Genomic DNA, 112,578 nt, shown 5'->3' with positions numbered 1-112,578 from the left:
GGACAGCCTATAGAATGTCTAAAGTTTTCGTAAAGGAAGTTTATAGCAAGACGACATGAAGCTCCTTCTAACGAAAAAATTCGCATCATTCACAGAACCTTGGCCAGCGCACCGATTAGAAGGCAGGTTATAGGCCCTGCTTTTTGGCGCATGTCTTGGCGATCGTTACTAAGAATACGGGACAAGTGCTTCTAGTTCACTTGGTGTCGCCAAGTGGCGCATAGCTCTGAACATTCAAAAACAGCACGTTGACATCATCCGTCACGAATTTCTGGTAATGTACTGACCCTGCGCCAGGGACACCGGAGAAGAGTTTTGGGGATGCTTATACCCAACAATTCTGGACGAAAGCCTTTTTCGACGGGAAACAGGTAATCAACGTAATTTTTTCATTTATTGCAAGTTTTCGCTATAACAACCAATATGTCCGCAGGGAACAAACGCGGGTAAATGACATTTTAGTCGAAATGAAGAAAAATAGGCTTGGGCAGGGCATGTAATGCGAAGGCAAGATAACCGCTGGTCCTTAGGGGTAACGGAGTGGATTCCAAGAGAAGGCAAGCGTAGCAGGGGGTTGCAGAAAGTTGGGTGAGTGAATGAGATGAAGTTTGCGGGCATACGGTGGGCGCAGCTCGCAAAGGACCGGGTTAATTGGAGAGACATCGGAGAGGCCTTTACCCTGCAGTGGATAGTCAGGCTGATGATGATGATGATGTAGAGGCAACAAAGCATGTTAAGAAAACATGTTCAGTGGTTTGCTGAAATAATGCTGAATCGCCGCGTTGTGTTAATCGGACAACTGGTGGCAGTGCATACCGGTCAGTGGTGGCAGAGGGCACAGTGAGGCTGATGATGATGATGATGGATGATGATGATGATATCCGCAGTTCTCCCGACGGCAGGCTTCCATTTTTTTGCTGTTGGAGTTTTTGCTATCATCAAGAACGTTGCCCATTGGTTTTCTATGGGAGTCTTAACTGCTCGATGCGAGCAATGGAAAAATTTTAAAAGAAAGATTTTAGTGCGTATCGGAAGAATGGACCATTATATTCAATATTTACATAAAAGTTCATTAAAATATGCTAATATTCATAATATCTGTCGACGAGTGCTGAACATGACGACTGCAAAGAGTAGAAGGGCATTGCTTCGCACGAGGTTCTGACCTGGAACAGCTTCTCCCAGGCACGGACGACTTCCGGAGTCATGAGCTCCTCGTAATTAGCGCGGAGCACTTCGATGATCACGCGACCTAGGTCGACGAAGTGCTCAGGTCGCACGTTGCTGATCATCTTCGCGTGGAACCTTGCGTTTTTTTCTACGACCCCGAGCAACACCTTGGGAGTGTCCAGTGCGTTCACCATGCTTGTGATATGGCCGCCCACGATGGACGCGTGCGCCCTGCATGGGAACGAGAGGCAAAAAGGGGTAAATGCGTGTCAGCGAATGAAATTAAAGTAAACTATAAACGTAATGTGTAGAAATGCGAAGGTTAACAAGGCTGATTAAAGGGCTAGTTCATCAAACATGCTCGAATGACGGAACTACTACCAAAGAAGATATCAAAGAAGGGGATAAGGCAAGACAGATGCTACACTGCCAGCTGAATATGTAACAGGAAACGCCGCATGCATCAGCAATAAACGTGCATACGCATTGATGATACGAAGACAAAGCATATGTAAATGTGAAAACTTGAACGTTTAGTGAACTGGAGAGCTTCCATTTTTGCATGTGCTTAGCACGTGCAAGTTGCGTCAAAAGTTCCCACGCCACAGAGTCTGCTTTTAAGCCGTGTAGTGTGGCATTTACGACAGCCCGAACCTGAATATTTCTGTTGGGGGTAGGAGAAGTAACATTCTCACTTGTGAGAGCGTTGGTAGTTTCATATGTACTGTGTTAAGTGCCGGAACATAGTGCCAAAATGTAGACCGTGTGCCCTGGGAACGTTGAACGCGTATCTTTGAATTCGCATATATATAGAGGCAGATGCTTCCCGACCAGCAGCCGAACCAAACATGCAGCGGGGCGATGTGGCGACTGAGTAACCTTACGAGCTATCAGTCTAAGTACATCGACACTTCACACTGAAGCACTTGTTAGGAAAAAATTCCGGAAAAACAATTACTTTTCAACCGAAAGCTATTTATGAAAGCAATTTTTTTCATATCCTAAGATTGCAGCGTTTAAATGAAATCCGCGGATCCCCCGTCGGCACGCTTGTAGTTTTCTGCTATTTATTGTCGACAACGCACCCTATTGGTTTTCTATGGCAGTCTTCACAGGGTATACGAGCGCAGGACGAACTTAAAAAGCAATATTTGGCTAAGCCACGGGAGATTAGACCATTCACGTCAAAGTGTTCATAATAGTATCTTTCAATATTCCGCAGTTTCCTCGCACTTAGAAGTGATGTCTAAGAAAGCGGGACTTGTGCGATTTAAATCCTAACAGCTGGGTCTCGTTCCCCGTAGGAGCAGGGAAATACCTGAACTTTGGGGCCCCTTTCAGGCTGCCGAGCGGCCTGTCCCGGAAATGGGTGAAGAGCTGCTGGTAGTCGGGGTGCCTGAAGAAGAGCGAAGTGAACAGGATCTCGCCGTAGTCTTCGTGTTGCGTGGTGAAAGTGTGCCAAATGTCGCGGATGTGGCGTCTGTCCTTGCCGGTGAGCCCCGTCGTCTGGTCGGCCACGTCCTTGCTCGCGGCGCCACCCATGACTTGGTCTGAGGATTCTGAAAACGCGACGTCAGCTGGTACAGACCGCGCGGAGACGGCGTCGTTAGCATCAAGTGACGTGATAATCTCGTGACCGTCGTCGTTTACATCGTTCCATAACGGATGACAGCGTGATTGACGATGGTCACGAAACGATGACGACACTTCGTACTAACGCTGCGATCTCCGCACAACAAGCCTTTAACAATGAACCATGGGCCACAATATGACCCACGAGCCATGTGGCTCCTTATCATATAAACTCATTGTGGCTATACAACTCGTTTCAGATTACGTAAGCGCCCCTTTATCAAAGGCATACAGGCCGCAGGGTTTAGTTCCCGTTACTGAGAGATCCGGAGTCGAGGTTAGGCAAAACTCGTCACGATGCTCGGTCCAGAAGAGAATTCAGCGGTCATCATATGTTTGGAAATGGATGATTGGCTGGAGTTCCATGTGGTGTCCCCCACATTTCATAGGGAAAAAGAAGCATATAATGGGCACAAATTATAGTCAGATAGAACTCAATATGAAACAGCTTTTCCCTGTCAACGGCCACTTTCCAGACAATGGCGTCGGCCGATTCTCATGATTCCGCTAGCGTGACAATGCAGGGAGTGGCAGATGAAAGGGGATGGTCGAGGATAGTACCTTCCCTGCATTGTCACGCTAGCGGGTTCATGAGAATCGGCCGACGCCATTGGATGGAAGGAGGTCATTTGCCGGGGGAAAGCCGCTTCGTTCTTGAGTTGTCCCCGACTTTAGGAAGCTACCAAAATTCACCTACCTTCGCAGCGGGAAATTCTTCTTTGTCTTCTTTCAAGTCTATGAGGCATTATGAAGCGGATACGGTTGATACGTTTCGGAACACATCAGTGCTGCGCAGGAACACGGTGCGCATAAGCCACAAACCAAGAACTTCTTTCCATAAAAGGGTAACTGTCTGGTTAAAGACAAAGGAACTGTGTTACTTTACCAAAGAGAACGTTCAGCTCGCGCCAATTACACGTTTTCGCTATGATGATGATGAAAATATTTTAATTGGAACTAAAGTCGGTGGTCGGTCCCCTTCATTCCGGGAGTCCATTGGATCTTTCAGCCGCTCTATAGCCCTTTCGGTCAGCTCCTGGACAGCATTTCCTCCCACACTCAATTCCCCCCCCCCCTCTCTCCCCGGTCGGTTCTTTTATCCTTTCTATTTCTGTGTTGTCTTGGTGAGGCCATACTATGTGGTATAGGCCCCCCTCTATGCCCCAGTGGCCCACAGTCTTCTGGGTAGACTGCGTGCAGTCATTTTGGGCTTGAGTACGTGTTTATTTGCATTCTTCTCAGTGTGCCTTGTCTAGTTCTTCATCCGGTGCCGCATATTCAGTTCTGCTCAGCATATATTGTAGGATTTCTGAGTATACGATCAGCAGGTTTGAGTAGCTGTGCTTGTCTGTGTAGTTGGATGCCCGGGGTAGGATTGTTCAGGATGCGGCGTGTGAGCCCTCGTCCCCCTCTACGGACAGATGCGCTGGATTCCGTACTAGCTTCGCTTGCCTTTCGGCTTCCTTGGTGTCCTTCAGGATCCTAATGGTTACCTGCCCTATACTTCCCCTGATGTAGTTCATGCACGCTTCTTGCGAATCCGTCATTATATTCGTGTTTTTTTATGTGGTTATATGCAAGGGCAATTGCTGCCTCCTCTGCTTGGGTTGGGTCCCTGCACCTGATTGATGAGTTATTTCTGAGATCTGACATCTCAGTCTGTGGTTGCTATTGTCGTGATGCCTTCAACCGGCCCTGCCGCGTCTGTGTATAGTGTGTTTCTGTTGTTCTTCCATTGTTTTTCCTGTAGCTTGAGCTCTGGCCTCTCTTCTCCCTGCGTGGTGTACTCCCTGCGTGGTGTATCGGATGCAGGTTCCTTGGTATGGACTTTACTTGTAAGACGTTCAGCTTATCGTGGGCTTCGTGTCGGTCGTGCGTTGCGCTTATGTATGGTAGTTTGAGTCAAACGCTGCTATGTCTATCCTGCTGTTGGCTAGGTGGCATTTCTGCGCTCTTAGGGGGCTTCGATTATTGCAGTCAGCGTGTTGTGGGTTTCCACCTTCAATAGCCTTTCTGTTGACGCGCTGATCAAAATGCCCGAAAACCCTCTTATATGCCTTCCTTACCAGCTAGGGCGTTTTCTACTTGTCTGCATTTTTCATTCAAAGGTATGGCGCGACGTAATTGCGCTGATTATGAATGCCTGCATGCACTCTGCGGTGTGTCGTTCTCTTTCATGCCTCTTCTGTCGTCTCTGCTAGGTCTTATTACCTCTTGATTACTGTTATTTGCGATAGCCAGCCCAATGATTCTGACCTTCCTGAATTATAGTTCCGTTAAGCCACACCTCTAAGGGTTTTCCATTTCTCCCTTTCCGGAATGTTAGCAGTAATGCCTACTTCTAGCATTTGTCTGTAGTCACTGCCGTCCACTTCTCCGCCTAACATCGACGCTGCGCCCGAATCAGTCTAGTAGAGATGTGCTACGATAGTCCCGTTGTTGCGAAGCAGCAGTATGTCGTGCAGCACAAACGAAGCCTAATACTAACGAGGACGCTGCGACCACATACTACGAAAAACAACCGCAAAAATGTAAGCCTCATTGAATCACTAATGCTGAAAAGCGAGACTCGAGCTATTTAAAGTCTACAAGCTTAGTTTTATGTTTATTTTTACGGGGTTTAACGACCCAATGAGTCTCAGGCTATGAGGGACGCCGTAGTGGAGAGCTCTGGATAATTGTTTAACGTGCACTGACATTGCACAGGTCTCGGGCCTCTTGCATTTCGCTTGCATTGAAATGCGACCGCCGCGGCCGGGATCGAACCCACGTACGTGTTTCGGGTCAGCAGTCGAGCACCACAAGCACTAAGCCACCGCGGCGGCTCTACAAGCATTGTCTTAATGCCATATATAACAGGAAGCATCATTACGTCACGCGCGGTTGTGTCCGTTGAAGAACAAAAGCTTCATCCGTCACTAAGGACACGTTATCCTAGAAGATTTCGTAGCGTTACCTCCCCACCCCTCTCCCTGCTTTCCAGACTAAATTTTCCCTCTTTAGTGAAAATTGTTACCCTGCCCCAACAGACCCCATTGGGCACTGAGACTGCCGTGGACATCCTCACTGGACGTCCTGTGGAAGTTTATGACGTAAGAAAGATCTCAAGGCCGAGGTACGTCGAAAATTTTCGTTGTATTGATGTCACATTGTATAGCTAATTCAACCAAATGCATGTTTGGTTTACAAATAGCCGCAGCCATCGCGAATGCAGCCGATATGGGTACACAAGACATTGAATAATGGCAGCTATAGACGTTGTTTAGAGGCATTTTTCTGAGTTCATTTGAATGCGCCTTAGCCTTTATGTCCTGAGACTTAATATGTTGCATAAAAATTCACATGACTGTCACCACCTGTACGATACATGAGGCAAGTCGCTGTAGGTGACAAAACACACAGAACATAGATGTTAATATTTGTGGATGCGAAAAATACGTGGATAACAAATTCTCAAGCAGCAGTGAGACATTAATCGATACCATTGTAGTCTTTCGAATTCCCTGCGGCTTTAGGTTGCGAAAAGCTAATGCTAAGGTTTTAATAGCGTAATGACGTGGTTTTTTCATACTATATAATACATATCGCGCCGCTGCAACTTGTCCAAGTCCAGCCTGTACCGCAACAGTTTTTAAGCCGGGTGGACACCTCCAGCGTCCACAGCCTTGACGTACTGCCTCGTAATCTGATTGCCTTCTAGTCAGCAGAGCTTATTCGCGCGGAATGTCAACCAGACTTCTTTCTCAAACTGCAAGACAACTGATACGTTGGTACGGGACCTCGGATGGTCGCATATTCTTGCGAATATATTTCGCAAACACCCTATTACTGGTCTTTCTTCGAGCTTGATTTCTGTGCTTGCATTCCCTCGCCAGCAGCTGACTCTGACGACGAAATCAAGGAAGGCTGACCGGAAACAAGAGCAAAGGATCTAGTTCTCATCAAAAATGGGTTCGTAGCAGTTTGTAAAGGCAGTGACACGCCTTCCCGAAACAGCAACGCTTTCCGTCTGCAAATATTAGCCTTCGTTAGTCTCATTGACAACGCCAGTGCCAAGGACAATTATTCTTTGGGGCCGCTGGTATCCGACGGCCCTTCCAGGATCTTCGACCCACCGGAGTCTGCTTTTGGCGCTGGCGACCCCAAATTTTCCGCCTTGTCCGATGATAACGACTGGGTCGACGCTGACGCCGAAGGGACGGGTGACACGGCGGGTGACGAGGCGTCAGGGGTCGATTCCGAGAGTTTCACGCCAGAGAAGTCCGACTGGCGCTTCTGCACTGAGCGGCGTCTTTGGCGGCCTTGCGCATCTCCATCCACAGCCACATCGGACGACTGAGTTGGAGAGGCGCACGAGGGCTTCCGAGAACTACCGCCTTGCTGAGGCTCGGAACGCCGCCTTTGACGGCTGGGACGGCGTTTGCCGCTTCGGTCCGACCTTGAAGATGTCTCGTCGTCTGAAGCGTTGCAAGGGCTTCCTGGCAGATTCGATGAAACAGCCTCTTCGGTGTCGGAAGGTTCGCCTCGGCGGCTGGGATTGATTTTCGCGCCTTCTTGTGACTGTGAGGCTGCTTCACTGTCAAAAGAAGCGGGAGACGCGTACGAAGCCTTGCGAGAACCTCCGGAGCATTCAGTCGACACAGGTTTCTCAGACTGGGAAGATCCACTCTGGCGGCTGGATCGACGCTTGGCCTTGTCTTGAGACGACAGCGACGACCCTCCTTCGCTAGCGTCCCCAGGGGACGAAGCTGGTAACACGACCGAAGCCTTGCGAGAGGTCTTGGAGGCCTGGGTAGACAGGGCCTTTTCCGAATCGGAAGATGCGCTTATGCGGCTAGAGCGACGATTGCTGTCTTTCCCCTGCAGTGGTGCTGACTCTTTGGACACGCCCTGCAAGGCAGCAGCCGGACAGGAAGTCGAAGCCCTTATCAGCTCGTCGGCTCCTGGTGACGTGACTTGTTTCTCGTCAACAATGGATACACGCGAACTGGGACGACGCAGCTTCTGCTGCATTGACGGTGATGAGGGGTCGGCGTCGGCTCCCGCAGACAAAGCAGGTGGCGAAGCCTCAGCGGGAGACAGACACGACGATGCCTTGCGCGCAACGCTCGACGTCGGTGGCAGTGCGGGCTTGTCGGAGTCTGCGGGCTCACGCTCGGCTCCCGACGGTAGCGCGGTATCTGGCTGCGAGAGGGGCGGAGGTTGAAATGCATTTTGACTTGAACTTGAGAGCAGTGCTCCGCCCTGGTCTGTCGACATCTTCCGAGATGCCACGCCGAGGTCGGCATTGCTGGACTGAGCTGCCTTCGTCTCGAATACGGCCATCGTACATGCGTTCACCATCTGCAAGAACCGGCAGACGGCAGGGTAATGAGACTCAGTCAGTGCAGTTTGGGTTAATCGGTGTCAGATAACCTTGCGAAATCGTGTAAAGGTTTCCTAGGAATACTGCACCAGCACAGAACAAAACTGTCCCAGTTACCCTCATCTTCGTATTGTATATTATCTCCAGCAACGCCAGGAGTCCGATGCGGAGTCAAATTTTCAGTGACATGTATTAGCATAGCTCTTCGGCGTTATGTCTTTCCTCGTAATGGCTCACACATACTTTCTCAGTCGAAAAGTTCTTATTCTGCTGGTCTTATGAGTTGAACTCGATTATATACAAGGCCGTGGCCACGATTGGTAAAGTACGCGCCGTTCAAAGGCAGTGACTTCTAAGCGCACCCGTTGGATTTCAGAGGCACTACTTGTGGTCAAGGGCAGCTACATCGCCACGAGAATCGTATTTCGAACCTAGTGTGCGCACTCGCATTTCGCTTTTTCATGATCTCCTCGCAGCATGCCACCCGAGTGTCATTCTGTCCGTGCGCCGCGAATGTCCCGTATTCGAGCAGCACTTGTGGAAGAAGCTTTTATTACAGTGAGAACTGTACAGGGGACTTCCTCCGAGGTAAACCATCGCAGTCATATGTTGTAACCGAAATTTCCAGCGTTCATCCGCTAACCAAACAGAATGTCATCCAAACGGAGGACCTGGGATGCAAGTAACACATTCTCTAGAGTGCGTGCCATTTGCGGCCACTAAGTCGAGATCAACTTTGGAGTGAGCGCATTTATGGGGACGAGGGTGGATTCGATGCGGGACTGTTATGATTATTTTCTTCGCACCAGGGGAGGGACACAAATCTGGGAGTCTCTAACCTAGCTGCTTAACAAACCTTGACGATCATGCCTCTGGGCCACAGAATGACTCAGCACGGCCCAAGGGAACCTATACCTCGAACAGCTTCTCCCAGGCGTGAACGGCGGCTGGGGTCATGACGTTCTCGTTGCTTGCCGTCAGGACCTCGATGACGACGCGACCGAGGGCCGCAAAGTGCTCCGGTTTGACGCCCTGCTTGTTGGTGTGGAACAGCGCGTTCTTGCGCAGCACCTGTTCCAGCAACTCCGGTTCGTCCAGGGTCTCCACTATGCTGGTGAACTGACCACCCACAGCACAGGCGTGCGTCCTGCACGCGGTTGAAGTGGTGCGTCTGTCTTCGTTCTTCGCATTGATTTAAAAAAGAAAATGCTTTTGGGAAGAGAGCCAAAGAGCTACGTTCATACTGCCGTGGCGTTATTATAACACGCCGGAACGAGCACCTCGCTCGGTCTTTCTACACAGTACATATGCGCCGTATAGAGACAATGACCTGCACACAGCGCACCGACCACCCCCATAAAATGCTAGCCTTTTGATGCTAAAGAAAAGACACGAACGGCTTCCTCATAAACCTGAGTAAAAACGGAAAAACAAGGCGACATTCCATTTATAAGAAGCATGGCGCGATCTAAACACTACGCGTTCACATTACGCCGCTTACGCTCAGTACGCTCTAAACTGAGAGGAGTAAAAAAGAAATAAGCTGTCCTCTAGCGACAGCCGTATTCCATACAGCCGTATTCCTGTTTAGAGTGCACTCAGGCACTTGTGGTCGGCGTTTGCGGTCATTACACGCGATGGCTGGGACGCTCGACGCTCTTGCAACTAACTGCGCAGCCCCGCCCCTCCCCACAAAGACCTCACTCGTCAGGAAGTCACTAGATGGCGAAACATGCAAGCCCGCACACTACTGAACCCAGCTCGACACAATAATTTTTGGCCCGCGCAATAACCAATACAAATGCATGCTGGCCTGCGGAGAGATTTCCGACATCCTCCACATGGTTTGGAACTGCTTCAAGCAACGTAAAGTGTACAGGTTAACTCAGCCATGAGCAGTGGGAGGCGAAGCTGGGTCACGCAGAGCTCCCCCTTCGGCGCCAGCTGATCGGTCAGACCCGGAGGGCCGTATTCGCCTATGGTTTCCCGGACCTGGGTGAACTACCCGCGTAATTTATATTAATAAAGTTTATTCTCTCTCTCGACGCCCTTCGAAAAATTTGCGCGTGCGTAACGGGGTATGTCCCGTGACCCACCAGGCAGGGCAGGGACGTCTCCACCGTGATTTGTGAAAGGGGACGTCGTGAAAAGTTCCCAAGACCATAATTAAGATGATTCTCGATCAGCGGACACGGGTATCATGAGAAGCGAACATGAGGAAGAACTGTCCAAAGAGAACAGCGCTCTGTCCTTCAGTATAGACGAAGGTAAGCTTAGTATATGCTTGAAACCAGCCGGCGAAGCAAGCTCTGCGCTTTGGGCTTGCGGGCACTGGCCATACTCCGATCTCTAGGTTTGGTCCAAGACCCTTATTCCCAAACATCTCACCCTAGAAGAGCCGAGCACCAGGCCAGGGGAAATCTTGTGCCCATTAAAAAACCGGTGGGTACCAGGCGGCACTGGGGATCGAACCCAGCACATCCCGAATGCTTCGCCGCGATGCGTCCTCCCTAGGACGCCTAGATCGTAGCGACACTAGCGCCACGGATGCCGTGACTGCAGCGGGCGCACGGGAGATTAGACTGTAACAAGGTAACCACGTGGGCTAGTTGGTGTGTATCATACATAACTTCACCAGCGAAAGAACGGGAACACCAGGAGGAGAAGGACACAGGACAACGCTGGAGATTAGATCTCTATCTCCGGCTCGGGAGCGCGTCGCGTGCAGACGTTGCGGCGCGGTCTCGTGGGAACATTTTGCCGCGTGTTCTTCCAGCCCGATCTCACAGCTTCTCCCCTGCCCTAGCGTGGGCGAACATACGGTCGTAAACTTGCTAGTGAGTCGGGCGACCTAGCTGAGTGAAGGGTGGAAATTTAGGACCAGCATAATTATGCCTTTTTGCCGGGCACTTCATTTTTCTTCTTGGCCACGCAGCGATATTACAAGGTCGTAGTCGACAGAATGGCGTATGCAGTAAAGGAGATCACGCTTGCGTGACAGATGAAAGCACTTGCCTGAACCGGATGATATCCTTGAGTTTCTCGACGGGTACGTCCCGAAAATGCCTGAAGAGCTGCTGGTACTCCGGGTGCTTGATGAACAGAGCCGAAAACAGCACGACGCCGTAGTTGCGGTGCTCAGAGCAGAACGCGTCCCAAGAGTCGCGGATCAGCTTCTTTTCCTTTTCGGTGATGCTGCCCTGTTCTTCGCCTTTCCGGTTCGCTTGGCCCATGGTCCTCTTCTTCTTCCTCCAAAAACATGTGCACGCTCAAGACGAGGAATGCCGCGGCATCCAAGAAAAAGTCTCCGAAAAATGCTCCGAACAGGCTCCAAGAAAAGGAACCGCCTCGCATGCGGGAGGTGCGGGGTTCGATCCCCAGTGCCTCCGGGTACCCACCCGTGATACAATGGGTACAAGTTTTCCCCTGGTCTGGTGCTCGGCTTATTTAGGTTGAATTACTTGGGAAATGGGTCTTTGATCCCACCTTGAGGAATGAAAATACCTTGTGCCATGGCGCTCTTTGGCCATAGATGCCCTTGCGCCATAAAAATCCACAATCATAATCATCCAAGAAAAGGCAATCTTGGGTATGACATGGCATGAAAATGTCACACCCTGAAAAAGTGGCAGGATTTTAAAGCAGTTAAACCTAGTAGACGTGCAAAAGCACGTTTAGCCTGGTCGGATCATGGTTTTGCTTTGTTAGGTCGTCGGCACGTCTGGCGACGATATGAGAATCCAGGTTAATCTCTGACCGAGGTTGAGCTGCCTTTCCTAAGGCCCTGCGTACCGTTCATTCATCCCCCCCCCACCCCCGTAATTGGTGAAGAAACCATTCATAGAACCCATGAAAGCCCGGTCCACATGAGCAAAGAATCTCATGGAAATGACAGAAAGACAGCCTAGACTGACCGCAGCCAGCACCATCTGACTACCTTGTTTTCTGCAACATGCCTGCCATTATTTTACCGCTAATGCGATGTACTGTCAGGTCTCACGCGATTCTTGCCCTAGTTAATTATCTACACTGCAAAGTGTCCTCATGCTCTTGACACGCGTGCAGGCTGGATGGTTTGCAAGTGGCATCACTGCCACTACAATATGGTGGACAATGAGCATCTGCCAGAGTGCACCCGGAGGAAGTGACAATAAGTAAATCAGATATGCGCAGCCTTTTACTAGATAACTAGTGCTCCTGGTCAACCAACACGACGACCGCTACAATGTTATAAAATGAAGACAAGGCGCAGCGCAGCATGAAAATGTCATACCCATGCTGTCAAGCTGTTAATGCTGACTCAGAATTACGCGACAGCCAATTGACTGCCGAGGTGGCCTAGTGGTGGCTTTAGCGTCCACCTCACATGCAGGAGATGCGAGGTTCAATCCCCAGTGCCACCAGGTAGCCACAAGTGATATAATGGGTACAAGCTTTCCCCTGGCTTGGTGCTTAGCTTATTGGAGGTGAAATGTTTGGGAAATGGGTTTTTGACCCCACCATGAGTAGACTATAAACACCTTAAATATGCAATGGCACTCTTTGGCCAAAGCTGCCCATGCGCCATAAAAATTAATCAGAAAATTCATTATGAGCTACAGCCAATTGGTGCCCATTTTCATAGTACTCTTGCTTCAAAACACATCGGCCGAAATCAAGGTGCTACAGTTCCGGTAACCCAATTATGCAGCGAAGTTCAGCCCACATACACAATCGCCACACATTGTCCTTGTGCAACAAGGAAATAAGCCCATTGTTAATGTTTCCTCTAATTGTTACCTGAACAAAAAGCTAAAAAGCTAATCATATAGGGAAGCTATAAGTGCAAGAATTTTTGTCATCTAACCAGTCTGATACAGTCAGAAATTAAAATGTTCATTTTGCTTACTACTCGTTAACAGGTCACTGGCTGCAGTTTGAAACTAACTGAATTAATTTAGGAAAAATTTTTCTGTTAAACTTTTTATTTGACAAAACATTTCTCGTGTACATTAGCCTGCTGACGCCTCAGCATTGCAGGGCTTTGTCGTGCGCCTTGAGCACTTTGAGTTCCTACAGTGTTGCTACAGGAGACAACTGGTTCTGCAGCCCCCGGTTTATTGTTTTCTATTTGTATCGGGCCTACAGTTAAGGCATAATCCCTTCTCCCATGTGCGGATGCCTGTTATTCGATGCCATGTGGATCGCCTCAGCTAGCAGAACCATGCTGCCTAGCATCGGTGTGTGCAGGAAGGTGCCTGTCAGGATGACTTCTGCATGAACCCCTTTCCACAGTGGGGACACATGTTCCTGGCCTCACTAGTTGGCGTCCAGCAAGTGTCATTTGTGGTGACTCGCCAGGTCGTGTGCACTGGTGAAGCTCCGGCCACATTTGAAGCACTCGTGCGGATACTCCCTCCTGTCAATCAGTACGTATTGACAAGCAGAAGAACCCTCGTCCATGTGAGTCCTCTGGCTCGTGCTCGGCGACACTCGACCTGGCCGCGGCAACAACAAAAAAAAAGAATGCAACTCGCAGGACGGTTAATTACCACTGTGTAATGCGAGATTCAGTGACGGCCATTTTGCGCAGTGACGGATATCATAGAGTTTATTCATTATCATTTGTATTCTGCTCAGAACAATGCGCATGACGTCACTATATAGCCTCGCTGTGTTTAGACCAATCAGTTGGGTGTCACTGTAAGTGGTGCGGCGTTACAAGGGTCATAACATGGTCCATCAATAAATCATGGTTTTACGTTGCAGGTACTAGCCACGACACTGTTAAGCATGCTTAAAAAAGAAGCAGGGCTCTATGCATGCGTATGAGCTAGAAATTGCAATTATAGTATTATACAACTTAAAAGAAACAGCAGTTTCTAACACTGGGACATGGTCTGCGTCCCGTATTACTCAGCTGGCCAATCGCAACATTAAAGGAAACCAGCTTTTTAATGTCCGACTAAAACATACAAGCCAGATATCAAAATTGCAGAGCTTATAATTTTTTATAAGCTTATAAGCTTCTTGCTTAGGTAACAAGGAAAGTTTCAACAATGGACTACTTTTTTCGTCGTGGAGAAATTCTGTGCGGAGGCCCTGAATATGGGCAGGGCTGTATCGACATACCAGCAAAACTGATACAGGGCGAGTACTCAAACTTTTGACTTACTTGTCATCACTGGAGTATGGGCACTAGGCACAGCAGTACTTTCCCTGGGATTACTGGGGGTGCTTGTGGTAGCAGTGATTTTCTAAGAGGCCTTGCTTGGGAAACCACCGGCCGCATGTGTCACAGGAGAAGCCCAAGAGCAAGGCAAGTATACTGTTTTCAGCCTGCACTGTAGAAGCTAACGTCAAAGTTAACCTCCAAGTGTTCAAGACAATATTTTATTGATTAGCCAGAACGTGCAAAATGTATAGCACGCATTGGATATAGTTTTCACTAAAGAATACAATCTGTCTCCAAGATTTCCCCACAAAGCACTGGAAAAATAGAGAGCAATCATATGTAACTTGCCAGCAAAATGATTTTTTTTTAATGCCATGAGCCCTTTAATTACCTGCTCAGAGAATGTTTCAGTTCTATTCTCTAATTACTTCCCCTGAAATCATGCATTGCTCTTCAACTGCTGTTAATGGCAAACAGACCAAAAGTCTTCATGGAATGGCTATTCTGCATAAATAAGACCAAACACACAGAGATATGTGGAAGTGGAGACATTATAGGCACCCACTGTTTCCATGCAAGAAACGAGGAAGGGCATAAGGATTCCACGCTCAATTTAGCAATAAACACTCCACAGAAAATCTGCCATCATGCTACAAATAAAACAGAGTAATGATGCTCAACACTAAAAGCAGTACTTTGTCATAAGTTTGTACACACGAAAACCAAAGATAATGCAGACAGAACAAAATTAGACAAAACAAAAACAGACAAGACAAAGACCACTAAAAAGGCAACACCGCAACCAGCTATCTAGAAAACAGCTACTTGTCAGATGTATACTGCAGTCAAATAAGTGAAAATGAGCACTTGGGTCAAGGCAACGTTCACAGCCACAGATAACTTTCTGGTAAAACTGTTACCAATTGTGTAGTTCCCACTTCTTACAGACTAAAAGGCATTGCATGTGAGAGAAGACATCAGGATTTGCAATAGTTGCCAGCGAGAGTGGGCAGATATATATAAGAACTGAATAATTGCACCACTAAAGCAATACAAAATACAAAGCACACCTCAGACACATGATCACATAGAAAAGCTTCTTGCATTAAATCTATGTGGTCTAATGCATGCCATGCTAAAAGTTATATAAGCCGTTTTCTTACTGCAAGTGGTCTTGTCCGAGGGTTTCCTCAGAAAAACTGGTGCTCTGGTAAAACTGAAAACAAGCACGTTATTAATTTCTCACCGAATAATTACAGCACTCACCATAATAACTGACAGACATTTTTATTGACAACAGCAACCAGTAGTGTTTCAGCATAACATAAATTTGCTAATGTTTTTAAAAGACAAAAAGAGCGAAATACAGTCAGACTATAAACACATAATTGGAGACAAAATACCATTTCAAGGAGTATTCAAGATTCCATCACAGAAGGAAAAAGTTTGAGCTGCTTTCCAGACATAGCTGTTCAGCTGTAACGCAAAATAAGTTCTGATCCCTACATTCTTTCCTCGAGTGAGTAAATTTATTCTGTGAAAACCTGGCCACGGTCATATGCTTTTGAGACAAAAACTGCTCAGTAACGGCAATGTTTCGCAGTTCCATCAAAGTGTTTAGTTTGTACACACTACCTGACAGCTGATCCGCTCTACAATTACAAGGGTCTCCGCAGTCTTTTTCACAATATGACATGGTGGTGCTGGAGCCTGTTGACGTGTCGCGTCGCATATCAGGAGGCTTCACTGCACAAACTGCAAGCAACACATGACAAGCACAGCATGTCACAGCCAACGCTTGGATGTCAGTGTGGAAGATGAGGAGGCCGGCTCTGTCGAAAGGAAGAGCCAAGCGCCAAGGAAGAGGAAGGGTTTTTATTTGAATTTTCTGCACTTTTCGCGGTACGCTTGGCTCTAGCATTTTTCCGAGACTACCATCGATATCTGATGTACACACTGCACTGGTATATTTAAAATGTCCAAAGGTGGGCAGGGGCTCTTTAGAAATTACTCGTAAAGTGGGCTTGCTGTTGAGGATTTGTACGCGGCATTGTGGCTCAATAGCGTTCATTCTACATGATACATTTTACAACCAAGTTCAAAACCTTTGCAGCGACCCTTTAATGAGGTTTTACTGTGCTGGGTGAGATGCTATAACATGCTTGAGTACATCATCCTCACTGCATTCATCAAATTTGTGCAAAGTCTTTTGTACAGTAGATTATGGTTCTATTAAGTGAGCAGTTACTGAATAGAAGCCGCCCATTTCAGCATTATGGCTACAAAGGAAATCTATACAGCTAACCTTTGTAGCCGGATAGCTACACTTTGGTGGATGCTAATGACTAATTGCTCCCTTATTAGAAATTTACTCCACCTTGGGGGATTCCCCTAAAACACACTGGACTAAATTATGCTTCACAGCTTTAACTACACGCAGGTAGGAATGTGAAACGTGGTTGCTTGAACACAATTTGGCAGCTCACAGACATGTGCTATTCTCTTGGAACCGGTGCACACACAAGGAAAAGGAAATAATTCTTGACCTGAGCAAGCATGCCTTTACAAATCCTTGCACACACATATTTAGTACTAATGCCCACCCTCTGATGTTCTATTTGGGGAATTTTCGTTTCTTTTTTTTTTTTTCAGGGAACTTCACAAGTGACATTTGGCAAAACAGAACTTTTATGAAGTAACTTTATGAAGTAACCTCAAGTAACTTTATGAACTGAAATTGTCTGAGTGTTTTTACAATAATGGAGTTTACAAGCTGCTACAGGAAAAAAGATCTGAAACAGGAAATTTTTAGTCTAATTAAGGGAATTTTTGGTTACGGCATGAAATGTCACCGTGTGCACTCAGTCACCCTGAAGTGAATAAAGTAACCATTTCTGCACGCAACTGCTGTTCACTGAATGTGTGTTATTGGCGCTGAGTGAAGGACCACTTCCCAGAAGCATCAGTATGCTCTTGCGTATCCATCACAGATCGGAGCCCTGCGGCTTCTCCTCCGACATTTGGGAACTGTGCCGCGTGCGGACATGGCTCCTCAGATCATTCGAGTTGCTCACACCTTTGCCGCACTTCGAGCAGTGCAGCGGATACCGGCGGTTGTGCACCACACTCTCATGGCGCCTGAGATGGCCACTTTCTCTAAACTTCTTCCCACACTGTGGGCAGGCGTAAGGCCTTGCGTCGGTGTGCGTCAGCAGGTGCCTCTTTAGGACGGCAATGAAGAGGCACTTCTTTCCACAGTGGGGACACGGGAACAAGCCTTCGGCATTGCCCGAGTGCAGTCTGCGGTGACGTGTGAAGTAACACGAATCGGCGAACTGACGGCCGCAGTCGGCACACTTGTATGGCTTCTCCCCCTTGTGGGCCAGCAGGTGCTTGGCGAGACCGGCCGCCTGTTTGAAGACCTTTGCACAGATTTCGCACACGAAGGACTGCCCGCAGGTGTGTGTCTTTTCATGCCTGGTGATGTGGTCCCTGAGAGGGCAGGAAGAAGTGGGAACACTTTCGGTCTGGTTAACGGCATCCTACTGTTGTACAAAAAACTAGCTGCATCACAATGCCTATTATGATATGGGATGTGGGGCTTAACGCTTTAAAGACGGACATAGCATATAAAAGATGCTTTAGTTGGGGGCCAGACTGATTTCGACCACATGGAATTCTTTAAAAGGATAGTGAGATAAACTCCATCCTATCATTTTTCTCAATAAAAATTGATTCTCTGGCTCCTCCTCACTATGCTGACATTTGTCCAGCAGCAAAAAGACTCATTTATCAGCGAGAAAATTTGATTTAAAAATCCTCCTGTCAGTCGATTCAAACTCATGACGTCCTTACTGAAAAGGACGTGGTGCCACCGTTTTGAAGTGAAATGTAGAGTAGCCTCTGAGATCTGTGCAGAAAAAAATTGGTGTCGATGCACACATTTTACTTCTGAAATCAGCCAGCATACCTCGGCACCAAAAGAGGTGGCTCATTTACACTCATGCCCATTCGCACTCACATCCACTCACTGACACTCACACTCATGTCCACTCGCACACTCAACCCCTCATTCACACTCATGATACTCATAACCATGCATTCACACTCACATCCACTCATACTCACAAGTCACGACTCACTCACACTCATGTCCACTCACAACCACTTAGTCATGCTCACACTCATCTCCACTCACACTCACATCCATTACGTACACTCACACCCACATCCACTCACACTCACAGACGTGAGTGCGAGCAAGGTGATATGAGTGCACTCACGAGTCAGTGTGCCAACTTATGTCAGCCAGTGCCACGACACTTGTATTTTGCCGTGTGGTCTTTTCTAGCTTATGCAAACTCAATTTTCAGTTAGAGCGATACCTTTTCAATTAAAACGTGGCACCTTATCGATACAGGCCAACCTCTATTTCTCGGTGTCCGTTTAACGAGCTCTGACAATGCATAGAACATGGACATTTTTGCATTTCAATTCTGCTGAAATGCCACCGCTGCAGCTGGGATTCGAATCTGCATCCCTGGACCTAGCAGCCAAACGTCACAGTCCTTAAGCCACCCTAGCAGCTGCATCACAAAACCTGCCATACAGCGAAGTGTGTGACATGTACAATGCAAGTGCCCCCAAAATAAAAAGCCACCGTGAATAACAAGTGCAAATCACTTTAAATTCTCATGGCAAGCACTGAGCAAAAGGTGTTCTCGCCTCTTGGAGCAAAGCACCGACTTTATGGGACTAATCATTCGCGACCTGCTGCACGCAGTTATCCTTATCACTTCACCCAAAAGAGAGGTGAAAGATGCAGTGTGTTTGGAACATCCCTCCATCCTGTTGAATCCGAGCAGTTCCGCTAGTATACCATAATCATCACAGCCCTAATTTGAGCATCGAAATCTAGAAAAAGCCACGTTTCTCTGTGTTTACTTATGGTTATAAAACAAAGCAAGCGCTCAAACTTGGCCTTACTTTTTATTGCTGGAGTAGGGGCAGTAGGTGCAGCAGAACCTCCCCTGCGGTCCCTGGGGGTGCTCGCGCTGCCGGTGCGTCTCCAGGAGCGCTTGCGCGGAGAACTGCAAGCCGCATGCCTTGCAGGATACACCACCGTCAGCCTCTGAGGGCAAACAGGGCAGAGAACCAAGGTCTTCTGGTAAAACAATAATGACCAGAGCTTTCAGCACAACCTGTAGTCATGTTATCAACCATCTTGAGTGCATGACCACGGACAAAGCCTGTCACTTTCTATTCTACTAACTCGTTCCTCATTTCACATCTTGCAACCCTGCTTGCAAGTATTCAACAGCCACGGCCGTTACAATGCGGAGCGCTTTACTCAGCGAAAATTTGGAAGTACCTTATACATAAGCTAGGCAATGCTGCCGTTACGCTTGTATTACGTAGAAACCCGAGAAGCTTTCATAATTTTTTTTTTCTACAGAAAGGATTAAAAAAGCATTAGAAGCAGGCTCTCTATTATTTTCGCCGCACTTGTACGTCTACGGGATGCCTGTACACGTAAGAATAACTGACTGCAGGCTAGAACATACCTGCAATGTGTTCAAAGCGTAATTTTGCTGAAATAAAGAAAAAAGCTAAGATTTACCTCAACTGCTTGAGAAGAATATGAGATGAAAATTATGTATTGAGAAAGTAAACTTTTGAGACTCGAGGACGATATTTTATCGATTATCTCGCACCTCCGCAATGCACACAAGTTTTGTACACTTTTCATTGAATAATGCACAACATGTCTAATATTTTTCTTAGCACTGATTTGAATTAAAAAGATATTATACGCTTTCAATGTGAAAATTTGTCTGCAGCCAGTGTTTTTCAGTTGTGTTCAATTTGTGGTTTCATGAACAACTCCTACTTTATCGTCTATTCCTCTGCATGAATCAGCAATCGTTTTACTGCCATTAATGCTATAAAAAGCCAAAAACACTTCTAATTCTTCACGGAATAGTTATTCTTCACGCATACAAGCATGCAAGGATACAGACCTAATGGAGAGAGAGAGATGAAGAAAAGAATAGAGTCAACATGTGCATCGTACTGGACATGTACAAATGAGGTAGGCACAGAAGAGACGCCAACGAAATTCGCAACAGAAATTTTTCAGTGTGATAGAAATGAAACCATGTAATGCTGGCCATCAAAGTCAATAGCAAAATGGTATTTCACAAATTCTTTTGCACAGCATTTTAGTCTTGCACATAAAAAACTAAGCTGATGTGGCCAAGGCGGTATTAATTCAAATGCATCAAAAAACAGTACCTCACAGAAGGTTTTAAAAAGCACTTCTTCACAGGACATGTGCGACAGTAAAATAAAAAACACAACAAAGTAGTTGAGGCAGCATTTAAATCATTTCTTTTTATGGGTCAAAAACACTCTTTAAAACTGTAGCCAATTGTAATATTTCTCACTTCCAAACAAACGCTGAACCAATATATAAAGCAAGTTTCTTTTGCGCTATAACAGGGTTGCATAGAACAAGCTCATCACAATAAATGTAGCTTATGCTTTAGTATGTGCTATGCTACAAATTTCAGAAAGCCCCGTTTCTCTACTGCAAGTACTCTGCTGCAAGTTTTGCTCCATAACATGGGAAATAATTTGCCACCAAGGCAAGACTGACTTTTTTTCCCCTGGGTCTTAACTACTACAATTAGCACAACGGTAGAAAGAGACACTTCTATCAGTTACAATAACCAAAAACATATCAGCAACTTCCTAATACATTGAAGCACATGATCCTTGTTGCACTCACAAAATACACACAGAGTCCCTTGTACACTAGAATTCTCGCGACACAGAACTAAAGATCCCATGATAATGACCTGCACTTCTAAGCTACAGCTCCACAGAATTACAAACCTGAAACATTGCTTCCTAAAGCTAGGCATGTCACTAGCACAATCTCCTTTCTCAGGAAGAAACCCTACAATGCGGCATCATCAGAACAGCTGCACGTATGAGTAAAAAAATATTCCTTGATATAACCAAGCATGCCCTTATAGTTGCTTGCATATCTTTAAGCCAATGAAGCAATCGTGATTACTTGTGCATGCTGTTTCTTGACAGCTGAAAACAAAGCAAAGACACAAAAATCTAGCTGGGTGCACTGTCCTCCAGTGAAAGCATTGGTATCAAGTATCATCGTTCAAACTTCATGCAGCCATAACACGACATGCGGTCACAATCACACGGTACTCCCTAAAAGTCGACCAACTGCTGCACAAATTCTGCACGCACAAAAAGAGTCATAACAAGTTCCAGCTTCCACACCACCACAAGTCTTGCAAAAACTTGGTTTGGGAGAGCTTTCTCGGCAGTCATGGTCCTCAAAATTTAGTTCTTTCCACCTGCAAATATTGAAGCATTTAGCACACAGAGTGGCTTGAAGTTTTTACTCAGAACAGGAGCTCACACGGACTGAATTTACTAAGTGTGAACTCTGCACAGTCACAGTTCACAGCAAAAACTACTGACGAAGGTGACCTCCACAGACAGCCACAGTCTCAATGAAGTGCTGCTGAAGGCGTCGTGAAGTGAAATTCCAAAGCACTGCTGCAGTCAGGCAAGCTGTGCACAAGAAGCACACAAAAAATTTTTTTTTTTACACGTCTGATAAAAAGACACGATGAAAGGTTAGGTTACGCCCATGTTAAAACTAGCTTGAAGTCCACATAGATGAAATCAGCGTCACTGAAGGTCAATGTAAGGTGAATTTCTTGTAACATGCTACTAAAAATGTTCCCAGTGCATCTACTGCAATGGACACCTTAAAGCCGAAAATGACTAGTTTCTCGGCTAGTCGGTGATCGTGACAAATGCACAGCACCCCTAAGGACACACAGAGAGGATGGCAGGACAATTCAGCACTCATTAAACTTTCACGTACAACCAGAAATGTGCTATTGCACGGTCAACACATCCACAGCATACAGCGCCATCGTATCCAATGTGTGCACCATTCTGCTTTTATCCTATGTAACATAAAGTATATTTTACTCATTCATTTTTAGATCAGATAGAAAATGGTCACTCCGCATACGCTGACCTTGTGTGTACAAGCACTCAACAAAATTTAGTCCGAAGCAGGGCACTGTACCGTACCTCTTTATTGCCTGTCATTAATCCTGGCTCTACTCTTTCACAATGCCCCCTTACAGATTCCTTGCTTATTAAATGTGAAATCTGGACAGCGTCTATCGGAATGGTCAAGGATCACAAAGCCAACTTCATGTCTTACCAGAATGACCCTTTTAGTTTGTACTCGGGAAATGCCACTTAATCCAGGTAATCTAATTTTTTTTCGTTATTTTCTTCAAAGCATTCATGACCATGTACAAACCACGACATAATGCAGTGGTTGACTGGGGCTGTGAAATCCCTACCCAACACCATCTGCAGTTCATATGAGCTCGGTGCTTGTGCAGGACGAAAGGTATGCTTTAGTTCTCATTGTCGTTTATATTTTTCTTTGCAAACATTCTATTTTTTCTTGCTCAGTGGGTGTGCCACCCTCATCAACATGCCCTCACAGGCTCTACAAAACAGGCGGGAAACACACACTGTTGAGCTGGTTCATTGATTCCATCGTTTGCCGCACTGGAAGACAATGAATAAGCACAGAAAGGATGAAACAAAATGGCACCATTTTATTCCCAATTTTTCTTTTTTTGTCAGAAAGTACCTTCCTCTCCATAATCTATATAGTACTGTGCACGAAACATCAGTCTGAGTGACACAGTGACAACCAAGTGAACACAGAATGCAGGAGAGTTACCTGCGATGTGCACTTGTAAGAGACGCATTAATTCATGTTAGTGACGCATATAAAGGAACATATGTAAACGAACAAAGACCCTCCTCATGCAGGAAACGTACAGCCAGCATGTACAAAGAACACGACGCAACTGAGAGTGCAAAAAATACAGCCCACATGCACACCAAAACATCACAAGGTTAAATACAAAAAAAAAATCATAAGTACAGAATGGCAACATGTTAAAAGTTTAAAAGAGCGGGTTGCCAGTCTAGTTGGTACTTTTGCATGGCGATAGAACAGCGCAAGGGACGATACACAGGAAGAAGCAAAGAAAGACACACATGAGCGTTAACTATCAAGTGAATTTTTATTTCAAAGTACAGAGAATATATAGTGATGGAAAGGGGGTGGTACATTGATAAGAGGGCTGCTGGGTCACCGGAATCCAGAGGATAGTCATGTCAGTGGATAAAACACGTATTAGTGAATGAGGTAGCAATGAAAGGCGATAAAAAGGAAGGGGGGGGGGGGGGGGGGGTAGAGGACCATCGCGCGATATAACAGAGGAACATTAATGAAAGGCGAAGTTGCCCAAAATGAGGCTAAAAATAATAAACAATAAAAACATTTAAAATTTTCAACAATAAAAAATGGAAAGCTGCAAGTAGTAAAGAGCCTCCAAGCATAGAAAATTAAAATCTAATGGAAGGTAAAGTTAAAGAGGCCCAAAGGGGCTAAAAAATTTATAACCGAAAAAGCTGCGAGATTAGGGGGCCTACAAGGAATAAAACCAGTCTAACAATTAAAAGACAAAATAGCCAGGAACTAACACAGTGAGAGGGCAGTGAAACATTCGAGCCAAGTGACCAGTCACAGCGCATGCCCAGCTGTGCTTAGGAACTTCAATTCTTTCTCGGATAAACAGACAGACAGTGTACTAATACAGTGGTCCCTCGCACGAAAGACATTGAAAGCTTCCTAAGAACAGCTGGGCATGTGTTGTGACTGGTCACTTGGCTCGAATGTGTCACTGCCCTCTCATTGTGTTTATTGTTTAAATCCTAGCTATATATTTGGTCTTTCAATTGTCAGACTGATTTTATTCTTTATTCGTTGTAGGCCTTATACACTTTGCAGCTTTTTCGGTTTTTAAGTTTTTAGCCCCTTTGGGCCTCTTTAACTTCATCTTCCATTAGCTTTTAATGTTCTACGCTTGGAGGCCCTTTACTCCTCGCAGCTTTCCATTTATTATTACTTTTATTGTTAAATTTTAATGTTTTTATTGCTTATTGTTTCTATCCTCTTTTTGGGCCGAGAAAACTACACGGACACCTGCCCTTATGAAGTCCTGTGCATTCTTTATGGGCCAAAGCTTCACAGAGCAGACTCGTCGGCTGGTAAAAGCTGGCTACCCCAAGCACCTGCTGATCTCAGCAGCTGGCTCCCTCTTGAAGCTCAAAGGAACTGAAGGGAGTGCTGGCCCAGACCATCAGCACAAGGTTGCTGTGGTGCCTTACCTGCACAACCTTTCTCACAGACTCATAAAGATCGGGCAAAAGGCAGGTGTCCGTGTAGTGTTCTCGGTGCCCGACAAGCTATCCAGGCTTTGTCGCAGAGTGAATGCCCCAGCTTTGCGAGGGCCAACCTGACCAGTTAAACACGAAGCACCTTTCGTTCCTAGCGAGGTTAGTGTGGTATATAAAATTGCTTTGATCTGTGGCAAGGTTTACGTGGGCCGAACCGGGCGTTGCGTCAATAAGCGTCCTATGGAGCATTCCAATAATGTTTACAACACTGTAAAGAGAAACCTAGGAGTCCACTGCCTAAAATGCCCCTGCCATTCCTGTGAGCCCTTTCTCCATGAATGCAGTCATCGCGAAGAATGCACATCGACTCACACATGAAATCATTGAAGCCGCCCACATTCTGAAGCTAGGAGAAGATTGTGTGAGCACACTATCGATAGCTCTAGCAAACAGGGAATTAGATTATTTGAGCCAGGTTCCATTGGAGTAATTCGGTAGTCTTAGCCTAACTTCGATGTTTTAATGGATGGGTTCTGAATTCAGCCTTTAGCTCTTATTGCCTCTTTTGGCATCGGTTTTTCGTCCTGCTTTTAATTAATTTGAGCCAAATGCTTTTAATGAATTGAGCCAAAAAGCCTTTTTGGCTCTTTTAATGAATTTTATTTCCATTCTGCTTTTAACGGCATTTTTGGACCTTTTAATGCATTTTATCTTCTCTGCTTTTAACGGTCTTTTGACTTTTTATTCCTTTGTTTTCATGTTACCGCATATCATTTGTTACTCTGTTACTGCCTTTCGGCGCCATCCTTTACGAGCCCTTACATTTTATTCATTCCCAGGTACTGCATTGTTATCTCGTGTCTTTTCACCTCAGTTATCTTTCTGTCGCGTGCAAACCAAACAGCTGCTCCCCATGTATTCCCACCCACTTTTCCTATATATACATTGCGTCGCTCTGCAATAAAAGAATTAGTTGAAGTCAGCGCTGTGACGTTCCTCAGTCATCCTGTGGATCTTCCTCAGTGCTTGTCTTACGGTGCACTGTTTTTTTTCAAATATGAACTACCAACTAGCCCGTTTGACCACCCTTGTAAAACCAAAGTGGCCGCACACCACCTACCACAAAATGCATAAATGCCTACTTACTGCCAAATTTGTAGGCGTAAACGCTTGTGCCATCCGTGCTAGCTGCGACATCCACACCGCACCATTGCACCGCATTTTTGAACAATTCAACCACCGCGCTAATTCAACGAAGCAGCGACCATCGCTTTCGCAATATTATCATGGTGCGCGACACGGCACGTAAATAATGGCAGCTTAACCATTGTGCATAACAAAGATGGTATGCTATGACTGTCATAGTGAAACAGGAGGATAAAGTATGGCTGAGGGACGAAATATTGCTTTTTTTTTTTTACTCCACAGGAGACAACGAACCACAACGCATGCTACAACTACAGTGACTCCACTGTATCACAATGATCACAACTAGCTCACTGTAGCTCCTGTGAGCTACGGATCGCTTTAGCTTGGCTTCAAGTGACTTGGCAATAATGTTTTGGCTTGGCTTCAAGTGGCTTAGCAGAATTGAACGTTGTTCAAAGGTTTAAAAACATTGGCTCAAACATTCAGACCGCGAATCGTTGTTTTGAAGCCATAAAGGTTAATGCAAACTTCGGAGGTTTTCATTTGCTGGATGTCAAAAGAAGCAGCAGTGTAAGAGGCAGAAACCTCCGTACCCAAACTTTGTATTTGATCATGGTTCCATTAGTGCCATTTGTGCTAAATGAAATTGAAATTGGTTTTTTGAGAAAAGGAAATAACGCAGTGGTTCTCTCACATCTTGGTGGACCCCCGAAGTCTGTTTTTACCACCGTCCAAATTTTTTTAATGGAATCAAATCGGCTACCTTATTTATTGGAAATACCTGCAGCGCCCGAAGGCATTATTGCAGGGGGGATGAGGATACATAACAGAAGAATAGGTCAGAAAAAAAAGAGGAAGAAAAAAAAGCAATACAACAAGGCATGACACAGCAAGTACAAAATGAATGAAATATGAAACAACAAAAAAACATGACTAAAAAAAGCCAACTGACCAAATGATGCTGGACCAACAAGAATGAAGACCGCGTGATTAAAAAGCCAAAAGAAAGCCAACTGCGCACTCATACATCGGACAGCAACGCGCGGAACATAGACTCGGAACGGCACTCAACAATTTCATGGGGCAGGCGATTCCAGTCATGAATGCTAGATGATAATAATAATAATTGGTTTTTGGTGGAAAGGAAATGGCGCAGTATCTGTCTCATATATCGTTGGACACCTGAACCGCGCCGTAAGGGAAGGGATAAAGGAGGGAGTGAAAGAAGAGAGGAACAAATAGGTCCGTAGTGGAGGGCTCCGGAATAATTTCGAACACCTGGGGATCTTTAACGTGCACTGACATCGCACAGCACACGGGCGCCTTAGCGTTTTTGCTCCATAAAAACGCAGCCGCCGCGGTCGGGTTCGAGCCCGAGAACTCCGGATCAGTAGTCGAGCGCCCTAACCACTGAGCCACCGCGGCGGGTCGGTCAATGAAAGCCAGGAGAGAAGTTCATCTCCTTCGTTGCCCCTAGCCGTCCGCCGGAATTTCTTTACACATGCGTTTTGATAAGTGTTAGTTTTGCATTTAATTTCTCTAATCTTCCACCCATGGTCAAGTCTGTTTGACCTGAAATGCGGTGGAAGCAAATAATTTTCTTTATCTATTTTTATTTTTCGGTGAAAGATTCTGTACAGCATTTCTAACCGGGAGTTGGTACGGCGTTTCCGTAACAGCTCCCATCCCAGCGTTAGTTTAATGTTAGTAACACTGCTGTTAAAATCATAATTACTTGAGACAAACCGAGCGGCAAAGTTCTGAATACGCTCAAGCATGTCTGTTAAATTTAAAGTAGGGGGGTGCCAAACAACACAAGCATACTCCAATATTGGCCGAATATAGGTGAAATATAGAAGCTCTTTAACTTTTAGTGGTGCCATTTTAAAATTTCTTTTTAGAAAATTTAGCATGCCATAAGCTTTAGCGGAAACGTGCTCGACGTGCTCATTCCAGGTGAGATTAGACGAAAAGTAAACGCCGAGGTATTTATATATAGTGAGTAACTCTAGAAAGTCGAGTAGAATCTAGTTTGTATTCAGCCAAGAAAGGGTGATGCTTGCGCGTGAAAGAAATAAACTGACATTTTATTGGGTTCAGAAACATCTGCCACTTCAAACACCATTGCTGTATGCGGTCCAAGTTGCACTGCAAATGACAAGAATCTGAAGAACTGTTAATAACATGGTAGATAACACAATCGTCAGCATATAAACGTATTTTACAGGTCATATATTTAGAAATGTCATTAATATAAACTAGAAACAGCAGAGGTCCTAAAACAGACCCCTGCGGTACCCCCGAAGGTACAGGTACATAATCAGACTGGGACCCATTAATCAATACACGTTGTTTGCGTCCCTGCAGGTAACATTGAAGCCAGTTTAGAAGGGAAGTTGGAATCTTGATCAAAGATAATTTATACAGTAGCAAATCATGAGGTACCAAATCAAACACTTTCTTGAAATCTAAAAAAATGCAATCCGTTTGTAGACCCTTGTCAAATGATGAAAAAATATCATGGCTAAATTCTAAGAGCTGCTTTGTACACGAGTAACCTGATCTGAAACCATGCTGAGCTTGAGTGAAAAATTCATTTTGTTCCAAATGCTTCATCAACGCGCTATATATTATGTGTTCAAGCGTTTTGCAACTAATACTTGTAAGCGAAATCGGCCTGTAATTAGCAACTATGTTTTTAGGACCACCCTTATGAATGGGCACCACGTTAGCGTTTTTCCATTGCTGGGGTATTATTCCTGTATCTAACGATTTCGAGTATAGAATAACTAAGTAATGAGCAATGATTTCAGCACAGACCTTCAAGACATTACCGGGAACATCTTCGGGCCCGCTTGCCGAAGACACCTATATGTTATTCAGCAGGTTTAACACACCGTTGTATGTAATTGTTAGCTCAGGCATTGTCTCTTGCACATGGGCATCCATGACTGACATTTCATGATGCGAGTTCGCTGCGAAAACAGACTTAAAATAATCATTGAAACAGCATGCCTTATCAAAATCATCAGTTATAGGTTCAGCGCTGTTATTCAGTGCAGGAATACCGACTGATTCACGGCCATTAACTTTAAGAAATTTCCACAGTTCTTTTGGATTACTCCGAATTTTAGCACCTAACTCCTTCATGTATCTTTTTTGCGCCGCTTTATTTTTAACTTTTATGTCTGTTCCAAGAGCACGTACCTTTTCAAGAACTTTTGCGTCCCGGTATTTTTTGTACGTGTTTAGGAGACGACGCTTTTTCTTAATCAATAGTTTAGTTTCCCGAGTTACCCACGGCTTGTCCTTGCGCCGCTTAGCTGATATGTTTTTGAAAGGAACATATTTGTCAATGAGCACATCAAGCTTCTGCTTAAATATGTCCCACAGCGCAGTAGCATCGAAACGCTGGCTCATGGATATGAAGTCTTGTAAATAGTTGGCAAGCTCGCTAGATAGTGATGAGTAATCGCCTCTATCGTAGAAGAAAATTTTCCTGGGGTGCCTGTGTGGCACTGAAGGCTGGGTCATTGGCACGTGTGCAACGACACAGTCGTGGTCACTGATACCTGGGATAATATAACTATCGCGCACAAGTGAATCTCGGTTAGAAAAAAGCAAATCTAGAACAGACGAGGAACCATGGCATGACCTGGTTGGCTCCTTAACAAACTGATACAGGTCGTTTGCAATAATGAGGTCGCGGAAATCAACGTACAGCTTTGACAGGTTGGTAAGGACTGGTTTATTGTCAGCCCATGTAACTTCAGGCATATTGAAATCACCTCCAATGATGTAATCGTTGTGCATCTTACTTATGAATTCAGAAAGGGATACAAATACATCTGGATTAGCCTGCATAGGAGAACGATAGAAACAGCCAAGCGTAAGCAGCTGCCCGTTCTCTAAATGTAGATTCCGCCAAACAGATTCTTCGCAGCCATTAGGTTCCGGCAGAGCAGAACAGCGAAGACTCGAGTGAATGAGCAGGAAAACGCCACCTCCACGTGAGTGTCGATCGCAACGGTAAGCTTCAAAATCTGCTGGAAAGACTTCGGAGCTGTGAATCGAATCGTCCAGCCAGGATTCAGTACCCATGACTACATGCGGTTGGACTGAGGAAATAAGCGTGGCAAAATCATCAGTTTTATTCTTTATGCTACGGCAGTTCACCACAAGTATAGTAAGATCAGATATGGACTGAATCCTGGCAAGACCGCAGTGAATGAGGCGCTGGAACCCATTGCGCAGCTGCCTGGCCTTTTGTCAAGGTTTATGCTCAATAACCTGGTCTTGAAGTGGGTTATAAACGAACCACTTTTTGTTGATAAGCATTCTGTCATAACGAAGTTTGAAAGTAACTTTCTTGGCACGAGCATAGCTTACAAGCTTAGCTCGAGCCACCCGCACCGCCCGGGTGAAATCTTCGCGGATCGCGAAGTCTGTGTCTTTCAATTTATTTCCGCAAGACAAAATGCGTTCCTTGTCTTTAAAGTTGCAGAACCGAATGACTATCGGGCGGTTTTTACCGTCTTGGAACTGGCCAATACGATGCGCGCGTTCAATACTTTCTGAATGAACGGGCTCACCCAACTGGTTTAGACAGAAGGCACGAGCCTTTTCTTCAGATTCACTCCATGTCTCTGTAGCCGAGTCAGCCAAACCCAGAAGAACCAGGTTATTTCTTCTTGATCTGTTGTTTGCATCATCAAGCGATGTCTTAAGCTCGGCCAAATTCCGCGCTAGATCATCAACGGCTTGTGGTTGAGCAGATACGCAAGCAGCCTCATTACGTTTTATGACTTCCATATCATTTTCGAGAGCTGAAACTCTACCCAGAAGACCATCCAGAGATGTATCCATGGCATTTTGGTTCTCTCTTATTGCCTGCAGTTCTTGAAGGAAATTAGTTTGGCCCAGTTCTAAGCGCTTAACAACTGCAAAGATCCCAGCGATAGTGGCAGTATCGGTGGTTACACCCAGTGTACTCGATGTACTGTTTGCGGAATCAGGGCCAGGATTGCTTTCAATGTCCCCGGAGAGCATCAGTAAAAACTGACTCAAACCAAACAATACACAATCTATAAAGGCATGGCACACTCGCACGAGACGAAACAGGTAACTTTTTTTTTCAACATTATTTAATTCTTACACTTATCATTTAACCACTCGGCTATAAACCCCAGTCGCCTCAGTGTCGATCTCCTGCGTGCGTTATGCATTTCCTGTTTCATTTCACAGTTCCTTTTTGTTTACTTCTTCCTTCCTCAGCATTCATTTTATTTCCTTCCTGGAAATATTTATCTGAAAAACTTCCTGTACCCCCAGTTCTTGGTCAATCCCCCTATGTGGGCATGTGCCATTGTATGAGGGTAATTACAACGACCCCCGAACCGTGCCGTAAGGGTAGGAAGGAAGGTGGGAGTGAAAGAAGAGAGAAAGGTGCCATAGTGGAGGGCTCCGGTATAATTTCGACCACCTGGGTATCTTTAACGTGCACTGACGTATCGCAGAGCACACGGGCGCGGCGCCTTTTTAAGGCGTAAGCCTTTCTTGGCTCATGAGTGGCGTGGACCATAGAGTTTCTTACTATTACCTAGGTAGAGAGAGAGAGAGAGAATACTTTTATTTAGGTGATTAATTCGCAGGAGTCGGTGGTCGGGGCCCATAGTCCAGGGCTCCCCTGGCAGCAGCTGACTTGCGGACTAGCTGGATTATCCAGGCTTGCTGGTCCAGGTTGTCGCTGGTCAGGGCCTCCTCCCACTGCTCGTGAGTTGGGTGTGGCACTATATTAATTTTTTCTCTGCTTTGTCCTGGCATTCCTAAGATGTATGGGAGAGCGTGGGGCTTGCTCCGCACCAAGGGCAGTGACTTGGGTATTGTGTGGGTCTGACCTTGTGTAAAATGTGAAGACTTGGATATGTCTTTGCTTGAATTCTCCTCCGGTCAATGGCATCTGAGGAGGACAGTTGTTTGTGTGGCAGTGAGAAGTATCGTCTTTCTAGCCTAAGGTGTTTTAGTTTGTCACCATACGGTCATAGGAGAGGGGTGGGGTAGGGATGGGGATTCATCCGGTTTGTGAGAGCTCGGGCTAGATCATTCGCTACCTCGTTTCCAGCTACCAGGTGTCCATGTTATTCTGTGTGAGTTTGAGAGTGTACTTAATAGTGTGCTCGCCCTTCGGTGACGTTTTCTGGCAAGCTAGTCCCTGCAGGCTTGTTGGGAGTCCGTCACGACATGCGATGACTTGCCGTGTCGGTCTTGAGCTCTGATAGCGATGGTTATATGGCCAGTGATTCCGCTTCCGCAGTGTCCTTGGCACAGATTGAAGCCCTAACGATTGGCCTCTTCTCGTTGTCGACCACAGCAATCGTGAACCTGCCTGGCTCTGCATAGGCCCCGATGTCCACATATACTGCTCCTGGGTCTTTTGATAGTTTTTATTCGCCAGTGCTTTTACTCTGGCTCTCCTCCTACCCTTCTGCTGCACGTGGTGCATGTGTCTGGGTATCTTACGTAGATCTTCTCTCTTGCAGGTGTCGGAATTTTGGACTTGCTCTCACTATTTTGTAGTGCCTGCCATACCCAGCCTCGTCCGTACCCGCTTGTGTTGTGGTTAGGTGGTTTTTTTTTCCCTCCAGAACTGCCTCCCTGAGCTCCGTGAAGGTGTTGTGTACTCTGAGTTCCAAAAGACGCACCGTTGATGTCGTTGGTGTGATGTTTAGGGCAGTTTTATAGGCTCCCCTTATGATGCTATCAATGGCCCTTCTATCAACGATTCTAATCTCTTGATACGGGAGCCCGTAGGTAATCCTGCTTATGACTAGGGCTTGGACTAGGCGGAGGGTATCTTCTTCCCTTATCCCTTTCTGATGCCAGGTTACCCTTCTAATCATTCTTGATATTTGGTTGACCATAGCCTTGAGAGTTTTGATTGTATAATCTGCTCTCAGATTGGAATTTGTAACAACAGCCCCAGATCTATGATCTTCTCTTTTTCCAAAATTTTTTGGTTTCCTGGCTAAAGTTCAATCTCTCCCGGGGACCTAGAGGGAAAGCTGGCACCCCATAGCGACCATGGGCGCCCTAAGCATCATGGGACGGAGAGCTACTGACTGGAGAACCTCAACTTTGGCACAAAAATAATGCAAAAATAAATGTTTTTCAATAATCAAGAATGCGCTAACATTCAATATTTTGTCTACAGATTGCAACAAGCGAGCAGAAAGCATGTGAAGGCAAAGTTTGCCCAAAATAAGAGATGGCTAGCTCTCCTATTGGCCAAGTATTGCACACCACAAAAACTAATATTGCGTGCTTAACAGGTGCACTTTTATAAAGAAATATGTTTTAAAAAGAACGTTGCTTGAACACCTTAAGAGATTTTTTTAATGACATTTCGGAAAACAGAAACCTTTTATTGGCGTCGTGTCCTGTAGCGCTTTCGCTACTATGGTTTTTGCGCACTACGTTCGTGCCAACGTCATCTGCGTGCGGGGCATCCCATGAACAGAGTGGAACATCTAGTAACGTCCCTCTGTGCTCCCAAAGAAATCCGACTGTTCCGCACCAAGTACCTCACCGGCCCATGATGCTTTGAGCATCCATGGTGGCTGAGGTGCAGCGTCGCCAGCTTTTCCTCTAGTTAATAGTAAGAAACTGTATGTTGTGCAATGAAGTTGTCCGGAGTCCACACGAACTGTCAATCAACAGTTGATACGCAGTGTATATGTAATGAAATAAAAAGGCAAGAAATAAAAATAAGCAAATAAAGTAAAAATACAGAACAAATAAACTTAAAACAAAAATAAAACAAACAAATCTCAAATGATAAAAATAAAACAAAAATGAAAATAGAGGGAGACAGAGAGGAAAGGGAAAGGCTTTCGCATTTCCGCTCTTAAGCAGACGAGTGCAATCCTGTAATTTTTGCATTTTGGCTTCATGGAAACGTGGCCACCGCATCGGGTTGGAACCTGGGGGCCATGGGTTGCCTCGCTACTTCGGCTTTCAATAACAGTGTTTCCCTCCCCCCCCCCCCCCTTCCATCCCTTCACCCATAGCATGGGTGTCCAACGAGAGTGAGGCCGTTACTACCTTTCCATTCCCCATAACCAATTAGCCCAAAAAAGGCACATTTATTGTTTATTGGTTAGAGTATTACAGCAGGGGGACTACAAGCATTAAATACTGACATAAGCAAATAGATTCCCAGCATAGAAAAAGCATCACGTGAAGTGATATATACTGTGCTGGATGGCAAACTGGTCCAGTCTTGGACAGTTCTAACAAAAAAAAAAGAATAACGAAAGACATCACTCCTATAAGAAAACTCCCAGACCTTCAAGCTGTAATCTAGTCACTTCAATGTATAGTTGGGTGCCTGGATATACCTTTTGCATGTTATACCTATTCTAGAATGATAACAGAGGAAAAATTTTAACCCGACATTTCTTCTGCGGTTCTTTAGCTCGTCATTTAAGTTTGTTTGCTTTCTGGCATGCTATGTTTCCGGCTGTTCCTGACACAAATACAATTGCCCTATTCTGAATTTTCCCTTGCGTATAAGCTCAGATGTAGCTGTGTTTATAGCTTACATGATAAATGACTGAAATTCCAGCACAAGAAGCCCAAAACTGATGCTGCTTTATTCCCAATGAAGTTAACACTGCTTATTCCATCGCAAGTGAGATGTAAAAAGAACTCGTAGGTAGATATTTAAATACCTTGCTTTGTGTTTGGCATCAAAGTTCGAATTTTTTTCATTCCTGCCTATCTTCTACTCACCTGATAGTAATCCGGGTAAAAACAAACACTTCTATACTAGTCATCGTGAAACCAGCAAGGCAGGAAAAAATATTTGCATGTGTGCAGCTTCATCTTTTGTCATCCGCCTATTTACAAGCTGTTCTATCCAAAATGAACAGTTATCAACTCAATCACTTTGCACACTTCTGCAGAAAAAAGAATGTGGGTGGAATGCCCCAAAATCAGTTTTCCCATCTACTAATTCATTTTCTGTAATGTGTCCATCATTTGCAAAGCCGATTTCGTGTTAAAATTCATGACAAACATCTAAACATCAAAGCCAAGGAGTAAAAAAAGTGCTTGGAATATGTAAGCGATTCTCATTAGCTTGTTCCATTTCAATGTTTTTGTACGTCATCTAATAACTATGCTTACCATTGACACACCACAAAAATTTTAATACTATTGCCTGCAAAAAAGTTAATGATTTCATTCATTTAACAACGTTTACAGCTAAGTTAAAACTGGCTTGAAGCTGAAACGCTCAAAATCAGAGCTATGGAATGTGAAACCGAGACAAGTTTTCTGGAGTTTGATACTGAGTGTGTTCTATTCCGCAATTTTCTGCGATAACCACTTGCAGATTTCTTGTTTACGAAATATCAAACTAAGGCATGTCTTCGCAGAACAACCCTTTCACTTTGCACTGAAGATGCATAGCATATATTCCAAGTTATAGTGTGCCAAATTCATTGCATGCACCAGAGACTTCAGTCTTCTTTCCTTTGGGGTAGCTTTCACCCTAATCGGTTCAAACAGGTTTGGTTTAGGCCTGGCAAGCATCCAAGAACACACGTACATTTCCCAGTGCAAAGAACTTCTCAGAGCTCATATAACGCAAAGCCACATGATGGTGACCTACGTGGAGGCAAGGAGACAGTAACATGAGTAACATAAAAGCATAAATGGCATGCTTTACGTGCTCCACACATGATGCAAGCAAATGAAGTCATCTTGAAAATGAAACCTTTTATTTTTGTTTGCGAAATATTCCATGAATCTCTCCATCGAAGAGACATGCTCACTCAGCACTGCATATGTACACCGACACACTGACATCTTTCAACGCTGTTTCTACCATTTTTGGCGACGATGTTGCGTTCTAGCACCTGTTCTTTATTTTAATTTAACATTGGCCCCGCAATTTTTTTTTACTGGTTTATTTTTGGCTTGCAATGCATATGTAAACCAAGGACGAGCAGGCAAAAAAGGCGTTATGCAACACCTGACTAGGGCCTGCCCTCCTATACACAACAAACAACAAATTGAGACACAAATTGACAAAATTGACACACTTCCCCTTATTATATGCAGGCTGCTACTCTTGAGGCTTCGTCACTAATCTACGTCTGGTGGCTTCTCTTGTGGCATCTCGGAGCCATGCCGCACGCGGACATGGCTTCTCAGATTTGCCAAGTGGCTCATGCCTTTCCCGCACAGCGGGCAGTGCACTGGGTACCGGCGGTTGTGCACCACTCTCTCGTGGCGCCTGGCATGGTTGCTTGCCTTAAACGTCTTTCCGCACTGTGAGCAGGCATGGGGTCGTACTTCTGTGTGCGTCAGCAGGTGCCTCCCGAGCTCCTTGGGCGTAAAGAACCCCTTTCCACACTGGGGACACACGTGTGGGAGCTCACCGTCGCCAAAGTGCCGTTTGCGGTGACATGTTAAGTAAGATAAACTGGAAAAGCACACGCCACAGTCGGCGCACTCATGCATCTTGGATCCCACGTGAACCGCCAGGTGACAGGTAAGGGCACTCGACTGAACGAAGCTCTTCTTGCAGACCTTGCACACGAAGGGCCGCTCGCCGGTGTGCGTCCTCTCGTGCTTGGCGATATGCTCCCTGGGTAAGCAGAGATGACAGAGAGAGGGAGAGAGCAGGATCACCTTCTGCACAGCTAGCCACCCACATAGTACTACAAAAATTAACGGGCACTTACTCCAAGGATACAAGTGGTCAGCGTTACCAGTTTCATGAAATGATTAAGGCAATGATGACGCTGCCCGTAACAGTACAATGATTAAAAAGTGCCTTTGGTCTGAGAGAAATGTGTACCCACAGACTGGCAGATCTTGTTGTGCAGCGTATTTGCGGGCAGCATCTCGAGCGTGTCATCCCTCGTCCGTGCCACACGTTGGTCGACTCTGGTTCCCGCTTGCATGCAGAATCCCAAGAATGGCGCAACGCCCAGTCTTTGTCCCTGCTCGCAACGCAACTGATCAGCCACGTCGCCGCTACAGCGGAGGTACGTGCGTACAGCGGCTAGTCGCACATGGCATAACCGGATCATGCCATCAGAGGTGCTCGAGCGCCACCTCTCAGGAACATCTGTGCATGCCTGCAACTGCCCTCCCCGCACACCACCACATGCCCCCTTTCAACCATGCCTTCCCTTTCTACTCCATCTCTGCTTTTTCCCCCGTCCTCACATCCTAGAGGCAGAAGGAAGAACGGAAGGGAATGTCGCCTTCGTGCAACAATGGGAGCGACGCTAATAAAACATCCCAAAACTGGCCATGCAGTGAAGTGTGGAATACATGGCAAGTGGCCGAAATAAACGGATGCAGCGGGTAAGCACCGAGGATCACTTAAGTTCTGAAGGCCCATAGTGACCACTAAGTAAAAGGCATTCTCTCCTTTTCAAGGACCTCATCAACACGCACCTCAGAGGCCCAATCATACGTGAGGTTGCCATGCAGATATCCCTTAGATTTCACCCAAAAGATGAAGTTGCTTGAAATAATCCTATATCGTATTGTCACTTGGCGGTTCCGCCCCAATTCCAGCAGCAAAATCCTGAAAAGCCTGCATTTCTCTGGGTGCATTGACGATTATCGTTAATGAAACATGGCGAGCACTGAAACTTGGGCTTACTTTTTATTGCTGGAATACGGGCAGTAGGTACAGCAGTGCTTTCCCGGCGGCCCCTGTGGGTGCTCGCGCTGTCGGTGCACATCCAAGAGGGCTTGTGTGGAGAACTGCTCGTCACATGCCTCGCAAGAGACGGGTGTGGCAGGCATACCATCGTAAAACCCTGAAGGAAAACAAGACAGGAAAACCAAGATCTTCTGCGGAACAACCACATACCAGAGCTTTCAGCACAGCCCACAGTCTTATTAGCAGCCTTGAACATATGACTGCAGACGATACCTGCCTATTGTACTGCCGGTGCCTGCTACACTGTGTTGTTCCCTTATTTAGGCTTTGTACCTCTTCAGCATATCAGTGCTTGGTTTATGGTTTATGAGGGTTTAACGTCCCAAAGCGACTCAGGCTATGAGAGACGCCGTAGTGAAGGGCTCTGGAAGTTTCGACCACCGGGGGTTCTTTAACGTGCGCTGACATCGCACAGTACACGGGCCTCTAGAATTTTGGCTCCATCGAAATTCAACCGCCGTGGCCGGGATCGAACCAGCGTCATTCGGGCCAGCAGCCGAGCGCCATAACCACTCGGCCACCGCGGCGCATATCAGTGCTAATTCAAACTTATTGCAGGTCGGAATGCTCTCACTAATGACAACCATAACCGTACTTCCCTCAAGGCACGATTTTACTGAAGGTCAAGGCAGACCAAATTATCTTTTATCTGACCCGTTTAATGTCTAACTCAAAGTAGACGGGGACGAGGATTACATGGTCAAACTATACCAATGCAAATGCAGAGAAAATACACAACATAGAAAATGTCACAGATAAAAAGATTAAACACTGTAATCTTGCTCATGATCAACCACAGCAGAGAAACAGTCAATTTTTTTTTGCAATGCATTTCTGGTTTGGCACATGAAAAACTAAGACCATGTGGCCGTGACAAAATTAGGTAAGATGCTCAAAAACCGGTACCTGCTTTTCTCAGGTATTGCTTCTAGAGCAAAAACAGTCTCCTCTTCTCCAATGAGAGCATGGGCATGCAAATATCTGGGTCCAAACATGCAGAGTCCACACATGATGCAGTCATAACTACAGGATACTCCCCAAATTTAAATGTCTCTTGCACACACTTTTTTTGTTATGAAAAAAAGTCGCAATAAGCTGCAGTGCTGCAACACAACTAGCCTTGAAAAACATCACCTAAAACTGTGTTTGCTATAGCTACAGTCCTATGGAGTAGGCCATTTACACCTTTAAAACTATTGAAGCATTTACCACACAGAACGACCTGAAGGTTCTGCTCAGTGTTGGAGCTCATGCATGCCCAATTAATTACAAACAAACACTGCGCAGTCCCTGTTCATGACACAAAGTGCTGTAGCTGTTGACCTGCACAGGCAGCCATGGTCTCAGTGCAGTGCTGCTGAAGTCGTCGTCACAAGTACAGCGAAGATGTGGTTCTCTGAAAAGTCGAGAAAGCGGATGCAGTAATGCAAGCTATAAAAATAGCACATGCTGTATCATCTTGCAATACATTTTGCCCCATTCCAGTAGAGTAACGTGTGCAATCATGCGGTGGCTCAGTGGTTATGGCGCTCAGCTGCTGGCCCGAAAGATGTGGGTTCGATCCCTGCTGCGGCGATCAAATTTCGACGAAGGCGAAATTCTAGAGGCCCGCGTACTGTGCAATGTCAGTGCACGTTAAAAAAGAACCCTAGACGGTCGAAATTTCTGGAGCTCTTCACTACAGTGTCCCTCATAGCCAGAGTTGCTTTGGGATGTCGAACCCCCATAACCCATATCTCCCAAGAACAGCCGAATAATGGAATTCTCTACCTGCATCATTCGCAAGTAATGTTCATTTCATTCAACTTGAAAAGGTCCTTACCACTCTGATTACTTAATCACCATTCTTGTATTTAGTACATTGATTACTGTGCTGTTCCTGGTCACCGCCTTAGTTTTTTGTTAACAGTGTTAATAAGCATTGTTTTGATTCTAATATTATTATAGCTGCACTGTTTCTTTGACCTCAGCATGTTTAACATTCTTGCATGAAATGCGCTTTATTACTTTGTTATTGTTGTGAACTGCTATTCCCCCCAGAAATGTACTCCGTACCTTGAGAGTATCATAAAAAATAAAATTTAACAAATCCTACCTATCTCCTACCCAGAACTAAAGAAATTATGGTTGAGTTGTGCAGTTAGGCCAAATGGGAATTAGGCACACTAGCACTGTGGTTTTCACTTCGGTTCCGGTTTTCGGATCCACTGTTCACGGATGGAATTAAGTTGTTCAGATAGTGATGATTTGTTAATGCCCATATATGCAGAACTGGCCATTCTCTACCTTACATTCATAGATCCCTGAGAGTCCTCATACCGCTCCTGGCACAGCGGTGCAACAGTTAAGCAATGTGCCACTGCCCTGTGATGGCAGGTGCTGCCATCAATGAGGCTTGTGAGACCCAAGTTTCTCTTGCCGAGCAACCTGTTGGAACTAATAATAAATTTAACTGCAACCTTCCACGGTGGGCAGTTTGCTTAAAATACAGTGGGCAGGTGGCAGCCTACCCGGCTGCCATGGGTGGGTAGGTTGCCAGGGTGTGTGTGTGTGGGGGGGAGGGCAGCCTGCCACGAAGGTCAAATCGGCATCAGGCATTGAGTTTTTGCGACAATGCAGGTAGCAGTGCTAACGCACTAAAATTTTGCTGACCACAGAGCCAAAGCAGAAGGTTCAAGTACATCAGCACAAGTGCCTAGCCAAGCATATCTAAGGACGTGCTTAGTGACCATGAAAAATGAGGCAGAGGAACAAATCACACTTTTTAACATTCATTACCTACTCAGCTTCCACTTGATATAACACAGGCGTAAGCATAACAGAAAGCACTGGTCTCGCAGATCGTCACACACAAAAAGCGGCGCAGTAAGCCGGCGCACCGTCACTCCCTGGGAAAAGCAAATAAAAGAAAAGCGGCTATAACGACGGAGTCTCCTTAAGGATAGAGTGCAGCTGCCATCATCTATGAGCTGTCTCAGAACACGCTGTACCTTTTTTGCAATGCATTTCATGCACACATCTACTCCCAATGATGAGGTAAACTGAATTTCACTCGTACTACACTCTGAAAACTTCCGACTGAAAGCGTACAAGTGGTACACTAGCATTAATAATACCAATGGCATACAAATGCTAGTGGCACATATATTTTAATCCTGGGATAAATTTCTTTCGACCCAAATGATAACTGCCAACAGTTTTTGAAACTCTGCATTCAACCAAACATAAAGAGAGGATTATGCTGCCTCGTGCAATATATATGCAACACCATTGATAGCATGAACCACACTGCTGTGGCATCATGCACTCTTTGCACAAGCAAAATAATAAAATTTGGTGCAGGCAACTTGCTTTTTTTTATGGGGTTTGACGTCTCAAAGCAACTCGGGCTATGAGGGATGCCGTAGTGGAAGGCTCTGGATAATTTCAGCCACCTGGGGTTCTTTAATGGGCACTGACATCACGCAGTACACGGGTCTCTATCATTTCGCCTCCATCAAAACGTGACTGCAGTGGCCGGGATTAAACCCGCAAGTTTTGGGTCAGCAGCCAAGCATTATAACCACTGAGCCACCGTGGCGGCCAAAGGCCACATAAGAAAAATTGCAGCGATAGTTAGTGGTCAAAGGTGTTAGGAAGCATATCTGTTCATTTTGACCAATATATTGGTTCGAAGCCAGCTTGAAGCACTGAGGAGTTTGTTTTTTTTGTGGATAAAAATTAAAGTAAAAATTTTGATTTGTAAGCCTTTAGTTTTATCATCAACTTCTTTACAATGTAGGGATGATGTTGAACTGAAACTGCCAAAAATGAGAGCGCAAAGCACTTCATGCTTTATAAAACTTATGCTATCAGCACGAACATTGACAAGGCTGCAAGGCCTAATTTTTGGCATTATTTCCTTCAAAGCACTTATGTTAAGCACAAAACAACATGAAACTGTCTACGAAATAATTCAGCAGATGAGTGCACTAAGCAATCAAAATGCAAAGCCACCCATATAATTTCTAGCTTTTTTTTCTATTTCAAGCATGAAATGCAAGGTTTATTTCTCATTCATATATATTTTTATGTATTGCCAAGCCTTTGTGAACATTCCATTTTTGTTTCCTTAATAGTTGTGCTGCTCTCAATTAAGTGCTCTTATATGCTCTAAGAGGAACTTGGGAAGGCTGGCAACACGCAATGCAGAGCTAACTGGTTGCTTTCACTTCATGGCGTGCAGCGCTGGGAGAAAATGAGCCTGTACAAGAAGGAGAAATAAGAGCTGTAACAGTTTTAATTCGAAATTAACCTTCACAAACGCCAATACACTCCTCATATACTGCGCACAGAACAGCAGTCAAGGGTGACACAGTGACGGCAAACCAAAAACCAACAGTTGAAGTCATGAAAGCAGTGTAAATAAACCAACTGGCCCATGTCAAGATCCTTCTGACGCAGGATACGCATAGCTGAGTGTACAAGGAAAGAACATTAACATGGCTAAAAATGCGTGGTGCTGAAATCACTAATTACGGCCCGGTCACACTGTTGTTGCGACGGTAATCGCAGCCGCCGTTTCACATGCCAACGATTTCAGTCGGAGCCGTTGGCACCCTAGCGTCAGTGCAGCCTTTCAGTGGCCGAAAATTCTTCGGCTGCAATAAATGTCAAACATCATGGCAGGCGTTGATTTCGTAATCATGGGTAATAATATTGAGCCGTGACGTATTATTATGTTCAATAAAACGTTTTCGAGATTTTCCTGTCATGTCGCTGAACTTCTATTGGCTGACACTGTGGCCATCGCTGCGACTGCACCGACGCTGTGACAGTGCAACCAGCTTGTTGAAAGTCTGTCGCAGTGGCCCAGTGACGAGAATGACGCGCATTTCTGTCGCACACTGGCAGAAATCGCACTGCACTGCGGCAACAATCACATCATGTGAAACGGCCATAAGAAGTAACTGATAAAGCACAAGCCAAAAATAAAATAACAAAGTGAAAAAAGGGAGATGAGCCGAAATCTTGATGCCAGCATCAAAGAATTGACGATGGGATCCAAGCTGCATTCAAATGCATGAATATTAAGCTGGCTAAAAACCATTTTAAATCTAAAATCTCTACTTTCCAAAAAGAGGTACTGGTGGCACAGTATTAAAAGTACCTTTAAGCTTGATGAGTTACCACCTCTGCCATTTTACAAGACAATCTGTTTATGCTCCAGCATTTTTTGCTTCACCAAAGTTTAAAAGAGAAACCACAGTCAGGGCAATTAATTCCCAAATATCTGTTCAGTCACACTGAAATAGCCTTCTGACAATACATCGGCCGGTTTAGCTGATGTGTAGACCCTGCCCCAAAATAGAGGTACAAGGTCGTTCACTCTAGGGGTGAACACCTGGAGCTGGCGCTTCGTGTAGTCTGCTACAGCGCTCGAGCACAGCACTCGCTGCCTTGTCGAGAGAAATACAGGCCCACCTGCGATACAGACCGCTCATGATATGCTTACTGTGCACGGGTGTCGACGGCTGCGCTAAACCTGAAGAACAAAGCTGAAACAGCTACAAGCTGTAATAACAGAAACAAGCTACACCCGAACCTAAATCGAGCATCGCGTGTGCGAGGTGTTGTCGACCACATGGAAACGTTACACCGATCAAGTCTTTGCACAAATTTGTGGCCCATCGCTTTCAAGCGTACTGGCGTGAAGCAAGCCTGAGCAAGTCACGCTATTCTAAAAAGCAAATCTTTCCCTTCACAGTAACTGCTGTAAGACATCGCAAGCCATGCGGTGGCACAGTACCTTGAACGTAGTACACAAATGCACCGCGCAGTTACCGTCTGATGCTCTTTGACATCTACCTAGAGAGCATAAATACTTCCTGCCGAACTCATCGGCACAAGGTGCTGTGCTGTACACGTACCACTACAGTTTTGATTAATCCAACGCCGTTGCAAATTCAACTATCGCGCTCATTCAACAAAGAAGTCAGCAACGCTCTCTCTTCGTAGAACAGATAAAGCATGACATAAGGTCACGTCAATGATTCATCCATTGCACATGACAAAAATGGAATGCTCGCAGTGAAACAGCCATAAAAAAAAAAAAAGCAGGCACGAAATGACGCATAACTCATACACTTTGACAAGTCAACAACCAAACCTGTGTCCGTAAGCTATGGATCGCTTCGGCTTGGCTTCATACCACACCCTTGGACACAGTGGTCCGTTGGTTTCGAACACCACTTCTGTTCAGGATGTTTGCGAAAGCTTAAAAAAACCAGCGGACACAGGACAACACGCCTTGTGCTAGCAAAAGCGCTGCAAAAAAAAAAGGCGTACATTCTGTTAATTTTTTTTTTTTTGTGGACCCCAACAACATAGCCCCATGCATGCTTTGACAATGCTGCGCGCCCAGTCTGTTCAAAAATGAATGAAAATTTGTTGTTGGGAAAAGGAAATGGCGCAGTACCTGTCTCGCATCTCGGCGGACCTTAACCGCGCCGCTTACGTGCTCCCGTTTTGTAAATTTGGAGGCAGACGCCCGCAAATACTAGATGAGACTGCTGTTTATCGCAGCTTCGCGGTCCAGGCGCACCTTTCCTCCATACCATCTCCTCCTCGATTGCAAGCATGCCTGCAGCGCTAAACGCGGACGAGCAAAAAAAAAAAAGACGCAATGGCGGGGAAACGTCAGGATGTCAGTGCACGTAAAAGATCCCAAGGTGATCGAATTTTTTTCCGGAGCCCTCCACTGCGTAAGGCGCCTCTTTTTTGCTCCCGCTTTGCGTTCTTCTCTGTCGGCATAGTTTAGGTATCCACCGACCGAGAAGTTAGGTCAGTTACTGAGCTTGTTCCTTTCCTTTAAAAAAGATAATTAAAATGCCGGTGCACTGTTTGCTGTCGTCGGGATACTTTAAAAACCACAGGTGGTAAAACTTTATCCGCAGCTATCCTTTTTTCACTCCCAGCTACCTCTCTTCCCTCATGGTGCAGTTGTGTCCTGCGTAGTACGGAGACATTTCCTTTCCTTCAAAACAATTTTCATATCTGCTGGCTAATAATGTGCAGTCCTATATATGTAATAGTGTGTATAACTATGCCATGTTTAAATTCCTGCATGTGATGTGCAACCACAATCATATTCAACTCAGACTTTTACTATTCCTTCAGTAAAAATTTCCAATTCAAGCTCTTGTTTGATACGTCTTCACATCACTGCACACACAGTTAGACCATCTTCTGGCTTCATCCTGTGTGTCTTGAGCCCCTTGAGTTCCTCTTGCGTGCTTACTGAAGATAGCTGGACTCTGGTTCCTTTTCTTTCATGTTGGCCCTTCTGCATAAATGTATCTGACTCGATACTCTGTTGGTCGCCTTTCCTCTCGGAACCATACGCGCGAGCATGTGCTTACTAAGACGGGCTGTAGAGCTCATGCCTTTGCCACACTGCGGGCAGTGCAGTAAATGCTGGCCACCGTGCTGCACCTCACTCATGACACTTGACATTGCCTTCTTCCTTGAAACTCACCTTGCACTGCGAGCAAGCCTTACATTTGGGTGCATCAGAAGGTGCCTGTTGAGCTCATTTGAGTCGACGAACCCCTTTCCACAGTGAACACATGTGCGAGGCTTCACTGTCGTCCAAATGCCGTTTGCAGTGATGCGTTAAATAAAATGAACTGGTGAAGCTCTTGCCGCACACGATACACTCGTACGGCTTCTCTCCCGTGTGGGCTGCCATGTGCCAGGCAAGATGTGCATGATGCGTAAAGTCCTTCTTTTGCAACTTGCACATGAAGGGCCGCTTGCCATTGTTTGTCCTCTCATGTTTGACAACAAATTCTGAGTGGGCAGGAATGGGAAGATAGAGGATGCCACTTAATAGGTGCCAGAGGCAATGAAAGTGCACAAGCCAAAATCTAAAATCACGAAAACACAGCTCCACTCGCCACATGCGGCAATGATGTCCAGTATGTATAGTGATCAAGTACGTGCGTGTGGAACATACGGACATGGTGGCTAAGAATCAAAGAGAACTTTAGTTATGTAGGCATGCAGTGATCAATAATAATAATAATAATAACTGGTTTTTGGGAAAAGGAAATGGCGCAGTATCTGTCTCATATCCTTGGACACCTGAACCGCGCCCCCGCCGTAAGGGAAGGGATAAAGGAGGGAGTGAAAGAAGAAAGGAAGAGGTGGCGTAGTGGAGGGCTCCCAAATAATTTGGACCACCTGGGGATCTTTGACCTGCACTGACATCTCACAGCACAGGGGCGCCTTAGAGTTAGAAAGCACTCTCCCCCTGTGCAGTTCCATGCTAGCACATCCTTCACAGGTCTAGTTGAATAAACAAACTCTAGCAGCAACCAAGGGTTGAAAAAAAGAAAGCTCCAAAATGCTGGGACTCTGCTTCTTTCAACCCTCAATTGGTGCTAGTCTTTCTTTCTATACTGCATAACCGAACCCAATATTCAGGCGAAATCACTCATGAAGTGCTGCACCCCTCCTTTTTGTACCACAATATTTTTTTTTTCCAAGCTCAGTTTCAGCAGAGAAATTCTGAAAAAGCTGTGTTGCATGGAGTGTATATACCTATATGGACTAGCAAGACTAAACATGCACTCAAACCTTGGCTCACATATGGTTGCTGGAGTATCACAGGCCCCTCGGCCTCATGGGGTGCTCAGGCTGTTAATGTGTCTCCAAGAGGGCTTGTGTGAAGAAATGCCGGTCACATGCCTCGCAGAGGAAGGACAAATTTGAGATAGACGAGAAGTATAATTTTACGGTGCTGCCTATAGGTCTCCCAGAGACGTCACTTGCATCACAAGTTTTTGAATCAAATCAAACAGGGCTTCCCATAACACATTCATAGAATCTGGAGGAGTACGTTATTCAAACTTAAAGACACTCTCAGTGTGCTGTACGCATGCACACTAGTTACCATCCAGGATTAGTTTTGCACAAAGGTCCTAATCATCACAATCATGGCTGGGCTCGTTATTATGAAGACCTGTCAATGCATCAAGCTCAGTGCATAATAATGGAATAACATGTGCACTCCAGCAGTGAAAGAGGGGTCGATTTATTTGAAGCAGTACCAGCCAGCATCACGTAACAGATGCGAACATGCTCACTGTTGCAGCAAAATTAGCTCCCGCTCCTCTCTCGACCAATACGAAGACCAGCAACCAGGCCCAACAGTTAAAGCTGCAGCACCTCGAGTGGAATCAGGAGCTGATGGTATGGACTTACCATACTACTGAGCACAACCATTTTCCTCCTAGTTCCTTGAGCACACATTCGACATCGCCCCAACTAATAGCTCACTCTCATCGCGGCACAGCCCAGGCTGCTTTCCTAGGTGCTGTCACCCACTTCAATGTGAACAGATGACCTCCTTTACAGCAAGCTTTGGAAAGAGGCCACAAGACAGCAATAAAGGGAAAGTACACCGCAAACAGCAACCAATGCTCCGGTATCTTGGAGCTGTGAGCCGAGAGTTCAAGCATACACAAATACATATGTTTGTGCAGTCTCAAGAAACAGATGTGAAGCTCTCTCTAGCACAAACCGCTCTGTCGTCATGGTGACTGTTGTCTGTAATACATATGCAATTTCATGCTTCCAGTACAAGCATATAAATTTACTCCCTTTCCTTAAACAATGCACGAACATTATTGTCACAAACTGAATTTGAGGCTGAAAAGTTTAGTTAGTAGTGGCTTTATACTGCTTACTTCAAAACGGTGTCATGCTGTGGAGGTACTTCCCATAACCTTCAAATTGCACAGCACAGCAAATTTTCTCTTCAGTGTTCTGCCTTAAAGGTCAAAATCGTCTTGAGCATTGCTCCAAAATACATTGACACAGGTGCATCTACAACAGCAATCCAAAGGAGTTTTTAACTTGCACAGGCAGGCTATGAAACCCTGGTAAGCTGGCAATGCATCTCTGATCAATAAGGAGGAGGTTTTTGTCTTTTTTGTTTTATTTAATCACTTAATTCACATCAACACATGTTTGCAGATGCACTAGCAAGCTTCTACAGAGACAATTTTTCTGAGTGAATAGCTTCCAATTAACCTCTTTATTAAGAGACATGCCATGTTTATCTGCGTGTACGTTGGCCCAATGATACTTCCCGATACTTGTGCACTTTGTCGTGCATCTTGAGCATTTCGGCTTTCGAATGCACTTTTGCTGAAAGAAACTGGCTTCCACTTCATTTTTCTTTCTTTCGTATCGACCCTGCAAATGACACCCCAACCTTCACTCCCCTCCAACTCAAGTGTGGGTGCCCTCTCCCACTCCTCTGTCACTCACTGATGTCCTGAAGGCAGTCTTCCTTCGGGAAATCGTGTAGCACGGGCACATGCTTACTCATAAGGGCGACTTTGGTTCCACCTTAACCACAGCTGCGGTTAGCGCAGAGGGTGCTGGAGGTTGAGCACTTCGCTCTGGCGTCACCTGAGGTGGCTGTTTCCCCGAAATCTCTTCCCTCACTGCAACCAAGGTTTGGGGCTTCACACCGGTGCGACGCTTCACACTGTTGCGGCGCTTCACATTAGAGCGGTGCCCCTTATTAGGACACTTGATCATGTGTGCCTCAAGGTCACTCCGATGAGTGAAACCCCTCATGCAGGAGGGACACTTGAACTGGCACAAGTGCACAGCTCGGCGATGATAAAAGAGCGTAGCAGAGCTGGGAAAGCACTGTGCGCAGTCGGCGCACTGCTGCTGGCCCTTTGCCCCGTGAACCTTTTGCAGGTGGTGCTTGAGACCGAACAGCCGCTGGTAGGACTTCTTGCAGAACTGGCACACAAAGGGCCGCTCCCCGGTATGCATCCTCTCGTGCATGACGACGTGGGACCTGAATGGGTGTGGACAAACGAGGGAGGAAAACGGGCACACTTTTGGCGTTGCAGCACTGATGGCAACGCAGAGGGTAAATAAGTTGATGAGGCATTCACATATTGCACCACGAGCTGGAGCATCAGCTGTACATGTAAGGGGATGTGCAAGAATGTGATCAGAATGTGTTTGGATGTTTCATCACATAGCCCATTGACGTGCCCCACTCATCACATAATTGGTCAGATGATGCCAATGTGCCATATAAACTATTGTCACATGACCAGCTAACTTCACACAGCAAAGTTACGTGATCAATGGGCAATATGATCTCACTAGATGTGATGAGGTCATTCAATTTCAGGCAATGGCCACGTAATCTCAGGGGGGGGGGGGGGGGGGGGGGGGGGGGGGGCAGCATTCGGGCCATAACGGCTGACACTGTAAGGCAAAGCTGCCAGCTACATCGGACTGCCTACAGTGGATGCGAAGGATGGGCATAAACCGAGTACCGAATGCATGAAACAAAAGGTTGCAGTGGTGAATTATAGTGGACGAATGAAATTCTAAGGACCTCCTGTGACCACTAACCACTGAGCAAGATGCAGCATCTACAAGGGCAGCATCGCATCGACATGTACAGTATGTGTCGCATTTACGGGCAAAACGATAAGTGGTTAAACCAGCTCGTAACATGAAGAGAGCAGGTTTTACCGCAAAGCAGGAGCACAGATTCAGGGTCCCCCTTTTGAGCTCCTACTTTTCTCGAGTTAACAGCCGGTTTTTAACCATTTCTCATGTTCTCTCCAAGTATAATACAAAGTGGACATCACAGGCTCGGCCATTCACCAAAATGCCACCCTAACTGTGGCCGCTTTAGAGTGCAGTCTTCATACTGTAGTGTGCTATAGCGTATAGTTCATACTATAGTTTGCCGTCTCTGAAGTTATCAGTGTCACTCCTTCCCAACAGCATTCAAATTAAGTGGAGCTTTCGATGCCACTTCTGTCCTTCAAGTAAAGGGCTGAAAGCGTCAAGTTTTTATGGAGCACCATTTTATCTCGTAGTAACCGTCCTTTTTCCCTTTTGTGCTGCTAAACTCTTATCCCGTCCTCCCCTTACACAGAATAATCAGTGTAGTAGGCATTACCAAAAAATAAAAAGTAACTAAATACGTTACTCGTTACGCAAAAAAAAAGGAATGCATTACCGTCCTTTGTTAGGTACAAAAAAAGGTCAAGCATAACGAGTAACGAAAAAAAAGTACCACACCGAAAAAAAGTACCACGTTACTTTGCCGTTACTCCATGGCCATAAATTTTAATTGGTGCGTATTCGCTGCAAAAACTCACGATAACAATTTTATGAACCTCATATTTCACATAAAACTTCCAGCCCAAACAATGATTTTAGCCGAAATCCTGATTTAACGAGCACACTTTGCACAATTGTGCAGGAGCTCAGCAATGTTATGGCGGCCTAAAGTCGCCTGTAGAGTTATGTGTGCAACGTGAGAGCCTCTAAACAGTCCACTGCTCTACCAACTGAGCTATCGACGGAACGCCTGTAGAGTTATATGTGATCGCTTCTAACTCTGTGGCACATGGTGAAGCCATTTCCGGAATGTGACATTAAACACAAATTGACAGTTCATTATCAATTCTAAGTTCACAAAGGAAGCATAGCTGAACTCTCAACAAATTTAGAGCAATTCTGAAAAATGCGAGGTTCCAAAATTCTCGGCGTGCTTGCACTCTTTAGAGAGTTGTGCGTGCGAGTGGTTTGGGAAGGGGTGGTAGGTGAAGGCAAGTGTGTGAATGCGTGTTCGTGCACGTGTTTCGTGGTTTATGGGCGTTCTGTCTTTTTATTTTAGTTGGGCGCATCGTCAAGGGCAGGTGTCTTCTGGCATGCATGTGAGCCGCAAAGAGGGTCGAGAGCGCCTGCATACTTTTTTTATTTGAAACGTCACTTTAGGTGCTCTGCGCTTTTTTTTTCTAAATAACGGGGTGGAGGGGGGGACAATTGGAATAAAAAGTAACTAGTAACGTGACACCTCACGTTACTGAAAATGTTAACGTAAGTATGTTACCCGTTACAGTTCCGAAATGATAACGAAAACGTTACCAAGTTACCGAAAAAAGTAACGCGTTACCGGTAACGCCGTTACTTGTAATGGCCGATTCACACGACGGTCCATTCGCCCGCAGCCCGCGCATCACGTGTTCATGCGCCACTAAAAACTGGCCTGCGATCCGATGACGTCACGCGGATGCGACGGACCAAAAGAGCAGACGACGCGCTGGGTTTACCACTGTTGCCAGATTATTTTAAAGCTTTCGGCAGCGCTGCTCAAACTGGTTTTTCCCCCCGACCCATGACTGCGATTGAATGGTGCAGGTGTGGCCCTTTGACCAATTCCTCAATGGCCTGGGTCGTCTTGCTAGCCGAGTCGATCAATTTGTCATGGTAGCGAACGCAGTGCAGCCTGTGAAAACAGCGCGCCAGCTCAACGCCACTCAGCAAAATGCGGCAGCCGAAATACTGGCAAGAGCGGTGGTTGCCAGAGCTAGCGCGCGCATCTTTGCGGGCCGCCGCTAATTCCCGCGAGGTGAGAGGCACTTGAACTTCCTTGGTTGTCCAGTCCGCGGGCCGACAGCACGCCTCTCGATTTGGTGACACATGAACACGTGATGCACGGGCCGCGGGCGAACGGACCGTCGTGTGAATAGGCCATAACGCGTTACCACCAACACTGAGAATTATCAAAATTCCCAAAAGACACATGACGTTCTAGGCATTCCTTTGTATCACCTATCCGAAAACATACCGAACAGCCATGCTCTTGCTTACCTGTCATCGCTGGAGTACGGGCAGTACGTGCAGCAGAACTTGCCTGGAGGTTTCTGGGGATGCCTGAGCTGTCGGTGCTTGTCCAAGTGCTCTTGCGTAAGGAACAGCTCACCACAAGGCTCACATGTGAAGACCGAGCTCAGGACGAGCATGCTGCCTCCAGCTTCTGAGGGCAAACAGAGCGGGGGCCAAAGGGCTTATGAGGGACGAACGATTAGCAGAACTTTCAGCCACACACTGCACTCTTAATTCATCAATAATCAAAAGCACAAGATTACATGCAAAGCGCATCAGTTTTCAACACTGCCATTGTCATCACATTGCACACTGTGTTGTTGCGCATATAAGAACTCCCACCACGTTCCCATTCCGATCAGAACTGCAGACAGGCCAGACGCTCTTGCAAACAGCTACTGTATCAATAGACTAAAGGCATGATTCTGGTTAAAGTCACAAACAGTGCAATATTGCTGGTTAAAGTCACAAACAGTGCAATATTGCTCGTCCTTTAACATTAGCCAAATAGAACCACAGAGCCATAAATAACTTGAACCCCTTCGCATCTTGATACTCATCAAAAAAGAGCTCGCTTTTGACTCTGGTAAAGTGACACTTGAAGTATTCCCAAGTGCCAATTAGACCACAAAGAACATCATAATTGACCCTAACCCCCTACCTAACCCTAACTGCTTAAGGAGTACCTGAGATCAGAAGTAAGCATTGCAGAGAAAACTTCCGGGACTTAAGGACATCAGTTGGCTAATGAACAGGCATGTCCACAATGCACACTACACATTTTGTGTGGTTTTTAAAAAATAGTAAACTGTCTCCAGACACCTTCTCCCTGCTTTTAACGAGGAAAATATTGGCTTCAAGTGCGAGAACATGTTGCCACAGAAAGCGTTTGAGTTGCGATATGTGCACTTTAGTGCTTACAGACAACTGTGAATTTTTCCTCTATGTATATTACCTTCAATGATGCCCAATTGTCTCACTGCCATTAAAACTGAACACAGACCAAGAATAATTTAATTACAGAATGCTTGTTCTTCACAAATAATACCATACGAGCAGAGATAACGTGATATTCATCACTACACACGGCGACAGCTTTTCCTCGCAGAGAAGGGAAGGCTACAGGGGCAGACAATTCATAACCGTGTCATTTTATCAAATAGTTCGGCCGCATGGTGCACTGCTTTCTCCGTGGTACTTACTCTCTGTTGCCGGTGCAGCTGGTGCAATCTGTGGAAGCTTCTTGCAAGTAGATGTGCCTAGAAAATTCATTGTAATCAACAAAGCTGTTTTTGTTTTGACTTTCAAGCTGGCAGTTGTGTTAGAAATAAGTATGCCTTGAATAGCGAACACTGACAATATACTATGCTTTAAGAGAAAACAAATAACTGCAAGCGGGGGATACATTCTGCTTCACAGGAAGAGAAGGCATGTTTCGGCTCTGTAGCCTCCACTCCACTGCCAGAAAAAGTTGTCATGGAGTACAGCAACAGCAAAGCAGTACTTTTCCTGAAATTTCCTCACTTCACTTCTAGCTTTGCACATTACAAAGTAAGGTTACATAAACAAGGACAAAATTAGAGTACTCAAAAGGGTACTTCTTCTGACAGTCGAAAAACAGTTAATTTCTAATCTCTTCCAAACAAAAGGAACTGCATACCAGAAAGGAAATAGCAACCACTGTTCACAATAAACATATGATGCTTGATTGCACATGAATACATACTATAGCAGTTACAGGACTGTATCGTGACATACGTAAGCTTACATTTTTTACGATGTTACAAGTGGTGAGAGGGAAAAAAAAACGCTTACAGGCCACAATCATGCAAGACAAAATATCAGTTCTGCAAAATTCAATATGCAATCACTATAGGAAAAAGTCATAGCTATATTTTATACTAAGCTGTAGGGCACCAACACGAAATATATCGTGACGCCTGCAACATTCTGTCCGATCAAGGAGTTACGAGCGCACAGGGCATTAGAGATAGTTCCACTTCACACCGGAGAAATGGCCGAAGAGACACAGGCAACATTATTTTCACTCCTACGCCTTCACTTTTTTGTCTAAAAAAAAGCACATTATACAATTCGTTCATCACCCAATGACGTCTCATAATATGCTTGACTACATCATCATGCACAAAGAAGTCCCTTATACAAACATAAGCATACTGCTCACACAAATAGCTGGCGAATAAATGGTAATTAATTATGCTTCACAGCCTAGCTCCACAGTAATGTAAACGGCGAACATGATCTCCTAAACAAAGTTTGACAGTTCACAAACACTCACTCTACTCTCACACACAAATAAAACCAACAATCCCAACACTGTGACATGAGATCGCATTTTAGGCAGTAGCAGAAAGGTAACGGTGACAATATGTCTAAGATAAACGTTATACTCCCTGCACACAATTTTTTTTTTTTACAATTGAGCCCACTCAGTTGTCCGAGACCGATGAACAAAGCATTCACATTTGCTTGAAACCTTTTTGACAGTATGTAGCTAGAACTGTGGACCACAAAAGCTAAAACTGAAATGCTTAACCAAATCTAGCACAGATATAAAACAACCAGCCAAAAGCACTGCTCTTCTTTAATGAGAGCATAGGCACTGCGTATCAGGGTCCAAACATGTATGCAGCTCCAATGCGCTTAGCAGTCGCAATTACAAGATGCTCCCCAGAAGTAAAACAACCAACTGCTGCATAAGCATTTGCACAGAGAAAGAGCTGCAACAAGTTACAACTGATGCAACACTGAAAGTCTAGCAAAAACTTGGCCTGGGACAGCTTCAGTTGTAGTTACGGTCCTCAGAACCTGGCTCTTGCCACCTGCAAATATGAAAGTGTATGCAAGTGGAGTAACTTATGAACACTGTTTCAATCACAATGTGAACTATGCACAAGTTGTAGATGGTTTAAGAAAACCTGCGGCCACACTAGTCATATAAACATTGCTGCAAAACATGTTAGCAAAAATAAATGTGACCGACACATAGACTACAAGTCACAATTACAAGATGCTCCCCAGAAGTAAAACAACCAACTGCTGCATAAGCATTTGCACAGAGAAACAGCTGAAACAAGTTACAACTGATGAAACACTGAAAGTCTAGCAAAAACTTGGCCTGGGACAGCTTCTGTTGTAGTTACGGTCCTCAGAACCTGGCTCTTGCCACCTTCAAATATGAAAGTGTATGCAAGTGAAGTAACTTATGAACAATGTATCAATCAGATTGTGAACTATGCACAAATTATAGATGGTTTAAGAAAACATGCGGCCACACTAGTTGGTATAACGATTGCTGCAAAACATGTCAGTGCAAATAAATGTGACCGACACATAGACAACAAAGGCTGGCCGGGCTGCCTTCAGTTTCATCGCACACAAGTGGCCAAATCCTGCGCTTCGCAGAAGACTGGCCACGACAGGCATTGTTGCTGATGCGCAATTCTGTTCTGTCAGCGTTGCAGTACCCAAACATCCGTTTTCATCTCTGGGCTTGCCTCACAACTTTTTTCAATGGTGATTTTCACCCAAACTCATCACAAGTCTTACCTAAGAAGTAAGGAACATTCAAGGGAAATGGCAAATGAATTATGTACTGTTAATTATTGGTGAAAAGAAAAAAGAATGAGAAAAACTTTATTTTTGAACAAGGAGATTCCAACTGCTGTCTTGTGCGTTCAAAAATGCAACGCTACTCCATTGCACCACTGATCCAACAGGAATGAGTGCATTTAATTCACAAAATTCTCATAAGCTCTCAAAGAATTTCTCATGTTTGCCACTAGGCGGTGCTGCCTAACTCCAATCCAATTTATCCAAGGCACTAGGGTGAAGGGAAAGTAGATTTTAAGCGGGTAGAAGTAATCAAGCGAAGGTTATCTGATTGGTGGCTAAAATCAAGACGAGTAAAATTTCACAAGTCATGGCTAGGTGGCTTGAACCGCCGCCCAATTTAAAGGGTTCAGCCTTATCCATCCATCCATCCATCCTGTAGCATTGTACTATGGACAGAACGAAATCATGCATAGCAGGCAACTTGCACAAGCAGTCATGGGTTCCGAGAACTGCTGCTGAAATCATCACTTGCACAAGGCTGATGCGGTCTAGGCTGATGTTAGTCTACCTAACTGCAGTACAACTACACTTAGCTAGACAAGGAACACACAGTACAAGCTATACCGTCTAAAAAACATTACCTAGTGCAACAAAGTTTTTAAGGGGACACTGTTACTTTTTCATTTAATTCTCGGTGATGAAATATGAAACATGAAGCCATTCCCAGTTTTAGGTGCCTTTTCATAAATAGATGGAAATGCACATTTTGTTCTATACACGACCGGCCATATTAGTTGTATATTGAAGTTTATTTTCATGTGGTTTACTACAACTGAGTGAGGATTACATACTTTGTAATCAAATGAATATGCTCCCCCCACCCCGAGCATAAACTCTCGTGCTTTACAAGAATGCTACAAAAGAAATGGTGGTTGCTTTGTCAGTTTTGCAAAGAATGTAGCGTGAAGGTACAATCTGAATGTCACTGCACACAGTGGCAGAAAAACCGTTAACACTGACAATGCCCAGAAATTGGGAAGCAAGCAAGCATGTACTATCGTGAGCAGTATGAGCGGGAACTCAGGAGCGCGTGCCCGGCGATAGCCTCGAACCTTACATGTAGCGATAGTGGCGGCCGCTATCGGAAACAAAGTGGAAAGGGGGTTACGTTATTCCTTTTTTTCAGAAACTGGCAACTTAGCACAACCCTTTCCACAATGTTGCGAAAAAAGCGGCCGCCGTGCATCGCCAACGAGGAGGGTTCGAGGCTATCTGCCACGCGCTTCTGTGTTCCTGCTCATATTGCCCATGATTGTACACATCTTATGCATGGCAGTTAGCTCTGCTGAAGATAATACTGCGGTCAGTTTCTAAATGTTCAACAGTGCATAGCGTGCAACACTTTCAGCATTATTGATCACTGCAGAGCAAAGATTCAGCATCACAGGACATAGTTTCTGCAATTAAGGATTTCTTTGTTTACTGGTATGGTTGAAAGTGACAGCCTATTCTCCTCAAATTCCAGACATAATTTTGTCACCTTATCATAGGCTTGAGAGGCTGTGAAGGGCTTACACACGATGCTTTAACTTTTGAGCAAGACAACTTGAGAGTTTCTGTGGCCGAGCCTGTAGAGGCTGTTCACTGCAGCATCACACTAAAATTTCGCTAACTAAAAACAAGTCATGAAATCCACACTACCAGATCAAAGCGTTTTTGTGTTCTACAAGCTACAAGAAGTACTCAAGGGCAAACTTGCCTGTGGGGCATGCGACAGAATGGGTTTTCAAGCAAAGCATATAGAGCTTTAGTTTCAATTTTCCAAAGTTCCACGTTTCCAACGTTTAAGGTTACAGAAAAAAAATTGTCTGCGCTATATATTAACCTATGTACTCAGTATCTTGGTGAGGCTTACTTTACTATAGTAGCCTCAACATGCAGCACTCATGACATTTTGGGTCTGCTTCTAATTCCAATGACGATTTGCTTTTCATGGCACGGAGTATCTTTGGCCAACTCAAGGTGGGGTCGGAGACCCATTTTCAAAGCAATTCATCCCCAAGAAGCCGACCAAGAGGCCAGAGGAAAGCTTATACCCACTGGGAACCGGTGGGCACCCAGCAGCACTGGGGATCGAACCCCGCACCTGCCGCTCAAACGACTAGGCGGTCACCACTGCAATTCTACTTGCACACTGGGACACCTGACAGGAATGCGTTGTCTCTAAACCTATGCTGCTTCTCCATCTATATCCAGCAAAGAGTGTAAGCCTCTTATGCCATGCATGCGAAATATGCTGACAATATTGCTTTACAAACCTAAATTCAAGCATTCCCGTCAATCTCCTTTGCGAAATTTCTTTTTTCCACAGCCGGACTACATAGAACTCAAGCCTGTCTAAGCGAATAAGTTACTTTTAAAGATATCGAACATGCAAATATCACCAAATAGAGAGCTTCGATAAAAGAAATAGCGCAAACACCAAGTGCCTGTGGCAGCTCTTTATAAGACTTTACGGTGAGAAGTTGGTTGCTAACGAGCAAAAACAGCAAGGACAGCCAATGTTATTTGATTGTTATATGAAAAAAAGCTGCAAAGAGGTGTCCACCAAAATGAGTGCCCAGACACCTACTGCATCATGGAGGGGACGTAGAGCGGCGCTAAAGTTTAGCCACTTGAAATCTATGAGGTGCGTATCCCATGCATTCTATGAGTGACTTGGACTTCCTTTCTGATCACAGATACGATAGTTGTTAACGGCACCTTTTGATGCACAAGCTAAAAAAACTGGCAAGGTTAGTTTCCTAGCATAGAAGAATGAAATTGATATGAGGCAGTGCACAATGCTAATTTCAGGTGGGACAATGCTGTAAATTTGAAGACAGCTTTGAGGGCATATTATTAGAAGGCAGCGTAGTAGTCAGTTAGTAGACATGGGTGGATTTGGATCTTAATTTACTTTGCTTGCAAAAAGACCGCTTTACAACACTTCTAACTGGCACCCTGTTCTTCAAGTCTCAGCATTTTGAGCTGAAAATAAGTTCAATGCAGCTTCATTTTCAAACCTATCGAGCAGCACTTTGGATAGTCTCTGAACTACCTTGAGCAAATAATTAGAACAAAAATGCCAGAATGCAAAGGACTGAACATCAGGCCGTACAAAAAGTGACATTTTTCACTAGGCGTCGCCAAGGGAATCGTTGCCATGCCCTTGGCAGGTTCGCGGCAGTGACCATCTTCCTGCGCCGACGCGAATCGCCTAACATCATCGAAACGACACGACAGCTACACTATTCGTATCGAGGGCCAAAGAGCCCTCATAAAACAGGTCCATCTGACAGCTCAAGCCAGTAGCGCCGTGGAATGAGGACCCCACCCACAAGCCTCAAGAATCGTTCCTCTGATTTTATTAAACTTTACCTACCTCTGTTTAAATACTTTCCAAGGACATGACTCGTATACGCAGAAAAATTTTACTGCTTTTGCAACCCATCGCAATCGAACGCGTGTTGTCTAACCTTTCCGAACCGACGTGTTCTAGAGTGCTCGTGTACTGTTGAAAAAACTGCCCTCCTAAATGCCTTCGGCAATGCCTTGCTGAAATGCCTCCACACTGCCTTCGCATTCCTACCTTCTAATGCCTACGCATTCGCGCCAGACTTCATAAAAAATGACGAAGCAGCCACCACCGTAGAGCACAAAAAGGTGCTCCGTAGCAAAAGAAGAAATGAAACACTTGCACAAGCACTGTAACGAAACACCAGAAAAAGACCGCGAATTAGGAGTCAAAACCTAATTTCCTTATCCACAAGAAAAGTGACAAGGTGCCACCAAGTCGACAGCTACAACAGAATAGCAGAATTGAATTTGACAGCTTACATACGCTATGGATTGCTTTGGCTTGGCTTTGAATACCTTTGAATAATATCTTTGAATGTTGGCGTAGCGCTCTTCTGGCGGCCACAAATCTTTGCATTTGTGAGGCCTTTATGCTCTCGCATATGCAGGGTTTGATTCCCCCACCCCAACGCCGAAAGCTGTACTGGCACCTGTTTTTTTTTTGGATAAAGACAATTAAGAATGCATGGCGCAAACACTACACCCATCTGTGCTCTGCGACCGCACCGACGCTGCGACAGTATGGCCCTGCTACGAGAACGACACGCATTTCTGTCGCACAGCGGCATAAATCGCACTGCGCTGCGGCAACAATCGCATCATGTGAAACGGCCCTGCGATAACTGAGGCCAGCAGCACGCCTTGCTCTTGCAGGTTACCTGCTGCAGTGCCTGTCGCGTCTGTTTCCATTGGTTTGTGTGTCGTATTTATTTCCGCTAAAATGCTTTACGGCCTGACTGCTCTTGACCAACCAGCCCAGCGACAACTTGTGTTGAACTTGCTATCGCAGTTCGTACCTGTAGCGACTAGTGCCCGCACTAAAGATCGGAAGCGGCCGTCGAGCCGTACCCGCCACGGTGACCGCGCTTCGATGAACGCGAAATGCAGACGATCCGTATGTGCTGTGCAGTGTCAGTGCGCATCTTGATGTGCATGAAAGCAGCTCTTTCTTTCTCTCTCTTTTATTCCCCTTCCTCACGGGGCTGTGTTTGAGGTGTCCACCGAAAGTGAGACAGTTGCTGCGCCTTTCCTTTTCTCAAAACTGATTTATTATCGAAACGGATGACCGCGGCGGCCGCGTTTCGATGGAGGCGAAACGCAAAATGCGCCCTGCGCTGTGCGATGTCAGTGTCAGTGCACAAGATCCCCAGGTGGTCGAAATTATTCCGGATCCCTCCACTACAGCACTTCTTTCAATCTCTCTTATCCCTTCTCTTACGGCGGCGCGGTTTAGGTGTCCACAGAGACCTGAGACAGATACTGCACCATTTCCTTTCCCCAAAAACCAATTTTCATTTATTAATATTGCAAGCCTGCTTATGCTACAGCACCTGGAGCTTGCTAGAACTTTTTCTCACTTGAAGGATGTTTATGTTAGGATACAAATTAAAAAAAAAACAGGCCAGTAATTGACACCGGGTCTGTGGCGTCCTGTATCACTCCGTTTGCCACTTGCGACAGTCATGATATCAGCTTTTTAATGTCTGACTGTATTACACAAGCCAAGTATCAAAATTCTAGAGCTTATAATTTTTTTCTTGTAGTAGCTTTTTATTTAGTTAGAAGCTTCCACAACTGTCAACACACTACTTTTTAGTCTTGAAGGCATAATGTTTGGGGGGGGGGGTCCTGAATGTGGGCGGAGCTTCACTGAAGACCTAAGTTGTATCTGACTATAGCCCTTTAGTGCCCATTCTCTTTTTGGAAAGCGATCTTCTTCGCTAGTCATTTGTAACTGCATTCGCTGTGGCTCGGCACTTCGGTTTTAGTTTTTGTGCAAGTGTGGTCCACAGCTTCAACTACACACCATCAAAAGCAGCAGTAGCAAGCAAACGGGTGTGTTCACTCTTATCAAAGGGTTAATTTCGTTCCACATGTATGCAACAATTCTGATCATGCTGTTTGATTTAGTTTGTGTCAGAGGACAGCATATGGCATATGTTTGCGACCTGCCAAAACTTTGTTCTGCAGATCATGCTTCGTGTCGAAAACTGTGTGGAGCTATAAGAATGTACTGACATTTATTGTGTGCATGATGTGCATGTCAGAGCATCGGCACCAGTGACATCGGCCGGAGGACAAGGCAGTAATTCCTCTCCGAACCTGGCACGTCACAGGCACCTCTACAGTGGCATGGTTTAAAAGGCTGCTGGAAGTGAAGCCACTGAGCACCCATAGGTGTCACTGTCACTGAGGGAGGAGCGCCCCTGATGTGTTTCTAAGTGGCTGCACTGGCTTCCATATCAAAAGCTCTCCTCTTTTCGTCAATGTTCATAGCCTTAATGGTACCTGAACTATTTTACATTTTTTGTGTTTCTCATGCACGCACTGCATGAAGGCATCTGCATACTGGTAAGATTGTGCATGAGGTGGAGCATTACACGGCAATCAATAGTAGTACTTGCATGTATGTATGTAGAGCTCAGACTTATGCCACAGTACTTGTAAATTTTGTGAGTCAGTGAGCTCTGTCAGCCTTTCTTATATATTGGTGATTGGAAGACATTGATGCATTCCCAGCATCCCATTCAAAATGAACGTGTACCTGTGCTGCTCATGGAAAAGCTCGGGACAGAAAATCACCTGTGGCAACTGTTCGTCTTAAACTGATTAGTACTTGCAGGAATTAAGGCACTTTTTGTATGATGCATTGTTTATTTACTACCAAATGAGCTTTGTTTTGGTATTATTTGAAGCAAAAGCTAAGTAAGAAATTAATATTAAGTAGTGTGGCTTGGTTGTTCACCTTGTTTCCCTTGGTACTTTGTCACTAAGCAAGGTTAAAATGAACATTTCAAGTGACTGTGTCCTAGGTAAGAAGTTTTGTAATTGGCTAAGCAAACATTTTTCAAATTATACAGCATGTGCTCTTTGCAACTCGCCTAATTGCAGTTAATTGTGATATTTCAGACAACCACTTCAGCCTCATTGTGACGGCTCGAGCATCTCTCCACTGGGACCACGGCTGCTTGTGCAGGCTGCCTACTAGAGTCTTTTCAGCCCAGTCTATTATTTCTGTTGTCTTTATCTATGTTCGCATGTTTTTACAGCAATTGCCAGTTTCTCTAACTGTGCTGCAGCAGTTTGTGTTATGAAAGATGACCCTGAGGAGTTCACATTTTTATTCAGTTTAGCATGCAGAAGATCCTATGCTAAGCAACAACATCAAGCCACCATGGTTGTAAGGTTCCTTCTTATTTATATCTGGAAATGACCAGTCTTGCAAAAGCTTGCCTTGGCTGCTTCTTTTGCCTTGACTGCATTGTCCTAATTTTTCACATGCAAAGCTTGAACTGCAGTATACAAGTGTGTCATTCTTTTTTCGTGAGTTGTTATGAACAACATTATACATTGTTTCATTTGCATTACTGTGGCAACCTATATTTTTACCCGTGTTGTTATATTTCTGTGGCAGGTTATGCAATGCTCTATTCCTGTGATAGTTTATACAATTGTGCATTTTGTCCTTGCCTGTTTCTTTGATCAGTTTAGTGTGCAGTCCTAGTGCCTATTCACATTGCCTATGTGTATTCTATGCAACGTCCTTGTTGACTCTATGTCTCTGCTTATACTAACACAGCCTAGAAGACTAATCATTCCATGAATATGTGAAAGATTCTCAGCCCGTGTTCTGCATTTTTGGAACGAAAAGAAAAGAAGAAAGCACACATCGACACACATGAAATAGGCAATAAAAATTAACCTGTGGCTGTTCTTAAACACGCCTGTTAATACACTCATAATAGTACTCGCAAAACACTTTATACATATCCATGTTCCCACATTTGAAGCCACTACTTTCTTCTTTTTTGAAAGTAGATTTGAGAAAATGTTTGGATACAGAATGTATTATTTAATGAAGGACCTACTCTTATATTTGCACATATTTCAATTATTTGTGGTGAGCAAGATTATAAGGAAGCTTTTGTGACCTAGTGTTATTTTACTTGAAGCAGCAAATTACAGGGACGCCCAGAATGTGCGTTATTGCATAGCTTCGACTGAATAAAATGTGAGTGGCTATACTTTGCACAACTTCCACATGGGTGTATTAGGGCAGATATGCAGGGGTGCGAAACTGATGGTGGATATTCAAGCACTGCAGTGCAGCTAATGCTCATAGGCGTGTGCAGAGGGGGGGCAAAGGGGGCTGCGGCTCCCTTAATTGGCATTAGGGAGGCATGAGACGCAGAAGATGTGAACAAGCACTACCATGAGCATTGCCCTCCCCTTATGGAGAGAACTGTGCACTCCTATAGTTTACGAGGGTGTTGTTGCGGGCTAGTTGCTGAAAAGGGAACAGCGCGAACACAGGACGAAGAGAGGAACGTACGACACAGGTGCTGACTTACAACTGATGTTTATTCGAAAGGTGCAGTCCATCCATCAACCTGATGTCTAAGGAGACTGCCTATCTAGACAAGTGATTTTACCTCGCTTTTTAAGTTTTTAACTATTTTACACCAAGTGTTAGCCACGTTCCCGTTTTTTTACCTTACCGCATGCCCATCTTCCATCCTTCACCTGCATCTTGTTGTTTGCTTTCTCTCATGTCACCCTTCCCACAGGCATCGTTTCTTGTTAAAACTTTTGTAACTTTTATAGGTTTTAAGGTTTTATCGCTTTCGTCCGGCCCTCTACACTGCCCATGATGTTGACTCAGCTGACAGCTTGCCGCGAGACTATTTATATGTATGTGCACCTTTCGAATAAACATCAGTTGTAAGTCAGCGCCTGTGTTGTACGTTCCTCTCTTCGTACTGTGTTCGCGCTGTTCCCTTTTCAGCTATGGTTATGCTAGTAAGTTCTGAACTCGGGCTCTAACGGGCTGCATAAAAGCTTATGTGGTTTTTGGAACCTTGTGCAAAACTATGCTTTACCCTTTGTCCTCTATCCCATTTCTCCGCAGAGGTGGACAGTGATGTGCCGACCCCACCCTTGTGCTGCCAGACGTGCAACGGTGCGTTCACCACACAAACCCTCCTGGACGAGCACCAGCAGCGCGAGCATACCCTGGGACCGCAGGGAAAGTACTGCTGCACCTACTGCCCGTACTCCAGCGACAGCAAGTAAGTCAGGTGTTTACTTCTCGCCACGTTTACTTGTTTCTGAGTCATTAATTCCCCCCCTCCCCAGTTAAGTGGGTTTTTTCTGAATTCTGACTCTTCTTGGTGGCGGTGTTGTTGTTACAAGGCTGTTGCGACATAATGATCTTTTTGCAACATAATGATGCAGTTCCCATTTTCCTTCTTTCCGAGTGGATGAAGTGATGGTTATAGTTGCATGACACATTGTGAATTAAATTGAGCCTCCCAGAGTGACGTCTCAGTGCAGCCCATAGAATTTTGGTTTCTCTCAATCCTTACCTGCTGTGACCTCCTGTTTTGGGCACTCGCTGCGCGTTTCACACCTCACTAATGGTACGACGTAGTTGCTAATAGCAGCTGTCATGAAAAGTACTGTAAACAGGTTATCTTTCATGAGTGCAATATTTCGTGAATTCAGCTAAAGTTGAAATTTTTGAATATTTCACGGAAGCTAGATTTCTCTCGGAAGGTATGCTACGTTTCGGACACTGTAAACACACAAGCATGGCTCGGCGCTAAGTCGTCCTCCCCTCTCGCAGTTATAACCATGGCAGGAACTCTACAGTACATGAAGAGAAAGGACACCAGGTCAATGTCTTAGCTGAAATATACATTTGTTTGGTCACTGCAGCGGTGGCCTGATGGCCTGAGCATCCACCGTGCATGTGGGAGATATGGGTTTCGATCCCCAGTGACGTTAGGTACCTGTAAAAGCTTTCTCCTGGCCAGTGCTTGGCTGCACAGCCTGGGCAGCCAAAGGGTGCTCTTGCGTCATAAAAATCCATCATCATCATCATTTGTTTGGTCAGGTTGCCACCTGTAGACGTTGCCGCTAAACAAAATACAACAACGAGGATATGCCAGAGAGGCTCCATTGTTCTTTTGATTACCTGATGGCTGCATCTATCAGACACACTGGGAGGCTGCACCCGATGAAGCCGGTGAAGCGCTATAGTCAGCTCTCCTGTCTGTATTGCTGTGTGGTTCGCACATTTGAATTGTTCCTTTAATGAGTAACAAATGTATATACCGTATTTACACGATTGTAAGTCGACCTATTTTTAAAATTTGAAAATCCGAAGTGGGGGGATCGACTTACAATCGAAATGAAAACATCGCACTATATATCAGGCATGCTACAGAGTGGTTGCATTTTTGCTGCGTGGCTCTGTCGCATCGCTCTTGGTGCTGGCCTGGAGCAGCTGCTATGTCAATGCACAGAACTGGCATCCCCTCCCCGCGCGCGCGGGTGGCGGCCGATGGCGGCTATCGATAAACTTCAAGCTGGCACCCCACACTCCCCACACGTGGCTGCTGACTGAAGTTGCTGATAAGCGGCGGCAGCCCGATAATGCTATCGCATTCTACGGGAAGCTCAAGCGTCCAAAAAGTTTTCTTTTTACTTTCAAATGTGCGCTCGGCGCTCAAGGGAGCGTTGATAGTTGATGGAAGGGCCGCTGTTCCAATCGAGGCAGCAGCCCACTCGGAACGGCAGCAGTGCTGGGGAGTGTCAATAGCCGGCGGAAGAGCCGACGCCATTCACACATAGTTTCTCTTTGACTCTGACGGATTTGACTACTGCCGGCCGTGCTTTACAAGTTTTTAATGTTGCGCTTCGTCAGTCATCATTTGTGCTCCAGGTACGGCAAACAACCGGCGCTCGTTCACAGCTACATTCAAGATGGCTGCCATTTTTTACGTCGAAAAAACGAACAGCCGCGCACCAGGTTGCAAGTTCAACGTTCGCAACGGGTGATACAGGTTTAACAGCTGCAACAAGGAAAATTTTCAGCTGTTCCACACGATGTCGTGATGTGGATGTTTGCGAAATGCGGGATTTCGCTGGACGACGACGTTAGAACGACGTGCTGTACAACCGCAGCAGCGATCACGACGGCAGTGCTGCTGAGGATGATGGCGCAAGTGTCGATGAGTAGTCCAGTGACTAATACATTTTCGTTTTGGAGTGTGCCCACGGGCACGCCAGTGTGTGGCAGCCGATAGCGGCTGGCGATAAACGGCGGCCGCTGGATAATGCTATCGCGTTCAACTATTCAAGGTCAAGCTTAAACAGCCTCTGAAGTTTTTTTTTTTGTAAATGTGATTTTGGGGGGTCGACTTGCATTCGAGTCGACTTACAATCATGTAAATACGGTACTTCGGACATATGTCTTTAGATATCTGCTGTTTTTTGTTGTTGTTGCATAGCACCATTAATGCTACTACTTGCAATGTGTACCCATTGTGCTCCTCTTTTCATCCATGCACCCAGGAACCATGTCACCTTGCATGAGAGAACGCACACTGGAGAGCGGCCGTTCGTGTGCAAAACCTGCAAGAAAGCATTCAAACAACCGTATTCCCTTACGCGCCACTTGTTGGTCCACACGGGAGACAAGCCTTACAAGTGCACTGACTGTGGCCGGCGTTTCACCGATACGTCGAACTTGTCGCGTCACCGCAAACTGTTCCACTTGGATGACAATGCAGCCTCAAATTAGTGTCCCCACTGCAAAAGGGGGTTCTGCCAACCGTCTGACCTCAACAAGCAGCACCTGCTGAAACACACGGGGCAGTGGCCACATGTCTGCTCTCAGTGCGGCATGTGATTCAAAGAAATCACCCACCTCTGGCGTCATGCGACAATGATGCACAACAAATAGAACTCACTCTGGGGCCCACACTGTGGCGGAAGCTCAACCGTGCTGTCTGACCTGAGAAGACATATGCACAAGCTTCACGGATGCATAGGAGAGGACAATGAGCAGGACATCATCGAGTGACAAAGACACAAGGATGGCGCGGCACACGTCTGATGGGAGGCTAGATGCATTATTTTCAGGATAACTACACATGAAAGAAAAAAAAAATCCGAAGGCAGCAGTTATCTTGAGCAACTACAGAACTTCTTCAACAACACAACAGTGGGAATGCAAGGTACAAGGCGCATGATGAAGCTTTGCGGCTTTAAGATGTTGGCAAGAAAATGTGTCCTTCTTCAGTAAAGAGGTTATTTAGATGTTTTTCATGTGAGCAAAAATATGTCTGTGAAGAAGGTCGCAAGCAAGACATAAGTACCAAAGGAGCAAATAAAACTGATTGCATTTATTGGAGCGACCTGTTTTGAGTCAGTGTGGCTTTGAAGGAAGGGTATGTATTACAATGTCTGGCACCAGTTTGCTTAGCTGTGAATTCTGTGTTGCCACTTGACATACTTTAAGCATGGTTTGCATGTCAGGTATTTGTGACCTATGGGGCCTTGCATTATGCTAGTGCATGATGGATGATTAGAGACCGTACCTAGACCACCCGGAGTAAGATTTTTAAGAATCGTGCTTGGAGCATGAAAGAGTGCATTTTCCTTTTAATTTAAAGAGAAAGTGTGCAGATGTAATATTGGCTAGAGTTACTGAGAAAATTCTGGTTCAGTATACATTCAAGGAGAATAAAAGGTTCCGAAATGCTGAGGATTGCATTCTTAAAGGTCGCCGTTTTACTTGCAAAAATAATAAATATTAGCCAGTTCATCTACAACTAGCTTTATGCTTTCAAGACTGATATATCTATAATTGTTAATTTAAATTTTCATGCAGTTTTCTGTAAAGAATTGCAGTATTACAAAGATAACTAATTGCACTTTGCAATTCCAAAACAACAACGCCATCCGTAGCTCATGGTAACCTTTACTTGTGCACTGCAGTCAACTATAATGCGGTGGTAAAAGCATGCTTCTCTCACTGCATCTTTCTTTTTCCTGTGTTTCATTATAACGTGAAAGCAGAGCATCTGTAGGAAGCTGGGAAAATTGTGCATGACCTTGAGCATTGCATGAGAATGTATCCATGGAGAGTTCAGAATTGTACCACAGTACTTGTAAATTTCGACGCGTTTTAATGACATCCTAGTCAAAATCAAGAGGAAAAAATGGGCTTGGACAGGGCATGTAATGGGAAGGCAAGATAACAGAGTGGATTCCAAGAGAAGGCAAGCTTAGCAGGGGGCAGCAGAAAGTTTGGAGTGTGGATGAGATTAAGAAGTTTGCAGGCATAGGGTGGCCGCAGCTGGCAAGGGACAGGGTTAATTGGAGAGACATGGGAGAGGCCTTTGCCTTGCAGTGGGTGTAGTCAGGCTGCTGATGATAATGACTAGTAAATTTCGCAAGTTGTTCAGCCATGTCAGCCTTTCTTTTACATTGGTGATTGGAAGGCATTGATACTTTCCCAGCGCCCCACTCAAAACAAACGCAGTACCTGTGCTGCACATGGAAAAGCTCGAGTCACAAAAACAGCTGTGGCGATTATTCGTCTGAAACTGAGTACTTGCAGGAATTGACCGTTTTTTTAATGTGAAATAGTTTTTTACTACCAAATGAACATTAATTAGTATGGCTTGGTTTTTCAGCTTGTTTCTCTTGTACTTTGTCACTAAGCAAGGTTAAAATGGACATGCGTTTATTAAGTGCTCCATAACTCAATTTCAAGTGACCGCGTCCTAAGTAAGAAATTTTTGTAGTCAGAGCAAACATTTTTTCAAATTATGCAGCGTGTGCTCTTTGTAATTCATCTATCTGCAGCTGTTGTTGTACTTGTGATATTTCAGACAATCACTCCAGCCTCGTTGTGACGGCATCGGCATCTCTCCACTGGGGCCACGGCTGCTTGTGCAGACTAACTGCCGGAGTCTTTGGAAAATCCAGTCTTTATCCATAATTTCTATGTTGTTTTTATCTATGCTAGCATGTTTTACAGCAATTCCCAGTTTCTCTAACCGTGCAGAAGCTCCTATGCCGAGCAACAACATCAAGCCGTCTTGGTAGTAAGATCAAAAGTGTGGCTTTTTGGGCTTGTTGACGCATGATCAAACAAGAGAATATAGCGCAGAGTAGACAAGGCGCAAGAAGAAACGAAAACACGAGCGCTAACTTCCAACAATTTTTATTTCACACATGCAACATATTTATAAACCAGGAACGAGAGTTCTTTATCACATAAAAAGATACAGGGAGTGTTTACACATGTCTCTCCCGAAGCATTTATCCTTTCAGCTGCATGTGTGAAATCAAATTTGTTGGGAGTTAGCGCTCGTGTTGTTCGTTTCTTCTTGTGTCTTTTCTACTCTGCGCTATATTCTCTTGCTTGGTAGTAAGGTTCCTTATTATTTATGTCTGGAAATTTACGAGTCTTGAAAAAACTTTCGCTGCCTGCCTTTTTGTCTTAACTGCACTGTCTTAGTTTCTCACATTCAGAGCTTGAACCGCGGAATAAGAATGCTTCATTTTTCTGTTATAGTTTAGTATATAATACTGTTGGTTTGTAATACTGTGCCAGGCAATATTTTTACTGATGTTATTCTATTTCTCTGGTAGATTATGTATTGTGGTGTTGTTGTGACATGTTATATTACTGTTTATTTCGTCTTTGCTTGTTTTTCTGATAACTTCTGTGTGGAACCCTTGTGCCTGTGCGTAGAATATCCTTGTTGACTCTGTTTCTTCCACATGCCTCTGTCCGTACTACCATAGCCTAGAAGATAAGACATTCCATGAACATTTGGAAGATTCTTAACGTGTGTTCATCATTATAGGGAGGACAACAAACACACAGTGGCCCAGGCAAAACAGATTGATGACTGAGTTGTGGTTGTCCTTAAATCCAGTGTTAATGCGTTCATGATACAACTCGCAAAATGCCTTCAACAGATGCTTGTTTTCAGAGCTGAAGCTACTACTAATTTTCTCTGGAGCAGTTGTGAAAAAATGTGTGGAAACATAACCTCTAATTTCATGAAAGGCTTATTTACATATTTGCGCATGCTTCAGTTATTTACTGTTTGCACCTTGAACCCTTTCAGTGTGAACAAGCTTATAAGGAGGATTTAGCAATGTGATGCTTGAGTGATAGTTCTGGTTTTATGAGGTTTAACGTCCCAAAGTGACGTAGGCTAAGTAGGATGCCGTAAAGAAGGGCTCCGGGTAATTTCGGCCACCTGCTTTTCTTTAATGTGGACTGGCACTGCACAGTACACGAGCCTCCTGCATTTAGTCTCCATTGAAATGTGGCCGTCGCGGCCTGGGATCGAACCTGCGTCTTTTGGGTCAGCAGCCAAGCATATTAACCACTGAACCGCACGGACTTGATTAATAGTCATTGGAAAAGATGCAAATGACTTTTTCAGTTGAATTAACCACAAGCAACATGGAAAGTACTGCAACTAAGTCATTTCCATCTTTTCCAATATTACTCGGGTATTACATCGCAAAGTCCACCTGATAATAATCTTATTCACCTTGAAAGGTTATAACAGCGTGCACTTTGGAACCTTTCAAGGCGAACAAGCTTATAAGGAGGATTTTGCAGCGTAATACTTGAGTATATACTTACTGGAAAAGGTGCGAATGACTTAGTTGCAGTACTTGCCGTTTTGCTTGTGGTTAACTCAAGATGATGTGAAGGGTGTGTTAGCAGTGCAAAGCTCTGAGCATTAATTATGCGTGTTAAGTTTTATGAATGAGACAAAACCAAGTTATTTGACGTAAACTGGCATATGAAACTTTTGTCCGCAGTAGGCTGGAGTATGCATCCGCGATCTGGAGTCCTCATCAGTCCTACCTAATTAACATGCTCGAAGCCGTCCAGAACCGTGCAGCACGCTTCATATCGTCAACATACGACTTTCATTCCAGCGTAAGTTCCATTAAATCGTCACTTGACCTCACTTCCTTAGCTCTCAGACGAAAAGTTGCGCGCCTTTGCTTGTTCCATAAGTTATACTTCAATTTCCCCTATCTCCGTGGTTCCCTCATATCTCCTCCCTTTCGTACATTGCGCCGCCTTTTTAATTCAAATAGCGTCCAACGACTTCATGGCTCCACCAATGCTTTCAACAAGTCCTTCTTTCCGACCGCAATTGAAGAATGGAACCTTCTGCCCGACTCACTAACAAATGTGCATGATGCGACAAGGTTTAAGGCGATGTTGTTAGATCACCTGGGTTGACATGTTTTTTTTTTTTTTTTTTGCCCTAACCTCTCGCCGACGTGTGTGGTGCTTGTGGCCTAAAGGCATTTTTTACATGCACCGTTCTAACTATTCGCGTTCCTTGCTTCTCTTTATGTTCCTATATTGCATTGTTATATTTTTGTGACCTTTGTTTTTCCACATCAACCTTGTATACGCTCCCCCCTTATGTAATACTCCGACAGGGGCCTTTAAGGGACAATAAATGATGATGATAAATGATGATGATGAAGTCACCAACCTTGTTGGCTCAGTGGCTTTTCGGCTACTGATCTCAAGGCCATTGGTTTTATCCCAGCTGCGGCAGCCATATTTTTATGGAGGCGAAATACAAAGATGCCCGTAGGCTGTACAATGTAAGTTAATCTAGAGCCTTTCGATATGGCATCCATCATATCCCACGCGTCACTTCGAGACAGTGAACATTACTGTTTACACCTTGCATTCTTCTAGTCCGAGCAGTGAATACAAAAATATTCAGAAGTTATATTGCTGTGTAGTTTTAAATGGGTGACATTCTGCCCCATACTGCTGTACCTACTGCCTATACTCCAGCAATGCCAGATAAGTGGAGTTTTGACTGCTCGCCACATTTTCATGTTTCTGGGACATTAATGTGCCCCCCCCCCTGCCATAGCAACATAGCTTTTTTCAGAATTCTGATCTGATTCCACATTGGGGGCGTGTTTTTTAAGGCTGCTGTGACAAAATGGAATGGCAGTTCCACTTTCATTGTTTCCATGAGGTGAAGAAGTGATTGTGATTGTTGTACAGCACTTTGTGAACGAAACTGAGCTCCTGAAGGACATTTTAGAGCAGTACCCTCCTTCACAGGTGGAGAATTGCCTTCACTTATCGGGGCAAACAAAGCTTACCGAATTCCAGTGGTTCTCAGTAATTGCCTGCTGCACCTCTTGTTTCGGGCACTCCCTTGTGTTCTACATTTGACTGATGATACGATGTAGTTGGCAGTTATGGCTGTGGTTGGAAGTGTGTCAGATGGCTCCAGTTAATTTGTCTTTCCACAGTAAACTGGATATATCCGATCAATGTTTCTAGGGTACAACTGAGACTATCCGATCAATGTTTTTAAGGTACGACTAAGACATCTTCATGTCATACAAGGCATTTTACATGTAAGGTCAAGGTCTCTTGTGAGTACAGCTGTCGTGGGTACGTCGGTTCATCTTTCTCCATCCACTGTTAGTCGTAGAAGTAGGCAAATTTAATTTGATGTGACCACCTAATGCAGGTTGCACAGTAGCATGGTTTGAAGCATAGTGATCTCTGTAGTATTCCTTGGACATTTAGTCCTTGTTCAATTATCTGCTTCATTTTGTCCTCGTAGTCCATTTTTTGTTACTGTATCTACAGCAGTAGTTACACCTTTTATTCACAAATTTTTTTTTTCCTCTCCACGAGGAAAAGCAGTGAACTATATCTTTGCTACCCTGCAACAATCACCATATGGTTGCATTTGTGCCCTTTGCCGAAGGTCATCTGGTTGTAGCGCATGAACTGCAAAATTTTTGTTGGCTATTTCCATGAGAAGATGAGACATATGTGTTTTGCTGCCCAGTGTCATTAAGCACTAAATGTAGTACGTACAAAGGCGATGGAGAGAAACATGAACACGTCAGAGCCTAGGCGCCCCGCTGTTCGCATTTCTTTTCATCATGTTTTTACTTCGGTCATAGCAAAAAGACAGTAGAGTCATCCGCGATGCATTCTAGGACAACTATCCTCTTCTTACCACTGAGGTAAAAGTGTGATGAAAAGAAATTCCAACAATGGAGCACGTTATGCGCTGCATTGTTCGCGTTCCTTTCTGTTGTGATAGTACCGTATAGTCTTGTGCAAGGGCTGCACCCTCATGGGCTGCGCCACCTATTCTGGACTAGGTAGTAATTGAAAAAAATACACTTTTTTTAACTATAATCCTAGAGTGCAAAATATGAAGACAAATGAGGCGAGGCAAACACGGCGCTGACTAGCAATTGCTTTATTCACAATGGACAAAATTTGTAGACTGCAGAAAAAGTTAGAACAATCAACGAACACTCCCTTTAAAAAATGACTGTAAAAAGTTTCAACCAGTACCAGTGTGACAAGTTCGCACACGCCCCAGCCCCTAAAAACAAAAAGAAAACAACAAACAACAAACACGCAAGGTGAAGATGGCACAATGCACCGTCGTAGTCAATCAGGCCTTCCAATCGCAGATTCGCAATCTCATTTTTTTGGGGCATCACTGTAGCCTTTTCCACCAAGCTTCGCCGTCTTCAAGTTTTCGAACCAACTCATCCAAACTTTTGTGCTCCAGGAGTTTTTTTTAAATCCGTGTACGGGCCGCACCTTCGTAATTCACACCCTTTTTTTTTTAAGTGTGTCCCTTACAGGAGTTTATATGGTATCTGGGAGGCTACACATATGCTCTGAGGAAGCTGTGTAGCTGGATACCTCTGATGTTGTACCATCACCTGCTTCGTACCAGCGCCTGTGAACGTAGTGTGGAACTGAGCAGCTTTCTTCTTTTGCATGCATACAGGACTGGGTGTGCAGAAGCTGGCTTTTGTCATTTGGGAGGGCATTCAGATGTGTGTGTTTCACTCCTTCATTGTTCTCATTCTTTTATCTCTGCACCCAGGGCCTATCATGCCAAGCACGAGATGACGCACACTGGGAAGCGGCGCTTCGTGTGCAAGATCTCCCAGAAGGGCTTCAAGCTGTCCTGTGATCTTAGGCGCCACCTGCTGGTTCACACGGGGGACAAGCCACATGAGTGCAATGACTGCGGCCGGTGCTTCACTGACTCGTCGAACATGATGCGTCACCGAAAAATAGTGCACTCGGATGATGGTGGAGTCGCACCCTCGTGTCCCCACTGCGGAGTGGGGTTCACCCAACTGAGTAACCTCAAAAAGCACTTGCTGAGGCACACAGGAGCATGGCCACATGTCTGCTCTCAATGCAGCCTGGTGTTCAGAGACATCAGCAAACCCAAACGTCATGAAAATGCGACACACGATCTCTCCCACTCGCTGAAATGCCCGCGCTGCGGCAAAAACTTGGCCACGGTGTGCAGTCTTAGAAGACACATGCGCAACTTCCATAGTACCACTAGAAAGGATAACATGCAGGACAGTCATTGAGTGATGAAGGCGCTAGGAAGAGATGCCACACATCTAATTTCAGGTTAGATGCATTATTTTTAAGGATTATTACACATGAAAGAAAAAATTAGCGGTGGTTTAGCTTTGGATAAACCTGGAGTGACACGATAGCTACAGCTGGCTGAGTGGGACTTGCTCAGTTGAATCGCAAAGTCAATCTTTCGCCGCTCCGTTTCGCTGGGCGATCCTTCTTCATCTTCGTCTAACTTGACACGACGCATGCGCACAGCTGTGGCAGCTCGGTTTCGCCGACGCGCCGCGCCGCCGGCAGCAGCAGCTGCTCTGCACCACGTGGCTGGTCAGGTGACCAACCACGTGAGAACCATGTGTTCAGCCACAGCACCACGCCGCCGGCCGCTGCTCCGCACCACGTGACAAACCACCTGACAGCGTGGTGGCGCAGCCATGGTGTGGCAGTGCAGCCATGCTGAAGGCTCAATATGCTACTGTAATGTAGCTATCACTACAAAAAAAAAAAACAGGAACTGAAGGCTGCAGTTATCTTAGGTACCTATAGAACTTCCTCAACAATACAACATTTGGGAATGCAAGGTATAAACGCATAAAGTCTGGCTGCTTTGAGATATTGGAAAAAAAATGTGTTCGTCTTCAGGGAAGAGGTTATATTTGGATGTTTTTCACTCGAACAGAAATGCGTCTGAAAATGGTTGCAAGGAAGATTTCAGCACCAGAAGAGCAAATAAACTGCCTACATTTACTGGAGAAACTCATGTCAATGTGGCTCTGGAGGAATGGTGTTACAAAATCTAGCACTACATTGCTGTAAATGCTCACTTGCCATCTGATATACTTTGAGCAGAGTTTTCCTGTCAGATGTATGTCACCTGCATCATGGGGCCTCGTTTAATTCCAGTCCATGGTGGATGATTAGGGACCGCACCCAGAACACCCTGAGCAGGATTTTCAAGATGCATGCTTGAAGCATAAAAGTGCGTGTTTTTCTTTTAATTGTAAGAGAATGAATGTGTGCAGAGATATCATTGGGTGTAGTGACTGAGGAAATTCTAGTTCAGTACCCATTGGGAGAGCATAAAAGGTGCTTAATTATACAGAGGATTGTGTGATCAAATGTTACTGTTCTAACTTGCAAATATAGTAAATCTTAGTCAAATCACTTACCGTCAGTGCTAAACTTTCAAGACTGATAACTCCCTGACCTGCCATGGTGACCCAATGGCTTATGTGCTGAGCTATGCTAAGAAGGGCAAGAAAGGAGGCAGTTGCTGGCTCTGCATCCCCCTCATTCTTCTAACTTGACCCCACCACTTTCCCCAAGAACCATGTGCAAGCTATGCTAAGCTAAGATATGCTAAGCCTATAGACACAGATGGAACCCCCCCTCCAACGATCATGTTTTGATGAACAAAGAACACAAAGTGCCCGTGCACTTCAAAGAACTCCAGGCAATTGAAATTAATCAAGAGCCCTCCACTAAGGCATCTCTCATAGCCAGTGATGGAGTTAGCTTTAAGATGGAAAACCTTGTATACCGTACCATAATATCTCTATGATTGTCAAAAGTTTAAATTTCCACGTAGTCTTCGCTAGAGAATTCATGTGGACGCACAAAGATACATGTTGTAATTACAATTGAAAAACAAGACTAAGCCATCCACAGATCATTGGAGCCTTTTGTTATGGGCAGGTTAGTGTGAATTTGAGTAGTGTATTAAAGGCATATTTTTCATTTATCATTTGTGTATTCATTTTGTGGTGCTTCATCATAATGAGGTTTATATTGTTCATAGCAATTAGTATTCTACTAGAAAATGGATGCATTATGTGCTATCGTCACCGAATTGCCCTAATGTGCCGTACAAGGATTCCACAATAGCAGTTGTAGCTCCTAAGCTGCATTGATGGTTTTCATTGATGAAAAATGGGTGAAATTTTGATGTACAGTACTCACGGATTGAAATAGGACATTCGAAGCGCAAGCCTTGCAGTGCCACGCAGGCATGTGGTAAACCACAGGCCGGCTCGTTGGCGACTGGAAGGAACAATTCTGCTTTGTAGATGTTCTCCCCCTCGCGCCATACCACAATGCATCACCTTGGTTGCATGAGCATCTACGGGCGGCGCTCCATGAAGCGACGGCCACGCGCTCCGAATGTCCTATTTCAATCCGTGAGTACTGTACATGTCGCAGTAGGGAAGCACAATGGCATTGGCACCACTCACACTTGAGAATAGGGCAGTAATTACTATCTGAGCCTAGCATGTAAAAAGCTCCTCTGCAATGGACTGGGTGCGTGTGTAAGGTCAACTGAAGTAGTGGGGCCTCTGATGAGTATATGTGAATAGCAGCACTAGCTTCTGTATCAGAAGCACTTCACTAAGCAACATACCTCTCTTGGGCATCTCAGCAAAGTCTAATATGTCCTGGAGAAAACTAACGCCCATTGATTTGTAAAGCAAGTGCTTTTAGTATGTTCCACAGTACAGGATGTCCTGTGTACATCAATTACTCAATTATTTGGTACATTTTGCAGTTCTGTCAAGTTCGAGCATTATATGTGCATTAGAAGGTTCTGTGCTGTTCCCAAAACATGTACGCATGTTTCAAGGCATTGCTAGATATGACTATTCCTGAAGTAAGTTTTCAGCACAACTCAAATGTTTGGTGAGGATATCATATACCCCTGTGACAATTTGAACTTTGCACCAATAACTTGATAATTAACAGTAATATGTATAGTGTTAACAATACTATATTAACAATATATAGTAAGTTGGTTGTTGATTGTGCAGGGAATCACGCTAAAATGAGTGAAAGATGCAAATCGCACGAATAGCTCTTTTCAGAGCAATAAAATGAGTGCGCATTTAGTCTCTATTACTATTCCTTCGTGTGTTTTCGTCTTTCACCTTTTAGACAGTTTAGCTGGTTTATCGAGGTTCACGCTGCATATGACATGTATGCTGTCAGGATCAAAAGTGGTGTGTCTACCACGCAAGCTTCAAGTAGACTGCAGGGTACCACCACGGCCATGCTTGGTGTAGAGGGTGAACCATACAAAAGGCTATCCGCCGTATCCATCCATCCATCCATCCATGCCACCACGCAGCGTTCGCTGCCGAGGCTGCGTAGGTGCGCTGCGCTTTTCACTACTGAAGCCCGTCTCTGAACGCTTTGAGAGCACTTTTTGCATAAAAACACTACTGGCTGCAGACAATCTAACCGGCCTGGCATTACCAGGAGAAAATCCTGGACTGAAACAGCGCTCGCCGAAGCGTTTGACAAGTACCACCAGGTCCAGTCTGCTAAATTTTTATTCGTTTATTCTTTGTGGTGAACCGCGGAAGGACTTAAGCAAAAATCATATTGACTGCCTAATGTTCAGCGAGGTACCCAACTTGAAATAAGCAACGAAAGTTGATGCCTTGGCCACATTACGTTATTGTGTTTGAACGATCGGGTATGGTCCGGACTCAATGTTGCTACATGGAAACTTCCGATCGAGATTTTATTCGACTAGGGGACAGTCGATTGCGATCCACACATCGCGATCGCGGGTGAAGGATATAGTATACACCTTCATGCTGAGTGAGCGCTCGGCTAGCTCTGTCCAGGTGGAAAGACCGAGTCACCGTGGCCCTCATTCTCAATGGCGAGCAGAACATCTAGCCCGGAATGGCATCGCATATAGGTAAAAGAAAAGCAGGTCACTCTCGCTCTTTCCCACCGCGGGTTCCGTCTTCAAAGATCGCATGCTACGATAAACACAAGCAGTTGGAATAGGTCTCACTATATTGATGTGTTTTATTTGAGAATCACAGCTTGCTTCATACAACTTATGCAGGTGTGCATGAGCTTGCGCTTCCCTTTGTAACAGAACAAAAGAAAGTGGTGATTGTACGATATTGATTCTTATTTACAAATCTGGGATACAGTAAAAACAGATCAAAAACAGAGCTTGTTGTAAGCACGTGCTTGCTTTGTTCTGTTCCGAGAAAATACAATGTAGCGACCACAAGGCTGCGCTCTGGCATCAAGCTTCCAAATGTTACCATTCTTTCTATATACAAAGTGGCAAAGTTGTTTTTCTCCGCTCCATAACGTGCGTAGGCTACAGAGCCAGCAGGTGCTCCAGATATTTTGGCCCAGGTTGCAGGGATACAAATTGAGTCCAACGGATGCTGATCTTCAACAGCAATACAACCCATCTTCTGCTGCGGGCATAAGTTCTCACTCGGCTCCTCTGTTGCTGCCGCCTCGTCGTAAACATCGTCAAGCATGCTTGACGGTCCATGGCATGATGCCTGCGCCGGCACAGCGCGTTTGCCCTTTAGCGGCAGGTTGGTCACACAGGTTCCTAACTTTTCTTTTCGATGTCTTCTTAGGCTGAAGGTATTTCGGATAGTTTTCGAATACTGCTGGCTCATATGACATCGGGCATGAGATGTGGTCTATCTGGCGAGCTCGTTGACGACACCGTTCACCGTCCCTTGATGTGGCAGTCTTCAAAATGTTTCTCGCAGACAACACACGCTGGAGTCAACTTGCAGTCCTGTCTTTTCATCAGCCGCTCCCACTCCGCAAGCCGTGTTGAGTCCGAGGACACACGGAACATGGAAGCCTTGCCCGGATTCGACTGGTAGCCACTCCGACAGAGCGGCACGAAACATGTTTTTTCCCGGCCTGGATGCTTCTACTTTACCATCATTAGTCGCTGTGGTTTTCCCTCAGGGGGGTGCTCACACATTCCCATACATGTGTATATGGTCGGAGAGGGAGGTGGAGGGGGGCTGTGCAATTACAATTTGGAGCTGCGCCAATGGTGCGACTGGCAAGTCAGTTTTGGGGAAGTGGAAAGGTGCCTAGCTGCCAATACGCCAATACATGACAGCTTCCCAAACAATGCTAACACGTCCTGAGTGCGACCACAGTATGCCCGTGTCAGGGTGTTCAGACATCCTCAGGTTGTCTCCAACTGTAACCCATTTGTTCATTCATTGCGCATACTCATGATGCCTTGAGGATCATGCTTAGGGATGTTTTCAGTACTACTTCCGGATGTGTATCAAGAGATTTTTTTTTCAAGGGAGTGCCGTACTTGAAGCTTATAAGAGAAGCTAACCAGAATAAGCAAAAAGAAGAGGCACAACATGGGTTTACCAGCGCGTACTCCCCTCCCCCTACAACCTCCTACCTAGGTAGGTGCCCCTAAGGTCAAAATGGAGTGAAAAGATGAGGAATGGTTATAAAACACTTATTTCAGTGAGATGGAATTGAAAAATATACAAAATATTCGTGAGCATTAGTTTTTACTTACATGTTTAACTTTGCAAGAGGAAGGCAGTCCATGCGCTGCTGAGGCATCAATGTAACAACATGCTTCCAAAGAAATTTCCGCCCTTTCTAAACCACAGAAAATATGGCACACCTGTCTTTTGTTAACTGAAAAAATAAATAAAAAGATTGCCTCAGAGTGGCCCGGCAAGTAGACAGTTCTTGGAACGCAGCATCACGGGTCCTCAGCTGCCAATATTGTCGCAAAAAATGCGTGGCCATAACACTGCATTGTAAACAATGACGGGGCAGTTCCAACAGAGCAAGGATATGGGGCACACTTGGCACCTCCTTAGATAATTGAGAAGGCAGCCCCCCCCCCGTGTGTGCATGCCTATGGCATCCGCAGATTCTCACAATCCTGCTAGCTTGACAATGCAAGGAATGGCAGATGAAAGGAGATAATCCCCTCCCTACCTCGTCATGCCACTCATGCTAGCAGACTTATGAGAATCGGCTAACGCTATTGGTTGGAAGGTTGTCCTTTGACAGGAAAAGCCGGTTTTTTTCTAGACTTGTATCAAACTATATACTATTCCAGTTCACTGCAACCATATCACAAGAAACGGCTATACAATGGGCTATGGATGCCTTTGTCTTGCCTTTGAATCACTTGTACACGTTTCTTAGCAGTCAGCACAAATTCTTCGCAGGAAACTGTGTGAAAATATTAAATTACCTATTGCAGAGATATCAGTCTTTAAATCTTGAAGTGGGCTGAAATTCATTTGACTAAAATCTGTTACTTTCGCACATCAAAACAGTGACCTTTAATGAAATGATTTTCTGCGTTAAACCACCCTTTATGCTTCCAATGTACACTGAGCTAGATTGTTCTCGGCCATTATATCCAACATTAGCTCTGTACACATTTCTTCTAATTCAAAAGAAAATTGACCCTTCCATGCTCCGAGCAGGTTTCTTGGAAGCCCTATACTGTGTAGACTGGTTACAGTCCTAAAGGAGCTCTGAAAGGGGCTCTGGTAAAGCTGCGGCATGCCTGGGATGTCAAAGCACGCCGATTTATGAATATTGTTCAGCAAGAATTTTTTTAATGCGCTTTGTAGAAGCTGAGTTATCTGTAGTCAAAATTTCAATTTTAGCGTTTTCGCACCTTTCCCTCTCCTCTTGTCACTTTTTGCACACTGGAAGGTTGGCGCTTCTCCGCCGGCCCCACCTCCAGGAGGGAGCCAGGCTTCCTGACCTGCTGCAGCTGCGTGGCTTATTGGCTGCAAACATGGTAGATGCCAGACGTCTGAAAGAATCTAACCACTGGCCAGCTCACGACTTGTATACGCAGGTGCGAGTGAAGGAGGAGGGTGTAAGCATAAAAATGTCGCTTGAAAGGGCTCGCCAACTTTCACGCATGATTGTGGGTCCTCTGCTGCGTGTAGAAATGTATTATTTGGCTGAAGTTTTCATGACAACACAATGTAGTGCTTGTGCGAGTTGATGCGCTCTCCTCGAAAGGTGCATCAGAGCCCCTTAAAGGTACGTAAAATGACATCTTGAGAATTTACAGCAAAAGCAAGCCATGCCACACACTGCAATATTCTTCCTTCGACACCACATTGAATCAACGCAGGTTGCTTAAGTAAATGAAAGAAGTTTTATTTGCTCTTTCAGTGGTTCTTGCTTGCAACCTTCTTCACGGACTTACTTTTGCTTCAGTGAAAAACTTAGAAACATGATTTCTTCACCAAAGAGGGACGTCATTTCTAGCCAAGCTCTCCACACCAGTGAGCTTCATGGTGGGTCCTCAACCCCAAGTTTCTGCAATGACTTTGTTGAAGTTGTATAGTTGCTGGAGATAACTGCAACCTAGGGTTCCTGGTCTTTCTCTTTTAAACATAGCGGTCCTGTACTTGATGCACTGCTTCACACCGCATTGCATATATAGTGTCTGTCCCTTGCACCTTCGTCACTGAATTACGATCCACATGATGTCTTCACCAAAGGAGTCATGCACCAGCCTCATGTGCCTTCTCAGATTGGTAAGCCTGGCTGAAATTCTGCCACAGTGAGGGCATTTTGGCACGTACCGGCGGCCGTGCATCACTCTCTCGTGGTGCCTGAGGTACCTGCCTTCTCTGAACGCCATGCCACACTGAGAGCAGGAGTGGGGTAGCACTTGACCGTTGTGCACTGTATTTCGGTGGAGAGTCAAGCGGGACAAGTCGCTGAAGTGCTGGCCGCAGATGGTGCACTCGAGTGACCCGTCCCCTTCATGGATTGCCATGTGGGCGGTAAGGTCACATGACTGCTTGAAGCCCTTCCCACAGTTCCTGCACACGAAGGACTGCTCTCCAGTGTGCGTCCTCTCGTGGAAGGTCACACAGGTCCTGGGTGTCGGATTGGGAGGGAAAGGACATTGGACGCACTTTTAGAGCACCATGACAGTGAAAGCACCATGACAAAAAGAAAAGAAAAAACTAAACATGTGAAGACATACGTCCCATGTATATTCGTTAGACATCCGTTAATGGTGCAGCGGAAGTCAGGGTAAGAGTACAAACCCCGAAGCAAGACAGACAGGAGTGTAGACCCTACTCATAACAGCATGCCATGTCACTACAGTGCTTCATCGGTAGATAGTTGTCGTCATACATCGGACATGTATACACTTGACGTTCATTTGATATACAGGTCTCTTCAATATAAAAGGGAAGAGAGTTTGAGTATTTAATTAATTATTAGCACATAATTATGTGTGACAGGTATACCTTTCCCTGTTTTCCAACTAGTTTTACTCTTTATGTATAAAATCCAAAAGCTATTTTTATCATGAGTAAAGATATAACCAAGAAATTCCTCTTTCCGAACAAAGTTATTGTTCCCTTTCAAATTGCAGAGACTTGTATGTCGGGTGCGAGTGCAAGGGTATGGACTACAAAGCAAAACAGGCAGGAGAGCAGACTCTGGTCATAACAGCGTGTCATTGCAGTGCTTCATTGGGTGAAGCTTCATAGCTTGTCCGATAGATGGCGCCATGATATACTCAAAGGTAGAGCACTCACACCTCCCTACGTGTGGCTCATCGCTGTGATTTATTTAGCAGCAGTGTCAAAAGATGGCACATCAACTAAATCATGTGTATACTTAGAAAGGAAACATCTTTTGCCGGAAGTCCGTTGTCTGAGCTTGTAACATGGAAGAGACTCTGGCACCCACTTAGGGTTGAAAATGAAATCCCAATGTTTTGGAATCAGCTTGGCCCCTTCTTCAGCGGCAACTAAATGAAAAGTATGCAACAGGCAGATGGCAGAGATCCCTGACCCTGAACGAGAAAAGGTGCCCAGGATATCTGCTGTCCTCGTGTTTGTGTCAACTGAGTTGCTTACTGGTATGACTAACGATGGAAGGAGAAAGATGTACTGGTGTATACTCGTGATGGCCGCTCACAAGAGACCGCACCTTTAGCCACAGCTGCAGCCACAACTTTCAACTATACATTGTACTATTGGTGAAGGGTGAAACCAAACATAAAGCAACTGTCCAAAACTAGATGTCATAGCAAGGACTCGGAGCAACCAAAATCACTGGGCTTTCCGCAACAGATAATAAAAAAAAGGGAGTTCTCTGTGTAGTGCTACAACAACATGTCATTTGGGGGCTTAAATTCACCAAGGTGGAAGCCTGGGCATGTTTGTGATTCGTGATGGAAATGCACAGCGCAAAGAAAGACGAGTACACAAGGAGGACACATGAAACACACGAGTGCTGACTTGCAACAGTTTATTTCGAACCTCGGACCAGTATATATAGCTGAAATAAACTGTTGAAAGTCAGCGCTCGTGTGTTCCATGTGCCTTCCTTGCGCCCTTGTATTTCTTTGCGCAGTAATTTCCATCGGCTGATCATTTATAAAGTGTCATACAACTATTGGTATCACTTTTTCGCCTCATGGAAAACAAAAAAGTAAATTGAGAGCTTTACACGACTGCACTTCTATTCTGTTGCAGCAGCCTTATAACACCCTTTCCCCACTGTAGAGTCAAAATCCTGTGGAACTTCTGTCTCAGAAACTTGATGACGTGGTGAGCAGCGTAATAATTGGCCTACTTTCTATCACTGGAAAATGAGCAATAGGTACAGCAGTACTTTCCCGGTGGCTCCTCAGGGTGCTCGTGCTGCCGACGTGTCTCGAAAAGGTCTTGCGTGGCGAACTTTTGGTCACATGTCTCAGACACGAAGTGCGGGACAAACCCAGTGCTGTTCACATCTGAGGGCATACAGAACAGACAACGAACAGCTTCTGAGGAAGGAATAATTTGAATAGCTTTAGGCACAGTGTCAGTCATCACAATCACATGACGACAGATTTGGTACTGGTTCTTTTTTCAACATTGTGTTTTTGCCTGTGCAAATTATCTAGACCATATATATATATATATGTACTAATAAGAACAACTCAGTGCCAGTTATGTGCACTTACTAGCAAATATATCATATCTACTTTTCTCAAAGCATAATTTCCAAAAGGCCCCAAAGGCCAAATAGGCTTCCATCAGGCCATTTCGAGCCAGAGACATCTGCAGAGTTTATGAACTCATGAATTTATAACATCCGTATTCCGCTGTTCCAATACCCACCATCAGTATTATACCCCTGCAGTTCTACCTTAATACACCCATATGAGAATGGGGCAGAATGTCACCCATTTAAAACTACATAGCAATATAACTTCTGAATATTTTTGTATTCACTGCTCGGAGTAGAAGAATGCAAGGTGTAAACAGTAATGTTCACTGTCTCGAAGTGACGCGTGGGATATAATGGATGCCATATCGAAAGGCTCTGGATTAACTTACATTGTACAGCCTACGGGCATCTTTGTATTTCGCCTCCATAAAAATATGGCTGCCGCAGCTGGGATAAAACCAATGGCCTTGAGATCAGTAGCCGAAAAGCCACTGAGCCAACAAGGTTGGTGACTTAAGTCAAATAACTTGGTTTTGTCTGGTTCATAAAACTTCACACGCATAATTAATGCTCAGAGCTTTGCACTGCTAACACACCCTTCACATCATCTTGAGTTAACCACAAGCAAAACGGCAAGTACTGCAACTAAGTCATTCGCACATTTTCCAATAAGTATTACTCAGGTATTACGCTGCAAAATCCTCCTTATAAGCTTGTTCGCCTTGAAAGGTTCCAAAGTGCACGCTGTTATAACCTTTCAAGGTGAATAAGATTATCAGGTGGACTTTGCGATCTAATATCCGAGTAATATTGGAAAAGATGGAAATAACTTAGTTGCAGTACTTTCCATGTTGCTTGTGGTTAATTCAACTGAAAAAGTCATTTGCATCTTTTCCAATGACTATTAATCAAGTCCACGCGGTTCAGTGGTTAATATGCTTGGCTGCTGACCCAAAAGACGCAGGTTCGATCCCAGGCCGCGACGGCCACATTTCAATGGAGACTAAATGCAGGAGGCTCGTGTACTGTGCAGTGCCAGTCCACATTAAAGAAAAGCAGGTGGCCGAAATTACCCGGAGCCCTTCTTTACGGCATCTTACTTAGCCTACGTCACTTTGGGACGTTAAACCTCATAAAAGCAGAACTATCACTCAAACATCACATTGCTAAATCCTCCTTATAAGCTTGTTCACACTGAAAGGGTTCAGGGTGCAAACAGTAAGTAACTGAAGCATGTGCAATTATATAAATAAGCCTTTCATGAAGTTACAGGTTATGTTTCCACACATTTTCTCACAAGTGCTCCAGAGAAAATTAGTAGTAGCTTCAGCTCTGAAAACAAGCATCTGTTGAAGGCATTTTGCGAGTTGTATTATGAACGCATTAACACTGGATTTAAGGACAACCACAACTCAGTCATCAATCTGTTTTGCCTGGGCCACTGTGTGTTTGCTGTCCTCCCTATAATGATGAACACACGTTAAGAATCTTCCAAATGTTCATGGAATGTCTTATCTTCTAGGCTATGGTAGTACGGACAGAGGCATGTGGAAGAAACAGAGTCAACAAGGATATTCTACGCACAGGCACAAGGGTTCCACACAGAAGTTATCAGAAAAACAAGCAAAGACGAAATAAACAGTAATATAACATGTCACAACAACACCACAATACATAATCTACCAGAGAAATAGAATAACATCAGTAAAAATATTGCCTGGCACAGTATTACAAACCAACAGTATTACATAATAAACTATAACAGAAAAATGAAGCATTCTTATTCCGCGGTTCAAGCTCTGAATGTAAGAAACTAAGACAGTGCAGTTAAGACAAAAAGGCAGGCAGCGAAAGTTTTTTCAAGACTTGTGATTTCCAGACATAAATAATAAGGAACCTTACAACCAAGCAAGAGAATATAGCGCAGAGCAGACAGGACACAAGAAGAAAGGAGCAACACGAGCGCTAACTCCCAACAAATTTTATTTCACACATGCAGCTGAAAGGATAAATGCTTCGGGAGAGACATGTGTAAGCACTCCCTCATCTTTTTATGTGATAAAGAACTCTCGTTCCTGGTGTATAAATGTGTTGCATGTGTGAAATAAAATTTGTTGGAAGTTAGCGCTCATGTTGTTCATTTCTTCTTGTGCCCTGTCTGCTCTGCGCTATATTCTCTTGCTTGATCATGCGCCAACGAGCCCAAAAAGCCACACTTTTGATCTTACTACCAAGACGGCTTGATGTTGTTGCTCGGCATAGGAGCTTCTGCACAGTTAGAGAAACTGGGAATTGCTGCAAAACATGCTAGCGTAGATAAAAACAACATAGAAATTATCGATGAAGACTGGATTTTTCAAAGACTCCGGTAGGTAGTCTGCACAAGCAGCCGTGGCCCCAGTGGAGAGATGCCGATGCTGTCACAACGAGGCTGGAGTGATTGTCTGAAATATCACAAGTACAACAACAGCTGCAGATAGATGAATTACAAAGAGCACATGCTGCATAATTTGAAAAAATGTTTGCTCTGACTACAAAAATTTCTTACTTAGGACGTAGTCACTTGAAATTCAGTTACAGAGCACTTAATAAACGCATGTCCATTTTAACCTTGCTTAGTGACAAAGTACAAGAGAAACCAAGCCGTATTAATTAATGTTCATTTGGTAGCAAAACTTATCCCACATTAAAAAAAACGGTCAATTCCTGCAAGTAATCAGTTTCAGACGAATAATCGCCACAGCTGTTTTTGTAACTCGAGCTTTTCCATGTGCAGCACAGGTACTGCGTTTGTTTTGAGTGGGGCGCTGGGAAAGTCTCAATGTCTTCCAATCACCAACGAAAAGAAAGGCTGACATGGCTCAACAATTTGCGAAATTTACTAGTCATCATCATCATCAGCTGCAGCCCGACTATGCCCACTGCAGGTCGAAGGCCTCTCCCATGTCTCTCCAATTAACCCTGTCCCTTGCCAGCTGCGTCCCCTCTATGCCTGCAAGCTTCTTAATCTCATCCGCCCACCTAACCTTCTGCCGCCCCCTGCTACGCTTGCCTTCTCTTGGAATCCACTCTGTTATCTTGCCTTCCCATTACATGCCCTGTCCAAGCCCATTTTTTCCTCTTGATTTTGACTAGGATGTCATTAAAACGCGTCGAAATTTACAAGTACTGTGGTACAATTCTGAACTCTCCATGGATACATTCTCATGCAATGCTCAAGGTCGTGCACAATTTTCCCAGCTTCCTACAGATGCTCTGCCTTCACGTCTCCTGGAATTAGCTGTGTGCATGGGAAACAACAAATGTAAAATAGTTCTGGTGCCATCAAGGCTATGAATACCAGTAGAGAGAGGAGACCTTTTGATACAGAAGGCAGTGCAGCCACTTACAGACAATTCAGGGGCCCCACTCTCTCAGTGACACCTATGGGTGCTTAGCGGTCTCACTTCCAGCAACCTTTTGAACCCATGCGAGTCACTGCAGAGGTAGGTGCTTATGAGATGCCAGGCTTGGACAGCAATTACTGATGTATTTTACAATGTCACTGGTGCCAATGCTTTTGTTGTCCATGCCTGCTGCGACACACACATCGCAACTTAGCACCACGTCTGATTGCAACGAACCGCACGAACGAAACGCCTAACATCACTACCGTGCGATCTTTGTCGAGGGCAAGTCCGTGACGATAGTATGCAGTGCATCCCCTGAATAGCAAAACACAAAGTGTTTACACAAGCGTTATAATGAAACACAGGAAAAAGAAAGCATCAGTGAGAGAAGCATGCTTTTACCACCGCATTATAGTTGACTGCAGTGCACAAGTAAAGGTTCCCATGAGCTACGGATGGCATTGTTGTTTTGGAATTTCAAAGTGCAATTAGTTATCTTTGCAATACTGCAATTCTTTACAAAAAACTGCATGAAAATTTAAATTAACAATTATAGATATGTCAGTCTTGAAAGCATAAAGCTAGTTGTAGATGAACTGACTAATATTTATTATTTTTGCAAGTAAAACGGCGACCTTTGAGAATGCAATCCTCAGCATTTCGAAACCTTTTATTCTCCTTGAATGTATACTGATCCGGAATTTTCTCAGTAACTCTAGCCAATATTACATCTGCACACTTTATCTTTAAATTAAAAGGAAAATGCACACTTTCATGCTCCAAGCATGATTCTTAAAAATCTTACTCCGGGTGGTCTAGGTATGGTCTCTAATCATCCATCATGCACTAGCATAATTCAAGGCCCCATGGTGACATATACCTGACATGCAAACCATGCTTAAAGTATGTCAAGTGGCAACACAGAATTCACAGCTAAGCAAACTGGTGCCAGACATTGTAATACATACCCTTCCTTCAAAGCCACACTGACTCAAAACAGGTCGTTCCAATAAATGCAATCAGTTTTATTTGCTCCTTTGGTACTTAAGTCTTGCTTGCGACCTTCTTCACGGACATATTTTTGCTCACATGAAAAACATCCAAATAACCTCTTTACTGAAGAAGGACACATTTTCTTGCCAACATCTTAAAGCCGCAAAGCTTCATCATGCACCTTGTACCTTGCATTCCCACTGTTGTGTTGTTGAAGAAGTTCTGTAGTTGCTCAAGATAACTGCTGCCTTCGGATTTTTTTTTCCTTTCATGTGTAGATATCCTGAAAATAATGCATCTAGCCTCCCATCAGACGTGTGCCGCGCCATCCTTGTGCCTTTGTCACTCGATGATGTCCTGCTCATTGTCCTCTCCTATGCATCCGTGAAGCTTGTGCATATGTCTTCTCAGGTCAGACAGCACGGTTGAGCTTCCGCCACACTGTGGGCCCAAGAGTGAGTTCTATTTGTTGTGCATCCTTGTCGCATGACGCCAGAGGTGGGTGATTTCTTTGAATCCCATGCCGCACTGAGAGCAGACATGTGGCCACTGCCCCGTGTGTTTCAGCAGGTGCTGCTTGAGGTCAGACGGTTGGCAGAACCCCCTATTGCAGTGGGGACACACATTTGAGGCTACGCTGTCATCCAAGTGGATCAGTTTGCGGTGACGCCCCAAGTTCGACGATTCGGTGAAACGCCGGCCACAGTCAGTGCACTTGTAAGGCTTGTCTCCCGTGTGGATCAACAAGTGGCGCCTAAGGGAATATGATTGTTTGAAGGCTTTCTTGCAGGTTTTGCACACAAAAGGCCGCTCTCCAGTGTGCGTCCTCTCGTGCAAGGTGACATGGGTCCTGGGTGCATGGATGAAAGGAGGAGGACAATGGGTACACACTGCAAGTGGTAGCATTAATGGTGCTGTGCAACAACAACAACAAAAAACAGCAGATATCTAAAGACATATGTCCGAAGCACCGTATTTACACGATTGTAAGTTGACTCCCCCCAAATCACATTTCCAAAAAATAAAAAAAAACTTCCGAAGTTGTTTAAGCTTGTCCTTGAATAGTTGAACACGATAGCATTATCCAGCGGCCGCCGCTTATCGCCAGCCGCTATCGGCTGCCACACACTGGCGTGCCCGTGGGCACACTCCAAAACGAAAATGTATTAGTCACTGGACTACTCGTCCACACTTGCGCCATCGTCCTCAGCAGCGCTGCCGTCGTGATCGCTGCTGCCGTTCTACAGCACGTCGTTCTAACGTCGTCGTCCAGCGAAATCCCGCATTTCGCAAAAATCCACATCACGACATCGTGTGGAACAGCTGAAAATTTTCGTTGCTGCAGCTGTTAAACCTGTATCACCCGTTGCAAACGTCAAACTTGCGTCCCGGTGTGCATCTGTTCGTTTCTTCAGCGTAAAACATAGCAGCCATATTGAATGTAGCGGTGAACGAGCGCCGGTCGCTTGCCGGACCTGGAGCATGAATGATGACTGATGAAGCACTACATTAAAAACTTGTGAAACGCGGCCGGCAGTAGTCAAATCTGTCAGTGGCGTCGGCCTTTCCGTCGGCCTTCGACACTCCCCAGCACCGCTGCCGTTCCGAGTGGGGGTGCTGGCTCGACTGGAACAGCGGCCCTTCCATCAACTATCAACATTCCTTTGAGCACCGAGCTCGCATTTGAAAGTTAAAAGAAAACTTGTTGGATGCTTGAGCTTCCTGTAGAATGCGATAGCATTATCGGGCCGCCGCCGCTTATCAGCAACCGCAGTCAGCAGCCATGTGTGGGAAGTGTGGGGTGCCAGTTTGCTGTTTATCGATAGCCGCTATCGGCCGCCACCCGCGCGCGCGGGGAGGGGATGCCAGTTCTGTGCATTGACATAGCAGCTGCTCAAGGCCAGCACCAAGAGCGATGCGACAGAGCCACACAGCAAAAATGCAACCACTCTGTAGCATGCCTGATATATAGTGCGATGTTTTCATTTCGATTGTAAGTTGATCCCCCCACTTCGGATTTTCAAATTTTAAAAATAGGTCGACTTACAATCGTGTAAATACGATATATCCATTTGTTACTCGTTAAAGGAACAATTCAAGTGTGCGAACCACACAGCAATACAGAGAGGAGAGCTGACTATAGCGCTTCACCGGCTTCATCGGGTGCAGCCTCCCAGTGTGTCTGATAGATGCAGCCATCAGGTAATCAAAAGAACAATGGAGCCTCTCTGGCATATCCTCGTTGTTGTATTTTGTTTAGCGGCAACGTCTACAGGTGGCAACCCGAGCAAACAAATGATGATGGTGATGGATTTTTATGACGCAAGAGCACCCTTTGGCTGCCCAGGCTGTGCAGCCAAGCACTGGCCAGGAGAAAGCTTTTACAGGTACCTAACGTCACTGGGGATCGAAACCCACATCTCCCACATGCACGGCGGATGCTCAGGCCATCAGGCCACCACTGCAGTGACCAAACAAATGTATATTTCAGCTAGGACATCGACCTGGTGTCCTTTCTCTTCATCTAACGTAGAGCTCCTGCCATGGTCACAACTGCGAGAGGGGAGGACGACTTAGCGCCGAGCCATGCTTGTGTGTTTACAGTGTCCGAAACGTAGCACACCTTCCGAGAGAAATCTAGCTTGCGTGAAATATTCCAAAATTTCAACTTTAGCTGAATTCACGAAATATTGCACTCATGAAAGATAACCTCTTTAGAGTACTTTTAATGACAGCTGCTATTACCAACTACGTCGTACCATTAGTGAGGTGCGAAATGCGCAGCGAGTGCCCAAAACAGGAGGTCACAGCAGGTAAGGATTGAGAGAAACCAAAATTCTATGGGCTGCACTGAGACGTCACTCTGGGAGGCTCAATTTAAAGAAGGAAAATGGGAACTGCATCATTATGTTGCAAAAAGATCATTATGTCGCAACAGCCTTGTAACAACAACGCCGCCACCAAGAAGAGTGAAAATTCAGAAAAAACCTACTTAACTGGGGAGGTGGGGAGATTAATGACTCAGAAACAAGTAAACGTGGCGAGAAGTAAACCCCTCACTTACTTGCTGTCGCTGGAGTACGGGCAGTAGGTGCAGCAGTACTTTCCCTGCGGTCCCAGGGTATGCTCGCGCTGCTGGTGCTCGTCCAGGAGGGTTTGTGTGGCGAACGCACCGTTGCACGTCTGGCAGCACAAGGGTGGGGTCGGCACATCACTGTCCACCTCTGCGGAGAAATGGGATAGAGGACAAAGGGTAAAGCATAGTTTTGCACAAGGTTCCAAAAACCACATAAGCTTTTATGCAGCCCATTAGAGCCTGAGTTCAGAACTTACTAGCATAACCATAGGCTGAAAAGGGAACAGCGCGAATACAGTACGAAGAGAGGAACGTACAACACAGGCGCCGACTTACAACTGATGTTTATTCGAAAGGTGCACATACATATAAATAGTCTCGCGGCAAGCTGTCAGCTGAGTCAACATTCATGGGCAGTGTAGAGGGCCGGATGAAAGCGATAAAATCTTCAAAGCTATAAAAGTTACAAAAGTTTTAACAAGAAACGATGCCTGTGGGAAGGGTGACACGAGAGAAAGCAAACAACAAGATGCAGGTGAAGGATGGAAAATGGGCATGCGGTAAGGTAAAAAAACGGGAACGTGGCTAACACTTGGTGTAAAATAGTTAAAAACTTAAAAAGCGAGGTAAAATCACTTGTCTAGATAGGCAGTCTCCTTAGACATCAGGTTGATGGATGGTCTGCACCTTTCGAATAAACATCAGTTGTAAGTCAGCGCCTGTGTCATACGTTCCTCTCTTCGTCCTGTGTTCGCGCTGTTCCCTTTTCAGCAACTAGCCCGCAACAACACCCTCGTAAATCATAGGCATGCACAGTTCTCTCCATAAGGGGAGGGCAATGCTCATGGTAGTGCTTGTTCACATCTTCTGCATCTCATGCCTCCCTAATGCCAATTAAGGGAGCCGCAGCCCCCTTTGCCCCCCCCCCTGCACACGCCTATGAGCTTTATCTGCACTGCAGTGCTTGAATATCCACCATCAGTTTCGCACCCCTGCAGATCTGCCCTAATACACCCATGTGGAAGTTGTCCAAAGTACAGCCACCCACATTTTATTCAGTCGAATCTATGCAGTAACGCACATTCTGGGTGTCTCTGTAATTTGCTGCTTCAAGCAAAATAACACTAGGTCATAAAAGCCTCCTTATAATCTTTCTCACCACAAATAACTGAAATATGTGCAAATATAACAGTAGGTCCTTCATTAAATAATACATTCCGTCTCCAAACATTTTCTCAAAACTACTTTCAAAAAAGAAGAATGTAGTGGCTTCAAATGTGGGAAGATGGATATGTATAAAGTGTTTTGCGAGTACTATTATGAGTGTATTAACAGGTGTGTTTAAGAACAGCCACAGGTTAATTTTTATTGCCTATTTCATGTGCGTCGATGTGCGTTTTATTTTATTTTCCTTCCGAAAATGCAGAACTGCAGAACACAGGCTGAGAATCTTTCACATATTCATGGAATGATTAGTCTTCTAGGCTGTGTCTGTATGAACAGAGACATAGAGTCAACAAGGACATTGCATAGAATACGCATAGGCAATGTGAATAGGCACTAGGACTGCACACTAAACTGATCAAAGAAACAGGCAAAGACAAAATGCACAACAGTATAAACTGTCACAGGAATAGAGCATTGCATAACCTGCCACAGAAATATAACAACATGGGTAAAAATACAGGTTGCAACAGTAATGCAAATGAAACAACGTATAATGTTCATAACAACTCAAAAAAGAAGAATGACACACTTGTATACTGGATCTCAGGCTTTGTATGCGAAAAATTAAGACAATGCATTCAAGGCAAAAGAGGCAGCCAAGGCAAGCTTTGGCAAGACTGGTGATTTCCAGATATAAATAACAAGGAACCTTACAACCATGGTGGCTTGATGTTGTTGCTTAGCATAGCAGCTTCTGCACGCTAAACTGAATTAAAATGTGAACTCCTCAGGGTCATCTTTCATAACACAAACTGCTGCAGCACAGTTAGAGAAACTGGCAATTGCTGTAAAACATGCGAACATAGATAAAAACAACGGAAATAATAGACTGGGCTGAAAAGACTCTAGTAGGCAGCCTGCACAAGCAGCCGTGGTCCCAGTGGAGAGATGCTGGAGCGGTCACAATGAGGCTGAAGTGGTTGTCTGAAATATCACAATTAACTGCAATTAGGCGAGTTGCAAAGAGCACATGCTGTATAATTTGGAAAATGTTTGCTTAGCCAATTACAAAACTTCTTGCCTAGGACACAGTCACTTGAAATGTTCATTTTAACCTTGCTTAGTGACAAAGTACCAAGGGAAACAAGGTGAACAACCAAGCCACACTACTTAATATTAATTTCTTACTTAGCTTTTGCTTCAAATAATCCCAAAACAAAGCTCATTTGGTAGTAAATAAACCATGCATCATACAAAAAGTGCCTTAATTCCTGCAAGTACTAATCAGTTTTAGACAAACAGTTGCCACAGGTGATTTTCTGTCCTGAGCTTTTCCATGAGCAGCACAGGTACACGTTCATTTTGAATGGGATGCTGGGAATGCATCAATGTCTTCCAATCACCAATATATAAGAAAGGCTGACAGAGCTCACTGACTCACAAAATTTACAAGTACTGTGGCATAAGTCTGACCTCTACATACATACATGCAAGTACTACTATTGATTGCCGTGTAATGCTCCACCTCATGCACAATCTTACCAGTATGCAGATGTCTTCATGCAGTGCGTGCAGGAGAAACACAAAAAATGTAAAATAGTTCAGGTACCATTAAGGCTATGAACATTGGCAAAAAGAGGAGAGCTTTTGATATGGAAGCCAGTGCAGCCACTTACAAACACATCAGGGGCGCTCCTCCCTCAGTGACAGTGACACCTATGGGTGCTCAGTGGCTTCACTTCCAGCAGCCTTTTAAACCATGCCACTGTAGAGGTGCCTGTGACGTGCCAGGTTCGGAGAGGAATTACTGCCTTATCCTCCGGCCGATGTCACTGGTGCCGATGCTCTGACATGCACATCATGCACACAATGAATGTCAGTACATTCTTATAGCTCCACACAGTTTTCGACACGAAGCATGATCTGCAGAACAAAGTTTTGGCAAGTCGCAAACATATGCCATATGCTGTCCTCTGACACAAACTAAATCAAACAGCATGATCAGAATTGTTGCATATATGTGGAACGAAAATTACCCCTTGATAAGAGTGAACACACCCGTTTGCTTGCTACTGCTGCTTTTGATGGTGTGTAGTTGAAGCTGTGGACCACACTTGCACAAAAACTAAAACCGAAGTGCCGAGCCACAGCGAATGCAGTTACAAATGACTAGCGAAGAAGATCGCTTTCCAAAAAGAGAATGGGCACTAAACGGCTATAGTCAGATACAACTTAGGTCTTCAGTGAAGCTCCGCCCACATTCAGGACCCCCCCCCCAAACATTATTCCTTCAAGACTAAAAAGTAGTGTGTTGACAGCTGTGGAAGCTTCTCTCTAACTAAATAAGAAGCTACTACAAGAAAAAAAATTATAAGCTCTAGAATTTTGATACTTGGCTTGTGTAATATAGTCAGACACTAAAAAGCTGATATCATGACTGTCGCAAGTGGCAAATGGTGTGATACAGGACGCCACGGACCCGGTGTCAATTACTGGCCTGTTTTTTTTTTTTAATTTGTATCCTAACATAAACATCCTTCAAGTGAGAAAAAGTTCTAGCAAGCTCCAGGTGCTGTAGCATAGCAGGCTTGCAATATTAATAAATGAAAATTGGTTTTTGGAGAAAGGAAATGGTGCAGTATCTGTCTCAGGTCTCTGTGGACACCTTAACTGCACTGTAAGAGAAGGGATAAGGGAGATTGAAAGAAGGTGCAGTAGTGGAGGGATCCGGAATAATTTCCACCACTTGGGGATCTTGAACCTGCACTTCGCACAGCACAGGGGCCCATTTTGCGTTTCACGTTTCCGTAATAAATCAGTTTTGAGAAAAGGAAAGGCGCAGTAACTGTCTCACTTTCGGTGGACACCTCAAACACAGCGCCGTGAGGAAGGGGAATAAAAGAAAGAAAGAAAGAGCTGCTTTCATGCACATCAAGATGCGCACTGACACTGCACAGCACATACGGATCGTCTGCATTTCGCGTTCATCGAAGCGCAGTCACCGTGGCGGGTACGGCTCGACGGCCGCTTCCGATTTTTAGTGCGGGCACTAGTCGCTACAGGTACGAACTGCGACAGCAAGTTCAACACAAGTTGTCGCTGGGCTGGTTGGTCAAGAACAGTCAGGCCGTAAAGCATTTTAGTGGAAATAAATACGACACACAAAGCAATGGAAACAGACGCGACAGGCACTGCAGCAGGTAACCTGCAAGAGCAGCCTTGCTCGGCGGGGTGCTGCTGGCCTCAGTTATCGCAGGGCCGTTTCACATGATGCGATTGTTGCCGCAGCGCAGTGCGATTTATGCCGCTGTGCGACAGAAATGCGTGTCGTTCTCGTCGCAGGGCCACTGCGACAGACTTTCAACAAGCTGGTCGCACTGTCGCAACGTCGGTGCGGTCGCAGTGACGGCCACAGTAGTCAGCCTCGTTGTCTGCTTTGGAAAGGCGAAAACGTATTACTGAACATAATAATACATCATGTCTCGATATCATTACCCATGATTACGAAATCAACGCCTGCCACGATGTTTGACATTTATTGCAGCCGAAGAATTTTCGGCCACTGAAAGGCCGCACCGACGCTAGGCCGCTAGGTCGCAACGACAGTGCGACCGGGCCGTTTTTTTTTTCATTCGCGTCGCACCATGCTACAATTTGTATGCAAAATGTAGACTCACATACCTGCAACGAGGCATCAATTCCATAAACGCACTTCACTTCGTGCGGCTTCTGCTTCACGTGCGATGTTTGCAAGCAGAGGCCTTGCACTGTCGCAGACGCAGGGGAGCAATCCTTCAGGCCATAGCAGATCAGGTGGCCGGCGTTGAGGACTTCTTCGCCTTCAATCAAGCACCGGATTCGTCTTTTCTCTTGTCCAATATGTTTCATTATGTCTCCTAGACACAATGGCCGAGTAAACGAAGGTGGCATGGTTGCTAGCGAGCGAAGAGCACAACAAAGAGACCGGCCGTACGCTGCGCTTGGACTAGACCCGCTATGCGGCCGCACGCACGGTAGGCCGCACGGATCATTTCTCCGGGAGCCATATTGGATTGCCTCGCGCGCCACCTATGGACCTCCTGCATGTTTGTAAACAAACGAGGTGGCGCTGCAGTCGCTAGCGAGCGGTATTCGACTAGAAGGGGATGAAGCAATAAAACACATAGGAACAAGGATGACGGAAAAATTTTCAGCAAAGCACGTGGTACATAGTTTATCGAAGGAGGATAGACCGGTTACAGCAATAGCTTCACTTGAGCAAGGAGAGTGGGAAAGGGCAGAGAAGAAGGTTCCTAGTGGCACATCAACAGGACCAGATGGGATCCCGATTATGTTGATAAAGAAGTTAGGACCAAAATCCAAGCAAACATTAATACAGGTAGTGAACAAAATGATAGTGGATGAGAAAGTCCCCGATGAATGGCGATTAAGTAGAATGAACATGATATATAAGGGAAAGGGGGACAAAGCAGACGTAAGTAACTATCGCCCCATAACAGTGACATCTGTGGTTTACAGGGTGGTGATGCAAATTATAAAGGATAGACTGCAGGCTTGGGTGGAGGACGAGGGGGTGTTAGGGGAACTACAGAATGGGTTCCGGAAACAAAGGAGGTTGGAGGACAATCTATTTTCGTTGACACAGTGTATAGAAATTGCGGAAAAGGAACATAGGCCCTTATTGCTAGCATTTCTGGATATTAGGGGAGCCTATGCCAACGTTACTCAGGAGCATTTGTGGGACATATTGGGCACATTGGATGTGGAAAATGGAGTAATTAATCTTTTAAAAGATATATATAGAGGTAACAGAGTGCTCATAAAATGGGAAAAAAATGTATCAGGGCCTGTAGAGATACAACGGGGGCTTAGACAAGGATGTCCTCTGTCCCCTTTGTTGTTCATGTTGTACCTGCAAGGTTTGGAAGCCAAGCTAGAGGGGAGTGGACTAGGCTTCAACCTATCTTTTTTCAAGCAAGGGGAATTGATTAAACAGACATTACCGGGACTAATATACGCGGACGATATAGTGATAATGGCTGACAACAAGGAAGACCTGCAGAAGTTGTTAGACATATGCAGTACAGAGGGAGATAGATTAGGCTTCAAGTATAGTAAGGAAAAATCTGCAGTCATGATATTTAATGAAGAGGGCGGCGAGCATAGAATACAGGAGTTCGTGCTAAAAGTAGTGAATGAGTACAAGTATCTTGGGGTGTGGATAAATAACAGTGCTGAGTATCTGACAGAGCATGAAAAATATGTAATGAATAAAGCTAGTAGGAATGCAGCTGTCATGAAAAATAGGGCACTGTGGAATTACAATAGGTATGAGGTGGTAAGAGGGATCTGGAAAGGGGTGATGGTCCCTAGCCTGACCTTCGGGAATGCGGTCCTGTGTATGAGGCCAGATGTTCAAGCAAGGCTGGAAATTAGGCAACGGGGAGTAGGGAGGTTAGCTTTGGGAGCACATGGCAATACACCAAATCAGGGGGTACAGGGGGATATGGGATGGGCGTCTTTCGAGAGCAGAGAGGCTAGCAGTAAGATAGCATTTGAGGAACGATTGAGAAGGATGGAGGAAAAGCGGTGGGCTAGGAAAGTTTTCAGATACCTGTATATAAAGAATGTTGACACGAAATGGAGAAAGCGAACTAGAAAATTGACAAGCAAATATCTGGACAGCAGTAAGGGGGCAAATCAGCATTTATCGGTTAAGAAAAAGGTTAAAGGAACAGAGAGAGCGTTGTGGAAAACAGGGATGCTGACGAAATCGGCACTGGAAACATACCGTACCTTTAAACAGGAAATTGTCAAAGAAAATATCTATGATAATTGTAGGGGAAGTTCTTTGCTGTTTGAGGCCAGGACTGGAGTTTTGCGGACTAAGACGTATAGAGTCAGGTACCAGGAGATAGACACTTTGTGCATTGCGTGCGGAGAGGAGGAGGAAACGGCTGAACACTTGATACTTTTCTGTAAAGGGCTTCACCCTACAGTGGAAGGCAGCGGGGCTGACTTACCCAAGGCATTGGGGTTTAGGGATAGTGAGGGGAAAGTGGATTTTAAGAGGTTAGAAGTAACCAAGCGAAGGTTATCTGATTGGTGGCTAAAAGCAAGACAGGAGTAAAATTTCACAAGACATGGCTAGGTGGCTTGAGCCACCGCCCGATGTAAAGGGTTCAGCCGTATCCATCCATCCATCCATCCATCCAGCTCGTGGTAGGCAAAAGGTCGGGGAGTGGCGTCGCGGATAGGTGTGCGCAAGTTTTCAAGGCTTGTAGGCGCGTTTCCAGTTTCTGCGAATCATAGCAATGGTCGATGCTTCCAACTTACTAATTTGTCGAAGTACACGAGCTCGCGTTGTCCACGTGCGGCCTATAAAGAGAAATAGTTTGCCACTGTGTATTGTATATATGGTTAGTAGTAAACATGTAGAAAGCGTTCCTGCCGTTTATTTATGCGCTAGGCATTGAATAAAACAAGTTTTGACACTCTGCACTAGCCGGAATGATTTTACTTCGGGACAGTAGTGAGGGGAAGTGCTGGCCTTGTTTCGTCGGAGCAGTCATGCGCTCATAGTCTGGTGACATACGTGCGTGTCGCGCTGTGCGAAAAGTGGGGACAGCGTCGGGTCCCTGATCTCCTGTCTCGCTTAGCGCTGTTTTTAGCCGCATGACCACGCACCAGCCAGGCCGACTTGTCCTCTTGTTAAGCTGGTCGATTTGGTGAAAATTTTTGATTTCCAGAATTATTTTCTTTCCTAGCCCTGAAGTCTAGTTTCGTGACGAAAAATTATAGCAAAATATTGAGTACAAATTTATAAATTACGCTTTTTAGAAGTGTGGTCGTCAAAAATTGTGAGGTAATTTCTTTGATTTCAGTGCCGCATTTCTTTGACCAAAGCGAAAGCGAAGATGCCATAAACGAGGGAATAAGCTTTAAGGTTCGTTTTCTGACCTCTCACATTTTCTGCGACTGGATCACACCTTCGTAATTCGCATGAAAATCAAATGATTCCATTTGTCGCAAACTATTCCTGAGACGTTGAGGAGCGTAATAAATCTCTCGATTTTTTTCCCTACACGTGTAGTATTGTGTTAGTTATTTTTTGTAAGAAACGTTTTCATGTAACTATGCATGCATAAGTACTGATCATGTAGAAAAAGAACTAATCGCGTCATCATACAGAACAGGGCTTTATGCACATGCTGGCATAAAAAAACTGCGCCCAATCTACTCAATTATTTGAGACCTAGCTTGGGGGGTCTTGACGACGGTGTTAATTATAATTACCCAGAACTGCACCAGGTATAGCTATAAATAAAAGGAATGACTGAAACTAGCGTAGGAATTTCATATTTGCACCAAGTTTAGTTACATATCGCATGCATGAATAACGAAAACACTTGTTATGCCGGGTCCCCTCTCAATCTCGCCACGTGTCTGTTAGTAAGCACGCCTGCGGCTGCTTCTTTCCAAACAAGCTTCGCGATCATGTATTACTTCATGACACATGCTTGATGCAATGAAAAAGCATATGGCGTTTAGCACACTTAAGGTACGCTATTCTAAGCACACCAACGCGACCGCGCAAGATTGACACAACTTACCAGACTTCTTTCTACTCGAATGAAATAATTACGTCGTCATATCAAGAAATAGTTTCAGGTAAATATTAAATGTCACAAAGCGCGCCATTAAACATGGTGTGCTATTAACAAAAAAAAAACGCATTCCATGGGGGCGAGTGAACCTGTCGGCGCCCCGTGCACTCCGGCTCAAGGTGATAAGTACGTGTGCAGCTACATATGTCTTTTTTTTTTCCTTGAGCAATTATCAGCCTACTATCCTGAAGTTCAGGTGAATGAACGAAGTAACTTGCATGCTATTAAGTGCATTGAGTGGCAGTGCCTATCGATTCCCAGACTTCGCGCTTTACTACCGTGGCCCAATGCCTGTTAGCCAGTTTCCGAATGCGGCATTTATGCGCGAGAAATCTATCGAGGCTAATTTAATATTTTTTATGCTACTACGCGGATCCAGCAGTGACGCAGCTGGTCAATATATGCTGCTTCTGCAGTGCACAGGCTTGACACAGCCGCCGGTAACTGCGGCAGCTGCGGTAGGCACGGGCAAGCGGAACCTGTTTTGCCTACCATGCGAAAGTCGCTGCTAACATCAGCGCCACCGCATCTTCGTGACGTCGCGGTATGGTGGCTAGAAGTGGTAGGTGGCGTCAACGCCGGTGCATTCGCGGCGAAAGGGCGCGCCGTCAATTCATGCCGCCACCGCGGTGGCCGCAGCGGCGCTGCGGCACGCTGCGGTCAGCACTTCGATGCCTCCCGCGCTCCCCGCTCATGCGTGCGCACGTGCGGTTGTCGTCTGCTCGTCTCGACGGTGCTCCCACGTGTTTTTCGCTGTGTTTCTTTTGTGAAGGGATACTTGTTGGCATGCATGCTTCAGGTCCGTGTCCTGGATCAGCAAATGGATCATCGTGCAAAGAAAGCGAGACAAACGCACTGCTTTGCGCCTAACTTTACGTCTGGCTACGTATCGTCAAGGAAGTCGGGTGAGCGTGTCTCTTTGTTTTCTGTGCCAGAGGACCCCGAACGCTTTGAAGCATGGCGACGAGCCGTGCCCCGGGCTGACAAAGCTCTCGACGAGAACTCAGCCCTCTGTGAACTTCACTTTGATGAACAGTATATTGTCCGGCACTTCACGCACGTGATCAACGGAGCAACAGTCAAGATTCCCCGTGATCGACCCGTGGTTACAAGCGACGCGGTTCCAACGATTTACCCAAATGCTCCGTCGTACCTTTCCAAGAAAGCCCCTCAGAAGAGGCAATCGAAAACGTCGACATGCGGCCTCCCCTCGAAGCTCCAACGTTGCGAAATGGGTGCCTGTTCCCAAGGCGTAGAGACCGCAAATGATGAAGGGAGTGTTTCAGATCAGCAGGTTCTTGCATCTGAATTTTGCGTTCAAAGATGCGAGCTACCAAGCGTGTATTGGTCCAGACACCAGATCGCTGGTTCTGATAACGTCACGGCTTTCACTGTGTGTGCGTTAGAAGACCACAATCTCTACTTTGAAAAGGTAGTCCTCGTGATGTCGGACAGCAGCGCGATTCAAGCGACGGTGTTCGTGCAAGCAACCCAAGTCAGAAGCGTCGAGATTACCGATGCTAAAATGATTGAAGATCTTCTTCTAGAGGTAGACTCTCTTATTCCATGCAAAGGCTTTGGAAAAAAGGGAGAGTTCCAAGCCAACTCTAAGCACCGAGAGAAGACCTGTGGGATGAAAAGTTTCAGTGCTTCCTGTCCCGGAATAGCCCAGGCGCCCGGAGCAGCGTGCCCACAGTGCAGGTATCTAAGGAAACTTCTAATTAATCAGGCATCATACAAAAGAAGGGCAGCAAAGCCCAGGGCTGGAGCACTCTCATACAGACTCAAGCTACGGACAGAACAGCTGAAGCGAAGCAGGCTAGCCATGCTTCAGGTGAAGTCTAAGTTTGAGAATTTGAAAAAGAAAATTCTAAAATTGAAGCGTCAGTGCTCGAAAGCGCAATCAAGGTCCTACCGGTAAAGCAGCAACAGCAAGTGAGGGCATGTTTCGCTGCTTCAAGACGTAAAAGCACACATGGAATGAAGTACGAAAGCGAATGGGCTCTAGAATGCTTGATTATGTGCATGAAAAGTCCTCGGCTTTATCAGAATATCAGGAAAAATAAAATTATGATATTGCCATCACGTACATCTCTGCGTCGATATGTGAAGAATTACAAGAGTGGGTTCGGCCTGAATGACAAAGTTTTTGCTGCTGTGGCTCAGAAGACCAAAACCATGGATCGCTTCCAGTGCCACGGAGGACTCCTCGTTGACGAGATGAAACTTGCCGAGAACCTTCACTTTTCGAGCGGAAAAATTGAAGGATTTGTTGATCTGGGGAAATTCACTGCAGAAAGCCAACGCTCGCAAACCTGTGATCATGGCCTCGTTCTTTTGTTCCAACCATTCACAGGGAAGTGGCACCAGATAATTGGTGTATTTGCCTCGCACAGCAATGTGAAGGCGGATATCCTAGCCAAGATTGTCACGGAAGCCGTGATAATGTGTGAGAATGCAGGGCTGCATGTTGACTTCATAACATGCGATGGAGCTACATGGAACAGGAGCCTGTGGCGCTTTTTTGGCATCTATGGAAGAAAAGAAAAGGTTGCTTGCAGGACGCAGCACCCTACTGAACCGGGTCGTTTCCTCTACTTTGTATCAGATTTTCCACATTTGATAAAATGCGTGAGGAACACGTTTGTTCAGACAGGCGTGAAAATCCCAGAAGGACATGCTACTGTCGATCACATCGATATTGCTCGAAAGTGCGATGAAATGCATGACACCACTCTCAAGGCAATGCCCCACATAAACAAGTCAGTTGTTCGTCCTTCTGGCTTCGAAAAACAAAGAGTGACCTATGCATTTTGGCTCCTTAGTGAGGAGACGCTGAGAGGTCTTTTCCTCTACCGAGATAAAATCGAGACACAGCTGGGCAGCGTTGCGGCGACCGTCAGTTTTATCGAAACGATGAGAAGCTTGATTAAAGCGATGACATCACGGTGCATCTCAGATGCCCTGAGACCTGGAGATCACCACAAAGAAGTCATTCGAAGTTTCTTGTCCTACATGAACTCCTGGGAAGATACAGCTGGATCGAAAGGCTTCCTTAGCAGTAGCACAGCTGAAGGTCTTCGCGTGACTCTGACCAGCACACTACATCTTCTCAAGTATTTGACAACCGAGGTGGGGTTCCGTTATCTCATGACAAGTCGTTTGTGCCAGGACCCCATCGAAAGACTTTTTGGCATCGTTCGACAAATGTCTGGTTGTAACGATCACCCGACTGCCAGCCAATTTTTGATATCTGTGAACACGCTAAGCTTTCAAAACTTAGCAAGATCACCAGCAAAAAGCAATGTCTCTTCGGGACTTATAAGGAGCCTTCTTGATGCTTCTAGCGCAAAAGAGACGAGTTCTCAGAGGAGAATTGACGAGCTTCTGGATATTGGGAACCTTACAGAAGCATATGAAGTCCTCAGTGCTTGTGACCTTGATCACCGGGCGATGTGTGTTCAAGCAAGTGATTCCAGGCTGATTTTTTACGTGGCCGGTTATGTCGCGCGGAAAAGCATTGCGACCACAAAGTGTGCTGAGTGCTGCCAGGAGCTTCTGCAGAATAAGGGTGGTAGTCCGCCAGCTGAAGCAGCCCTCACGGCAGCTGTTGACAGAGGAGGACTTTTATATCCATCTGACCAGCTGAATGCACTAGTGACGTCACTAGAAAACACATTCACCCACTGCTTCAGTGTGAAGCAAGTAAGAAGCGACAGCCTAATGGACTTGGTATCTTTTCTCCAGCTTACAAAGTTGAATCTTGTAGGCTGCCCAGAACACAAAACAGCACTCACAAACAGAATCATCAAGTTTTATGTGCTCACAAGGCTTCATTTCTACGTGAAATCTCAGAACGCAAAACGGGACGAAACGCGGGAGCGAATGAAGATGTTAAAACTTCGACGAGTGCTCTGAAGTGTGCCTTCTAAGCTTTCCACTTTTTATTTAACGACTTTTATAGTTTCAGTCATAATGTGCATGTGCAGTATGTTTCTGTGATACATGATGTTCCTGACGATGGTCTAAGCTATTTTTCAACGAGTCACTTTATTTTTTCTGTTACGTGCAGTAAGTCTATGTGATACATGATATCCTTACCCTCTAAGCTTTCTATTTTTTAACGATCGAGTCACTTTTATAGTTTCCCATTTGTGCAGTATGCCTCTGTGATAAGTTCCTGAACGTAGTGTGTAATAAAAGTCATATTCACATGCTGGTTTGCTTGCGCAGGACTGCTTATTTCTGTGGCGCTCCTTTATTGAGAGTTGCGAGATCGTGTGAGACTCGCAAGATTACTCTCTATAGTGAGCGCTTTCACGAGCTAAAAGCGTACGCAGACTGATGATCACTGTAGGCTGTAAAGTCTTCACCTCAGTTTCAGACCAATCTGCGCGGGTGCATCCAGCGTGAACGCGAAAAAAAAAATCCAGCTTTCTGCACGCGCGGCGAACCCGGCGCAGCCAGCCTTTCCTGCGCGCAGCGCGCTCGCCGCATCGCACTACGGACAGCAGCGCCACCTACGCATGGCATGAAATGGAAGCGCGGCGCTCGCCTCCCGGTCGCGTCACCTACCCTTCTAGCCACCATAGTCGCGGGGTGAAGGAGGTCCCATTCGCCTAGAACATACTGGCTAGTGCGCCGAGCGCCAGCGCTGCGCAATGGGAGCAGGTGGCACCGTTTGCAATGAAAGCCCACCGATGGCGGCAAAGGGCGCTGCTTGTCGGGAGGGTGCTGCCGCAGCAGACGACGCGGTTTTCTCGCTTCGGAAGGCAGCGACCTGGCCTTGTGCGTGCGCGATTAACCTGCTTGTGCACGAAATTTTGTTGACTGAGGTGCAGTGTATGTTGTCCTGTGTGGCTCCTTGCACATGAAAGTCGACGCATCCGCTCCTCCGAGCAGTTCTGTGGTGATTTCGTCGGTTTTGTGCGCGCGTTCTGTGCGCGCGTGTATCCGTTCTGCGTGCTTTCACCGTGTAGTCAAATCATTCACTCAGCGCTCGCTTGTTTTTTTTCCCGTGTCCACCACTAAACGAGCTACATGTGACTGTACAAAATGATGTCAAAGCCAAAGCGACAGTGCAAAGAGAAGACTTGCTTTGTGCCAATGTGTAAAAGCGGTTACCGCTCGAACAAGGAACGTGTTTCCATGTTTACTGCACCATCTGATGCTACGCGGCTTGCAGAATGGGAAAGAAACATCAAAAAAGAGGACAGAAGGCTGACGCCAGCTGCTGTGGTTTGCGAGAAACATTTTGAGAGCAGTTGTATCGAGCGCACATTCAGTGTCAGCGTAAATGGTGTTACCAGCGAGCTTCCCCGCGATAAACCGCGCCTGAAACCCGACGCCGTGCCTTCGATATTCACGCATTACCCAGAACACATTCTGCCTAAAGTGTCAGCTAAAAGAAAAACTAGAAATCTGTGCCAGCAAGAGCCTCCAGCAAAGCGTCACAGGCGTGCTGCGTCGGAAGCCTCCGAGTTGTGCTCAGGCATTGATAATGCTGAATCGGTGAGCATGGAAGCATCTGACACCAACAGCGGAGCTGCAGTAACTGAAAAGTGCACCACCCCACGCTGTGTTTCTGCAGAAGGAAGCGCTGGCGAAGCGCAAAATGCTAGTGACGAACGACCACGAACAAACGATCGTCTCCACCCATTCTCCAACGTCGCTATTCCAGTGACATGGATGAAAGTGCCATCCGTGACAGTCGATTCATTAGCGTACGCCTATTGCGAGGCTGAAAAAAATAACTTCGCTAACCTCTTCATTGAAAAGATGGTAGCATTTGCAAAGCCATTACTTGATGGACGATCAGTGGTAGCCACGGTTTACCTCAGCTAGGGGAATGGAAAAGTCAAAACACATCGTCACAACTTGCGAAGAGGCCGAAACTTTGATCAAGGAAGTTGCCTTGACAAATCTTTGTGATGGATGCGGCATAAAGCCGGCCTCAGGAAAGCACACCTCCTACAAAGGCATTATTTTTTCTGAGAAGTGTTCATTATCTGTGAGGTCTGAAGGTGAATCCGCGCTTTCTGCAAGTACCAAAGGATTCTGGCTCAAAACCAAGCGTGCAGAAAAAAGCAAAGCACAAGTGAAATTGCCAGAAAATCTGATGAAAAGAAACAGTGCAGGAACATTTCTCGAAGCCTGTCAAGAACCAAGAAAAGATTGGCAAATGCAAGGATACAGGTGGCTCACATGAAAGAGCGAAATGAGGCTCTTAGTGAAGAGACATTTAACAGCAAAATTAAATCTCCTCCCTGAAAGCAGCAGCTTGTTGTAAAGAGTTGTTTCCTTGCTGCAAGGCGAAAATCACACAAGGGAATGCGATACGATGATGAGTGGATTTTAGAATGTATGCTGATGAGGATGCGAAGCCCGAAGTTGTATGAACATCTCCGCAGACAGTCTATTATGGTTCTGCCAGGGCGAACTTGCCTGAAAAAGTACCTACAGCGCTTCAAGGGTGGCTTTGGCCTCAATACAAAGGTCTTCGATGCCCTAAATGAAAAAACAAAGACCATGGGTGCTTACAGTCGTCACGGTGGCCTCGTCATTGACGAAATAAAGCTTTCGGAGCGCCTAAATGTGAAATCAGCTGGTGAGTATAGCTGCAATGAATTCTTGGACCGTTCTGTGTATACGGTAAAAGCTCTTTGATTCAAACCCCGCAATGCGAAAATCCGCATAATTCGAACTGCCGGCGCGGTCCTGGCCAACGCTATGCAAGTCTATGGCGTTGCACGCTCGCTGTTTCGGAAGCGACGGGTCTCGCACCGGTTAATTCGAACGGGCTCCCAAAGGAGGTTGTGTACATACAGGTATCGGTTCGGCAAGCGGTCGTCCAAATAGCCCCCCTCAAAGCTGAATTCTGTGCTGCAGAATCACTCGCGCACCTCTGACTTGAGCTGAACGGCAGGCGTGATGGCGGACGGACGGCCTCATCTAGAAGAGCGGACACACTGATAGTTTCGATTTTGCTTTTCTGAAACGTACGCCCAACCGCACTAGCCAGCCAGCCAAACCCAGCTACGCGCCGTTTATAGCGTTGGTTGGCTGTTTCGCTAATCTTCCCTATCCACATTTTTTTCTTGCCGCTTCGGAGCTGCTGAGCAATGATATTCATCGCCCGTGAATCTTCCGCGCTTGCGGCGTGCGATGCACTAGCGGCAGAGCTCCACCGCTAAAAATAGTGATTGTTGCGCCGTTCTCATCTAAAATAACAAGCAATTACTGCCAAGTCTTTCACCAAATAAATTTACCGCGATGCAAGCGGTTCTTGTCAGTAGTTTTTTTTTTTTTCTCGGGGTCATTCGATAGTTCGAACTTAATTTCGGACTATGCGAACATTTTTTCCGGTCCATTGAAGCACGAATCAGCGAGCTTTTACAGTATGAGAAAAATACGATGTTCTGCTAAGCACTACAATATTGCTCGAGCCATGCAGTGCTCTGATAATATTCGATCGTCAAGTCTTTTAGCACGTTTCTTTTCATGCTGGTTCAGCACCTTCGCCATATTCTGATCTGTGTTGAGATGTCTGCGCATAAAACAAGGTGTTTTTCCTGTGCTTTTTTTTTACAATTCAGGTGATATTGAAGGCTTTGTTGTCCTTGGAGGTCATACACCTGCTGACCAGAAGAATGTGCTGGCAGACCATGGGATGATTGTGCTGTTCCAGCCATTTACTGGTAAACTTTTTTTTTCTCTTGGTTACAGTTCGCAACTTTATACGTAAAATGGACGTACATTTGTGAGATTACCTTTCCGCTGGAAAATGGATGCAAATCCTCGGTGTTTTTGCCTCAAAGGGCAATGTGAAGGCCCCAACACTGGCGAAAATCATTTTGGAAACCACAGTCCTTGCGGAAAAGGCTGGTCTGTTCGTGGATTGCATAACATGCGACGGCGCCAGCTGGATCCAAATAGGAGCATGTGGCGGCTGTTTGGAATACAGGGTAAGGCTGTAATTTCACGCAAAATGCAAGATTGTTTAGAGTGTGCATGGTGCTAGTGCAGATTTCATGTTTCTAATGTTTAAATATTGTGATGAAGAAACTGATCGCAATTTTTTTTTTTTTTTCAAAGGTTCTCCAAGCCACGTTCGGAGCAGCACCAAACACCCAGTGGATCCTAAAAGGCAGCTCTATTTTTTGTCAGATTTTCCACACCTTTTGAAGAATGTGAGAAATGGATTTGTTAGAAAAGGATACCAGACACCAGCTGGGCATGTTTTATTTTTATTTATTTTTACCTCAAAGGTCCCTTTCGGGACATTACATGAGGGGTGGGGATAACACGGCAAAAAATATTATACATTGAAAAATGGACAAAAATTATGTTGATGAATAGGCTTCCTCGATAGTGGTCTTGAACAGTCGATGATTCATGATGGTGGCCACTTCGGCGGAGAGGTTATTCCAGTCACGGGCAGTTTTTGAGAAAAATGATTGCTGGAATGTGGTGGTATGTGCACGTTCAGGGTAAACAGCGTTCGGGTGGTTATGGTGGGAAATGCGATGCACACGTGGAATTAATCGGTTGGCTTCTGGAAAGTTGTGAAATAACTTATGAAATAAGCAGAGACGTGCTGCGTATTGTACTAGCAGCCTTCGATCGAAGCGGATCGAGAAAATGTTACACTGAAAGTTATGCCAAGCCTGACAAATGCACACCTTAAGCCAAACTGCTTTGAAAAAATGAAAGTGGACATCGCATTTCAGCTCTTCAGCGACCAGGTCATCAAAGGACTTTTCATTTATAGAGCACATTGAAGCCTCACATAGGACCGTGCAGCCAACAGTAGATTTTGTAAAAGAAATGAATCGCCTGATTCGTGTTATGACATCGCGAACAAGCGAGAAGGCACTCAAGCCTTACAGTCCAAATGTGCAATTTCTGAAAGGCTTCCTAGAGTATCTGCAGGAATGGGAGCAAACTGCAAAACCAGCTGGTGGTGGTTTTCTTACAGAAAGCACGTCTGCTGGGCTAAGGGTTACCATCAAGAGTACACTTGGCTTGTTGTCCTACCTGACGTCGACTGTGGATTTCAAGTATCTTTTAACATCCAGATTAAGCCAGGATAAGCTTGAAAACCTTTTTGGTATAATTAGACAGTCGTCTGGCTGTAACGACCATCCAACAGTGTCACAGTTTCTGATGACTGTGAATTTACTCGCATTCTACAACCTGGCAAAGCCACCTAGAGGAGTGAACTGCACCCCAGACGTAATCAAAGCACTGCTGAGCCCAAAGGAGGTGTGTTAAACTACGAGTAAGTTCCTTTCAGACAAAACAGATGACCTTCTTGACCACGGAAACGTCAGTGAAGCTGAAGATGTAGTTCAAGCTGTCGTGTCTAGCAGTGACCATGCATCGTGCAGAGAAGAGCCACAGTGCTTTGATCTACTACACTACAGGCTACGTGGCAAGAAAGATCATTGCTAAGAACTGTTGTCCACAGTGTGCAGGCTGCCTATGTGTAAGCAAAGCTGAAGCAAGTGCCGACGCCGCTTCATACTTTACTAGCCATTTTGACAATGGGGGCCTAGTGTACCCCAGCCAGAGCTTGTCAACTGCTGTAAAGGCCATGGAAGATGCCTTTACTGTGTTTTTTAGTAAAAACAAGCTCCATGAAATGAGTTTAGTTGAATTTTCGAGTCAGCTACAGACACTGTCTTTTCCTCAACTTGGCTGCTCAGAGCATGAAAAGGCAGTTTTATCTACCGTTGTTAAGTTTTATGTTCTCTTAAGGTTTCGTTTTTTTTTCAAGGGCCTCAACAAAGAGAGGGAAGAGCAAAGGCAGCGGCATAAGTTTCTAAAACTGCGTCGCTGCCAATAAATGCTTCTCATGTGCACATATGGGCCCTGCTTGCTGTACTTCTGTAACATGTCCGCGATTGATATTGCACGCGAATAAAAACGAGTGTTCCACGACTGTGTTTCCTGCCGTATTCACATTGCATGTGTTTACTCATTCGCAAATGTAGTACGTACACAGCGAGAACACCTAAATATAATCCAATAAAATTAACCGAAGCGTTTCGCCTACTTTATTAGAGAAAATGTTACCGAAAAAGTACTTCATATATATAAAAGATATCTATGAACAGCACAAGTTTCGTGTTTCGAAACACAAAGTTGTGCTGAATTTCACAGCAGCTCTCGCGCAAGCGACAAGTGCTAAATGTGCAGCTTCTCGACAGAGACTCAAAACAAACCCTGAAACCTATAGTCAGCTGCCTCCATGACAGCTTTGGTCGATTACAGCTGAACGAAAGCAAAAATGCACCAGTCCTCTTGCCGATGTTGCGAGAGCGTTGCGGCTCGGCGGCACCCTCCCGACTTGCAGCGCTCCATGCGGCGGCCGTCGGCATTCATCGCTCGCGGTGCCACCAGGAAGGCCACGGTCGGCACACTAGCCAGTATATTCTAGGCACTGTAGCTGATGCTTCGGATGATGATGACAGGTGTCAGCTTCAGGGATTTGGTACGGAACTTCGACGGAACTTCGTAATAACGAAGCGTCTTGCGACGAATGCGAGATTAAATTACATACGTTATTCTGAAATATTCGGTAATTTGAAATTCGTAGTACTGAAAGTTTTTTACATTGAAAGTATAGGCATTTTGGCGGGGATTTAAAAAAAATTCGTAAATCTGAAAATTTCGTTAATCTGATGTTCGTAGTGACGAGATTTTACTGTAGTAGCTTCAGCTCTGAAAACAAGCATCTGCTGAAGGCATTTCCCGAGTTGTATTATGAACGCATTAACACTGGATTTAAGGACAACCACAACTCAATAATCCATCTGTTTCACCTTGGCCACTGTGTGTTTGTTGTCCTCCCTATAACGCAGAACACACGCTAAGAATCTTCCAAATATTCATGGAATGTCTTATCTTTTAGGCTATGGTAGTACGGACAGAGGCATGTGGAAGAAACAGAGTCAACAAGGATATTCTATGCACAGGCACAAAGGTTCCATACAGAAATTATCAGAAAAACAAGCAAAGACGAAATAAACAGTAATATAGCCTGTCACAACAACACCACAATACATAATCTACCAGAGAAATACAGTAACATCAGTAACAATATTGCCTGGCACAGCACTACAAATCAAACAATGTAGATGTTGTTCATAATAAACTATAACAGAAAAATGAAGCATTCGTATTCCGTAGTTCAAGCTCCGCATGTGAGAAACTAAGACAGTGCAGTCAAGACAAAAAGGCAGGCAGCGAAAGTTTTTGCAAGACTCGTAAATTTCCAGACATAAATAATAAGGAACCTTACTACCAAGCAAGAGAATATAGCGCAGAGCAGACAAGACACAAGAAGAAACGAACAACACGAGCGCTAACTTCCAACAAATTTGATTTCACACATGCAGCTGAAAGGATAAATGCTTCGGGAGAGACATGTGTGATCTTTTTATGTGATAAAGAACTCTCGTTCCTGGTTTATAAATATGTTGCATGTGTGAAATAAAATTTGTTGGAAGTTAGCGCTCATGTTGTTCATTTATTCTTGTGCCCTGTCTACTCTGCGCTATATTCTCTTGCTTGATCATGCGCCAATAAGCCCAAAAAGCCACACTTTGATCTTACTACCAAGACGGCTTGATGTTGTTGCTCGGCATAGGAGCTTCTGCACGGTTAGAGAAACTTGGAATTGCTGTAAAACATGCTAGAGTAGATAAAAGCAACATAGAAATTATCGATGAAGACTGGATTTTTCAAAGACTCCGGCAGGTAGTCTGCACAAGCAGCCGTCGCCACAGTGGAGAGATGCCGATGCTGTCACAACGAGGCTGGAGTGATTGTCTGAAATATCACAAGTACAACAACAGCTGCAGATAGATGAATTACAAAGAGCACATGGTGCATAATTTGAAAAAATGTTTGCTCTGACTACAAAAATTTCTTACTTAGGACGCGGTCACTTGAAATTGAGTTATGGAGCACTTAATAAACGCATGTCCATTTTAACCTTGCTTAGTGACAAAGTACAAGAGAAACAAGCTGAAAAACCAAGCCATACTAATTAATGTTCATTTGGTAGTAAAAAACTATTTCACATTAAAAAAGGTCAATTCCTGCAAGTAATCAGTTTCAGACGAATAATCGCCACAGCTGTTTTTGTAACTCGAGCTTTTCCATGTGCAGCACAGGTACTGCGTTTGTTTTGAGTGGGGCGCTGGGAAAGTCTCAATGTCTTCCAATCACCAACGAAAAGAAAGGCTGACATGGCTCAACAACTTGCAAAATTTACTAGTCATTATCATCACCAGCACCAGCCTGACTACACCCACTGCAAGGCAAAGGCCTTTCCCATGTCTCTCCAATTAACCCTGTCCTTTACCAGCTGCGGCCACCATATCCCCGAAAACTTCTTAATCTCATCCACTCTCCAAACTTTCTGCCGCCCCCTGCTACGCTTGCCTTCTCTTGGAATCCACTCTGTTATCTTGCCTTCCCATTACATGCCCTGCCCAAGCCCATTTCTTCCTCTTGATTTTGACTAGGATGTCATTAAAACGCATCGAAATTTACAAGTACTGTGGTACAATTCTGAACTCTACATGGATACATTCTCATGCAATGCTCAAGGTCGTGCACAATTTTCCCAGCTTCCTACAGATGCTCTGCCTTCACGTCTCCTGGAATTAGCTGTGTGCATGGGAAACAACAAACGTAAAATAGTTCTGGTACCATCAAGGCTATGAATACCAGTAGAGAGAGGAGATCTTTTGATACAGAAGGCAGTGCAGCCACTTACAGACAATTCAGGGGCTCCACTCCCTCGGTGACACCTATGGG

At 45.2% G+C, this 112,578-nt stretch overlaps 6 protein-coding genes across 18 annotated transcripts in view; 1 reads left to right on the top strand and 5 right to left on the bottom strand.

Moving 5' to 3' along the window:
* LOC144103727 (uncharacterized) overlaps nucleotides 1–2,868 on the bottom strand; it is a 10,541-nt gene extending 7,673 nt beyond the window's left edge. The window contains exons 1-2 of the mRNA XM_077636383.1: nucleotides 2,489–2,868; nucleotides 1,167–1,401 (exon numbers count right to left, since the gene is read on the bottom strand). Of these exons, the coding sequence (XP_077492509.1) occupies nucleotides 1,167–1,401; nucleotides 2,489–2,712 (459 nt within the window). The 5' untranslated portion in view covers nucleotides 2,713–2,868. The remainder of the gene's footprint in view (nucleotides 1–1,166; nucleotides 1,402–2,488) is intronic.
* Nucleotides 2,869–14,522: 11,654 nt separating this feature from the next.
* LOC144103726 (zinc finger protein ZIPIC-like) lies at nucleotides 14,523–19,528 on the bottom strand (the record flags this gene model as incomplete). Its single annotated transcript, XM_077636382.1, has 2 exons — nucleotides 14,523–17,813; nucleotides 19,308–19,528. Coding segments are annotated over 2 exons (729 nt in total), but the record flags the coding sequence as incomplete, so codon positions are not given.
* A 16,022-nt stretch (nucleotides 19,529–35,550) lies between these two features.
* On the bottom strand, nucleotides 35,551–43,713 carry LOC144104570 (zinc finger Y-chromosomal protein-like). 9 transcript variants are annotated; one of them, XM_077637663.1, is made up of 5 exons: nucleotides 43,664–43,682; nucleotides 38,863–38,935; nucleotides 37,477–37,636; nucleotides 36,662–36,802; nucleotides 35,551–36,444 (listed from the first exon to the last, which is right to left on the bottom strand). In XM_077637663.1, the coding sequence occupies exons 2-5, from the start codon at nucleotides 38,876–38,878 to the stop codon at nucleotides 35,940–35,942; spliced, it is 822 nt and encodes a 273-aa protein (XP_077493789.1). In that variant the 5' UTR covers nucleotides 38,879–38,935; nucleotides 43,664–43,682; the 3' UTR covers nucleotides 35,551–35,939. The 9 variants fall into 9 exon arrangements, with proteins under 9 accessions (XP_077493789.1, XP_077493785.1, XP_077493791.1 ...); XM_077637659.1 differs by lacking the exon at nucleotides 43,664–43,682 and adding an exon at nucleotides 42,896–43,615; XM_077637665.1 differs by lacking the exon at nucleotides 43,664–43,682 and adding an exon at nucleotides 43,034–43,615 and having other exon boundaries at nucleotides 38,446–38,935.
* A 2,886-nt stretch (nucleotides 43,714–46,599) lies between these two features.
* Nucleotides 46,600–58,713, bottom strand: LOC144104575 (zinc finger protein 131-like). The gene is made up of 3 exons (XM_077637674.1): nucleotides 52,452–58,713; nucleotides 51,235–51,400; nucleotides 46,600–48,403 (listed from the first exon to the last, which is right to left on the bottom strand). Exons 1-3 carry the CDS (start codon nucleotides 52,654–52,656, stop codon nucleotides 47,914–47,916), a joined length of 861 nt encoding a protein of 286 aa, XP_077493800.1. The 5' UTR covers nucleotides 52,657–58,713; the 3' UTR covers nucleotides 46,600–47,913.
* Nucleotides 58,714–61,496: 2,783 nt separating this feature from the next.
* On the top strand, nucleotides 61,497–75,431 carry LOC144104576 (uncharacterized). Of its 3 annotated transcripts, XR_013308584.1 has the most exons (3): nucleotides 61,497–61,624; nucleotides 63,353–63,512; nucleotides 65,803–67,255. XR_013308584.1 is itself a non-coding variant. In XM_077637675.1 (2 exons), exons 1-2 carry the CDS (start codon nucleotides 63,286–63,288, stop codon nucleotides 73,696–73,698), a joined length of 732 nt encoding a protein of 243 aa, XP_077493801.1. In that variant the 3' UTR covers nucleotides 73,699–75,431. The 3 variants fall into 3 exon arrangements, 1 of the variants encoding a protein (XP_077493801.1); XM_077637675.1 differs by lacking the exons at nucleotides 61,497–61,624; nucleotides 65,803–67,255 and adding an exon at nucleotides 73,194–75,431 and having other exon boundaries at nucleotides 63,286–63,512; XR_013308583.1 differs by lacking the exon at nucleotides 61,497–61,624 and having other exon boundaries at nucleotides 63,374–63,512; nucleotides 65,803–67,278.
* A 4,130-nt stretch (nucleotides 75,432–79,561) lies between these two features.
* On the bottom strand, nucleotides 79,562–96,183 carry LOC144104572 (uncharacterized). Of its 3 annotated transcripts, none has more exons than XM_077637670.1 (6): nucleotides 95,762–95,901; nucleotides 93,757–93,926; nucleotides 92,795–93,064; nucleotides 90,902–91,061; nucleotides 83,135–83,255; nucleotides 79,562–81,375 (listed from the first exon to the last, which is right to left on the bottom strand). In XM_077637670.1, the coding sequence occupies exons 3-6, from the start codon at nucleotides 92,798–92,800 to the stop codon at nucleotides 80,955–80,957; spliced, it is 708 nt and encodes a 235-aa protein (XP_077493796.1). In that variant the 5' UTR covers nucleotides 92,801–93,064; nucleotides 93,757–93,926; nucleotides 95,762–95,901; the 3' UTR covers nucleotides 79,562–80,954. The 3 variants fall into 3 exon arrangements, with proteins under 3 accessions (XP_077493796.1, XP_077493797.1, XP_077493795.1); XM_077637671.1 differs by having other exon boundaries at nucleotides 93,757–93,857; nucleotides 95,762–95,879; XM_077637669.1 differs by lacking the exons at nucleotides 92,795–93,064; nucleotides 93,757–93,926 and having other exon boundaries at nucleotides 95,762–96,183.
* Nucleotides 96,184–112,578: the final 16,395 nt, after the last annotated feature.

Source organism: Amblyomma americanum, chromosome 9, assembly GCF_052857255.1.
Source record: "Amblyomma americanum isolate KBUSLIRL-KWMA chromosome 9, ASM5285725v1, whole genome shotgun sequence".
Lineage (NCBI taxonomy): Eukaryota > Metazoa > Arthropoda > Arachnida > Ixodida > Ixodidae > Amblyomma > Amblyomma americanum.
This window is presented reverse-complemented; position numbering and strand designations above follow the sequence as displayed.

Bases quoted from the DNA above. Each gene is read 5' to 3' on its own strand.
- LOC144104572 (XM_077637669.1), bottom strand. From the start codon at position 96,010: ATGCCACCTTCGTTTACTCGGCCATTGTGTCTAGGAGACATAATGAAA. The intron at 83,256-90,901 runs GTAAGTGAGGGG...GTATGCCCTCAG, and splicing joins CCGTACTCCAGCGACAGCAA to ATGTGAACAGCACTGGGTTT. The intron at 81,376-83,134 runs GTACTGCTGTAC...TCCGACACCCAG, and splicing joins CCTGAGGAGCCACCGGGAAA to GACCTGTGTGACCTTCCACG.
- LOC144104570 (XM_077637663.1), bottom strand. The intron at 36,803-37,476 runs GTAAGCCCAAGT...CGTTGCGAGCAG, and splicing joins CCGTATTCCAGCAATAAAAA to GGACAAAGACTGGGCGTTGC. The intron at 36,445-36,661 runs GTGGGTACACAT...CTGCTTACCCAG, and splicing joins ACAACAAGATCTGCCAGTCT to GGAGCATATCGCCAAGCACG.
- LOC144104575 (XM_077637674.1), bottom strand. From the start codon at position 52,656: ATGTATCCCCCGCTTGCAGTTATTTGTTTTCTCTTAAAGCATAGTATA. The intron at 51,401-52,451 runs GTAAGTACCACG...GTTTGCCCTCAG, and splicing joins AGCTGCACCGGCAACAGAGA to AAGCTGGAGGCAGCATGCTC. The intron at 48,404-51,234 runs GTAAGCAAGAGC...ACACCCATTCAG, and splicing joins CCGTACTCCAGCGATGACAG to GTCCCACGTCGTCATGCACG.
- LOC144104576 (XM_077637675.1), top strand. From the start codon at position 63,286: ATGTGGTTTTTGGAACCTTGTGCAAAACTATGCTTTACCCTTTGTCCT. The intron at 63,513-73,193 runs GTAAGTCAGGTG...CTCTGCACCCAG, and splicing joins CCGTACTCCAGCGACAGCAA to GGCCTATCATGCCAAGCACG.